The 144,179-nt window shown below is 39.9% G+C and overlaps 7 protein-coding genes and 1 long non-coding RNA gene across 10 annotated transcripts in view; 3 read left to right on the top strand and 5 right to left on the bottom strand.

Annotated features, from left to right (window-relative positions):
- Window positions 1-10,712: 10,712 nt before the first annotated feature.
- On the bottom strand, window positions 10,713-11,516 carry LOC129770699 (complex III assembly factor LYRM7). The gene is made up of 4 exons (XM_055773688.1): window positions 11,348-11,516; window positions 11,151-11,294; window positions 10,947-11,028; window positions 10,713-10,894 (listed from the first exon to the last, which is right to left on the bottom strand). The coding sequence occupies exons 1-4, from the start codon at window positions 11,366-11,368 to the stop codon at window positions 10,788-10,790; spliced, it is 354 nt and encodes a 117-aa protein (XP_055629663.1). The 5' UTR covers window positions 11,369-11,516; the 3' UTR covers window positions 10,713-10,787.
- Window positions 11,517-20,906: 9,390 nt separating this feature from the next.
- LOC129769337 (ATP synthase subunit e, mitochondrial) lies at window positions 20,907-21,657 on the top strand. The gene is made up of 3 exons (XM_055771545.1): window positions 20,907-21,072; window positions 21,251-21,407; window positions 21,470-21,657. Exons 1-3 carry the CDS (start codon window positions 21,028-21,030, stop codon window positions 21,511-21,513), a joined length of 246 nt encoding a protein of 81 aa, XP_055627520.1. The 5' UTR covers window positions 20,907-21,027; the 3' UTR covers window positions 21,514-21,657.
- An 18,548-nt stretch (window positions 21,658-40,205) lies between these two features.
- Window positions 40,206-111,613, top strand: LOC129764938 (protein Lilipod). Its single transcript, XM_055764608.1, has 11 exons — window positions 40,206-40,857; window positions 85,163-85,287; window positions 85,570-85,709; window positions 91,531-91,761; window positions 91,845-91,913; window positions 101,091-101,246; window positions 101,307-101,465; window positions 101,529-101,683; window positions 101,750-101,981; window positions 102,050-102,206; window positions 111,127-111,613. The coding sequence occupies exons 1-11, from the start codon at window positions 40,756-40,758 to the stop codon at window positions 111,374-111,376; spliced, it is 1,776 nt and encodes a 591-aa protein (XP_055620583.1). The 5' UTR covers window positions 40,206-40,755; the 3' UTR covers window positions 111,377-111,613.
- Window positions 91,370-118,739, bottom strand: LOC129764940 (tetratricopeptide repeat protein 12). Of its 2 annotated transcripts, none has more exons than XR_008741302.1 (3): window positions 93,108-95,071; window positions 92,159-93,047; window positions 91,370-92,094 (listed from the first exon to the last, which is right to left on the bottom strand). XR_008741302.1 is itself a non-coding variant. In XM_055764610.1 (3 exons), exons 2-3 carry the CDS (start codon window positions 93,236-93,238, stop codon window positions 92,375-92,377), a joined length of 804 nt encoding a protein of 267 aa, XP_055620585.1. In that variant the 5' UTR covers window positions 93,239-93,627; window positions 118,643-118,739; the 3' UTR covers window positions 91,370-92,374. The 2 variants fall into 2 exon arrangements, 1 of the variants encoding a protein (XP_055620585.1); XM_055764610.1 differs by adding an exon at window positions 118,643-118,739 and having other exon boundaries at window positions 91,370-93,047; window positions 93,108-93,627.
- LOC129764939 (chymotrypsin-1-like) lies at window positions 111,488-117,945 on the bottom strand. Its single transcript, XM_055764609.1, has 4 exons — window positions 117,680-117,945; window positions 112,316-112,600; window positions 111,859-112,249; window positions 111,488-111,801 (listed from the first exon to the last, which is right to left on the bottom strand). The coding sequence occupies exons 2-4, from the start codon at window positions 112,564-112,566 to the stop codon at window positions 111,613-111,615; spliced, it is 831 nt and encodes a 276-aa protein (XP_055620584.1). The 5' UTR covers window positions 112,567-112,600; window positions 117,680-117,945; the 3' UTR covers window positions 111,488-111,612.
- Window positions 118,740-134,251: 15,512 nt separating the features above from the next.
- On the bottom strand, window positions 134,252-135,016 carry LOC129771955 (uncharacterized). The gene is made up of 3 exons (XR_008742513.1): window positions 134,710-135,016; window positions 134,464-134,563; window positions 134,252-134,407 (listed from the first exon to the last, which is right to left on the bottom strand). It is a non-coding gene; the product is annotated as an uncharacterized LOC129771955 (long non-coding RNA).
- A 1,965-nt stretch (window positions 135,017-136,981) lies between these two features.
- The window catches only part of LOC129765313 (golgin subfamily A member 4), a 34,610-nt gene continuing 27,412 nt past the window's right edge, over window positions 136,982-144,179 (bottom strand). Inside the window, exon 8 of the transcript XR_008741415.1 lies at window positions 136,982-138,386. The gene's annotated coding sequence lies outside the window, so the exon portion shown is untranslated. The remainder of the gene's footprint in view (window positions 138,387-144,179) is intronic.
- Window positions 137,261-144,179, top strand: part of LOC129765314 (uncharacterized) — a 15,566-nt gene continuing 8,647 nt past the window's right edge. Inside the window, exon 1 of one of the 2 annotated variants that reach the window (XM_055765489.1) lies at window positions 137,261-137,954. In XM_055765489.1, coding sequence (XP_055621464.1) covers window positions 137,812-137,954 — 143 coding nt within the window. In that variant the 5' untranslated portion in view covers window positions 137,261-137,811. Of the gene's footprint in view, window positions 137,955-138,540; window positions 138,687-144,179 lie in introns of those variants that run through there. The other variant, XM_055765490.1, reaches the window with a different exon arrangement.

The raw sequence follows: 144,179 nt of genomic DNA on the forward strand, positions 1-144,179 counted from the left end.
GTTCAGTGTAATAGCGACATCGATGATGGTGACTTTGCGGTCGCTCTTGTCGTAAACCATTATATCTGGGCGGTTGTGGTGGATCGAGAGGTCGGTCAGAACAGTGCGATCCCAGTACAGCTTGAAACGGTCATTTTCCAGGACAGGTGCAGGCAGGTACCGGTAGTTTGGTACGTTGTCTTCCAGTAGAGCACATTGGAGCGCCAGTTGTCATGTTGGAGGGTACTACCTAATCGGCGCTCCGCTGGGAAGAGAAATCCTGCGAGGGTGACTGTGACGGGGCGCGCGTCAAGTTGGAGGGCGCTTCCTAATCGGTGCACGTCTCGACAGGTAACCGGATACTGCCACGGAGAAGAGCAAAAATGCCTGCCTGGCAACGCCTGATCGTGGCCTGGATGGAGAAACACTGCGAACGTTTCGAAGGAGCGAGCATCAAGGATGAAACCATGATCAAAATGGTGCATACCCCACGAGAGTAGCTGTGACGGAGTGCGCGTCATGTTGGAGGGCACTACCTAATCGGCGCTCCGCTGGGAAGAGAAATCCTGCGAGGGTGACTGTGACGGGGCGCGCGTCAAGTTGGAGGGCGCTTCCTAATCGGTGCACGTCTCGACAGGTAATCGGATACTGCCGCGAATGACTGAAAAATGCCTGCCTGACAACGCCTGATCGTGGCCTGGATGGAAGAACACCGCGAACGCTCGAAGGAGCGAGCATCAAGGATGAAACCATGATCAAAATGGTGCATACCCCACGAGAGTAGCTGTGGCGGAGTGCGCGTCATGTTGGAGGGCACTACCTAATCGGCGCTCCGCTGGGAGAGAAATCCTGCGAGGGTGACTGTGACGGGGGGCGCGTCAAGTTGGAGGGCGCTTCCTAATCGGTGCACGTCTCGACAGGTAACCGGATACTGCCGCGGAGAACAGCAAAAATGCCTGCCTGGCAACGCCTGATCGTGGCCTGGATGGAGAAACACCGCGAAGAATGAAGCCATGATCAAAATGGTGTATACCCCACGATAGTAGCTGTGACGGAGTGCGCGTCATGTAGGAGGGCACTACCTAATCGGCACTCCGCTGGGAAGAGAAATCCTGCGAGGGTGATTGTGACGGGGCGCGCGTCAAGTTGGAGGGCGCTTCCTAATCGGTGCACGTCTCGACAGGTGAGAAATCCCGCGAGGGTGACTGTGACGGGTTGCGCGTCAAGTTGGAGGGCAATTCCTAATCGGTACACGTCTCAACGGGTAAATGGATGCCTGCGAAGAGGACATAAGCGCAGTGGAATGAAAAGCGAATAGAGAGGAAAAATTTTGAGAAAAAGGGAAGGACAACGTTAGTCAGCGTTGAAAACTCGAAGAGTGCATGAGCACAGCCGCTCCCTGAAGTAGTCGCCTAGATGTGGTCCCAGGGGGAATAAGGCAACGAGTAGAGGGTTTGGTTTTTGTGGGTGCGATCCCCACTCGACGTCTGGGTTAACCCTTCCCAGATACGAGGCGTGTTGTGACTGCCAGACGGCAGTCGTCCACACTCGTGGGTACCACTAGGCGCCGGATCATGTGGACACACGAAATGAACGAATTCGTGATCCGCGCCTATTACATCTGCACTGATTTGGAGACGGACATGAGCGGTCGCCCTCGAATACTAACAATGTTCGAGGAAGCGTATCCAGAGTTCGTCGGGAGGCTTGATCAGAACGCGATGAACGCGAGGCGTAGAGCGATAGTACGCAACAACATACTCTCCCAAACGCAAATCGAGGAGATCAAGCAGCAGGTGCAGAGAGAAATAAGCTCCAGGAACAACAGAGCAAGCGATGTGTCGAGACGAAGTTCAGTACGGCTGAGCAATTCATTCGCGAGTGGGGCACGCGAATCAGCACCAGTGGAAGCCACAGTACAACAACCCCCTGAGCCGGAAGACCCACAGCCAGATCAACAACTACTACGCGATCTGGTCTTCCACTACGACGAGGCGATCTCACAGTTCCGCGACACAGACCCATTGTCGCGCCCCAGGATCCCGAAGTTGCTGCATTCCCGCAGGCTGACAAGTGCAGTAAAGCTCATGAACGAGCACGTTCTTCCGCTGCACTTGGTTGATGCTGAGAACATGGAGGAGCTGCAACTGAAAGTTTACTGCGCTGCTGTGGCGACCGCCAAAAGTTTAGGATACCGTATTAGGCCAAGAGGCGGACTGCTCCAACATCTCCGTGAAAGGCGTGAGCCTCCATGGCGAAGGAGATTGGAGCAACGGATCCTAAACAAGCGCGCCGCAATTGGAAGACTGATGGCGTACAAAAGAGGCAGCAGATCGGCGAAATTATGTCGCCAAGTTTCTGTGATCGTGCGGCCTACTGAACTTCGCCAGCTGGGAGCTCACCAGCTGACGGAAAAACTCGACACACTGGTACAGCAATTGAGCGTCCTTACAAAACGGCTGAAACGTTACTCTGACTCTGCAAAGCGCCAGGAACAAAATCGGATGTTCAGAGATAACGAGAAAGCGTTCTACGACCACATTAGCGACCCGACTACCGCGAAGGTTTGCCATATATTAGCGATGTGACGAACTTCTGGGCTGGTATTTGGGAGACCCCAGTAGAACATCGCGACGGGCAAATGTGGTTAAGACGGGAGGAGGAGTGTTGTGGTGAAATTGGAGAGATGCCAGCTATCATCGTCGGAGAGAACGATGTCCGCGAAGCCTCGCGGTACCTGAGGAACTGGGCAGCACCGGGCCCCGATGGTGTCCAGAACTTTTGGCACAAGAAGCTGACCGTCGCACATCCAAAGATAGCTGAGTGCTTCAACAAGGTGCTACGTGACCCACACAACCTTCCTGAATTTGCCACCCGTGGCGTCACCTTCCTCCTCCCGAAAGACAGCAACACATTGAACCCATCAAAGTACAGACCGATAACGTGCCTATCGAGTCTGTACAAAATACTGAGCAGCATAATTACCGCCAAAGTTTCTGCTCACTGCGAACAGCATCACATCATCGCAGAAGAGCAGAAAGGATGCAGGAAAAATACGCATGGCTGCAAAGACCAGGCCATCATCGACGCAGCCATAGTCGGCCAGGCGGTATATAACCAGCGGAACCTAAGTATGGCCTACATCGATTACAGGAAGGCTTATGACTCCATACCTCACTCGTTTCTCGTCCGGGTATTGGAGCTCTACAAAATTGATCCCGTCGTCGTTAGGTTCCTGCAGCATGCGATGAGGCAGTGGAGTACGTCTCTGCACCTCAGTGATGGGGAAAATGTGTTGCAGTCTAGAACGCTGCAGATAAAGAGGGGGATATTCCAAGGCGACTCTTTCAGCCCGCTTTTGTTTTGTCTGGCACTGAACCCCCTCAGTAGGACGCTCAATAGAAACGGTAAAATAAGGTATGGCGACGGCGCCCACGAAGAAGTGACCCATACCTTCTACATGGATGATCTCAAGGTCTACGCTGATTCACGTCAGCGTCTAGGTGTAGCTATCCGGGTTGTCGAAGACATAAGCAGGGACATCTGCATGGAGTTCGGCCTCGACAAGTGCCGCTGTGTCCACCTGCTGAAAGGGCAGCTTACCGAATCCGGAGGTTACGAGGTCTATGACGGCGAGTTCATAAGAGACATGGTTCGTGGCGAATCCTATAAATATCTTGGATTCCGACAGCTCACCGGGATTCGCCACTCCGACATCAAGACGGAGCTGCGAGACAAGTTCTTGAGTCGAGTGAACTGTGTCCTGAGGACTTTCCTCAACGCGGGGAACAAGGTACGCGCGATCAACACATTCGCGGTTCCCCTGCTGACCTTCAGTTTTGGTGTAGTCAAATGGAGCAAAACTGACCTAGAGGACCTTGAGAGGAGGATGAGGAAAGCATTTAAAGAGGCCGGAATGCACCATCCTCAATCGGCACTGGAGAGAGTTTCACTGCCACGCAAAGAAGGGGGACTTGGAATCGTCGACATTTCTGCACTGTGTGTTGCCCAGGTACGACAACTGCGCGAGTACTTCGCAGAACGCGCCAACCAAAACGCGCTATACCGGGCTGTCTGCGCCGCTGACAGAGGATACAGCGCTCTGCACTTGGCGCAAGCGGAGTACCAACTAAACTGCAATCTGCAGACAGTGGAGGAGAAGATTGCAGCTTGGAAGCAGAAGGCAGTGCATGGTGCCCACCCCCATCAACTGGACCGGCCACATGTCGACAAGGCCGCATCTAATCTGTGGCTAACGCGTGGTGAACTCTCTTCAGTAGTAGAAGCCGACATGATAGCCATCCAGGACAGGATAATGCCGACGAGAAACTGCAGGCGGTACGTCTGGCATCAAGACGTTGATGACATTTGCCGGATGTGTCATCAACCAGGTGAAAACATAGAGCACATTATGGGAGGCTGTCCCGTTTTGGCCAACGCAGCCTACACCGAGCGCCACAACAACGTGGCCCGTATTGTTCATCGACAACTGGCGCTCCAATGTGCTCTACTGGAGGACAACGTACCAAACTACCGGTACTTGCCTGCACCTGTCCTGGAAAATGACCGTTTCAAGCTGTACTGGGATCGCACTGTTCTAACCGACCTCTCGATCCACCACAACCGCCCAGATATAATGGTTTACGACAAGAGCGACCGCAAAGTCATCATCATCGATGTCGCTATTCCACTGAACCAAAATCTGGAGGAGACCCACGGCCGCAAAATCTGCAAGTACCGACCATTGGCCGTGGAGCTCAAGGAACTGTGGGGGCTAAGGGAGGTCCCAAGAATTGTTCCAGTGGTTCTCTCTGGAACTGGAATTGTCCCGAAGACACTTCTGGAAGCGCTAAAGGTGTTGAACATCGAGAAGGAATTGGCCGGCATCCAAAAGTCGGTCATCCTTAGCACCTGCGCGATTGTCCGACAATTTCTCGGTCAGAACTGAAACAGCACGAGCATGCAGATACGTGCATTCCGCAGAGCCTAGTCCCCCTTTGGCATTCAGAAGCCCGGGGGCAGGTGAAAATTCTGGCTAGGTTCGCCTAGTTAAGAAGTGAGATAAGTCTGCCAAAAAAAAAAGAGAGCGCCGATTAGGTAGTGCCCTCCAACATGACGCGCACTCCGTCACGGCGGCTCTCGGGGGGGGGGGACTATCCGGTACTACAGCCGTCTCGATTGTTCATCTCTTATGGTCAGGCGTTATCCGCATGCTGGTCGGTCCTCCACTTCCGCTGTAGCTCGGACATGATATGTACGATTGCACTGTTTACTGCGTTCCAGGTGCCCTCGTCACGACACATTTCCTCCACGATGTTCCCAGCATGAAGGGTAGGCAGCCCCTCGCGCACTGTGGTGAATCTGGGACATTCGAATACGATGTGTTCCGGTGTTTCCTCCACATTTCCACACTCCGGACAAAGAGGCGATCTTGCGTGTCCGAACCGGTGTAGATACTGCCTGAAGCAGCCATGACCAGACAAAAACTGCGTTAGATGGAAATTTACCTCTCCGTGTTTCCTGTTCACCCAGCCCATTAGTGTCGGTATGAGCCTGTGCGTCCACCTGCCGTTTTGCGCCGCACTCCACTCTTGCTGCCACCTAGCCATCGACTCCGCCCTCATTAGCTTCCGGATTCCTCTGGTTCCCCTCCTCCTATAGCACTCGCTGTCCTCCGCCAAGATGATGTCTATGGGGACCAACCTGGCTATGACGTAGACCGCTTCTGTTGACACGGTTCTGTACGCACTCGCGACTCGCATCGCCATGAGCCGGTACGTACTATTCAGCCTCTTTGTGTTCCGCTGAGTTTCTAACGCCACGATCCAGGCTGGACCACCGTAACGTAGTGTCGATGAGGAGACACTAGCCAAGAGGTGCCTCTTGCTGCTGCTTGGGCCAAAGTTGTTGGGCATGATTCGTGTCAGTGCATTGATTGCCTTCGTTGCTTTTTTACAAGCGTAGTCGACGTGACTGTTGAAGTTCAGTCGATCGTCGAACTGCACCCCTAGGTATTTTAGGTCTCGCTTCGAGGTTATCGAGTGCTCTCCAATTGTGATTTCTGCACGTTGCACCGCCCTGCGGTTGCTGACAATCAGCATTTCCGTCTTGTGGTGGGCTATCTGCAGTTTCACACTTTGCATCCACCTTCCGATCATGTCTATCGACTCGGTCGCGAGCATTTCGACCCGTTCCAAAGATTCCCCTGTCGCGAGAATAACGATGTCATCCGCGAAGCCAATGATCTCCACACCTCTGGGCAGATTCAGTTTTAGTACACCATCGTACATACTGTTCCAGAGCGATGGGCCCAGGATAGAGTCCTGCGGAACTCCCGCCGTAGTTTTAATCTGCGCCTGGCCCGTGTTTGTCTCGTACACCAGCACACGGTTCTCGAAGTAGCTTCTCAGTATTCTACACAGGTAGTCTGGGACTATCATCGTGTGGAGCGCAGTCGCGATGGCCTCCCAGCTGGCACTATTGAACGCGTTCCTCACGTCGATCGTTATCACTGCGCAGTATCGATTTCCTCTGAGCTTCTGTTTGGATGCTCTGTTGGCTCTTTCGACCACTATGCGAATGGCATCTACCGTGGATCTCCCTTTCCGAAATACGAATTGATTATCGGACAGTCCACGAACTCCCTCCGTGCATTCCGTCAGCCTATTAAGGATGATTCTCTCCAAAAGTTTCCCAAGAGTGTCCAACAGGCATATGGGTCTATACGATGCTGGACCACCCGGCGTCTTTCCTGGCTTGGGCAGTAGTACTAGCTGTTGTACCTTCCATCGATCCGGAAAGTAGCATTCGTCTAGACACTTCTGCATGGCTGTCCTGAACATATCAGGGAATGCTAGGACTGCCGCTTTCAAAGCTACGTTGGGGATTCCATCTGGGCCAGGCGCTTTCTTCGTTTTTAGGCGTTTGATAGCTGCAACTAGCTCATCGTTCGTCACATCTCTGCGTTCGATGCTATCCTCATCCTCTCCATATGGCGTGGGTGGCCAGGTCGTTGGGTCGTGCTGCGGAAATAACCCTTCCACGATAATTTTTAATTTTTCAGGACACATTTCGGAAGGTGGGCCCCTGAGCTTCGCCATCACCATTCGGTAAGCATTGCCCCATGGATTGACGTCCACGTCCCGACATAACTCCCTGAAGCAATTAGATTTGCTCCGCTTAATCGCCCGTTTAAGAGTGGATCTAGCCTCTCTGAATTCCACTCTCCGCTCTTCTCTGGTGTCTATGCTTGACCGTTGGAAACGTCTTCTGGCGCTAAGGCAGTTGGCCCGAAGCACGCCAAGTGCCTCGCTCCACCAATAGGCTGGAGGTCGCTTATACCTGGGTTCCCTTTTTCTTGGCATTGTTATATCACATGCTGTTGCTAGCGTTTCCGTCAGTTCATCCGCGTTCATGTTCAAGACGTCGCTTTCGCGGGCATGTCCTATTTATCAGTACTGCCACGGAGTTTCGTTGGCCAATGGTATAACGGATGGCTTGATGATCACTGTGGGTGTATCCTTCACATACCCTCCACCTCATTTTCGTCATTAACGACGGACTGCAGAAAGTCAAGTCGATGATGGACTCTCGACCCTCTCGGCGGAAGGTACTAGTGATGCCCTCGTTGCACAGGGTAACATCCAACTTGGCTAGAGCTTCTAGTAAACTAGTCCCTCTCGCGTTGGTGCATCTGCTTCCCCACTCTACTGCCCAAGCATTAAAATCCCCTCCTATAACGACTGGTTTTCGTTCGGCGAGCTCCTCGGTGAGGACATCCAGCATATAGTGGAACTGGTCCATCGTCCATCTGGGAGGTGCGTAGCAACTGCAGATATAAATTCCGTTGATCTTTGTGATCACGAAACCTTCGCGAGATCTCGAGACTACCTCCTGAATGGGATATCGGCCCATGACCTGGATGGCGGCCATTCGCACTTTATCCGTCACCCAATTGCCGTTACCGGGGGGAACGCGATACGGCTCCGCGATAATTGCGACATCACATTTTGTTTCTGTTGTTGACTGCCACAACAGTTTCTGTGCGATGTCACAATGGTTGAGATTAATTTGGGTTATCTCCATCACTGTTGGCTTGCCCTCGCCTGTTTGTACACAGGGCAATTAAAGCCTCCCGTCATATGGTCATTACTGTCCTCTTTTTCGCAGAGCATACACCTTGGTTTTCCCTTGCAGTCGCTGGCAAAGTGTCCCTCTATTCCGCATTTCCTGCACAGTTTAGATCTATCTGGCCCCAAGCAGCCTTTCGCCAGGTGGCCGAAGTTTAAACACTTGAAACATCGCTCCAGTTGCTTGGGAACAGGCGGAATGATTCTAAAACGACCCACAGCCCAGCAGACGTTTATACTCTCTAACTTCAGCAACTTGTTCGCTGCGTCCGTTGAGAGACGAATCGTTGCGGTCTGCGCCCCGCGATACGCCTTTCGTAGTCGGATTTTCATCGGAACTTTGCCCAGGATGTTTTCCTCCTCCAACTTCTGACGTAGGTCTATCTCGGTGGTGAACAGACTGAGGTTCCTGCATTCTATCGATGCCTCGGAGGATAAGGCCCTTACGTTCGCTCCATCGCCGAGAACCCTTTCTACAAGATCCTTGAATGCTGAGCTCCTGATTTCTGGGTCTCTCTTCAGCTCGAACAGCATTTCGCCGTTCTGGGTGCGCCTGGACTTCACCACGCTCTCCTCCAGTTTCTTGAGGCCAGGGTCCTCTCGCATTTTTTTAAAGAGATCAGCGTATGATACGTTGCCCTTCGCTTCGACGAGGAGTGCATCGCCTTTGTCTTCTTGTCTTTTGGCCCCTGCCACTTTTCATTCTCTTTCTTATTTTTTTCCACTATTTTCACTTTTCTCTCCCTCTCTTTTTCTTCGTTCCTTTGTTTTTTCTTGTTTCTTTTCGTAACCGTGCTCCAGTCGTTTCTCTTGCTATCGGTGCTGATCTGGTCATCGCTGTCACCCAGCTCTTCGCTGTCGCCCTGGGCGGCACTATCGTCTTGATCATCGTTGTCGTGATCGTCCTTGCGTTTTTTGAGCATTTATTCTTCTGCTGGTGAATCCTTTTTTCGTTTTTCCGAACGGTTTCGACGAATCTTTGGCATCACCTGTCCAGCTGCAGCTCTTTGCAACGCTTCTGCGAGTGCCTTCTCGGCGGTTTTCGTCCTTTCGACGAGTCCATCGTGCTCCTTCAAAGCTCGTCCCAAGAGAGATCTTATACCCGACATCCTGGTCTTGATCTCCTTATGCACGTTGGGTTTGTCCTGCACGAAGGTGTCGAGTTCTTTGACCCTCAACATGATCGTGCTCAGGATGCTATCTCCAGTCAGCCCTCCTTCCTGGGTTAAACTACCGCTGGACTTTGGCAGGAACAGGGGATTGATCCCCCGACTTTGCTGGGTCTCAGGTATTCCTCCATTACTGCCGCTAGGGCCTGGTGTTTCCACTTGTTTGAGTATTGGCGATCGCAGAAGCTTTTTACTACGAATGAACGCGTTGGCTTGGTCACCTGTATCCATAATACTCTCTCTTCGTTCTTCGTTGGTTTTGTAGGTTGTCTCCATTTTGGTTGGGTCCCAACTTCGGGCCGCTATCTCCGCTCGTTGTACATAGTCGCCTTTTTGTGATCCCATGGTTATCTATGCAAGCAGTGAGGCCATGCAGGGGTTGACACGGTCCTTCATGGGGACCGTGTTCAGAGCCGGATCAGCGCAAGTCAGGAATGTGACATCTGATGCCTAGTACCTAGTGCCAAGGCCTAGACGAGCATCGAACGTACCCGAAGACTTGCCAAGTTGTTACCGGGACGGGGGCGAAGTGAAACGATGGAAGGAAATCTAATCGAAAAACAGCTTATGCTGGGACAGTATGGTCCAGTACGACTCGATTGGTCGCGCCTGGAGTGCGTTTGGGGGATTGTCTTCTTTACGTACAGACGGTATGTTGTGGCGGTCAACCAATCAAGAGTGATCTGTTGGATCCCTGAGAGTAGTGTCATTGCAAAATGGGGTTGTGGTGTCCCCTCTTCCCAGATAGTACGAAGGCCATGCCCAAAAGGTCGGCTGTGGACCGGTTCTCAAAATCTGCTTCATCTTCCTGAGAAGTGGTGGGACACAAAGGTGAGGCTGGCTGCCAAAACATCGATGGATGTGGCTTACTGGTACCTGGACAGAAGTTGTACGTGCCGTCGTTAAAGACCGAGAGATTATTCCATGAGAGCTCACGATGAAATGAGCGAAACGAAGTTTTCTGTACTATATAAAATGACCGGAGGAACAGAGCACTCCAGAATGCTTAAATCGGCTAATAGTACAGTATCTTCATTGCGTATCTTCGAACACTTTTGGCTGGTTCGTTACTTTAACTTCCATTTTAGGAAGAATAACGGGAGTGAGATTTGAATTCGTAACCTTGGGCGGGAGAGATGCGGATGTTACCACTACGCCAGATCGGCTCCACATATCTTTGAACTCATATGCGGTACGGCATATGAATCCAAGCACAGAGAAAGCTTCACCAGTTTTAATGTCCACGTGTAAGTTGAATAAGATTTTCGAATAAATCACAGTTTCGAAATCACTGATTTACGATATGCCTCCATTGCTAACATTTGCAATATACATTGATGAAATACAATCAATTACGATATTAATGCTAACCAAGGAGTCCCTCACAAAAAGAAACTTATTTCAACAAACAAATATAAAGCTTTATTTCAAGCAAAACAATCTAAAATTTGAAGGTACCACTATTAAGCTCTTTAAAAGAACTCATTTGAACACACATAATTTTGATTTTCTATTTCTTCCCATCGCGACACTTCTTGCTTCTGGGTGGAGGTAGCTCAGCGTTAGGGTCGAACATCACATTGTCCATTTTTTTAGTTTTATCTGTTATTCTAGCTTCTAAAAAAGAAGACGTAAATTTTAGACCTTAGACAAAATCAACCAGACTCACGGTAAACATTCTCCTCTACCCTAACTGCTTGTACCACCGTGCTCCGAAGTTCTGTATCGACATCCTGTGCTATCTTAAGTTTCTGTAAATGTTAAAATTAAAGTTCAATTATTCCATTTCATTCGATATAATTGATTCTCAAATTAGAATCCAGCTAGAACGCAATTCAGAATTAAGCTATATATATTACAACATTGTACAAACTTCTTTAATTTCCTTTTCATCTGTGAGATCTTTATTTTTGAGAAATTCCTCTCTAATTTTTTGTCTAGCAGCTTCGATTGCTCGCTGGTCGCCGGCGAAAACTTGGTCCTTCCCCCGATTCAAAATTTTGAACCATTTCAAAACCTGTAAGGCAAATCGTAAATGAAAATCTTCACAAATTCGTACAAAAACTGTACCTCTCGGCGGAGTGCACTCATTATGATAATTTACAGAAGACGAAATCGAGTCAAAATGTTTTTTTCTAAAATATATAATACGAAAAAGTTTGACCGCAATCAAATATTGTTTTCATTTTCTCCCATACAATTGTCAGTTTGACATATATTTATGTGGCGGGCTTTTGGTAACAAGATTACTGTGACCAAGATAAGTGAAGTGGAAGGTAAAACGTAATGTCAGAATTGCCGTTCGGACGTATCCCGTAAGTTTGAACTTATTTACATAGATGGTATCCAATCAACACTAAACATTGACTACAGTTTCGCCGGCACGGTTGATTGCCGTTATGAACCAGCACATAAAAAACAAAGCTGCAAATTATACGCCAGTGGCGGTACCACGATCAAAGCATTCCTTGAATCACATTAGCCGAGCCAGCTGGCGGAAGCATATGCATAAAGGTTACTAGGTTACAATTTTCAACGACAACTGTTTATTTATTATACTGCTTCAAATACCTTCGACGAAATCAAATGTAACCATATCAACGTAAGTAATAACATAAACAAATCCAAACTTTTCGTCTTGCCATTCCTCATACGTCTTTTCTAAATAGTGTAAATTACGAGCCACCTGTTAACTCCACCATCTTGACTGTGACCAGGGCCCAATGTGCTTAGACTGTTACCAGGTATGTTATAAATGTCCTCACGTTAGTTTAGTAAATAACGCGCGAAATTGTCTAAATTAGCATGGATTTTTTGAATTAATGGAAAACAGATAAAACGTATTTGATGTTAATATATTTGTCATACACTGTTTCATATATTTTATCTGTATATGTATAATGAAAAATGTGGTTCATAAGCTATAAACAGCGTTTTATAACAATAGAACCACTAATTTTTTCTGAGTTTCCAGAGATATGTAAAGTCATCTACACACTAGGCAACCTATGTTGGAAAGCAACCTAACGAATATGTCAAAAAAGTTGAGAGCATGTGTAATCAAATGGGAGCATACACCCTAGGCAACTGGCAACTTAGATCGGACCAACTTTTTCGATTCAACTCAGCATGTTAAGTTGCACGCGATGAGTGTCGGCAACCTTTCCGTTCAATTGCTGTTGACATTTTAATTTTTGCGTTCGTCGAGTTTCAGTATTTGTCAGTGATAATAACAAACAGTGCTTCAAGGTTAGCCCAGCTTTAGAAACACGAACGAAATGTAAGTATTTTGCTAATTTGAGATACAATTGTATATATTGTTTTTTTTTTTTTCGAGTGAAGCGACCAGGAGAATTGTACGGGGATCTCGAATTGGAAGCATTCAATCCGGTTTCTGACACGTCGTATGTTGATCCGGTACCAAAGGGGAGACATTTTATTGTATTCAAAGCAGACACTCCCAATGCTGGCGCGTATTCCGGGGCAAGATGCAGTTGGAGTGATGGTTGCTCTTCACACATGCTCATATCATGGACAGAGATTCGTGCGAGTAGATTACTTCATAAACAATGAATTCTCAGATGGAGAATTATGAGACAATTCTGCCAAACCAATGTTTCATCAAGTGACACTTAACACTCTTCCCTCCAAGTCGCGTATGCAGAATTCAGAAAGGAATTAAGATAATGCGTCTTCAAGTAACACCAGATCAACGAATGAAATTGAAGGAGAGAATGGAATGACCGCTGAGCACAGTTTCAATGATGCTTTAATTGATGCTTCTTCAATCACTGCCGGGATGTTGTCGGAAATGATACATGATGAGAACAGAACGGCACTACTGTGACTAGCTACGGAATATCGAACATGAATGTTTCTGCTAGAATTATTTGTTTTCCATGTTTTCAGTTGTTTTGAATTTATGCGAAATCTTATTAAAGCCTGCCGAATGGCAACGTATTCTTTTCTTGTATTTCTAATGCAATCACAAAATTTGATGAAGGTTATCTGTTTCTGTTATTTTTCTGCAAATAACATATTGTATTATTGTATTATGGTGCTCATGGTATCAAACCATTGAAGAGTTTTGAAATGTCGCACATACTTGCTATTTAATGTCATTCGTAAAATTAAGTACTTTTGTTTTTTTCTTTTCGATCGAGTCTTGAAAAAACTCAAACTATATTTTTTTAAAATCATGTTTTCATAATTCGCTCTTCATATGATTTTCTGCGATAGTTGAAGAAATAACATCTCTGTCAGCGATTTTGAATTCATGATGACAGATGAAAACTTAACGATTACATCACGTTTTAGTTGTCTCAATGTGCAGAGATGAGTTGGAGATGCGATTGACATCGCCAACATAGATCGGGTTGCGTTTACTTCTGTTTTTGAATCAAAAACACTGTGATAGTTAGATAATCTGGCATCAATTCATAAAATCCGGAAAGTCATAACATGAATTAATGAATAGGGGTTTCAGATTCTGAACTAGTCAGCTCGTTTACCAGATCAAAATCCTATCAAGAACTTATTTGCCGCAATCTCGCATTGACATTTTACAATTTTTGTTATAGATCGATAAAGAATACCAAATCCTTCCAAACAATTGTGAAAATTTAGAGAAATGTGAAAAAATGACCCCGTAAAAAACGTAGACCCCGTAACTTGAAAACGGAGTGGCGCAAGCGCCATTTCCACTGTGATGTGGCGCAAGCGCCATTTCCCCTATGATGTGACGTAATTTGATAGTGATGAAATGTGATTTTTTGATTTGTTTTGATAGACGGGCAGGGACAGCAAATTTCACATAACAACATCTTCCGTAATGAACGTTTAGCATAATAAAAGTCACATGCCTTCTTTCTTGTAAAAAAAACACTTTTCCGAAAAAGTTGTCATGCCAAATATTTTAATCAAAAACAGTCCATCCCCGTATAATGTTACTTTAATAATAGCAATTTTGTTTCAGAATTACAAATCATGTACTAAGAAACTCATAAAACCACATACTTTAAATTCATAAAATCAAACTCATCTTAAAGTAAAGTTTATCCTAGATTAAAGTGTATTGCTGTTCTCACATATAGCTCATAAAGATTAGAACTAAATAGTTCAAACTCATCAATTTAATTGTTCATTACAAGGATTCCCTAATATGTAGTGTCTTTTTTCTTCAGGCATCGAGGGACAAAGCTTCTTGACGATGTTTACTTTCCTGTTCAGTTCCTCTTTCGGATAAATTGAAGCTGAGTGTTGATTGAAGGGTAAATGTCGGATTTGGTGAACAGCTGCACTCTTCTAAATGCTCCAAAAGAAACGAAACACATCTTGTAACAAAACTCAAAACATCCTCGCGTAAACTGAATCTGTTTTACTTCGGATAATTTCGGACGGCATTGTGTTATTTAACACGGATGGTTTCAATTGCATTTTGAATTCGAAAAAAATCAGTGCTGTCCATAATTATTACAATCGGGTTCTCAACTACGTTAACCTGCTCGACTCATGCTACAATGTTGGGTAAGTATGTGAATTCTTCTCCCTGATGCTTCGCTCAACGGCAGCATGTTGGAGAAAATAATTTGAAACAGATTCTCACATACTTTGATGGATGAACGCCAATCGGTTGTGGAAACAGCGATTTAAATTTGCTGTTTCCAAAACAAATTGGCGTTGATGGCATAGCTTAAATAAAACTGCATTTTTTCAAAAATCAAGCCGATGGCAATGTTTTTCCATCAACAATACACATTTTGTACAGATCAGATTTTCGTAATGTACGCGTATGCTGATTATACATGCAATTTTACAAAAAGTCTCGTACTGAAAATTCTTACCTCTGGTGCTTGCGTCACTATGCGAGATTACGGCAGTTATGAGGACTGATCGTACGAATAGTAGATGCAGCTCACAAGCGGTATGAGTGATTTGAACAGCTTAAACGAGCAGTATCTTCTGCCAAGAATCAGATAAACTATCTCTCGAAACACAGAAAAATATAGTGGTCCTACAGTTATGAAACACAGTGTATATGATGTTTAATATTACAAATATCAACGTTACCTCTGCTGCAATCTGATAAGGTTGACTTAAAACTCAGCATCATACGCCTTGTTGACAGCATTTATAAACATTAGCTTTGTCATTGAAACATTCATATATGCATGAAACGGTTGCTTCCAGTCTCCAAAATATCCCTGAGTATCATGACCGACAAAAATAAAAGGTACCCAGCAAACATTAAATCGCATAACAAGCGTATATATAACATCATATGCCCTAAAATTTTATTGGCATATAATGCGCCTAACTGGCATATGCATGTAAAAGTGGAGGCCATATACATACATGGCAAATGCTTACGGAATTTGTTTGGATGAATATGCAACTTTGATCGACTATAATAACGATTATGTTGAAATTGAATTGCGATCTAATATGAATATATTCATGAATTGTCAAAGCACCAAATACGCCTTTTGTCATACTCATATACGATTTATTACAGACATAGAAAAAAAACAAATGGCGCAAAATATTTTCGTGAAATGTTTATTATAGCCTCACGAATCGCCATTTTTATTTATGAGTATTTATGTTCGTAGAAATAATAATTGTTTGATTGACTTGTGTTGGGAGTGGAATATGAATGTTTAAAATGGCACAGATTGATGTTTGGTGAAAACTCCGATGTGGGTTCGAACTCCGGTCGTCTGGATTATCATCCACCAGCTATCTCGCGCGGCTATCTGAAGATTGATTCAACAGCGGTTAAAACTTTCGAGTGCATCAGCATTTCATTGACATTTCAATATGATGTAATATGTTCTTTATTAGGATCTAATATGATTTACTGTTTCATGATTTTCTTCAACATGCAACACGATTTACTACAGTACTGAATCGATTTAAATTATACGCTTATACGACACACAAACTGCATCAACGTAATATACGCATATGATGCGGATTAAATATATTTTACGACAATGTACATCATAAAATTGATGTTTATTATACCGAATTGCGACTTAATTTAATAATGGTATATAAAATCGAGTTTTTACATTTTATGCGATATCAAATATACACGATACATACTTTGATTGATATTATATACGATTATGATTTATTCGGATTTCTTGTAAGACTTGGCGGTGCACCAGTGGCCGAGTGGTTAGCGTCTCACATTATCATGTCGGGTGTTCGGGTTCGATTCCCGTTCTGGCCGGGGGATTTTTCGTCAAAGAAATTTCCTTCGACTTGCACTGTGGTCGCGCGTATTCTAGAGCTTGCCCCTCGGAATTCATTCAAGGCGTGTTATTTGGCTTAAGAAATCTCCACTAAGTATTTATAAATGACGCTAGTTAATGCATACGTTGAGACGGCAAAAGTTCCATGGGAACGTTAACGGCATTCAATTTGTAACTTTTGCACTTGGCACGTGCAAAATTATACGATTTAATGTTTGCTGGGTATCAACATCGTTCAAGCAATCATGAGCTCATAACTCGGAGCCCTCAGTTGATCATCTTTGTGTGTTATTCTAGCTACTATATCCACGCAACAATCATCCTGTGATGGTAATCCTAGCCTCTCGCTACACATACGGTCTGCTGCATATGTAATTAGTGCTATTTATAACACAACAATGGAAGCCTCATATCAACAGTCCCGCTGTGTATATAGTTCAACTGTGAATATTTGAACAATAGAAATATTCTTACGCCAAAAATGGTAACATTGTGCAATTTACAACATGTGTATCGATGACATAGGAATACTCTTGCTCCTAAATGGCTACTGTGTAATATACAACAAAATTATCGTGAGAAAAAAGGTACACGAATAAATTCGTGTTGAAATGCAAATTGAGCCTAATAAAATAAATAGACGTAATAAAAAAACATCGTTTAAGGAGATATTCTATTGTAGAGACACGAATTTCGGACGTTTTTTTCGAGCTCCGAAAATATAAAGCAAAGAAAAATTTTATCCATTATATCATTATTTATTTATCTATCCTTTGACAATAAAACAAAAATTGAACAGAAAAAATATGAATAATTATAATAATTACAAGCTTTTGAAGTTGGAGGTTTAAAAAAAAGTTATGCCGTATACGATTCCAGCCCTTCTGTTTACCTGAAACAAAAAAAAGAAAAATTTCTGAATCAGTGAAGATGCCCTTATCGCAGAAACCTCGCACAAGTCAAAAACATTTTTTTGACAAAATTTCAAACCCGAACGTGAACCGGAATAAGGGTGAATAGCTTTTTGCCATTGGAACATTAATATATGCATGAAACAGTTGCTTCCGATGCGCAAAAAGACCTCTAAGTATCGTGACCTACAGAAACACAAGGTATTAACATCGTTTAAGGGGTTATTCTAATAAAAAGGCACGAATTTCGGACGTTTTTTTGAGCTCCGAAAAAAATAAACAAAGAATATTTGTACTATCCATTATATCATTATTTATTTATCCATCTTTTAACAATAAAACTTGAACAGAAAAAACATTGTCATAATTAGAATAGGTACAAGCTGTGTCATGCAAATAGAATCAAATTGGTTGCCAAAAGAATCCAATAGAAATGTCAAAGGAGATCCAGCAATCAGGAGGAGAAAAAGTGTTGCTCTTTTTATAATAATTCACTACATAGAGAAAGTATTGTTATTAAGCCAAAAATAATCGAATTAAATAAAATGAACGAACCACTTTTTTAATCAATTAATTCTAACCGTAAAAATCGTAAAAGTCTGATTGACATTTTGGTAGATACTGAAATTTCAGTATTATTAACTTTTAAACTTCTCTAAACTTAATTGTAATTCAATTTTACTTCTCGCCGAATGTTAAGTTTTTATGTTTCTGAAAACTAGAATTATACTATTCGAACGTTCTTTTCTTCATCAAGCAATTAAAAAAAGGAATTACTCAAATTATAACGTTTATTTTAATTCCTATTCAGTCTCGAAGATGAATAAAGAAAGCCCGAACACGAAAACGTTTGCTCCTTTCATAGGAGATTCGTTTGACAGCACAGGAAATTCAGACAGTATGGAGAAAAAAGTTGCAAGATTTTTTTTTCCAAGCACTTGTAAAATAGGACATTTTCGATGACGAAACTAACGAAACAAATTAAAACACGGTGATAGTTATCCTTTTTTAGTTAGTTTTTCTCTGAGTTCGATGTTGTGAGATATTAAAAAGATTTTTAAATGAACGAAATACATGAATTAGTTAGAGTTTAAGAACAAAAAACTGTGATTCTGTACGCAATTTCATTTGTGTGAGTAATTTTCGTGTTTCGTTTTGAAACAAAAAAAAATATAGGAGATTGTGTTCAAGACACGACCGCATTATTGACGTAGAACTACGCTGTGGTTTAATTCAAGTCGAGTGTTTATAACTGCAGATATTATTTTATAATGCTACGAAAACTTTGAAATAACCATTCTACCAGTTTGGTGTTTTTTTTATAGTCATTTGACGATAATTGTTTGATTATCCATTCTTGTGCTCGCAGAACAATACATGCTCGAGATAAGCGCAGCTGTCAGTGGAGAAAGTTTTGCTACCAAATTACATACAAAATACCAGAACGACATTCACTTTTGTTTGTTTGTTTGTTTGTTTGTTTATTGTCCAGTAGCGTAAGATACAAATCTTTTAAAAATTACTACTTCCGATTTATGAATGGTTTGAGTACAATATTGCCTAACCTATTCGTTGATTGATTTTAAAAATAAGTAAATTAACTTACACGGTTCCAAAAACTGATACAGCCACTCTTGAAAATTGCTTCTGACGAGGATCGTTTCACAACGGGTGATAAAGAGTTCCAATTGACCACACCCCTAACGAACAATGAATTTGCGTAACATGCTGTGTTGTTGGTTGGAATCACTAGATTCTGCAGGCGGCGTCCACGAGTTTGAAGAAGCTTCTGGTATAGTATCCCAGGAGATCGTGTGTTCAGCAGATTTCGCAAGAATACGCAAGATCGATTAGCATAAAAGTTTTGTAGAGGACATCCAATAAGGTTCTGTTGCAAGTGACTCACGTGACTTTATTGGTGACTGAATAAACGAAATAAACTCTATCTGTTAATCTTAACAATCTCGAAAAGAGTAGTACTGCTTCATTATGATCGAAATTAATGCAAATGCAATCCTAGTTGAAAGCAGTTTTGTAACCGGCACGCGAGCTCAAATAAATTAATAACTTAACACAACTTATTGAATAACTCGGTATTCCCCATATATTTTCTTGGCTCAGTACCTTAAGCTTGCTTCACCATAGCGTCGAATCAATGCATTGAGGACAGAGAACAAACAATGTTAACTGCTTGGAAAAAGGCTGAATATTTGCCTCAGCAGAGATTCATTACTAATACCCTAGCTTAAATATTTCCCTCCCGCTATCTCCCCTCCATGTTTATATTTATCATTGCGACTGCATAATTTGCAACACCAAACGCACGCACGTACGCACAAAAATATCCATATATCGATCGCTTGAAGCAACTAAATATACACACACTTATCTCCGTTCTGCGCTCTTCTCAACAGAAGCCCTTTCTGTTAATATTGCCAGTATAGATTAGCTTAGCTGTCGTCCTTTGTGGAGAGAATTTTCCTACCGTCTTACGAAACCAAATCACTGACAAAATTCCAGAACATTTATTTTCTTGGTGAGCTGACGATAGCCTAGCTTGATGATTCCCCACACAATTGTGTAGCTCAGAACCTTAATGCAATGGCGTAAGTTTGATGCAATGATTGCAATGCCAGAGACATCAGTAAGTGAGTATTTTGTTCGCGTCCACAGCTCAATCCGAAACGAAGACATGTGATGACGCAAAATAAGGAAAAACAAGCGATTTTCATTGCTTTGAATACAGAACGATACTGAAAGTTTGCCTTCCTTCCTTGCTTGAGACTTTAAACTTCTTCAGTTCATTCGTCTCTAACCTTCAAAAAGGCCCTTGGAAACTTTACTTTATCCATCATATTACTCCTCCACCCCTATTGCCTTGAGAAAGTCATTCGATCCCTCGCCGTCCAGCTCGCCCAGCAACGATGGTGTTCAGTCGATTTCCTCACCAAGAATGAAAGTTTGCCTCAGCGAGATCCACTGTTTATACTCTAGGCAAATATTCCCCTTCGTTCTTCTTCTTTTCCTTTGTTCACGGAGTCTTTACATCTTACGATTTCCCCTTCGTTGTCGATAAGTTGCTGGCAGCTCTGTTCTGGAAAGCACACAAATGTATGAGGAAATGGGAATGCTTCCAATTTTCATCAATTTAAACCATATACAGACTATGGGATTGTAATGTATAGCATATCAAAAAAATCTTAGGGAATTTCCGATTCGTTTGGTATGTAAATCGCCAGAATCCGTTTGTGGCAAAAATAGTTATTAACGTTAACTTTATTTCATAGAAACGTGACCTGTTTTCTGATTTGGCACCCTTAATGAAAGACGTAGTTCTACGTCAAAATGTAGTTCACCTGTAGTATATATCACACCACGTTGGCCATCACCACTGGGTAGCAACGAACAATTGTCAACAGGCGGGCTTCACATCGCTTCACAAACACAGACAAATTATGCATTTGACGTTTTCAGCGGGTCCGTCCGACATTACTCGTTTTCTCGTGAAGTGTGAAATCCTTTAGGAGGAAAACATCCTGTACATTTTCGCAATAGATTTCCTCTTATCAATCCGCTCGAAATGGTAGAACTCGGTGCTCCTGTGCGTGTGTCTCCGCTGATCAAGGTGAGATAGCAACGAATATTTTATTTCATCAACTGAGTGTGGAATACTTCTGCTTCCATTATGTAATCCTCCGTAATGTAATAGTTATTAAACGCCCGGAATAAGCTCCTGAAGATTTCTTAAAAATGATCGTATTGAGTTTGTGTAATGCAATAGCATTTTTTAACATTAATTTTAGTTCGGTCGCTGGTCATTCCTGGCTGTCGGAATTGCGTATGGAGCATACCACCAGCAACGCCTGGCGAAACGTGAGGTTGGTATCCGGAATATCGAAGCACAACAGAAAGCCGTTCGTGATGCTAAATTAGCCGAAGAGAAGGAACGCAATCGGGAAGGTTAGTAGTGTTCTGTTCGAACTTGTTTACAAAATCGAGCATTTATATTTGTTTTTTTACAGCCGAAAACAGAGCCATTGCTGAGTTATCCGGTTCGAAGAAGTAAACATCGTAGGGAATTCTTGGCTAGTGTTTTGTTTTACATTCACTATTGGGAGGAATGAAACAATTTGTTGGAGATTTGTCTTCTTCAACAATGGAAACGTCGCATCGCCATAAGTGATCAAAATAAATTGTCAGCGATATTAAACAGGTTTTTTTTATTATTACTAGTGACATTAAGTTTTAATCTGCTCACCGCCATATAAGTGAATTGTATGGGATTAAGAAGTCAACTATAATAGGCAACAAAATATAACAGCCGCGCTCAAAAGATAACAGCCAAATTGGCTGATTTGGTCAATCAATTTCTCGACGCAAAGAAAGTGTTATACGGTTATTTAAAAGCAGATTGGTAATATTTTAAGCCCAATAGATTACAAATTTATCGAATGGGCTTATAAAACACATGGAAAACTAATATTTTTCTTTTGACGTAGGATTACGTCTTTCGGGAACATATTGGGGTACAAATTGAAAATCGAAAATCGAGCACATTGTGAAAATTGTCCAATTTCAATCGCTTAATGCTCAGTCATTTCATGATGTATTGATGAAATTTTGGCGTCAATCGATTTCGGTATTTCATAACAAATTTTTATATTGTAGAAAATAATATATGTCATGAAACTAACTATCGAACAATTGAAAAACCTCAACCCATATCCTAACGGAAATACTCACTTCTGATTTGTCGAAATTGATGACACATGCGGCAGGTCCCTATCAGAGACATCAAAACCAAGCTACATGGGGGAAATCAGCATTGCAAATACTTGAAAGTAGGGGGAGCTTTTGTTCCTACCGAAATGTGTTTCCTAACAGAGTCATCAAAACCAAGCTGGCTGGGGGAAATCGGCATTGCAAATATATGCAAGTCGGGGGCATTTTTATATTGCCAGTAAGGTGAGTGATACGATTAATTCTAGGAAATAAAATTTAAATTTGGAACCTTAATGTTGGTTGCTTCGTGAAATTTCATATCAATGACCGATCGTGTATTGTGAAAAATTTAGCACAAGTTGTCGGTGTTAAGTCAGACCGGACCATGTGACATTTTTCTGATTTCGAGAAAAACGAGCTTGAAGTTTGGCGCTATAAGGGGCCTTCATTGAGCGTTCAAAACAATTACGATACGTTATTTCTGCTGTACGCGTGATTCTCTAAATCTGATAAGTGTGGTATGCAGCTTACGTAATACTTAGTTAAATACAATCAATAACTCGAAATTTTTAATTTTGCTACTAGGTCCCCTCTGATTTAACACCGACCAAGTGTAAGTGCAAAATTGTATATGGTAGCAGTTGTGTTAAAAATGACATGAAATATGAACCGATTCATTCCAATGATCATTAAAAACCAAGGTGTGTTCCCGCTCAAGAACCGGTCGTTTGGTTTAAGTTGTCTGTTTTGTTGTGTTCATTTTCACCCAAAGAAAGTTTATGCGGCGAGAAGAATTGGAACAGGAAACAAACATTAGAAAAAGGTGATTTCCTGTATGCTCTATATTTAGTATTAGTTGTTGTTAGTCCAATTAAAATCCGCATTGGGTTGAATATACACAGAAATTAAAAATTGTAGAAGAAATTTATCTTTTCCATTTCAAATATGTTTTCTCTATATCAAAGTATCATGTTTTTACTGATGAGAAAAATTGATAATTGTGTTCGGTATTGGTAATAATCTCATTGGTGAGTTTTTTTTTTGCTCTATTTCATCCGTACATAACTCAGGAGGTATCTCGTCTTGGATCACAGAGGGTGGTTTTCATCATATCTCGTTCCACTTCGGTATCTTTTATCTGATACGCACCATCCAACGACTGTCTACCATCCTTCTGTCATCATCACTCGGTAAACACTGGTGGAGTGAACAAACAATACCCAACAACTAAACAAAACCGCCCTTTTCAGGGCTCCCAAATTATTAACAAAGAATTTAACGATGTAACTCTTCAAATTTATCCAAAATCAACAGAGAGCCTAACGGAATCCTACGTTGAATGCGGTCGTATCTCGGACACAACCCTCCTGTGACTTTTTGGCTGAGTTATCGGGGAGCCAAATTTAGCAAAACAATAGTCGCGATATAGAACATTCTGTAAATTGATATAGAAGTGGGAAATTTGAGATGATTCTATATGGGAAGAGAGGGAGAGATGAGTTAAGTCAAAGGGGACCAAGTAGCAAAAATAAAAATTTCGTGTTATTCACCCCTATTCTGGAACCCGATTGGGTTTGTAATTAGCACGATATTGTATACTATAACCCGAACAAGATCGACTTCTACATTCTAAAATCCATCAGTGATTCAAACCCAATTTGCGATCCAACGTACAAATCTACAACTAGGCGGCGTTGCGGTGAAAGTGACGATGGTTTTAAATTTTGCCATGTGAGCTTATGGAAGCTTTGTAGTTCTTTCCATAAATTACAATGTTATAATCATAAAAGATTATTTGATTGCGATGAGTTTGTAAGAAATTGAATTCTGCGCAATTTTATATATAACATGTTATTTATTTACCTCTTTCAGTAGTGAAAACTATAAAAATGTTGACAATGGTTGAATTAAAGAAGGAAATTCGAGAGCACAATCAAACACAAGTAGAAAAATGCACGATTCCTGCATGTGAGAACTACCTTGGAAAGCCCGGACATTAGCATCATTTTCTTAGTTCAAAAACAAAATCCAGATGTTTCACCGATCGTTTACGTTTTGCGTTAGATCGCCAATCGACAAATGTGGCAACATTGCCATCCCTATTTCGGAACGCAATCGGGTTTAAAAGGGGGTAGTACACTATGAAAACTTGAAAAAATTAAAAAATATAGTTCTGGCCTAAAATATTCTCTGGGATGTCTTCTTTATTGTAGTTTTCGTCCCAGGTTTTTCCAATGCTACGTTCCAAAGTTACAAGCCAATTTGTGGACCTAAGTCTTTGCGTATAGAGCGCGGATCCAAAACTTAAAACGCGTTCTTCTCGAAACTAAGTTTTGCAAACTGGTGGGAACGGTCTATCCGATTTTGAGGAAATAGGTTTACCCAGATTCTCCACTAAATTTCCGTACGTAGGATTTTTTTGATATTTTGAAAAATAAAATTTTGGTGAACGTTTTTGCCTCGATTTTTTAGGCAAAATCAAATCTTTTTTTTACAAAAAATGTCGCCATTTCGTCAAATCTATATCTATAAATTTAAAATTTGAATGAAAATTTTAATATCATGTTATTTAATTACGTGAAACACGTATTTCTGACTTTTATCTATCCATGTCTATACACTTCCAACATTGCTACTGAATCTTTTCATTATAATAAAAAGTTGTCTTCAAAAACAATTTTCTTATGAGATTTTTTCACCACCTGTGTTTTTCATTTGATTAGAATACTAACCTGATACGTAAAAGTTCATTTTCATTCATAATTTTAATTTTAAAAACGTGTTCATTCCGCCTCAAAAATTAATTATTCTTTGACGCTTCCCTAAACTAGTAAAAAAGGCTCAATGCAGTCAACGCGTATCAACAAAATGATGCATTTTGTAACCCGTTTCACTTCGATTAAGCACATTTCACAACCAGTTCGACTTCGAATTATTTCGAAATTTGTTTTTCATTATTGCAAGGATGCCAAATTTGGAGACAAGCTCACAATTTTACTAATATTTAATTTTTGTCGCAAACTCTATCCTGTTGCAGACTTTTATTTTCAGTTGGAGACTGCAGGGATGTGGTATATCTGTTCTTTATGGTTTGATTCAGTTCCCTGCGCTAACAACCTCTTTTTTCAGACATCACTTTGCGATTCTCGTGGTTACAATGGTACCTGGCAGATATTTATACATATCAACATTTCAGATTTTCGTCGAAGACTTTAAAAAATCATCTGCCATCTCTGGATGTGATGACATTCACTCTGACAAAAACCAAAACTAAAACGACAAGTCACCAAGTATTTATGTGTATTTTAGAGCATCCCCACCGGTGGGTTGCTTAAGCGTTGCTAATTTTTCCACAGAAGCTGGAAGCGGTTAGGGAACGGCTATCGAGCTGCTATCCCAAGGCGTTCCGTCGGATGTTATATTCCGTGGATTGGTACAGAATCTGGTCAAAAAATGAAGACGCGAACGTTGAACTTTGCCGGGCATGATGAACATCGGATGCAGCAAGGAAGCAAATATATTTTCTACTTGGAAGCGTTCGTGGCGCAGTTTATGGCACTGTAGAAGGAGTTTCTCAATCAAGTCTCCTCAATGGTGATGGATGATTTTTAAACGATTCTTTGAGATATATATATTTTTTCGTTTTATGGAAAAATTATTAAAAAAAAATTTTTGTGTTCATCTCACGTTTATTAACTACACTTCAATAGTTCTAGTAATGGTAACTCTGAACAAAGAAACCAGCTAGATGTTAATCACATACTGTCGGTTCCCTGTAGCCAGGAAGCGATTAATGGATATACCACCGAAAATGATCCATTAACGCAACCTTCATCGGTAAATACGTTCACAAAACGACGCTTCTCCAAATGATAAACCGTCACATCCGTGTCGTTGCTGTGCGGTATTTAAAATCTGATGAGTAAGCTCCTGCGAACGCTTACCGTTCTAAAATTCAATGAGAAAAATTATAAATCGAAATCTATATACATGATTTTACCTTTAATTGAAATGTACATGAATGCGTAATAAACTATTTTCTGCAGAAACTATAACGTTTTTGTTCCTGCTTTGGTGTAACAGTTGTCTGACTGGTGCGATGAAAGTTCGAAATTTGAAATTCACCGCCTGTTTGAATTTGAGGTGAACGGGTAGAATGCAAAATATTCGAACTCGATCGGATTGTGAAATCCAATCGCTGATCGTGTACCGGAATAGGGGTAAATGTTTCCACTTTTGCGTTAGTCGATCGGTCAATCTCGTTCGGATTTCAGAATACAAAAGTCGATCACGATCGGGTTGCAAAGTTTTGAATCCGCCCGAGTTCTGGATTATGGGTGATCGATTTAAATCATCATTATCAAACTATTAATCATTCAGATTTGAACCCATACCGGATTTGGATCGGGCTTAAAATGAGGGTGTTTGTTTGACAACGATTTTTATGGTGTGAATCATCTCGGCCATAATCCTCGGTCTCTAGTGGTGAATCTTTATTTAAAACTAGCTGACCCGGCAAATTTCGTTCCACCCAAAATTTGTTTTTGACGTGGGACTACGTCTAACCGGAATATATGGGGGGTAAAATGAAAACAAACACAGAACATGCAGGAAAAAATGCAAGATTTCGAATGCTTATAACTCGAACATTTTCTACTGGATCGGAATATGTTCCCTAACACAGACTTCAAAATCAAGCAGCGTTGGAGAAATCGACATTGCAAATACATGCATGTAGGGGGAGCTTTTGTTCCCACCGAAATGTGTTTCCTTAACACAGACTTCAAATCCAAGGAGCTTGGGAAAATTGGCATTGCAAATTCATGCAAGTCGGGGGAATTTTTGTTCCGACCAAAATGTATTTCCTCAACATAGGCTTCAGAACCAAGGTGTCTAGGGAAATTGGGATTGCAAATTCATGCAGCTCGGGAGTATTCTTGTTTCGATTGAATCTGTTTACCTATAAAAACTTTTAAACCAAGGTGTCTGGGGAAATCGGCATTGCAAATACATGCAAACTGCGAGTACTTTTGTACTCGCTTGCCTTTGTGCAGACTAGAGTGCGTTTCCCTAACACGGTCTCACAACGCAAATATATTAAATTCAATTGAATTCGGAAATTGTTTTATTCATTCAAAAATTTTATCAATACAAACAAATGATTACTAAGCTAAGGTCGCTAAGGTAGTCCCACGTCATCCTTGCAGTTATATCATAGCTATAACCCACCCATTTTATTTTTTTTTGTTATCAATATCTTCAAATACCTTCAGAACTGTTCATTGATTGATCTCCTAATCGACCCCGTTGAATTTACCTTTTACTATAAAATTCCTAGTACTTATACCAAAACTCATCATTATAATATCAGATTATTTTTAGACACAACTCTCGTTAAAGATTTTTCAACCACTTGCAAATAACATGTTTCTCCATTACATAGAATAAATGTTTGATACAGAAAATATGATAGAATAAAGACAGACCCCTCCCCTCTTCTCCCCTTAGAGAGGGGAGAGGAGTGTCTATTCACCATAGAAACGCTTTGTGTTCCTTAAAACCTTCGCATTCCAAATTTGGCATTTTCTTGATTAGTTTTCGAGTTATGCAGAAATTTGTGTTTGATTTGTATGGCAGCTCCCCCTTAGAGAGAGGGGGTGGAGTGTCTAACCACCGTGAAAACATTTATTACTACCTAAAACCTCCATATACCTAATTTGGTTTCGTTCGCTTGATTAATTCTCGAGTAATGCAGAAACATGCAATGAAATTTCAGAAACATGCAATGAAATTTCAGTTTCATTGGTATGGCTGCCCCCCTTAAGAGTGGAAGGAGGAGTGTCTAACCACCATAGAATCATTTATTGCACCCTTAAGCTTCCACATGCCAAATTTAGTTCCGTTTGCTTGATTAGTTCTTGAATTATGCGGAAATGTATGCGTCATTTGTATGGCAGTCCCCTCCCCCCTCAGAGAGACGGGTGGAGTGTCTATTCACCATAGAAACGTTTTGTGTTCCTTAAAACGTTCGCATGCCAAATTTGGCATTTTCTTGATTAGTTTTCGAGTTATGCAGAAATTTGTGTTTCATTTGTATGGCAGCTCCCCCTTAGAGAGAGGGGGTGGAGTGTCTAACCACGATAGAATCATTTATTGCGCCCTGAAACCTCCACATGCCTAATTTCGTTTTATTTGCTTGATTGATTCTCGAGTAATGCAGAAATTTCTGTTTCATTTGTATGGCAGCCCATCGTAGCAGCAGGATATCGCAAGCGAGCAGATATTGTATTTCTCCCGCTGCGAATAATCGTTGATTACGTCTCACTTTGTGTATAATTGTGCGTGTAAGTTTCACGGGGCGCCGCGCAGGTCGTGGAAGTGAACTTTACCGCTTTTATTTCGTGTCCGTACGGTCCGTACTGTCCGTTTGTTCGTCGTGAAAATTGTGTGTACCGATAGCATTGTATACTTTTGTTGACGTTTGTTGAGCCACTAGCGCTGGTGCGGCTACATCGCCGTACACAAGTGTTCGAACGTTTTGTTCGCGTTAATTTTGTTTTGTGGACAATTTATCAATTGTTTTTTTTAATTGTTCAACCGCCGGGAAATAAAACGCGAGTGAGGTGAGAAGCCGCGTCGGTGACGTCATTGGGGTAGGGATTCCTCCGTAGCGTGTTTTTTGTGCGTCGTAAAAATTCACTGTTATTGGATAAGCGGCTGCTGAACCGCCGTAATGGCGGGTGTCCCCGGCCCCGCACCTAGTGTGTGGGGCCTCAATGGCGGGATAAATAACCGCACAATCGACGGTAGCTTTTCGGGTGCGACTTTACCAACATACATGGACCCCGGCGGTAATCACGGAGAACTGATGGTGCTACGAATCACTGGCGTGGACAACGACGGCAAAGATAAGGCGCTCCCTACCGCACCATTCATAATTCGCAAGTCAATAGAGGACTGGGCTGGAAAAATTGAAGGTGCATTCCCCGAAGGTGGCAGTGCGGCATACGCACTAAAGGTACGTGACAAGAAACAGGCAGAGAGACTTCTGGATTTGACCAATCTAGCGGACGGAACAAAAGTGAGGGTTACGTACCACCAGTACCTCAATTTTTCTAAGTGCGTCGTAAGTTGCGGGCAGACAGTCAACATGTCCGAGGAGCAAATTGTGAGCTACCTCCAGGATCAAAAGGTTACAGCGGCGAGGAGAATAAAGCGACGAACTGGCCCGACCACTTTCGAGAATACTCCGACGATAATACTGACTGTAAGCGGTACCCAAACTCCCGAATTCATTGATTTTGGATATCTGCGTGTCAGAACGAGACCCTACTATCCGTCGCCCATGCAATGCTTCAAATGCTGGGCGTTCGGTCATACTAAACTCAAATGCAGGCAAGACACACCAACATGTGGGAATTGTTCAGAAAAACACGTGATTCCGGCGGAGGGTCCCAAATGCGAACGGTCATTGTTCTGTATAAAGTGTGGATCGAATGAACACAGTCTTGCATCCCGTTCCTGTCCTGAATATCTGAAAGAAAACAGCATTCAGAGATTAAAAGTAGACCGCGACATCGATTACAGGGCCGCACGAATAATTTTCGAGGCAGAAAATGGTCGATCAAAAAGCTACGCCGGTGTCACTAGAGAGGTAAGTGATCAAGGCCAATCATCGACTACGGGGATTGCCCCGGACAAAAAATACAATGATCTAGTAAAAATAATAGCGGAGAAGGACCTCATCATCGCGAACATGGCCGCTTCAATTGAATCGCAGCGCACCGAGGCTGCCCAAAATGCAGCGACCATTAAGTCGTTGGTTGAAAGAGTAGATCAGATGGCCAACATTTTAGCGGCCATGGAACAGCGATTGATCTTGAGAGAGGGAGCAAATGCATCTCAACAAGAAGAGATTATCGTAGCTAGATCATTGTTGACCCGCACCAGTACCACTAATGCATCCGGAGCAACACGGCCCGTCCAAACAACTCCTCCGTCTTCGATGAACACACCGATCCCCTCTCCACCGACCAAAACACATTCAACAAATGAAACGGTCTCGGAAGAAGCAGAAAATGCAGCTGCCCACAACGATTTCATCTATTATCGATTTGATTCAGACACCGATTCCGACGATCAAACGGCAACATTTAAGGACATCACCTCGCCGCCCACGCCAGTATACCGTTCTTCTCAACCAAAAAATAACGTAGTCGCACCCGCCACGCCTTCGAAAAAACGAAAACCGGACTCCCAGCTCACTCAACCGCCAAAGGACATCCGCAAAAGACAGTTGGCCACAGACCAGCAGCCCACGTCGCCGCCAGACACCAGTCGGTCGAACCAGCGACCAGCTACCCCCTGGCATCCGACAGAAGCGAATAATTAAAAATGTATCCCACAATGCCTCACCTGAACCAACACACATCCACACATGTCGCTCCACACCATACTACTAGTCAGCTCTCCGGAAGGGATAGTCGGGGCCCCGCCGATGCGGCCGCTACAGCCCAACCGGAATCGTCGGACAACCTCCGGCATCCCATGCCGCGACCTGAGGATGATACGAGTAGCAGCGCCTTGGGTATACAGGGCCCCAGTAGTGCGGACGTTACACCCCCACCGGAACTACTGGACCACCTCTGCAGCTCAAGGACGAAGAACCAGATAAACGATGCAGAAAATCGGAACTCCGCGACAGCCCTCTGCAGCCGGGGCACCGTTAGTGCGGACGTTACAACCCCACCGGTACTGACGGATAACCCCCGGCGCCGGGGAAAAGTGGCTTCCGTTGTACGAGAAATCGGGACGCACAAGGGCAGAAATGCTCGTTCCCCGATGGACCACGCGGGAGTAGAAATATATCTCGGGACGCACAAGGGCGGAAACGCTCGTTCCCCGATGGACCACGCGGGAACACAAAATCTCAGGACGCACAAGGGCGACAACGCCCGTTCCCTGAAGGACCACGTGGGAGTCGTATATGATCTCGGGACGCACAAGGGCGGAAACGCTTGTTCCCCGACGGACGGGATTTCTACGTCGTGCAACTGCATCGTTGAGACAGGACCTGCTGTCATTGCTGTCGCCGAAGAACCAACCACCATAGTCGATTGCCCTAAAAAAGCCGAACTATTTTTTCCTTCCGTCGGGTCATGCGGGCGGCTTTCGGTCGGAACCATTCCACCCGGCCGCTGCCTCCCTCTGTCTCGTTCGGCATTACCATCCACAACAACCTCCGCCAAGGGCCAAGCCGCTGATTTTTTTTCCACCGTCAGGTCGGGGGGTCGGTCACTGGGAGATATCCGTCCTTACCCCTCTCGTTTGGCAACTCAGAGCGCGGGTGTTCCGTCCATGCCCGTCGAAGCCCAATCCAATGCTGCTATCTACGACACATGGAGACATAGACTTGGAGACTTTCTACCAGCTATAGCCGGGTCCTCCGGTCCCCTGTCAACAACGTCATCTTCACCTCCGTTGAGTTCCAGGGTATTTCCGAACACCCAGGGTGCTTCATCGAGTCTGGTATCTGACAACAGTTTGATTTCACCGAGTAATCACCACGTCATCAACCGCCAGCGAGGTCCAACAGTCACCAGATCAACAAACCTGGCCCTGCAGTGGAATGTCAATGGTCTGTATAACAACCTTGGAGAGCTGGAGATCCTAGACCGGGAACTGTGTCCTTTAGTCATCGCTCTTCAAGAAATAAACAGAGTGTCTCCAACGAACGTCCAGAAGATCCTCGGCGGTAAATACCAATGGTACACAAAGCTGGGCTCCGTATTACAACATTCCGTGGCTTTGGGCGTCAAGAAGAGCATCCCCCATAAGCGCAAGCAGATCAACACCGACCTACCGATAATTGCGGTCAGAATAGAATCTCCAATTCCGGTAGTTATTGTCTCCGTTTACCTACCATGTGGCAAGATCCCGGATTTGAGACGCAAACTGCTAGAGGTGCTTGAGAGCTTGGAGGATCCTAAAATCGTTCTGGGGGACTTCAACGCTCACCACCACAACTGGGGGATGCAAGCAACGGACGTAAGGGGGAACATCATCGCTGATTTTTTCGAATCGTTGGAGCTCTCGGTCCTGAATGACGGTACCGACACCTTCTGTCGAAGTCGTAGCAGTTCAGCCATCGACATTTCCGCAGCCAGTATTGATTTGGTAGGTAAACTGGGGTGGAATAAAGCAAACGACCTACACGGAAGTGACCATTATCCGATTTCAATTATCCTCAACGCACCGTCGCCTCAATCCACCCGAAGATCAAAGTGAATTTTCGACAAAGCTGACTGGGATTTCTACCTGATCGCCCGAGACAACCCGACCTCCATGCAGAAGCTCAACGAAATCATCATCGAGGTAGCAGAATCCGCCATCCCTAAAACAAAGCCCAACCCTGGAAAGAGAGCGCTGCACTGGTGGTCTGAGGACATCAAAAAAGAAATCAAGAAACGGAGGAAGTTCCTGCGTGCGACAAAACGAATCCGGCACGATGGTCCGGAGAAAGAAACGGCAATGAACAGATACCGAGCGCAGCACATAAGGGTGAGGCGAATAGTGAGACGGGCCAAACTAGACAGCTGGACCGGCTTCCTGGAATCCATCAACGAAAGTCAGTCCTCTGCGGACCTATGGAGACGTGTTAACGCGCTGAATGGGAAAAGAAGATTCCAAACCCCTATCCTGCAAGCGAATGGCACGACCTACAGCGATCCAGTCGACACCGCGAACATGCTAGGGGAATATTTTGCTGAACTGTCCTCGATTTCGGGATACGATTCCGAGTTCATCCGACAACAAAAAGCGGACACGAACTCAGTCGATCGATTCGTGGTTCCGAATGATCGGGTTGGAAAACCGTTCAACAAACCCTTCTCCGTCGAAGAACTCATCGTCGCTCTGCGCTCCACCAAAGGGGAGTCCACTGGTCCCGATCACATCGGTTATAAGATGATCAAGCAGCTATCCCCGTTAGGTCAAACCACTCTCCTCGACATTTTTAATGATCTCTGGTTAAAGCACGACTTCCCAGCGGAATGGAGACATAGTATTGTGATCCCCATCCCCAAAGTCGGCCAGAACAGCTGCTCCGTGAAAGGATACCGACCAATATCCTTGACCTCCTGTACGTCCAAGACCCTAGAGAGGATGGCGAGGATGGCGACAAGAAGTTGGACTGCCGACAGTTTTCCTTTCGACCGGGGATGGGCACAAACACGTATTTCGCATCCCTTGGAGAGGTGGTAGCTGAGGCCAGAAAAAATCGACAGCATCTGGAGATGGTAGCCCTGGATCTAGAGAAGGCGTACAACCGAACCTGGATTCCATTAGTTCTTAAAACACTGGCTGACTGGGGGGTAGACGGCAACCTGCTGCACTTTGTTCAAAACTTCGCGACAAACCGGACCTTTGAGGTAAAAGTCGGGAACACCAGCTCCAGGCGTTTTCATGAAGAAACTGGTGTACCTCAAGGTTCCGTCTTAGCCGTCACCCTCTTCCTGAAAGCGATGAACAGCCTGTTCCGGGTTATACCGAAGGGAGTATGCGTATTCACGTATGCGGACGACATCCTTTTGGTAGTGGTGGGGAACACGCACAGGGCACCACGCATCAAGATCCAGGCAGCTACCAATGCTATCGGTAAATGGGCTGTCGAACGAGGTTTTCGACTTTCGGCGCAAAAGAGTGGTCACATGGTGGTATGCAGTCACAAACACCAAGGTTGCAATTCGGGAGTCAAAATCTACAACGACCGCATTCCCCGCCGTAGAACGTTGAGAATCCTGGGAGTGGTGGTCGATTGCAACCTGAACTTCCAGCACCATTTCGACGAGGTGAAGAAAAGCTGTGCCACCCGGTTAAACCTCTTAAAAACCATCTCCAAACCTCACCGGAGTAACAACCGAACGATCCGTTTACGGGTGGCCAAAGCCATCATCAATAGCCGCCTCACCTACGGTCTCGAAGTGACATGCTTGGCCAGAGATAAACTCCTAAAAACTCTATCACCGATTTACAACAATGCACTACGGATTATCTCTGGTCTGCTACCATCAACACCAGCAGCCTCGGTATGCGCCGAAATAGGAGAACCTCCGTTTGACATTTTTGTGGACGCGGCGATAGTTTCCAGAACTGCGAGCTTTCTCGCTAAAACCAGCGGAGGTAAGGAGACACACCTGACTGTTTTAACGAACGAAATCTTGCAGCAGGTGACACACTCAAACCTCCCATCGATAGCTAAACAGCTTTGGTTTGGGACTAACGACTGGAGGTTGCCGGTGGTCCAAGTGGATGATACAATCAGGAACAACTTTCGAGCTGGGGCAAGCTCTGTGGGTCTGGAGCAAACCTTTGTCGAACTTGTCTCAAGAAAATATCACAATTATGAAATTCGCTACACGGACGGTTCCAAAGGGATGCAAGGAGTTGGTTTCGGGGTAAGCGGTCATAATAACTCTCTTATTTCCAGCAAGAAGCTCGTCGACATTTGCCAGGTTTTCTCGGCCGAAGCTGCCGGAATATTTGAAGCTGCCACTATACCGTCAAGCAAATCGATCCTGATAGTTACCGACTCGGCTAGCGTCATCGATGCCGTTGGCGCGGCTATAACTAGGCACCCATGGATACAAGCTATCAGGAGGTATCTGCTGCTGGATACAGTCCTCATGTGGGTCCCCGGACATAGTGGCATAGCCGGCAATGAAGCGGCCGACCGTTTTGCTGGAATCGGTCACCTTGGACAACTTTTGACGCGCAAAGTACCGCTAGACGACATCAGACTATGGATCGCCAACACATTCAAAACTTTTTGGGCGGAAAAATGGTCCGTTGAAGCGACGTTGTTCCTCCGGAGAATCAAAGGATCCATCACCAGATTCGAAGACGTCAAAACGATGAGAGAGCAACGAATCTTATCCAGGTTAAGAACCGGCCACTGCAACATGTCACACAACTTCAACAGAGGACCCTTTCATCCCCTTTGTGACTTGTGCGAGGTTCGCAATTCAGTCGAACACATCCTCTGTATTTGCCCAAAGTATGAGAACCTCCGGAACTCACACGGGATCAGCGGGAGCATTCGAGATGTGCTTGGCGACGACCCTTCACAAACTACTGCACTGCTCTGTTTTTTGAAAGATGCCGATCTGTACTTTAAAATTTGACCAAAAAACTTGTGATTAAATCGAAGATCCTTGTTCCTTCCCCTTCGCGATAAGGGGAACAAGAACAGTCGGCATCTTCGAGTGGCGCGGATTCCCCATCTGTGGCCTGGGGCCATGGCAAGCGGACATCCTCGTCAAACCAGGGGAAAAAAAAAGCTCAAATGCGTAGAAATTCTTGTGACGAAATCTGTTTTTGTTTTATTGTTTTATTGTTAATTGCTTGTCCGTATGTGCATGTAAAATGGATAGTAAGCGCACTTTGCGGCATGGTTTCGGCCGTTTTTACTGAGACGAACCAGCCCAGGAGGCTGAAAGTCTCAAAAAATAAAGAAAAAAAAAAAAAAAAAAAAAAAAAATTCTTCAAATGGGAATGGGTTCTCAAATGGGGATCAACACTAGGGTAGGAGCCTACCTGTTGGTCTCAAATGTTCCTATCTCACGCCTCCACGAAGATCATATGACGACATTTTTAGATCGGGCGTGAACTGGAAACACACACCTGGTCTTGGCTCCGAGAACGGGTGTCGAAAGTGGCTAAGTGAGGGGGTGCGAGCGAGTCAGAGCGCTATATCTCTCCCGGGGAAGGCCTCCCGGGTCATGGAGGCCTTGCCAACCCGCTGTCTCCCGGGCAAAGGAGATACACCCAGAAAATGGAGCTACGTTCACGAAGAATACTCAGAATGCGATCGCCCGAGGAGGGTCCCCGAACTGGAGCTGGTCCTGGAACGGGCGTAAGAGCGAGCGGCCAGCGGCTGGAGGGCGATGTGCAAGAGCGGGCCACCAGCCGGGTTCAACCCGAAGAGCTACCGCCACACGGAAACAGCAGCCATCGACATCACCAACGAAACGCTGCGCCTACGAGGCGTGTTGCGACTGTCAGACGACAGTCGTCCACACTTGTGGGTACTACTAGGCGACGGATCATGTGGACACATGAAATGAATGAATTCGTGATCCGCGCCTATTACATCTGCACTGCTTTGGAGACGGACATGAGCGGTCGCCCTCGAATACTCGCAATGTTCGAGGAAGCGTATCCAGAGTTCGTCGGGAGGCTTGACCAAAACGCGATGAACGCGAGGCGTAGAGCGATTGTACGCAACAATATGCTCTCCCAAACGCAAGTCGACGAGATCAAGCAGCAGGTGCAGAGAGAACTAAGCTCCAGAACAAGCAGAGCAAGCGATGTGTCGAGACGAAGTTCAGTACGGCTGAGCAATTCATTCGCGAGTGGGGCACGCGAATCAGCACCAGTGGAGGCCACAGTACAACAACCCCCTGAGCCGGAAGATCCACAGCCAGATCAACAACTACTACGCGATCTGGTCTTCCATTACGACGAGGCGATCTCACAGTTCCGCGACACGGACCCTTTGTCGCGCCCCAGGATCCCGAAGTTGCAGCATTCCCGCAGGCTGACAAGTGCAGTAAAGCTCATGAACGAGCACGTTCTTCCGCTGCACTTGGTTGATGCTGAGAACATGGAGGAGCTGCAACTGAAAGTTTACTGTGCTGCTGTGGCGACCGCCAAAAGTTTAGGATACCGTATTAGGCCAAGAGGCGGACTGCTCCAACATCTCCGTGAAAGGCGTGAGCCTCCATGGCGAAGGAGATTGGAGCAACGGATCCTAAACAAGCGCGCCGCAATTGGAAGACTGATGGCGTACAAAAGAGGCAGCAGATCGGCGAAATTATGTCGCCAAGTTGCTGTGATCGTGCGGCCTACTGAACTTCGCCAGCTGGGAGCTCACCAGCTGACGGAAAAACTCGACACACTGGTACAGCAATTGAGCGTCCTAACTAAACGGCTGAAACGTTACTCTGACTCTGCAAAGCGCCAGGAACAAAATCGGATGTTCAGAGATAACGAAAAAGCGTTCTACGACCACATTAGCGACGAGAAGCCCGACTACCGCGAAGGTTTGCCAGATATTAGCGATGTGACGAACTTCTGGGCTGGTATTTGGGAGACCCCAGTAGAACATCGCGACGGGCAAATGTGGTTAAGACGGGAGGAGGAGAGTTGTGGTGAAATTGGAGAGATGCCAGCTATCATCGTCGGAGAGAACGATGTTCGCGAAGCCTCGCGGTACCTGAGGAACTGGGCAGCACCGGGCCCCGATGGTGTCCAGAACTTTTGGCACAAGAAGCTGACCGTCGCACATCCAAAGATAGCTGAGTGCTTCAACAAGGTGCTACGTGACCCACACAACCTTCCTGAATTCGCCACCCGTGGCGTCACCTTCCTCCTCCCGAAAGACAGCAACACATTGAACCCATCAAAGTACAGACCGATAACGTGCCTATCGAGTCTGTACAAAATACTGAGCAGCATAATTACCGCCAAAGTTTCTGCTCACTGCGAACAGCATCACATCATCGCAGAAGAGCAGAAAGGATGCAGGAAAAATACGCATGGCTGCAAAGACCAGGCCATCATCGACGCAGCCATAGTCGGCCAGGCGGTATATAACCAGCGGAACCTAAGTATGGCCTACATCGATTACAGGAAGGCTTATGACTCCATACCTCACTCGTTTTTCGTCCGGGTATTGGAGCTCTACAAAATTGATCCCGTCGTCGTTAGGTTCCTGCAGCATGCGATGAGGCAGTGGAGTACGTCTCTGCACCTCAGTGATGGGGAAAATGTGTTGCAGTCTAGAACGCTGCAGATAAAGAGGGGGATATTCCAAGGCGACTCTTTCAGCCCGCTTTGGTTTTGTCTGGCACTGAACCCCCTCAGTAGGACGCTCAATAGAAACGGTCATGGCTATAAAATAAGGTATGGCGACGGCGCCCACGAAGAAGTGACCCATACCTTTTACATGGACGATCTCAAGGTCTACGCTGATTCACGTCAGCGTCTAGGTGTAGCTATCCGGGTTGTCGAAGACATAAGCAGGGACATCTGTATGGAGTTCGGCCTCGACAAGTGTCGCTGTGTCCACCTGCTGAAAGGACAACTTACCGAATCCGGAGGCTACGAGGTCTATGACGGCGAGTTTATAAGAGACATGGTTCGTGGCGAATCCTATAAATATCTTGGATTCCGACAGCTCACCGGGATTCGCCACTCCGACATCAAGACGGAGCTGCGAGACAAGTTCTTGAGTCGAGTGAACTGTGTCCTGAGGACTTTCCTCAACGCGGGGAACAAGGTACGCGCGATCAACACATTCGCGGTTCCCCTGCTGACCTTCAGTTTTGGTGTAGTCAAATGGAGCAAAACTAACCTAGAGGACCTTGAGAGGAGGATGAGGAAAGCATTCAAAGAGGCCGGAATGCACCATCCTCAATCGGCACTGGAGAGAGTTTCACTACCACGCAAAGAAGGGGGACTTGGAATCGTCGACATTTCTGCACTGTGTGTTGCCCAGGTACGACAACTGCGCGAGTACTTCGCAGAACGCGCCAACCAAAACGCGCTATACCGGGCTGTCTGCGCCGCCGACAGAGGATACAGCGCTCTGCACTTGGCGCAAGCGGAGTACCAACTCAACTGCAATCTACAGACAGTGGAGGAGAAGATTGCAGCTTGGAAGCAGAAGGCAGTGCATGGTGCCCACCCCCATCAACTGGACCGGCCACACGTCGACAAGGCCGCATCTAATCTGTGGCTAACGCGTGGTGAACTCTCTTCAGTAGTAGAAGCCGACATGATAGCCATCCAGGACAGGATAATGCCGACGAGAAACTGCAGGCGGTACGTCTGGCATCAAGACGTTGATGACATTTGCCGGATGTGCCATCAACCAGGTGAAAACATAGAGCACATTATGGGAGGCTGTCCCGTTTTGGCCAACGCAGCCTACACCGAGCGCCACAACAACGTGGCCCGTATTGTTCATCGACAACTGGCGCTCCAATGTGCTCTACTGGAAGACAACGTACCAAACTACCGGTACCTGCCTGCACCTGTCCTGGAAAATGACCGTTTCAAGCTGTACTGGGATCGCACTGTTCTGACCGACCTCTCGATCCACCACAACCGCCCAGATATAATGGTTTACGACAAGAGCGACCGCAAAGTCACCATCATCGATGTCGCTATTCCACTGAACCAGAATCTGGAGGAGACCCACGGTCGCAAAATCTGCAAGTACCGACCATTGGCCGTGGAGCTCAAGGAACTGTGGGGGCTAAGGGAGGTCCCAAGAATTGTTCCAGTCGTTCTCTCTGGAACTGGAATTATCCCGAAGACACTTCTGGAAGCGCTAAAGGTGTTGAACATGGAGAAGGAATTGGCCGGCATCCAAAAGTCGGTCATCCTTAGCACCTGCGCGATTGTCCGACAATTTCTCGGTCAGGACTAAAACAGCACGAGCATGCAGATACGTGCATTCCGCAGAGCCTAGTCCCCCTTTGGCATTCAGAAGCCCGGGGGCAGGTGAAAATTCTGGCTAGGTTCGCCTAGTTAAGAAGTGAGATAAGTCTGCCAAAAAAAAATTGTATGGCAGCCCCCCCTTAGAGAGAGGGGAGGGGTCTTAAACTATCATGAAAACCTTCCCCGGTCCCAAAAACCTCTATGTACCAATTTTCATGTCGATCGGTTCAGTAGTTTCCGAGTTCATAAGAATCAGACAAACAGACAGACAGAAATCCATTTATATAGATATAAAGATTTCAAAAAACTGAATGAATCAAAATGATGAAAGCAGTCAGTAACGTTAAAAGTTTTAGTCATAAAAGTTTTCAAAAGTTTTGTTATATCTGTGTGCCTTTGAAAGACACTAAACGCATGTCAAACAATTCTAAAGGGCTCACTTGAAAACCCGCACTGACAGCTGCTAACCGTTACATTTAGTCACTTTTTGTTTGTGTTTTCTTTACTCACGCTCTCCGCTGTAACGCAGAAACGGCCAAAAGTTGAACGTAGTTGCTGCTGCTCAGTTCAGTGTTTACTACGCTTCGAGATAAATCGATTCTTTTTTTGTGCTTCGTCGCCTAGCAGCTCGTATACAAAAAAATTAGAGGGTTTTGATTACAGATCACAATTGTTGTAAAAAAAATCTTCCCTCGGTGGAAAACGGTTTGTGCGACATTTTGTTAAATAATTGTGCGGTAGATTGTTACCTTGCAAAGCGTTTATGTGAAAAAAGGAATGAATTGAATATCGGCAGGACGTTCCCTGGGCATGTTGGAAGGGAAGCAGGAAAGAGAGAAGAAAAATTTTCATCAGCATCAACAAAAAATGTTTATTTCAAGTGAAAGTGTAAAAGAATGATTGCCTGCGCATATCAATCCTCCGCCTGTGTGTTCGTTAGCAACGAGTAGAAGAAAATAAAGGCACTGTGGTGTATCAGAGTAATAGGTGAAAGACAACGTAATGCTGTAAATCGTTACACTGTGGTCCCTTGCACAGCAGCTTCTACGTAGGATAGATTTCGTAAGGCGTCAGAAACATCATGTTCCTTGACAGTCCTCCTCTGATAACCGAGATGGACGAGGAAGAGGACATTGCCGACATCCGAGAGCAGATATTCCACAACACCGTGCGAGAGCATATCGTGAGTTTGTTTCTTTTTCAAACGTTTTGGCTTTAGGGAGCGGGATAGATTTGGTTGGCTCCACGCATCGATAGGTTGTGGGGTCATCGGTCATGTGTTATCATCACTACCGCCTCAAATTGACCGCGAGGTGAACGATGGGAATGTGTTTGGCATTACATAGCCAATGATGCAATTCAATTTATTGGGTTACAGATGAGGAAAAGAGAATGTGTAAATTGAATTGCGAGAAGGCATCCAATCTTCAACCATAGTTCAATGGCCCTGCGTTTTTCAAAATATTTTCTCTATTTTTTAAAAACCGTGATCGATCAAGATTGTAAGGCAAAAAAAATTTCAATTCAATTTCTAAGCGGTATATTTAGAAATAGATACTAGAATTCGCACGTGTCGGAGGAATTGGTTCATAGAACTCATCATCTATCATGCATTTGAACACGTAGCCACAAATATTATTGGATATACAATTAAATATTCGTGAGAAATACGAATTCATAATTGTATACTTAACAACCTGTAATGTTATTCCCAAAAATCGAATGGATTATCTCTCCAAATTAACTGTTCTCAAGTCTCTGATTAGAGTTTTTTTTTCGTTTCGGAATATACATTTGGGATGGAATTTTCCTTACGTATCACGAAACTGTAATCTCTCCTGCATTCGTTGTATTTTAATTTTGAACACATCATGTTTACCTGAAATGCCTACTACCCGTGCAGTCAGGTAAAAAAAATCACAACAAGGATGGTCTATGCTACTCTTTCAGTTTGATCATCCTTTTTTTGAGGAATGCGAATTCAAGAATCTTGATTGAAAATCTGCCTGACACGATTGGTGTTGTCCGATTTTTCCAATTAATCGTTCATCAACTCATCAACTTATTTTCTCCAAAGGTCGGTCATTCGATACGATCAGCAGGGTTACAATATCTACAGAATAATTTGTATTTCTACAGATTTTCGACTTTTTGAGACCAAGAATCTGTAGATACAGATTACAGATTTTTGGCGTTTCATACAGAATATACAGATTTTTTAATGAACGTTCCAATAAAAGAAACGGCTTGATGTTAATAAAACGTTCCCATCTCACCCATTTTATTAATATAGCCTTCGAATATGTTCAAATGAGAATAGTCTGTTTTCGAGATTCATATGTAGCATGATGTCTAACATTCTTATGCAAACATCTGCGTTATTGGTTAGCGTTATCTATATAAATCAAAATGGAACGCCAAATGTGTTGGTAAGCGCAAAACCAGAGTATGGAATGGTCCGATTTGAGCCGGTTTTATTTTGTTGTATTCGTCTCTGCCCGTAGAATATTTTTTAAACTTTGAGGGTAAATTTCGAATGAAATTAATTATATGTTCTTGAATAACATCGTTGTTAGTTCAAATGAATTTAGCTTTTGCGTGTTCCGTTGGTGTAAAACGAATGCAATGGATTTTTAGGTAAAACAACGCGCTTTGAACATAAAAATTATGAAAGAAAACTTACTTTTCTGTATCAAACATGTATTCCATGTAACGGAGAAACATGTTATTTGCAAGTGAATCAAAAATCTTGAGCGAAAATTGTGTCTGAAAACAAATTTATATTATAATGACGATTTTTGATACAAGTACTAGGAAATTTCTAGTAAAAGGAAAATTTTAAAAGACCAATTAGAAGTCCAATCAATGAAGAGTTCTGCGATTGAACCCACAAAAATTCGCTTATTAAGAAAACGTGAATGTACGAAATAATTCATATCAAAAAATCTGTTTTGGGCGGGACGAAGTTCGCCTGGTCAGCTAGTAATAAATAAAAAAATACTGCTTAGCTTTTTCTTACTATAGCACAGAGAATATGAAATACAAAAGAGCATTTTCTTTCAAAGTTTTTTTAAATATTAAAAAAAATCTAAAAGAAAGATCGAGATGTTTCGACAGGATTACGTTTTCGATAATATACGTTATCGTCGTAAAAAATTGTCAAATTGTGTGTGTTTTATGATCGGACATTTCATGATGTTTTTGTACCAATCGATTTGGATACTCCTTAACAATCTATTAAGAAGATATAATAATATCTTCTATAGCTAATATGTCAAAAAAGTGTTGAAAATAGAGCTTCTGTTTTCCCATATAGCTGTGTAGACCACAAGGCATTTCCATAACACAGAGTAGAAAATCGGTAGTCCGAATTTGAAAATCACATTGCGGTTAAGACATTTTTCGCACAACTCAAATCGAAAAGAAGTTAACTTAACTCAATTCAGGAAATATTGGAGCTCAAACATTGAAAATGCTGAATTCACCCGCAACAAAATGACTTTCAAATTTAATATAGATTTCGATACAGATCTTTTGAGAAAAAACTAAGATAAAAAGATTTTTTCAGACTAAAAACACAGATTTTACTATGGCAACCCTGACGATCAGTCGTCTGGATAAAATCGATTAGTTACCAGATTTCTCTTGAACGGAAAAGAATCATTTTTACCCTTTTTTTTAATACAGGGCGGATTCGATTGTATACAGTCTCCGATTTCTTTTCATTGCATATAATCAAATCATGTACTCATGTCGCACTCGAATCGAATCATATCGATTGTACACAATTTTGGACTCGATTATATACAGTTTGATTTTTTTTATATTTCTCATATTTCAAATATGACTTATTTAAAAAATGTATCCTTTCAACATTAAGGTGAAATTCAGGTGGCTATTTTAAGTACAGTGGAGTAAAAATGGTGATTTTTGAAGATTTTGCTTGAATTTTCTCCAGGAATTGTTTATATTGATATTGCAGCGAAATTAAGAAAGATAAAAGTTGAATGTCAAAGAACAAAATGTAGAGCGATTAGGGCACATTAATTTGATTGATGCATATAATCAAGTTTAACATGAATTGTTGGGATAAAATTTTGTAATTTAATGTGTTAAATATACTTTTAAGTTTTTCACTTTCAGAATGTTATTTGAATCCACTAATTTAGATTCACAACTATATCTCGTATCAAATTTTTTCATCTTTCGAATGGAAGCAACAGAATCGTCTCAGGAAGCATACTTTTTTAATATAGAGCCAGTTTGAGGCAACAGAGTCTGAAACAAAAAAAAGTTGAAAAATCAGGATGAATGAATGCGAAAATCAGGAAGAAATCAGGATAGCTCATATTGAGTTGTCCGAAAAGTTCGTGCCGATTTTTGTCAAACATAAACATAATTTTTTATAGGCAAATTAACTTTTTTTTTCAATTTATTCATACTTGTTTGTTTTCTCGTCAGAAACTGTTCAATATATTTTCTATGATGACCATAGAGTTGAAGTTTTTGTCACTGAGAGAATTGTGCTGGGATCTTTTGAGCATCACTACAGTGAATTGTAAAGAAATCAATACAGGTCGGACTCGATTGTATATAGACTCGATTATATACAGACTCGATTATATGTGATTCGATTATATACAATTTTGGACTGGATTATACACAGTATGAAAAAAAATATAGTTCAAATATGACATATTTCAAGAAACAATGCAAGCCGCCTTCAACGTTAAGGTGAAATTTAAGTGGCTAATATAGGTACAGTAGGGTAAAAATATCGAATTTGAAGATTTTGCTTGAATTTTCACCAAGAATTGTTTATATCGATATTGCAGCGAAATTGAAAAAAAAAGTTGGGCGTCAAAGAACAAATTATAGAGTGGCTTGAGAGCTTTAATTTTATTGATAGAAACAATCAAGTTTAATATGAATTTGTGGGATAAAATTAATAATTACACATTAAAAATTACTAACTTTTTAATTTTTCAGTTCCAAAATGTTATTTAAATACACTAATTTAGATGTTCCACTTCTAAACCTGTACTACATTTTCTCATCTTTCAAATGAAAGCAACAGAATTGGCTTACGTAGCGTACTTTTTATTGTAGAGCCACTTTGAGGCAACAGATACCGAAACAAAAAAAAGATTCTATAACTCTGTCATTGTTGAAATTCGAACATACGCGTAGGATTTTTTCCATCAAATATGATTATCTATCACCTCCTGAGAGATTTTGGAAAAAATATGTTTTTCATGTGAGAAAGGTGTTTTCTGACTTTAAGGAGATGAATCAAAATAATTTTTTATTTTATTTTCAATAAATGAAAAATATGTACATAAAAACGGATAAAAACCATTTTTTTAGACGATAATGACTTCTTCACACGCATAAGTTCATATTTACATTAAAAAACGGGTTTTTTCACAAAACGCTTTGTATGACGACCGATTATTATGACCTCCCTTCGATGTAATTATAAACAGATTCCACTGTCAGTAAATAATTTATTGAATGTTTTTCAATTTTGATGTTTTTTATTCGATTATATATTTGTTTTACATTAAAGTTGATTCTACTTTGAATCTGGCGAGCAAATGTTATATAAAATCCTCTTATACTGACTTTGAATTCACAAAAGTTTCTCTTGAGTAATATTACACTATGAAACGTACGCTATCCATACATGATAATGTTGTTCCTCAAGCATTTTTTCGTTATTTAGGTTTGGATTCGTCAGGTTAATAAAATTATTTAGCATTTATTTGAAGAGCCTCGAAACAATGCGTAGTGAAAATAATCCAGAATTTTCACTTTGGAAAAGCTTATTCAGTAGGTTTGCAACAATCATACATATTTATAAAAAAAAGTTAGGTACAGCTTTGTACCAGTAGAATTTAATTTAATGTGAGCATTATACATGTGAGAAGAGAAATCGGAAACTGTATACACTCATACGCTATACGACCGCTTTCTATACGGCATTCCGTTGAACAAATTTGGAACCGATCCGATAGAATTTGTATGAATTTGTATTAGAATAATTGATTCGTTAGACCGCTCATCCCTTAGCGGTCAAGGAACGCATCTCGGCCGTAAAGCGAGGTATGGGTGTATAATCGAGTTCGACCTGTAATCGAGTAAAAAAAATATGTTTTTTTATACTTTTATATTTTTCGTTTTTTTAATACAAAAGACAAATTTAATTTTTGATTCATCCCCTGGAAGTTATAACATACCATAGATAGAAAAAAAAAGTTAATTGCATGTTCTCACATAAAAAAATCCGAATTCTTCCAGGAGATGATAGAGAATCATATTTGATGTATAAATGTATGAATGCTTGCACTGAGGACGCAATCGATTCGCAAGGTAATAAAAAAACAATTTGAGCACATTGTCAAATTAACTGATTAGAGCGACACTGAAATACTGAACTTATTGAATATCCTAGTAGTTTCTCCAGCATCTTACATCTTCATCGCTCTGAAAAACGACCAAGAAATAATTCACAAATTCTGCTATGCACCTGGCAGGAAAATGGCAACAGAAAATCGGAACCGAATCGGTTGTGTGGTGAGAACAGCAACTGCTGCGAAACTTATTTGCAAGTTCATGTTTCTACCGAAGAACGCAGCACTGATCGCTGGAAAACATCATCTGCACATTTAATTTGAAATGTGCTGCACTTTTACACCACTTTTAACCCGGAAATAATACTCGAATTCATGAAAAATCCAAACATACTCTTAAACTCACACAAGCAAAAAAATATGTTTGATGCAAAACTACCGAAGCACTCTCCACAAAACGACATCGAAGTGGTGTTTCTATTGAACAAAATTGCACCGCTGTGTTTTGCGATATCTTTCTTTTTTGTATCGAGCGAAACCTGTGTGTCTGTGTGTGATATAAGTAGTACGAAACAATATTGTCTGCCCGCCAGCTGGATTTCGAGTCGCGAATGACTAATTTGTACCCAAATAAAACGACGAGCAAAAGCGATGTATCACTTGCTCTTTATTGACGGGTAGATAAGCACAGAAATAGACAAAATAAATGCATGGCAAAATGAGAAAGCTTCCAATGTTCGTTAGTTTACATCGTATACGGATTATGGAATCGTGATGTATAGCATCAGTGGCGTCGACGGGGGGAGTGCGGACCGCCCCGGGTACACGATTTTATGGGTGCAGAAACACCCCTACATTAACAAATACTTCACCATTCAGCATACTTCATATACAGATATAAAAGAGGGAGCGGGTGGAACCAGACACTTCTGCTCCGGGTGTGTATAGCATATCAAACAATCTTAGAAAACTTACATACAAAATAGTTATTAACGTTAAGATCATTTCATAAAATCGTGACCTGTTTTCTGATTTGGCACACTTATTGAAAGACGTAATCCTACGTCAAAAATACATTATAAACTTTATTGTTTCTATCAACCAAATTAAAGTTCTCTGACCGCTCCACATTACGATTTTACGTCGAATTGTTTTGGAGCAGACTTTTGTCGGCTATTCCACATTTTTTTTAGAAGTGCAACAGTTTAGGAAACACCAAACGCTCTCATCAATCGATAACAGGAACAGGACCATAGAGCAATTCCATGCCTAGTCAGTCGAAACACAGCAAATTTTGACGCGACCCTCTTCGATTTTATTGAATCTTGGTTCATATGCTGGAAACTACGCAAATCACAATTTTCTTTATGATATAACCAATTTTAATTAATGACTCATTTTTGAAAAGGGGCGTTCAAAATAATTTGTCCTTCTTTAAAAAAATCGTAACTCGAAATCCAGATGTCTGAAGATGACTGTCTGATTACAATATGATGTATGACAAAGTTGTTGTAAAATTCATGAGCGATTCAGGAAAAATAAACTTTTAAATGCATTATTAAAATGTCTTACTCATAAATTGAATGTGTTATTACAAACTCACCAAAATGAAGATATGAATTTTTGAAAATTTATGAATTTTCAATACTTTGTAAAATTGTAAACATTCAAGAAAAGTAACATGAAACACTTTATATAACGTTTTATCCTAGGGCTAATCATTCTCGAGATAAAGGGTCATCCATTAATGACTTGACAGTTTTGTGTCTTCGTGTGAACGAACCCTTCAAGTATTTTAATGATATTTCAATCTGAAAACGTTAGTCAAAATCAACATTTTCATCATGAAATACACAAACGAGCAACGCCTAATAATTAATAAAAATTACTACCGAAATTCGAAGTCAGTGGTTGCAAATTTAAGAGCGCTTTCTCCATTTTCGCCCGTAATAATCGTCCCATCTCAGGCAGGCTGTGCTTAGTTTAGTGACCAAATTGTGTCTTCATTTTCGCTGTTGTATTTTCACGTACCAACGAGAGGTCGCCCCACACGAAGCAACGAAAATATTGCAGTCGTGAATCAGTGATCTGCACGGTGCATCTCCCAAACCTCAATGTGGAGTGTTTTGCGTAGAGATCTTGCGGATGTACCTTACGAGACTCATGAATTGACTCATGAACTAAAGCCACTTGAGCATATGGAGCGCCGACATTTCTCCGATTGGGCTCTGGCGAATCTTGAAGTAAATGATAATCTTCATCACAAAATCGAGTGTCGCAGAACCATAAAAAAACAGCTCAAATGGAAAAGTGATGGAACAAGATAGTAAATACGGTTACCAGGCGTACTGTGCAGAAAATGGTGGGTGGTATCACAGGAAAAGTTCCAAAATTCATCCGAACAGCTGACGAATAATTTTCATGTATTTTTCTCATACAGTTAATTTAAAAACCTACAAAACGACATCCTTCCCTTTTTTGTACGTTATTTCTACTATTACTTTTTTTTTATCCCTTTTGTTTAATTTAGGCTCATTAGCATTTTAGCTGTAACAGAGCCGAATTTGAATCGTGTACATGTCACATATTTATCATATCTATAATTAGCACATTACACAGTTGCCATTTTTCGGCGTTAGAGTATTCCCTTCTATACCATTGCAAATGGTACATATTTACACAGTAGCCATTTAGGCGTAAGAGTTTTCTATCTGTTCTTCCATTATCCAGTTAAGACTGGACAGCGGAGACAGTCGTTGATCCATTGTTGAGTTATTTATAGAACAGCAGCCCGATGTGTCTTGCAGAGCAGAGCAGTTGTATGGATGAATCGATCTTATTTCGACCGTGGATCGATCTCCATCGCTGATGATTGTTGCGTGGACGTAGTTATTCTGTAACAACACAAAGATGGTCAATGGGGGCCCTGAGTTTTGAACTCACGATCGATCGCTTACTAAGCGAACGCGCAACCAATGTGGCTACGGAGACCCCCAAATGTCCTACTTGATGCGATCAAATTATAACTGAAACACGCTTTAACCCTTTCCCTTACAACATCGAGTCTCATTCGTGGTGTACTTGCATAACATAGGGTTATGCTAGAACGCTTAGCAGAGTAGTGAAATCACTTGATGTGTGACGTATTAAATAATACGGGAAGGGGTTAATAATTAGAGGCTCAGTGCAATAAAAGTAGTCTTCTGTGGATTTTGTAACTCGCTCAATCTCTCGACGCAATCGACGACCAGGGTTACCATATCTACAGAAGAATCTGTATTCATACAGATTTTTCAGACTTTTTGAAACCAAGAATCTGTAGATACAGATTACAGATTTTTTTGAATTTCATACAGATTTACAGATTTTTCAAAATAACGATCCAATACTAGTTATGACGTAATCTCCATAAGCATTCGTATCAGTCTGATTGAGAGTCATTTTGGCATTTAATGTAGGTATAGTACTGCTTTCTCATCTTCAATATAAGGAGAAAAGATGCAAAAGTCTGCGTTATCGGCTAGCTTTACAATAAATAATTAACACTGTTTATATTTTTCCTACTAAAGCACAGTGAGTACGAATTTTACGTGGATACCATCAAAATCATCAAATTGATAATAACTATGCATAACTTTGTGAGATTCTGGAAGATGAACAAGATTCTATTATGTATTGTAAACTTCTGATAAGTGTTCACTAAGCAATGTTTTATTGTTTATGTTTAAAAATATTTGCTATAATTCTTCTTCGTGTGATGTCTTTCACACGTATCACAAAAATATTTAGTTTGGTGCATTTCGCCTTTTATCTTTCTGTTTGAACATACAGAACAATGCTATTCACATCCACACAGTGCCGTAATACGTGGAATTTTCCATTAATCCTTTCCTCAAGCATGGATGACTACTTTTGTTCAACCTGAGTTCCGTTATCTATTATTCATAGTAACACCGTTTTGGTTCGTAAATTAGTTCACAAGACGTTAAAAATTCGTTCAGAAAAAGTATGAACTGATACATTGTTGCATAAATTATAATATTAGTATGCTTGTTTGCTGTGGTGGCTGAAGGCAGACAAACAACGGCAAAGGGTTGATGCTGATTTCGATACAGATTTTCTGAGAAAAAACACAGATAATAAGGTTTTTTGAGACCAAAAACACAGATTTTATTATGGCAACCCTGTCGACTACCCTAAATTCAATGAAAAGTCTGTTCAAAAACAATTGATTGTCAATGGCGGACTTACAGAATCCAAGATGACCGTTATGAACGGTCAAAATCTTCTCTCAATAATCATCTCTATTGAGAAGCACTGCATTATTCCAGATTTAGTTATTTGAAATATAAACATTACTACAATACACGAGAGTTTGTAATTTGTTGATTCTAAAAATTAATATATAAAGGTACATGATGGCTGTTAAGCTGCGGTATCGCTTGGTGCTGCTGATCATGAAGCATTTACAAAGCAATAATTGACTGAATTGACGGACGGAATTCCTTACAAGGATCGTCCAAAAAGGATTCGCGTTTGACGTTGGGCCCGTGATGATGAGGGTTTTGAATTCCGTAATGCGCTTGACAAAAATCGATTGCCCAGATCTAATAGTCGTTAAATATACATGTCATTCGCTGGCTTTGTGTGCTAGTTATACATGTAAGAAAATCCCTGACTATTAATTTATTAATTGAGGGACATATATACCTATATATCCAATAGCCAAAAATGAACTAACAAATTCTAGGTAATAAAGGGAATTTTGGAGCTCATTCCACTCAAAATCCTGTACTCTTCGGCCAACCGTTGGCTTTCATTAGCGGGGGTGAAGGGTTTTTCACCATTTAGTATGAATGTGACAAAAATCAGACTGCTTGCAGAATATTGACTGCCCCCAAATATTAAATGACAAAACCTATGTTCCTTTTTTTTGAGTATATTTTGCCCCAGATTAACAGATGGAAGCGTTTGTTTCAGGCATGAAGAGCTGAAAGATTTTTATTTATTTAACATTCTCACTAATATCTGCGAGGAATCGTACGTTGTTTCAATGTCCAATGCTATGAAATTCGAAGATGAGTGAACTTTGATTAACCTCACTTCTCGACAACTGTCGAGCATAATCAGAACAAAAATAAGCTACGAAATCAACTCTGCAACGATACGATGAACGCTATTTTGAGATTAAAAGATTTGACTAAACATCGTGGCGACAGCTCGAATAATAAATGATAGTATGTAGGGTAGAGTTCCAATAGATGTATGGGAAAAAGTGACTCGAATTTTCAAAGCGAACTTGATTTAAAATGTTGATTCCCACAAAAAACTATCCTATGCAAAATATCAGCTCAATCGGACTTCATTTACTAGTGTCGCACAGAGGTCAAAGTTTGAGTTTTTTGAGAATCGAAAAACCACCCAAAAGGGGGAGTTAAGGAAATCGGGGTTTTCGAAAAAAAATTGGTGATGCCAAACGTCTTCAAATTGCATGAAACGTCTAGATCTACTGTCATCTCGAAAAAAATTTTTGTCAAAAATCGACGCTCTGGTACTTTGTCGTTTTTTTCGAAATACGAGACAAAACGTATGGTTTTGGATGCCAATGAAAATCGTCATATCGAATTTTCATAGGGACTCCCTGCGAAATGTTAATTTGCACGATAAAATACCCTCTGCAAAGTATTAGCTCATTTGGACTTCATTTACTGTTGTCGCAGATGTGGAAATTTAAGTTTAAGTTTAAGAAATTTAAGTTAACCGAAAAATCGCCCAAGGGGGGAGTATAGGAAATCGGGGTTTTCAAAAAAAAAATGTTGATGCCAAATGTCTTAGAATTGCATGAAACGTCGAGATTTACTGTTATCTTGAAAAAAAAATTTTCGTCAAAAATCGACTTTTCAGACAAAAACGACCAAGTGCCGAAAAGTAAATTTTTGACAAATTTTTTTTTCGCTTTTACTCCCCCCTTTTGTGATTTTTCGGTTTTCCGAAAACTTAAAGTTTTACATCTGCGACAATAGTAAATGAAGTCCGAAAGAACTAATATTTTGCATTTTATCGTGCAAATTAACATTTCGCAGGGAGTCCCGTATGAAAAATCGATATGACGATTTTCATTGGCACCCTAAACCATACGTTTTGCCTCGTATTTCGAATAAAAAAAAAGAAAAAAAAAAGTCCCAGAGCGTCGATTTTTGACAAAAAAAAATTTTTCGAGATGACGGTAGAGCTCGACGTTTCATGCAATTTGAAGACATTTGGCATCAAATTTTTTTTTTCGAAAACCCCGGTTTCCTTTACTCCCCCCTTGGGTGATTTTTCGGTTTTCAAAAAACTCAAACTTTGACCTCTGTGCGACACTAGTAAATGAAGTCCGATTGAGCTGATATTTTGCATAGGATAGTTTTTTGTGGGACGATTTTCATTGGCAACCTAAACCATACGTTTTGCCTCGTATTTAAAAAAAACGAGTCCCAGAGCATCGATTTTTGATGGCCATTTTCATTGGCACTCTAATGTAGGGATACAACTGACACCCTAAGGATTTCCACATATTTCCAAGATCTACCTTGTGTTTTCGACAAATTCGTTTTTAAAATCGTTACAAACCTCTCTTCAACTATTCATGAACCTTTTTTTTTGTTGATCATTTTTTTTATTAGTACTCGAATTTTGATAGAATACGACAATTGATGTTTTCAGGTGAAACAAATGGGAGTGCGGGTGAGATCGACATCCTGTCGGATGAAACCGACACCTTTGAAAAAACGAATGAAAACTTGTTACAATATTTTCAAAGTATTAAGAGGTTATTTATATACTGTATGGACACTTTAAGATCCCAGTTTAGGAGAGCATCACCGTGAAATTTGCGGATGGGCGTTGAACGAAGGGATACCTTGAACTTTTTTGTTGACATGCCCGATTCAACGTTGGTTTTGGCTGTTTCATTAGTTCAGCTCTGCCGTTTTGTCTTACGAATATAAACACGAGGTATCTACAAGAAGTAAGAACGCATTTTTCCCCCTCTGGTACAGATGAAAATGTGGCAACACTGCTCACAAGTTTGCGTCCCTTTTCGACGGATTTAACAAGGGCAGCTGCAATTTTTAGCAATCGTTGAACTGTTTGAGCCGTAATATTCCTTCATACAAAACGAATAGTTTCAAAATCATCCGATCTTTCTCTCTAGGATTATCAAAGTCAGCTTGAGCAGCAACGGCAATGCATCGTCGACATGTATAATTTCATTCAACTATGAACCGAAAATCGAAAACACGCCGCTAATCACATGGCAAACAGTTTGAATGACCGGTAACCGAGTTGTTTTTGTGTTCCGAACCATGCCGCGTTCGTCTGCACGATGCGATACGATGGTGATGGCTCGGTCCCGTCTTTATCAAATTGCACTGGTGTGTGGACCGATGCAACAGAGCAAACAGAGTGCAGAGTACAGAGTGCAAGAGCGGAGCTATTGTTGTTGTTCTTTCGTTACCGAGTTACTGGTGGCGAGAGGGGAATTTCTGACACGAAACGAGATAAAAACAAGCGAGGAGGTACAGAAATACGAAAACATGTCTCGCTTACGTGTCTCTCGTCTCGGCTTGGAACAGATGTTGCAAAACGTATTCAGTAGAACAAACAATTGATTGAATGGTGGGCAAATGGATGGTACACGAACGGTTGGATTAGAATTTGGAAAAACAAACGAAACCGATTCTTGCCCTTTTCGATTTCCGCATAGGAGACAAAGACATACGCCTCCGACCTATACGTAGTTGGTTGTGACTCGTAGAAATCGAACAATTTATAGATATAATTCGATGGATGCTTAACATTACGCAAGATATGAAATAGTTCCATAATTGTCACGAAAAATACCAATATGTTACAAGTTTTGATTCTACATCTTCATTCTTCAGTTGAATAAGTATTTCGCGATTTTTCAGTGAAGATCCCAGCCGGTTTTTTTCTGTTTCTCACACACTTCGTTTGCATTACTTGCATTCCTAGCTGGCAATGAAGTCTTGTCGGCGCAAAAATGTGAAAAACATCTAATTTACTTCCCGTCATTTTAAACTGAACAAGAAGGTGCTCTCTGGCGTGATAACGCTCAATCGGTTTGTAGGATTCCAATTCCAAAATGAACAGATCTCTTTATTCGATTCGAATGATTGACTCTACAGATACAGGGTGTGCCATCTCAATCTAGATAATGGAGTTACTTAATAAGATTCGGTTAACATTGGAAAATCATAACTCAAAAACGAAAAAACACATCTCTGATTTTTGGATAACTCATGTGAAACAATCTCAGTAAGGGCTGGTTTTTCTTTCCCGACCGATATTGTCATTCAAAATGTTTTCCACAGGAGCCCTTTTTACAATGGTGCGGAAGTGCCTTTAGAATACACCAAACGACAATGATTTTAACGAAGGATACGACGTTAGGTAAGGGTGCCATACAGGTCACGTTTTTATAAGGTAGTTTCAGATAGATTCAGCGTTAATAACTAGTTTTGCTGCTTACCGGGTGGAGGATTGAAGAAAATTTCGCTTATACTCGAAGTTTGGGAGGGATGGTAGTGTGTGGTAAATGAAATATATATCTCTCCGCAGTGCAATTTTAATCTATTTGAAATTTTCTGTTTTCTAATTCTAGAAAATTTGATGACAAGACGAGTCTGGCTCGGCTGTTCTCGAAAGCGGATGTTCTTTCAGTCGCTCTGCATTCGGATTGAGTTTTTTTTCGCATGGAGTGTTCGTGAATTGTTATAAAGAGCTGTTTCTTGACGGGTCAGAAAGGATTTTTCGATCTGAAATCGATATGCTGTCGTAACGGGGTCGATTATCAAAGCTATAAAGAAGATTAAAATATCGTTTTTGGGAAAGTGAGCGAATTGGAAGTTTCATGTTGTTTCGTGTTCCGTCACCTGTATATGTGAGTGTGTTACAAAGCAGTTCACTAAACAAGTAACGGAGTGAAGCGCGTGTTACGCGAGTGGAACGACGATGAAGAGCTATGTTTTGTCATCCCGATTTAGTACATTGAGTGACCCTAAAATAACAGAAAATGTCATGAATCTCAAATACTGGTAGGCATTTGTATAATATTTATGGTATATCAATATAAAATCAATATGAGCGAGCAAAACATTAGCATTAGCATTAGCATTAGCATTGAGCAAGTTGTACAATATCGTAGGTGGTACGAATTCAGAACTATCAAGTTAAAAGCTAGCCTCCATCCGTTGCTGATGATTAGTAATATCTCTTAGATGAAGGCATGCTTTCTCCAACAGTTAAGAATTGTCCTGGCCACGTCCTTACAACTGCTAAGGAAAGGGGAGGAATGTTAGTTCAACATTTACTTAAGAGAGATGCAGAGAACTCTATGACCTCTCATAAATGTCTCGGGAATTCGGGAATGTGTTAGTATGGAAGGTAAGCCATAGGATACACTCAGCCGGTGTTACTGGCGTAGCTTGTTATTACTAATTATTTAGCGGTACTTATAACTATAACTATAACTATAACTATAACTATAACTATAACTATAACTATAACTACAACTATAACTATAACTACTTATGGTTATAGTTATAGTAATACTATTACTTATTTCTTACTATTACTATTACTTAGTGAAAAATGGTGGCTGCTGGGGGAATTGGTTAGTAATATAATCAATATGAGCGAGCAAAACAAGAGACAAATTGCAAATTTACACGCAATAAAGTTTTCGCATACTTTGTCACACACATGGCACAGACCGAGATGAATATAGATCCCCTTTATTCTCTCATTTTCACTCTTGGAAAACACTTTCCAACTTCATTTTATAATGAGGTGTAATATTATCACGCACTCATGCAACAGCACCAACAGCTATGTGGATAGCGTGGTCGTGTAAAACAGCCTCACATTCCAGCCGGCCTTGGTTCGATCCTTGTCGATATTGTCGGACTTTTTTTTGGGTGTAATCCCAAAAGAGTTGCAAGAGCGGAGCTTTTGTTTTTAAAAAAGAGAAAAAGAAAGAGATTTCTGCTCCCATACATACAAGCATTTTAAAGCTTTTGAGACGGATGATTTTATTTGCTCATTTGACGCTTCAGAACACGAAAAGGCATTTCTTCTGCCAAAGATGAAATGTTTTCCGGCAAAGCTAGTTTGGGTGTAGGAGGGAATATGTGTGAAAATATTACGCAGCGGTTGAATGTGTTTTTTGTGTTTTGTAGAGCGCAACGATAATATCACCATAGAAGGAATCGCAGGCATAGCTGGACTGAGCGGACGGCGGAGATTAGTTCTTTCTTCTCTCTTTTCTCTCTCTCTCTCCTCTCTGTCTCTTCTCTCTCTCTCTCTCCTCTGTCTCTTCTCTCTCTCTCTCTCCTCTGTCTCTTCTCTCTCTCTCTCTCCTCTCTGTCTTTTCTTTCTCTCTCTCTCTCTCCTCTCTGTCTTTTCTTTCTCTCTCTCTCTCCTCTCTGTCTTTTCTCTCTCTCTCCTCTCTGTCTTTTCTCTCTCTCTCTCTCTCTCCTCTCTGTCTCTTCTCTCTCTCTCTCTCCTCTCTGTCTTTTCTCTCTCTTTCTCTCTCCTCTCTGTCTTTTCTCTCTCTCCTCTCTGTCTTTTCTCTCTCTCTCTCTCCTCTCTGTCTTTTCTCTCTTTCTCTCTCCTCTCTGTCTTCTCTCTCTCCTCTCTGTCTTTTCTCTCTCTCTCTCCTCTCTGTCTTTTCTCTCTCTCTCTCCTCTCTTTCTTTTCTCTCTCTCTCTCCTCTCTGTCTTTTTTCTCTCTCCTTTCTCTCTCTCTCTCCTCTCTGTCTTTTTTCTCTCTCCTTTCTCTCTCTCTCTCCTCTCTGTCTTTTTTCTCTCTCCTTTCTCTCTCTCTCTCCTCTCTGTCTTTTCTCTCTCTCTCCTTTCTCTTCTACAGTGGAACCCCGGTTATCCATGAGTGGATTATTCGCGAAAGCGAGTTTCATAGTAATTTTATAGCGCTTCCCGATTTTTTTCAGTGAGAGGTAGGCACTTGCTTTTTTTTCGTTTTGGTCATGGCTTCCACATTATCTGATCACTGGGGTACACAACCTTACAGATGGATAGTTTAACGTTTTCTGTATTGATAAAACATAGTTTTCATGCTGAAATATTCTTTTTTTTCAGTCGTTTAACGCGTTATCCGCGATTTTCGTTATTCATGTTGACCTTGCCCGACTATTCCACGGATAATTGGGGTTACGATTTTGCGCGCTAGTATAGGAGGGTTAATGGTTAATTACAGAGTTAATTACCTTCTCAGGTTTCTCGAAATGAACTCTCTGCAGTCGTGATTAGAGTTTGATAAAGCGTTCAAGTGATGAGTAACGGAATACATCGCCGATCTTATTAATATTGAAGAAGTTCACTTGGTTACCTTCTTAGGCTTCCGAGACTCTCTGCCATCGTGGCTGGAGTTCAATAAAAAAGTACGCGCGATAAATATTAGAACATATAGTCAGTGGCGTCTCGTCCACCTGTTCAAACTGTTCATAGGATAGGGTGGATAGACAATTTCAGAAAAAAAAATCCAAAAATTTCATTTGTAGCATGGATGAAAAATTATCGAAGGTGATTCATTTGTAATTTCCATATTATCTTGAATATCCTTATTTTCTGAAACTCCTCCACCGTGAAGAATGCATTCTGATGGCTACACTTGACTACACTACACAACCCGCGCGCAACACATCCCAACAATACGAAATAAGCAGGAATGACGCAAGTAATACCTACGTTGAGAAGGCTAAAGTTCCACTGGGAACGTTAGTGCCATCCAAGAAGAAGACTACCGGATTCAAACCTTCCATCTGAACCCGCCGTCATTCATTCACTCTTCTGCATCTTCAAGTGCGACAGGGCAAACGCAGTCAGCGATGTATGAAGCGATCACTACTAATAATGCGCTTTCTTGCGTAAAAAAAGATATTTGGGTTTCAAAGTTTTCTGCTGAACGAAGCCGATGTAAACGATAGAGAACACACACAACATTTTTGATTGATCAGGTAGCTCACTTGGTCACTGGTCACCTCTGCATGTAGACGGGCCAATTAGTTTTACATGTTTTACACGTTAGAAAGGACCCTTCTGGTAGTGAATATCATACTAACATTTCTTCACTTCCGCTGGTGGACGTGGCCGGTGTCGTTATTAACCATTCAAAGCTCGAATCACCGGAACATGCACAGTGAGAATGGTTTGCTACTCCCAAGCACCATTCAGTGTGTTCTTTGTGCAATTTTGCTGGTTCAGGTCAATCACAAAGAGCACCTACGTAGTGTCAGCTCAAGTTCAATAAACTGCATTGAGGGGTTGAAAAGCATAAGATTCCATTGACACAATCGTGTTTATTTTTAACCTGTTCATTTTAGCCCCACCGCTCCCGCACTGGTGGCGCCCTGCAACAGGAAGGTAAACAAATATTTGCATTCCACCAATCAAAACACGCACGTACGTCATTAAAACGGCCGAGGTGTGGGCGCAAACATCTGGTCGTCTGAGGGAGGTGTATTTGTATTTTTTGTCTCCATACCTCAAAGTGAGTGAAACGATTTCGAATATTCGTTAAGTGGGAAGTGAAAGTACGGAATGTGTCTCTGGCTAAAATTAGCCGCACATGAATAAACGATTTTGCTGGTGTGATTTATTTTTGTCCGGCAGATTTGTTGTTATTTTTCTATGGTTGGTTTTTATAACTCCAGCTTGTTAGGTGGAGGTGTTCTGATACATTTTTGGATTTCTGAAATGAAAATCCTATATTCCTTGGGGCCGATAGAGGGGGTCAAATTGTGCTTATCGGTGAAGTGCGGATTATTGCATTCTTGGAATGCAGGTGTTGATAACTTTTTTGGTCTTCCAGCTTGTTTATCACCTGGAGCTCTTGTGCGACAAAGTTTAATTGATCGGCACCAAAATGAACAGTCTGATGAAGACTCTCTCTAAGTTTGATCAATATATCGTTTTACAAGCTTTCGAAAGTAAATGTGGAATTGTAACACGAATTTGAAATTTTCGATTGAAAAAAAAAACAATATTCAAATGGCGTCTGATAAATGATTATATTTTCGAAATAGAACACTATTCAATCTCAATTAACAAATTTATGTAACAATAGCTGAAACTTTTCAGCCCCTGTAGTATCATTTCCAGTTAAGACTTGCGTCGTTTTGTTGAAAGCCAACCAATCTCCAATTTTTGTGTAATCATAATTTCAGAACATGATGAATTAACATTTAAGTCTCTCAGAAATGCTAATGTAAACTCCATCTTAACAAGAGCGGGCGATTGTGCGTAATTATGTAATTAATCCAGTTTCTTACTCCACCGCGTTCGTTACGCTGCTTTTGATGCTAGCGCAAACCACAGTTTCGGTTCAAACAGAATTAGATCTTCACTCATTTTATGACTTATCATTACTATATTTGTTCTTATTCCTGATGGTAAAAACCACAGAACGAAGAAAAAAATAATTTGTCCCTAACCTAAGCAAACAATTCGAATGGGTAACGTCTCAATGCTCAAGTATTAGAGTAGCACCTTGTTTGGCGGAATTCTTGTGTGGGTTTTCACATTTCTTGTCTCTATATTGGATTCATCATTCAACAGCCGATTATGAAGGCTGTGCAAAAAAATTTGGGTGTTGTTCAAAGACCGCAAAATTCTGCAGAAATCTAAGGTTATGGCGGTCAGTATTGCATCCAGTCATCTGAACAACATCTGAACTTTGAAAAATGGAATTACAAAAATAAATTTTCAAAAGAGCCATAAATAAAAAATGATAAGGTAACTTCAATTCCGCGCACAATTCGTTCAAATTTGCCAAAACAAAACGCGAAAGCAAATCACCCGAAGGTCAACTAGTGACTCGTCGCCACCTGTGTAAAGTGTGTTGATAATGAGCCATCGGCGGCGCTATCACCATTTGGCCGTCAGGCTTATCGTATGAAATTCACCCGAAGAACGCCACTCGAATAAGCGCTCGCCAATATTAAGTCTCGAAAGTTGTTCCGTTTTTCTGTTGTGATCTTTTCCTTCACAAAGAGTGGCACCAATTTTTTTTTCATTTCTCGTCGACGCGCGACGATCGGAAAATTGCATCATCTTTCAGCGCAGTACACAAAGTGTTGCACGACACGACTCGATCAGAATGTGAACGTTGGCCTTATCCGATGTGTGCAATATGTGTAGCATAACAACATACACGCGGCGCATGAAGTGCGTTTTATTTTCGATCAAAAGGCAAACAACTCTCTGTATGCGGAGCAGGAATGTTCCTAGCGAGTTGATGTTTTGGGACATTTCTCGCTGCTTCTAGACGCTCCAACGCGAGGGTTACTCAACCTTTTAATCATAAAGCAGCGAATGGATAGATTACTAAAAATAACAGCTGTTGCAACTAGAAGCAGATGCCGCCCGAGATTCACGTGTTGCAAATGATGGAGGATGTGAAAAAAGACGGGTGGGTAATGTCGGGGACATAACCGGAGTGACGTAGGACTATACAAAGGGGACAGCTTTTGCAAAATGTATATTTCGAATATATTTCTTTATTTTCTTCTCCTACGTGAATACCTACCTATCTACCTGAAAAATGGATTAGTTTACTGTTTACTCTTTATGAACATGTTGGGGGTTCTGAAAAGAACCTTTGGTGTTGTGTTTTTGCGTTTTTTTTTACAAACTTGATTCTTGTTTTTTTTTTGAAGGCTTTGTACTTATTAAATGTTTAACGCCGGGTATTTTTCGGTGTATGCACATATCGTACAATCAAAATGATGGCTGTGATAGGGAATGCATAGGTGGTCATCAGCTTATTCACTATCATATATTTCACTATTGAGCACATTACCGTACCTCAAACTGTGGTTTCGGAGACGACTGAATTGTAAGATTTGTAGTCTCCGCAAACAAAGTAAATAAAAATTAAAAAGAACTGTGGTTTTGGAGGCGAACTCTACGATCTGTCGAGAAATAAACGAGCTAGAAGCGTTCTGAAAAACCAACTGTGAAAACTGAATGATCAATTTAAAAGACCCCAACCACCAATAAGTTCAGGAACAAGCATAAACAAAATAAATCAGTTTATATTATATGTCATATTATGTCACTTTAGAATGCATTGGTATTGTGAATACCTTTTAATAACTCTTCTTTGAATGGTGCTTTTAATGGCCCTGAAAAGCGCCGTGTTTTACGGTGGCTGGTTTTGCCACCAAAGCACTCTGTATAAACAAACTTTATCCTTTTTCTACCTGCTGCCGTTTTGCGATTGCGTTTGCCACTCGCTGAAACTAGTTGTTGCCTCCGAACCGAATGTGCTCTGTTCTGTAGGCGGGTTTTCTTATTGTCGTGAGCAGCTTTGCAAGTCAACTCGAGCACTCCGGCGGCCGAAATTCTATAACCGCTATTAGGTATACTAGTGCTCCGGCACCAATCCGTTGATGCGATGTGAAACGATGCCATACAACCAGACAGATTTACGGTTTGAAAGAGAATGATATATTTTTCAGCGGATCCGCGCGTTTTGTACTTTAGCGGTACACGTTCACAAGATAGAGACAAATCGGCAGACTCAGCCAAAGGGGCGAGTCCAACGAGACGAACGAATGAGCGTTAAAAGGCAGCGATGGCAAAAAAATACATTCATTACGATTTGTTCGCTCGTTGGATTCACATGCAGGCTAAAAAGGGTCCTTTTCAGGATCACAAAATTATCTTCAATCAAAAGAGTTTATTGTTTTGTTATCACTCGATATCCCCATCTTGTTCGGCTAAACCTTCCTGTTTAGCAATTTGTTGCCACTCGCCACAGCTTTCACAGTTGGAAAATTTCTTCCCATCCAGCTTTGTGACATGTTGTACAGTATATTACATTCAATGCGACGTGCTGAAGCACCACTAAGTGTCGCATTGGAGGCGATTTTAACCTGTAATTGAACATTTGCGATGACAGTGGTACAGTGTCGACTTTCAATGTGGGGTCATAATTTGGATCTCTATGTTTACAAAAATGTCCAACTAAATATGTCGCATTACATCTCCGTACAATTAGCTAAATGTCGAACTAATTGTAAATTACTGTACTTTCAATCTGGAAACAATTTAAGAATTTGTGAAAATTGAATAATCAGGAAAGTCCCCAACTATCAATAAGCTCAGAACAACTGCCAAATTCACATACTCATCAGATCCTGGCAAACAAATTATGAAAAAATCAATTTGTGTTTTATTATTATTTTGGATATTATTTTAGAAAGCATTGAACTGTATTTCGTAAACTCTTTTTTGAAAGGTTTAATGGCCCTGATAAGCGCCGTGTTTTATGGAATGGTTCCAATTCAGAAAACTTAGTACTTGTGGTTTTGGAAAAAACCATTTCGAACGCCCTCGATGCCGTCTTGTTCTGGATTTGCCACCAAAGCAGTTTGTATAAAGAACAAACTTTTTTCTTCTGCTACCTGCTGCCGTTTTGCGATTGCGTTTGCCACTCGCCACTCGCTGCAACTGCCTGTTGTCTTGATGTCCACCGAACCGAATGTGTTCTGTTCCGAATGCGGGTTTTCTTTTCGTCGCGAGCAGCTTTGCCAGCTAATTCGATCACTTCGGCGGCCGAAACTATATAACGCCGGCTAGGTGGACTGGTGCACTGGTACTAACGCGCTCGGCCTAGCTACCTTTGCGGGGAACTCCAGATCAACACGGTTCGAGCGGAATTTTGCCTTTCCCTTCACTTTTCCTCCTTTACCATGTCTAGACATGGCTGCTTGGGTTGGTTTGTTGATGTGTTGTGATGTGAACCGATGTGGTGTACGGTTTGGATGAGAATGATCGTTACGGCAGCGGAGCGGGGATTTTTAAGCTGACTGGCTGGCTCGAGAATTACGCATGTGTGAGACTGCGACCAATGTTTCGTTCATTTTTTTTTCTTTTTCCTTTCCAATCGTGCTTCATTCTATTTCGCTGCTGCTCTGGTTGCCCGTTTTGGTCGGTACGATTTGAGGAGCACAAAATGGACCAATCAAAAATGGGCACATAGTGCATTTTGACAATGCTTGATATTTCACAATTATTCTATTATTTATCTCAAGAAAAATGAAATGTTATTCGTTATGATAGATGCGTAGATATATTTCCTATCAATTGATGCAAAAACCTTTGCGATCTATTGAGAAATGCTCGAGTTATAAGCGTTCCAAATCTTGCATTTTTTCCTACTTGTTCAGTGCCTAGATTTCCATTTCACCCCCTATATCTTCCGGTTAGACGTAGTCCTACGTCAAAAGGGATCCATCGGAGGTTGTTCTCAATTATGTTTCGTTGGAATATATTTATTAACTGGCTGACTTGGCAAACTTCGTCCGGCCCAAAAATTATTTTCCTTTATCACATTCACGTTCAAACTCTCGTTCAAGATTTTTCAACCACTTGTAAATAACATATTTATCTGTTACATGAAATAAATGTTTGATACAGAAAATATGATAGAATAAAGACAGCCTTAAATCGGACAATTCCTTTCTCGAGTTTTGCTCTTATTAACACATTCGGTGATCCACTTTTATTTACCGTGAAAGCTCTCTATAGCGACATCGCAAGGGACTGTCGTTATAGAGAATTGTCGCTATAGAGAATTTGGATGTCGTTAAAAAGAGAGAAACGCTCAAGTTCATACTAGACAATAAAATTACATCATTAACAAAGAAAATTGGTTTGTAGCAACCTTAATTCAAAACATTGAATAATAAATACAAAATTCAGCTCAGTTCTCCCCCAACACATTTTTCTTTAAATCAAAAAAATATTTTAAAAGCTGTCCTTTGGTAAATTTGTTTTAGTTAATAAACCAGCATAAATAGTTTTGATAGCATCTTATAGCCGGTTTTGAGAGGATTGGCTTATAGTTCCACTGTGAACTACTTCGTCAGACACTGAATGAATTTCATCATCCTTGTTATCTATAGATGATTGCTCTTTCACTGTTTTTTTTATTATGGGTCTGATCACGAACGTCCCTTCATGGTGAAAATGGAATGATTTGTATGCAAGGTTATATGCACTCCATTTCGTTTCGTGAAGTGGCGTTCGTGATTAGACCGTATGTCATGTCAGATAAAATTGCTCCTTCGCATAAGTTGTCGTCAAATGTTACGTAGTATGGAAAATACAAATTTCGATAATACCTTATATGATATTTGAAAATATTATCAATTTATAACCAAACCTTCATAAGTTGTTCTTGTTCTGCAACGAGCGCTTCAAATTTAATCGGAATACTTAACGGCCCATGTCGTTATAAATTCTGTTTTCGTTGATACATATCAAATTGTATGACTTCACAAAATCAGCTTTGACCAAGAAATTAACAATAGTGGATTGTTTGAGCTAAGTTTGTGTTGAGTTCAGATGTCTGGCTACTGGACAGAGATAGGGGAAACTGAAGTTTCTTTTTTGCCTCTCTCTAGCACTGTCTTAGCGGAATGGATTTTGTTTGCGCCAGAATCAAGACAGACAAGAAAACATGATCCACAACAGCTAATCTGTATTGGTTCCTTTTTACCCACACAGTATCGTTTAGATTGTTTCCCAATGTGCATCAGAGAATTTCAGAGTGATCACCTCTCTTTCGAGAATTATTTTTTGAATTGCTTTTTCGCTATAGGAAATGGTACAGCTGATTATGTGCAGTAGAATTTTGAACAGAATTTGAAAATGTACCGTCAGCAGAACCGCGTCTAAATATGTGTTCAGGTTAAGTAATATGTTGTAAATTTAAATTTCTCTGTTTTCGTAAAGTACCCGAAAATTCATATCATTGGCGCGCGAGCAGATGATTGGTGTTCACAAATCATAACAAATACTATTTTCGTTAATAGTTATATACTAAGTCCAATTCAACTAATTATTATAGCACTGTAAATGTAGTGGCATTGAAAATTGTCGCAATAGAGAATTATTTGTATGAGTGGAAATGTGTCGCTACATGGAATGGTCGTTATAGAGAAATGTCGCAATAAAGAAAAGAATTTCTATGCGATTTTGAAGGGACCTTTGGACACGTCGTTATAGAGAGATTTGTCGCTATAAAGATTGTTGCTATAGAGAGCTTTGACTGTATATAGATAGAAAAGATATACGAATGCGTTTTATCACATTAAAAAAAATCAATTGTCATGTTTGGTTAAAATATGTGTATTATTTTTACGGGACCCCCTCTCCATTTCAGAGAAGGGATGAGTGTCATACCATCATAGAAACATTTCTCATATTCAAAAACCTTCACATGCCAAATTTCGCTCCATTTGATTGATTAGTTTTCGAGTCATGTAGAAATTTGTGTTTAATTTGTATGGTAGCCTCCTCATAGAGAGGAGCGAGGAGTCGATCCCTAAAAGCTCTATCTGCTAAGTTTAATTCCATTAGTTTAATTAGTTCTTCAGTTTCTCAGCACCCTTCCCTCCTCCTCTTGAGAGAGGAGAAAGGAGTGTCAAACCACCATAAAAACATTTATTGCTCCCTAAAACCACCATATGCCAAATTTGGTTCCATTTGCTCGATTAGTTCTCGAGAGAGAGATGGGAGGAGTGTTGAATCACCTTAGAAATGTTTCTTGCCCCCTAATTTGGTTCCGTTTAGGATTGGGCGATCTCGAATCGATTCTTAGAAGATCGATCTTTTCCATTCCGATTTCCGATTTTTTGGATCGATTTTTTGGATCGATATTTTTGTAGATTTTGTAGAAGGCCACCTAACATATTTATTAAACATAATGTCAACATTTGGATCACTTCTGCTACGATTTACTTCTGTGAAAATGCTGACAGAGACAGAACTAGCGGCAGCTACTGAGGGGATGAACTGTAACCGGTTGCGGATTGGATCACTGAACCTGATGTTGACATCAATTACAGGCGAAAGGTTGTTTTTTTAGAACTGGCGCCAAAAACAAGAATCGGCTTCGACTAAATGACAGATGTATGGCACGATTGGCTTTCATGGGATCATTGTCAGCTGAGTGCTGGATGGTTGTTCAATTTCTAAAAATGCTTTTTTCAATTAATTTGTTTAATAAAACGACTACCTGACGGCACAAGGTGAATGCCCTGTGGCTGTGGTCTTCATGCTGAGAAACAAAACAAAATGCTTTTGATGTTTGAAAAAAAAAATGAATTTTGTATTCCCTGTTTAAAGAAAAGACGGCATTTGTATAGAATAAACAATCGAAATCGAAAAAAAGTTTTTAATTTTTCAAAAATCGATACGGCAAAGATCGATTCTTTGGTACCGATTTAATCAGTGGATCGATCCCAACGCCGTTTGGAAAATCGATTCGATAAGATCGATCTTTTTATAAAGATCGCCCAATCCTAGTTCCGTTTGCTTGATTAGTTCTTGAGTTATGCAGAAATGTATGCTTCATTTGTATGGCAGCGCCCTCTCCTTCAGAGAGAGGGGAGGAGTGTCTATCTACCATAGGAACGTTTCGTGCCCCCTAGAACCTTCACATGCCGAATTCGGCTCCATTTGCTTGATTAGTTTCCGAATTATGCAGAAATTTGTGTTTCATTTGTATGGCAGCTCCCCCTTAGAGAAGGGGTGGAGTGTCTAATCACCGAAAGAACATTTATTGCACCCTAAAACATCCACATGCCAAAATTGGTTTCATATTCTTGATTAATTATCGAGTAATGTAGAAATTTGTGTTTCATTTGTATGGAAGCCCCCCTTAGAGAGGGGGTGGGGTGTCTAACCACCATAGAAACATTTATTGCACCCTAAAACCTCCATATGCCTAGTTTGGTTTTATTTGCCTGATTAATTTCCGAGTAATGCAGAAATTTGTGCTTCATTTGTATGGCAGACCCCCCTCCCCCCTAAGAGAGGCGGAGGAGTATTTAACCACCGTAAAGATCGCCCTTCCTTAGAGAGGGGGGGTGGAGAGTCTAACCACCATAAAAACATTTACTGCATCCTAAAACCTCAATATGCCTAATTTGGTTTCATTTGCTTGATTAATTCTCGAGTTATGGAGAAATTTGTGTTTCATTAGATAAATGATAAATAGTCAATATGATCCCCTTTGGCCTCGATAACCAACTTTCAACGCTTTGGCATACTCTCCTTTGATTTGATCCGAGCCGATTGGAAGAATACTGGTACAGCGCGGACTCTATTATATACAGTTTTTGATTTATTTTCACTGTATATAATCGAATCCGGTATATAATCGAGTCAAAAAAAATTTTTTTATTCGTTTTTTTTTGCATGTATTTTTGGTTTTTTGAACATAAAAGAAGAATTTGATTTTTGATTCATCCCCTTGAAGTCAGAGAACACCTTTCTCACATGAAAAAAAAAAATTTATTCAGTTTCTCTCAGAAGGCGATAGACGATCATATTTGATGAAAAAAATTCTTCTACGCATATGGTCGAATTTCAAAAATGACAGAGTTCTAGAACTTTTTTTCTATTTCGGCCTCTGTTGTCTCAAGCTGGCTCTACATTAAAAAGTATGTTACGGAAGACGATTATGTTGCTTTCATTTAAAAGATGAGAAAATTTAGTACAGGATATAGTTGTGGAACATCTAAATTGGTGGATTTTAATAACATTTAGCAAGTGAAAAACTTAAAGGTAATAATTTTTTATGCGTTTCATTAATTTTATCCTGAAAAATTATAATAAACTAGATTGTTTCTATTAATTAAATTAAAACTGTCTAAGCGCTCTACAATTTGTTCTTTGACACCCAACTTCTATCTTTCTTAATTTGGCTGCAATATCGATATAAACAATTCCTGGTAAAAAATCAAAAAAAAAATCTTTAAAAATCACTATTTTTACCCCACTGTACATGTAATAGCCACTTAAATTTCACCGTAACGTTGGAAGGTTATATTTCTTCTTGAAACAAGTCATATTTAAAATATAAAAAAAAATAAAAATTCCAAACTATATATAATCGAGTCCAAAATTGTATATAATCGAATCACATATAATCGAGTCTGTATATAATCGAGTCCCACCTGTAGTCATTATCCCTGCTTCGGGTCATTATCTTGCTGGAAGGTGTAGTTATCATCCAGCCCCATTTTCAGCATGGATTCCAGGTTCTCGCATAAAATGTCGATGTAACCATCGGTAGTCATAATACAGTTGAACAACACCAAGTTTCCTACCCCAGCCCAGGAGATACAGGCCCACGCCATGATGCTTCCACCACCGTACTTCATAATCTGTGGTAGATGTCGGTCATGGAGGTCCTTATCGCTCTTCCGCCACATGCCACATACCCGCATGCATTTTTGATTTGATTGGGCAATGATTAGGAAAAATGTTGATAATCATTTTCTGCAATAACGTCGATTGATTCAACAACATGCGTTCAATGCGCATGTCAAAATCTAAACTGTGTGTCTGAAGTTCATCATAGGAAGCAAATTCACGGTTCGAGAAGGATGAACACACAAGAGATGCAATAACTTCAGAGGGAAATGTAGAATACAATGATCGTTTGACAGTTCACCCGTTCACATATTTAGGAAACACGCGATGAATGAATAAAATGGCCATGGCATCATGCCAAGCTTATTCATGAAACTGACTTGTGAATCGGACCTTACACGATCACTCTATTGACAGTACCAGTAATGATATTCATTCAAGATTCACTTCAATCCAGATTATCATTATTCTTCAACCCTACACAATCATTTCCATTGTTATTACTATCCTACAGTATTGTTATCGTTTTCAGTTTAACAGGTGTGCTTGAATTTTTATATCTTACACAAAATTACATTGTCATTACTTTCCTAAAGTACTGTTACGGTCTCTAATTCAACAGGTTTGCTTGAATTTTTATATATTACACCAAAATTAAGCACACAAATTAAAATACACTTATCCCCCTATTTACACGATTTCGCTTTTACACGGTTTATGAAATAAAAAAATCTGAAAAATGTATATGTGGTCGGGTGTCAATGAAAATGGTCATCTCGCATTTCAAAAACTTACCCCATAAAAAAATTCACCACCTCGAAAAAACATCCTATGCAAAAGATGTCTTAAAAGTTTTGCCTCGTATTCGAAAAAAAAACAAAGTCCCAGAATGTCTATTTTTGACGAAAAAGAATTTCAAGATGACAGTAGATCTCGACGTTTCATGCAATTTAAAGACATTTGGCATCAATTTTTTTCGAAAATCCCGATTCCCTTTACTTTCCTTGGGTGATTTTTCGATTTTCAAAAAACTCAAACATTGACCACGTTGCACCACTCTCCGTCAAGTCCAATTGAGCTGACACGAGGGTCGTTCAAAAAATAAGTTGAAGTGCTTCAGAAATCGCGAAAAAATAAAGTTAGGACAAAAAATAAGGTGATTTTCGTAATCTACGTTTTATTTTTTATTTTTCTACATAATCGCCGTAACGTTTCGAAGTACGATGTAACTGCGTCACGAATTTCTTCAGTGTTATCGAATCGTTGACCGCCGAACATGTTGATGAACACTGTCTGAGTAATCTATCTGATTGGTCTTGCACTCCAGGTTTATCAGTTCTCACTACCACACATGCTTTCTCCACACTAACTCACAAGGTTAGTAAACATTGATCACATCTTACATCATGGAAAAAGTCATTGATCAAATCTATATTAATAAAAATGTAAGGCAAAATCTGTTGGTAAGCGGAAAACCCGAAGAAGATTTTATGGTCCGATTTTAGCCTTCTTTATTTTGTTGTATTCGTCTCTTGCCGTAGATCAATATAGCGGAGAGAAAAATCGGAAAATTTTCGGAAAACTCTGAAGGAAGGTCGGAAAATTCGGAAAATTGAATTCCCACATGTTCGAAAATTACATCATAATAAGCGTTGTTAGTCCATTCGATATTTGCGCTATCGAAATTGATCTTTATTCGTAAGTGGAAATGGATTCTCAGGCGAAATAACGCATTTCCATATCTTATCTTCTATATAAATAACAATGTAAGGCAAAATCTGTTGGTAAGCGGAAAACCCGAAGAAGGAATGGTCCGATTTTAGCCTCCTGTATTTTGTTGTGTTCGTCTCTTCCTGTAGATCAATATAGTGGAGAGAAAAATCGGAAAATTGAATTCCCACATGTTCGAAAATTACATCATAATAAGCGTTGTTAGTTATCGAAATTGATCTTTGTTCGTAAGTGAAAATTGATTTTCAGGCGAAATAACGCATTTCCATATCTTATATGTATAAATAAAAATGGAAGACCAAATGTGTTGGTAGGCGCAAAACCCGAGAAAGGAATGGTTCAATTTGAGTCATATATATTTCGTTATATTCGTCTCTTCCCGTAGATCAATATAGCGGAGAGAAAAATCGGAAAATTCGAAAAATAGAATTGCCATATGTTCTACAATTAGCTAAGCGTTGTTAGTCCATTTGATGTTGGCGCTAACGAAATAGATTTTTGTTCGAAAGTGGAAAAGGATTTTCAGACGGAATAACGCATTCCTATATCTTCTATCTACATAAACAAAAATGGAAGGCCAAATGTGTTGGTGTGCTCTAAACCCGAGGAAGGAATGGTCCGATTTGAGCTGTCTTTATTTTGTAATATTCTCTGTATCAAACATGTATTCTATGCGACGGAGAAACATGTTATTTCCAAATGCTTGAACAATTTTGAACGAGAATTGTGTCTGAAAATATTTTTATTTTATAAGGACGAATTTTTGTAGAAGTACTAGACAATTTATAGTAAAAGGAAATTGTAAAGGGTCAAAGGGTAATCAATCAATGAAGAGTTCAGTGATTGGACTCACTTAGTAAGAAAACGTGGATGTTTGAAAGTATTCAAATCAAAAAATCTATTTTGGGCGGGACGAAGTTCATCGGGTCATCTAGTCATTCAATAATTTGAAATTGCTTTCTTCACACGGTTACAACTGCCAAATATATTAAAGTGGCACTTTATCTTCAAGTTATCTAGTGTTCTGAAGTTAAAATGTTAATGAAACAACAAATTGTTCATGTACCCACAAAATAAAAAAAAAACTAAATGAGCAAGACATGAACTTGAATAGGTTCGAAACGGAATCTCGGAACAAGAAACGATGAGTGGAAGCAAAACATGTCGTGTAACATGAACGTTCGAAAGTGATGCGACCATTACGGTCATTATACACCAAACTAATTTACCATGTGAGCTATTCGTGTGAAATTTTAAATCATTAGAAACACTTACACGCAGTGGGGTTTCAGAGGCTTTTAGGGTACCTAAGCTAGCGGAGGCTGTTGGCTGTGACGCTAGCAGTGTTGCACTTGAAAATTGTCACTCTTTTACGCCAAGGGCAAAAATAACATTTTGATGTTGACACTGAATGGTCGCAGCAAGTGATGCAAAAAAGAGAGTCATAATAAATGCAGTATCACGCTCGTGACGCAAAAGCTTCCGAAGTCGGAACCAAATGATGCAAATATAACTTCGTAATAGAAGATTGCTGTATGCGTTTAGATCATGTCGCTGAAAAGTCATTCGCAGAACCACTCCAAAACAATTATAACGGAACTTGGCAAATATTTCTAGTTTAAACTTGGTCGAAAACCACAGGCACAAGTCAATGAATTCCCGGTACTGTTATGCAATCTCGCGTACCCCCCAAGAACTAGATGTTTTCATTTGCGCTATGACATTGCTGTTCGTATCGAACAACCGGTTAGAAAGGTTTGGTGCGGTCTCTTATTAACGGGTCCTGAAGAGAGGAATGGCGGAAAACACAAAATCGTTGCATCTCTCCATTTGCAAACAAACCGGAAATTTGAAAGATTGTATTTGCAGCAACAAAGTTGGATCTCAATATAGTTTCGCGCAAACTACATCGGAAGCATTTCGAATGATGTATTGGTGGTCTACTTCTCGCAGCTGGTTTCGTGTCAACCTGTGGCGACCATGTTCAGACTGACATTAATAAACCAGACTTTGGTAGCAGTCGGCAGGAAGGAATAAAATGTCCCCAATGCAACTGTGTTATTAACTGTTGTTATTAACATACGCCAGAGCGAAAGGGATCTCGTGAGTCACGCAAAAAGAGAAATGTATGTAACCCTTCCCAGCAGAGCAGCATAGCAAGAGCACAGTCAATGAACTTCCAATGACCCAGATTGCCGGCTCATTTTGCCTTTCGCGGCATTCGCATCCGATGTGCGAGTGGTAAGGTGTGCCCACGTTCGTTGGGTCCGGAGAATGTTTAAACGCAGTTATTTACGAGAAAGTTAAGGTTGAATCTATGGGTTTTTTTCACATACCGAAATTTAGTAATTGAAGAAAAAACCAGAATATTAAATTCCATAAAAATTACTTCCAGCATTCCTGAAGAGGAGGTGCGATAACTCTGCAAGCATGGCTAGTAACGATAGTAAAATGAATTCCTCAGAGAAGACAAGGTACCGAGAAACACCGCTATCAATATAAAAGGGAAAGTCAAAACGATCAAATTTGTGAATCAAACGTCGGCTTTGTTGCACATATTTTCTACCCTTAGCGCGAGACGGTGGGTCTCATTCGGGGATGAATTTCAAATCGCTTAAATAAAAATATGTTTCCGTAGTTCACTAATATATAATTTTGAATTAAATATTTTTTCCCTTTGTTCTGACCCTGCTATTTTGGATTGTTAAAACTTGTACATACGTTTGCGGTTGAACAAAATTAGCGTATTATTAATTTTAACTACGAATAATTTTTTAATAAGACGTGTTCACAATCACTGAGCTTTCACAAGAAATATATCATACTTGACATACTTGACTTTTATTATACTACACTGCCGTTCTACGCATAGTTGTCCCATGTTCCAAAATCAGCAACTGAGAAAAACGCCTTCAAAGTTTTTTTTGCATATTTGCCCACCAGAAGCCTTAACCATTTCGGTTTAGCAATACACTGGGTTTTTTTTATAAGCAGAAAACTATTTATTAATGGAATGTGAAAAAATCCCCTCATTTGAATCAATCAATCTTGATTACGGACTCAAAAATGCATGGTGGGACCAGAGATGTCAACCTTCCTGATTTTTCAGGATTTCCCAGACTTTTCAGCACGCTCCCTGACATCCTGACGAACTCTCAATTTATCCTGATTTTTCCTGATTTTTGTACTCTTTACATTATTCGTAATAAATATACTGGTTTCCATGCCAAAGTTTTCTGTCATGATAGTTCTCCGGATCGCACTTGTATATATCTCACATTAAGTTAAATTCTCTAAATGTCTGACGAATTTATGGAACTACAACGAGATTATGTTTGGGGAACAACATTGCTTTATCGAGGATAATGTGTATGTAGAAGTATCCCTATAGTTATTAATGTAGAAATACGTTTCAGAATGTGAAATTACTCAAGAGAAAACGCTTGAATCCACAGTGAATATAAGAAGATATTATATGTAATTTGTTCATCTGATTCAAAGTAGAATCAATTTTAATGATGGGACTATGGTAAATATATATATAACCGTACTTAATATCATAAAAATTAAGAAAAAATCAACAAGTCTTCCACTGCTGATATGCTCTCCTCATTTGTCGAGTAAAGATTCATTCCGAAGCATGGACGATGGATTCTGTGAGAAGTTGAATATTGATTTCTCTGCAATTAACTGTAGTGATGATGTAGGTTTTTCGGAAAAAATATAAACGATCAAAAGGTCAGGCGAAACACTAGCATTTCCGCTTATGCGAGGATTTATACCATGCTCATTAATTCTTTTACATAACCGGTTTTCGCCCGAAGAAAGATATACTCTGTTTCTGGTGGGACTTGGAATGGATTCTGTTTAAGAGCTTATACCAAGCATCCTATTTTTCACATGTATGGGTTGCAGCAGTTTTCGACGAGGAAGCAAACGTGTTCTAGGAGGATAGAATATTTAAGCTGTGTGAAAGATGGCGAAAGATTGTGAGAAAGAACTAGGGATATAACATTAAATTATAATGCTTTGATTGAAAATGATGTTTTTGTTTTCCCAAAAATCGACACCAACTTTTCGGACAACCCAATATGAGCTATCATGATTTATCCTGATTTTTATTTTCATTCTTCCTGATTTTTTAAAATTATAGTTGGCAACCCTGGGTGAGACAGTTATGCCTAGAATATCAACACGGGACAGTTTTGGTTGGTTTTCGAAATACTGGGAACAAACAATAAGTTTTTTTGTGTTTTCGAAAGATAATGCATACAAACATCGTTTTATAAAAAAGTGACTGATCTGAAACACCTTTGCAGAATATAAATCTCATTGTTAACGAGGTGCACACGTGTTCTGTTCGCTAACGAGGTGCACACGTGTTCTGTTAAACATTGTTTATTTGTTTGAGAATTAGTTCACTCTTCTAAACCAGAAATGAGTACATTAACTCTGCTGAAAGCGTGACATAAAATTCTTGTACTTGAACCGATTTGTTTGATATGAATATACAAAAATGGTGGCGGGACATTTATGGATAGAATATCAACATGGGACAATTGAGCTTTATGTTGTTTTTTTAAAGCTGGAAACATACTGTAACTTGTGTTTTTTCCGGAAGATTAGGCATAAAAACATCGTTTTATGAAGAAAAGCGAAAATTGTCAAAAAGTAACATAAGACAACTATGCGTAGAACGTCAGTATACTTTTATAAAACCATCCGAGAAACTGAAGAGGAAAACTTTAACGATTTTGAAAAGTTAGAGCTTTGGAAGGAAATTTTGTCAACCCCGGTTATTTGATCTAAAAGAATGATATTCAGATATCCAAATTTCTTGCACACCTTTTTGAAATTGTTTCACTAATCTCACAGATCGCTATCTAAAAGATGGAAATAGGGTGCGCATCTGGAGGTTTGCTAATTTGCATTCTGATTCGCAAGTTGGGTCATACAGTAATGAAAATTGTAATTTTTGGTGGTCACCAACTAATATACAAAATTTAAAAAGTGTCGGACAGCTTCTGATTAACCTGAGGAAAAATTGCTCTGCTGTTTTGTGAAGTGAACTAAATTCAGCCACACTCAACAGACCCAAAACACTCTATGAATCCATGTGAATTTATAGACTTTCAAATATGACAAACTTGTGGGCTTGCGATATGTCTTATCCAAAAGATCATTTTTCATTCCACGTTTTCGCTTATTACTATATATGTTGTCTAAACAGAGTAACAATGTTAAAGCGCGTGGGTAATCAATCAAACAAGAAATCCAAGATCTTTATGCAAAAATTCTTCTCAGATAGAAAGATGATGTTTAGCTGTTGATTTTCATTGACGTTTGAAACTGCTCGAATGGTCTATATTCTATAGCATCGTCAAAGTTTTTCACTCCGCATGCGAAAGGACACTTGTAGCTATTCAATTGATAGTTTCATCCGTTTCTTACCATCAATATGGATTGACTTCCAAAAAAAAAGTGGTATTAAAAAAGCCGTAGGGTAGCATAGCTGTCACGCTTACCACTACATCATCGACCCCGGCAGCTGATAACATCTGATGAGCTACTTGTCCAATTTCACCACACCGTTTTCATTTTTTTCAGTGAGTACGTTACGAATACAACAATGAAACTTTCATTTGAATATAAGCTGCTCGAATTAATGAATGCTTCAATTTGCTCTGAAATGGACGATTGAAAACTTCGCTTCAGTGCGAAGAATGAAGCAAATGAACATGAAATGAAAGCAGCGTGATATTTTAGAGCGATATATTTTGCTGATTGAGCGTAAAAAGTTAGCAGAAATATGTAGAACCAGCCTGAATGAGAAGTAAAATAAAATGCAGTGAGTTCATTATTGGTTTACTATTAACTATTATTCCTCTACAACCAAGACGGGCTTCACGGATTTTCTTTTAAAATTATTCAGACATTATTTTAAATGTTCACCCCCACTAGAACGTCTTTAGAATATTTTCATCTATCACACATACACATTGGTTTTGTGCTGGCAGCTTTCTGCTAGAAGTATTTTATGTTGAAAGTCGGAAATTCGAGATAAAAGTGGAATGGGTTTTTTAGACAAATAAAAAATTTGGGTCTTAGATGGTTAACTGTTTGGTAATGAAAGTGACTTTGTAAGGCCCTGAGATCTTGTAAGCAATAATCATGTAAAAATTCTTCTCAGATAGATGCGACCGATGTTTTGCTCTTCATTCGATAATTAAATGGGTCGTATATTTTGGTTATTCTTGTGACAGGATTGAAACCTTAATCCATTCTATAATAAGTTCCTGTACACACTGAGCCCACCGATTCTTTCCAGAGCTATAACACAACTGGCACTTTTCTTTGACGTAGTCACGCGTAAATCACATGAATGAAAAAGTTTGAGGAGAAGGAGGGAAAGCAAATATTGCAAAGTTAGCTCTGCCTTTGCACCGGGCAGAGTATAAAAGAAACCTAATTGCGTAATTTTCTTTCTATTCTTACTTCAGGCAGCGAGCAGCCAACAGCCACTGCATACAGATATTTTGCCCGAGTCGAAGTTTGAAAGCGAAATATTTTCGAAGGGTAGTTAGTCTTCATCGCAGTGCAAATTTGTCCTTTTTATTTTTTTCTTCATTTCTAAGACTCAGGCTCAACGAAACGAGTCAACACGTCAATTTTCATACCGTCAGGTGGAAAGTATTCCGGACTATACGGTGGGTGCAATAGGACATCCCATCCGAACTCCCGTAGCTTCTGGCGGGTCATCAAAGATGTGTGAGGCCGAGCGTTGTCCTGGTGGAAAATAACACCATTCCTATTAATCATTTCTGGCCGCTTCTGGTCAATTTCCTGCTTCAAACGGTCAAGCTGCTCACAGTAGAGAACCGAGTTGAGGGTCTGGTCATAGTTCAGCAGCTCATAGTGGATGATTTCCTTCCAATCCCACCAAACGCACAGCAAAAGCTTCCTGGCAGTCAATCCGGGCTTGGCGATGGTTTGGGCTGGCTCACCGTGCTTCGACCACGACTTTTTTCGCTTTAGGTTGTCGTACGTGATCCGCTTTTCATCACCAGTCACCATCTTCTTAAAAAATGGATCGAGTTCGTTCCGTTTCAGCAGTGCATCGCAGTCGTTGATTCGGTCTAAAAGATTTTTTTTGCGTCAACTCGTGTGGCACCCATACATCCAGCTTTTTTTTGGAATCCAATCTTCTGCAAATGGTTCCAAACGGTTTTATGGTCTATATCCAGTTCCTGGCCAATCGAGCGAGTGCTCACATGCCGGTCTACTTGGATGATTTCAACGATTTTACCGGTTTTCACGACGATTGGCCTACCAGTACTGGGCGTATCTTCGACAGCCACTACACCAGAACGAAATCGATCAAACTAACGCTGTGCTGACACACTCTTTACAGATACACGGGCCGAAGGTTGTGCAGTCCACTGATGATTCAACAAGAGCCAAAGGTTGTACCGCTCATGACAACTCTACACGAGCTGATGATTGCGCCGGCTAGCCGGCATTCTATCCTGGATTCCTCGAGTCGAGAAAGACGCACCACGGTAGATATGGGGTGCAGACTAGGGGGGCGTTGCTGATTAATGGTCAGCTGCATCCCAATAGGAAGTATCCCATGTCGGGCACACGTACAGAGCACTGAAGACTGCAACATCCCAATTATGAGAACACTTGTAATACTAACCTCGAGCCAACCGCGAGTAATCGGTTACATATTACTAACATAGTTGTAAGCAAACATTGTCGAAATATTGAACTCCCGGCCCCGTTAGGCTGACGCCATATGAGCTTTAATAAAAATATATATTTTGGATAAAAAAAAAAGTTGACCATCCACCAGAACTGATGAAAACATCGACAAAACAAAAGGAATGGTGCTCCAAAATTGTCATTTAAGTTTGAAAAAGCTGACCCGCGAATTAAATGTCTCTCACGAGACCGTTCGTCATATTTTGGTTGATTTCTTGGGCATGAGAGAAATCGCAGCACGACTAGTGCCAAAAAACTCAAATTTCTTCAAAAATATCTTTGCAATCAAGTGGCTAAAGACATGCTTGAACGATCAAATTGTGATCCCTCGTTCCAACGCATAATTACTGGCGACGAGTATGACATGCAAACGAGTCAACAATCATCAGCATGGACCACTGCGAACGAGTCGAAACCGAAAAACCACGTCAAAGTCGATCATAAGTGAAGGTAATGCTGACTGTTTTCTTCGATGTTCTTGGTGTTGTTCATTTGGAATTCCTTCCGGGGGCCAAATGATCAATAAAAAGTATTATCTTGGAGTTTTGAGGTGTTTGAGACCAGATTTGTGGGAGGATAGCAACTTAGATTTGGCATCACCAAACGGCAAATTTGGATTGTACATCAACAGTACAATGATGTACTAGCTCATCGGTCGATCATTGTGAACGAATTTTTCACCAAAAATGGCACGGATGTGATTGAACGAGCGCTTTACTCTCCAGATATGGCTCATTTGACTTTTTGCAATTTCAGGAACTCAAATAGTCGCTTCGTAAGACCCGTTCCGACAGCATTGAAGACATAGTAACGAATTTGCTGCGTGAACTGAAGGCAACTCTTGAATACAGCCATAAAAAGTGTTTCGATAATTGAATTGTTCGTTGGAAAAAGTGTATTGTTTCAGAAGGGAACTATTTTGAAGACGATAATATAAATTTAGATGGTAAAAAAGCATTTTCTTCAAGAACATCGAACATAAAATACGAATAGCATGTATTTTAAGGGGGTAGTACACTATGAACATCATAAAAAATATGAGATTTTCGCGATTTTTTCAACGAGAAAATAAATTACTATGATTAATCTGATACCACAGTTTTACTAGGTATATATCATTTGACAAACAAAAAATATATTGGTGCCAATTGGACTGTCCCCTGAATAGCTGCAACCAGGGTTTTTTTTATCCAAAATATATATTCTATTAAGGCTCATATGGCGTCAGCCTAACGGGGCCTGGAGTTCAATATTTTGACAATGTTTGCTTAGACTATGTTAGAAATATGTAACCGATTACTCGCGGTTGACTCGAGGTTAGTATTACAAGTGTTCTCATAATTGGTATGTCGCAGTCTTCGATGCTCTGTACGTGTGCCCGACACGGGATACTTCCTATTGGGATGCAGCTGACCATTAATCAGCAACGCCCCCCTAGTCTGTACCCCATATCTAGCGTGGTGCGTCTTTCTCGACTCGAGGAATCCAGGATAGAATGGTCACTAGCCGGCGCAGTCATCAGCTCGTGTAGAGTTGTCATGAGCGTTACAACCTTTGGCTCTTGTTGAATAATCAGTGGACGGCACAACCTTCGGCCCGTGCATCTGTAAAGAGTGTGTGTATGTATTGCCGCGACTAAGTAAAAGTTTATCGATCGGATAGGAGGGATATGAAACGGGGACACAACGAAGGAAACATCATTAAACGTTGACATCGGCGTTTCTGAGGAACAGGTATAGATGAAGCAGAAGATCAGGATCCCGGCTACCTAAGATATCCCGGACGGGGATATCCGATTGTCTGCCTGGTGCTCTCAGTGCTCTAAAGAGCTGAGAGCGAGCAGCATGAAACCGGACACACGACCAGACAACATGCTCGATGTCGTGGTAGCCATCGCCACAATCACAAAGATTGTTTGCTGCGCCCAATGCGATAGAGATGCGCGTTTAGGTTGTAGTGATTGGACATAAACCGAGATATCACGCGAATGAAATCACGACCTACATTCAATCGCTTGAACCATGCACTCGTCGAGACCTTAGGGATAATCGTGTGTAACCAACGACCGAACTCATCACCACTCCACATGCGCTGCCAACTTACGAGCGTATACTGACGAGGAATGTGGAAAAATTCATTATAAGCAATTTGCCTTTCAAAAAGTGTGCCTTCTAAAGCGCCCACCTTAACTAGCGAGTCCGCTTTCTCATTCCCCGGAATCGAGCAATGAGAGGGAACCCATGCTAAGGTAATCTTGAATAATTTTTCGACCAAAACACTCAATAGTTGTCTTATTCTTGTTAGGAAATAAGATGAGCGTTTATCAACCTTCATTGAGCGGATTGCCTCTAATGAGCTGAGACTGTCTGAAAAAATAAAATAGTGGTCGATGGGCAATGTTTCAATGATCCATAATGCGTAATATATCGCACCCAGTTCAGCGACATACACGGAACAAGGATCTTGCCAACAGGGTTGCCAACTATAATTTTCAAAAATCAGGAAGAATGTGAATAAAAATCAGGAGAAATCAGGATAGTCCATATTAGGTTTTCCGGTAAGTTCGTTGACGATGTTTTGGGAAAACAAATGTATATTTTCTATAGGCAGACATACAACACAGTTTGAAAATTCAATCCTCCCAGAACATGATTGCACTCTGAACTGTTCAAAGTATTTTTATAATGTACCTAGTGTCGAAGTTCTTGCACTCGAGGATGCTGTTGCCGTTAATTTGTGCAGGTAAGAGGTGGAAATGTCACCCTTCTTTTTCGCGCCGGTGCGACGGTGGACTTTTCCTTCAGAGATTGTCGGAACTGGGAGCGACAACAACAAAGTTATTTAACTATTTTGAGAAAAGTCAGATGAAAAGTTAATTGTCGATTCCATACATCGCCTGGGACTAATCGTGTTAATGTCCACGCTATACTTTCGATAACACGAATCACTTCGGAGTAGATAGTCAATGAACGAAAGGAAGAGTAAGCATTATACAGGGTTTTCCATTTCGGGCGCTGACAACCGTTTGACATAGCTGTCAACCAAAGCGTCATATCGTTAGTTGAATGTCTGCCATTTTACAATATGGATCGTTTTAGCAGAAAATCCACACGTGATTGTTGAGAGGCCATCGCATCCGCCAAAAGTCACTGTTTGGTGCGCATTATGGTCTGGTGGAGTCATCGGGCCGTATTTCTTTGAAAATGAGGACGGCGAGACAGTAACTGTGAATGGTGAGCGCTATGGCCGCATGTTAACCGATTTTTTTTGCCACAAATTGAAGATATGGATACGGATGACATGTGGTTTCAGCAGGACAGCGCCACGTGCCACACAACACGACCGAACATGGCCATATTGCGAACAAAATTTGAGGGACGCATAATTTCGCGTTTTGGTGATGCCAATTGGCCGTCCAGATCATGCGATTTGAACCCGCTAGACTTTTTTTTGGTGGGGTTATGCGAAAGACCGTGTCTATGCCAACTCTCCGCAAACTCTTGAACATTTGAAAGACAACATTCGTGAAGTTATGACCGAGATACCGCCCCATATGTGCCGAAAAATCATCGAAAATTACCTGTTCCGGATCAAGGTATGCGAGGAAGCCCTAGATGGACATTTGAATGATGTTGTCACACATAATGGCATAAACCAAACTTTAATTTGAAATAAAAGTTTCATCGAAATTCGAATTCTAAGTGTGTTTTATTTCAATTTACTTTCGGAATTTAAAGTTGGAAAACCCTGTACAAGTGCGAAACGGAGAACTTTTTATGCAGGTTATTATAATATTTCTGATTTACAACAGAAAAACTTTTGCTGGGATCCCACTCTATTTAGTACGAATCATTCAAATAAAGTTAAATGTACAAAAATCAGGATCATTTCAGAAAAATCAGACAAAATTGAGTGTTTATCAGGATATCAGGGAACGCGCCAAAAATTCTGGGAAATCCTGAGAAACCAGGAAGGTTGGCATCCCTGGCTGCAACCGTTTTATTGAACCCTTGCAGCCAAAACCTTGTAAACTGGTGGGAGTTCTGTAAGTTCTTCTAGTGGATCGATTTCAACCAATTATTTTTTACGTGATCTTGGATAAATTTCCTGTCATCGTACGTAGGATTTTTTCGAAATATTGATTTTTGACGATTTTTTTTGTGAAAAAATCGCGTTTTTGCCTCAAAACTCAAGACAAAAAAATTCACCAAAATTTTATGTTTTCAAAGTATCGAAAAAGCCTACGTACGATGACAGGAAATTTAGTGGAGAATCTGGGTAAACCAATTTCATCAAAATCGGATGGAGACAGAACTCCCACCAGTTTGCAAAACATGGTTTCGAGGAAAACGCGTTTTAACCTGGGACAAAAACTACAGTAAAGTAGACATCCCAGAGAACATTTTAAGCTAGAAATATTTTTTTAATTTTTTCAAGTTTCCATAGTGTACTACCCCCTTAATCAGAAATTCAAATATCGAGTTACGTTTCTTCGCAAAAAGAAAGGTTAATGATTCTAGATACGCTTTTACAAAAAAATCAGTCGTAATGTAAGTTGGTCATCTTAATAAATGATTTTAAATAATTGTGATTTTAATTAGCTTCCATCATATTTACAATGTTACTAAAAAATCGGAAAGGGTCGAGTCGGTACCGGCTGATTTGGCTCTATACGTCATGATTATGAAGAAACCAAGGATACTACTCCAGCGTGTAAATGGTTTTTAATTCCTTATTCACTTTGTTCTTAGATACCCTCTCAAGAACATCACCGAGATCCCGAGTTGTTTGAACTCGGCTTGTTGTTTCACCCAAGTGTATTCGAATGATAAAAAAATTTGTATTACGATAAAAACTTATAACAAAGCATTTTAGACTGCTAAATCCACAATCCTATTCACTCGACACCATGATGCAAATTTATCGAGCATGTTCTGGAGTCTACGACAATCTTCCATGTTGTTGACTACAGTGCACAACGTTAGATCATCAGCCAGGTAACAATCAACTCCAAGATACACGTTGGAGTCGCTGATAGACAGCGAGGATAACAGTGGTCCCAAATTAGTGCCTTGACTGTTTTCAGCCCATCTAGGTTGAGTTGTTGGTGCAAGACTCCTACAAAAGAAGAAGAAGAAGATAAGTTGTTGTTGATACCGATTTTTACTGTCAGTTTTCTATTGAGTAGATATGACCGAAGTCATTCAACGAAACTTACACTCCTGCCCTTCTTCTGTAGGAACATTGTACCACTGCGACCACTAGTTTGATCGGTTGTAGTGCACTCCAGTTTGCTATGTATGCAGTGTCAAGTTCGGGAAAAAATAATACGTTGAATTCGTGCTGATGTGGTGTGTCGAAACATGTGTTTCAACATAACAATTCCGAATAGCTTAGAGCAAAAACTCAGCTATGTGCTATTCTGATAATATGCCACATCATTTTTGTTGCTACTTTGTTGAACAGCCGCTGCAGGCCTTGAACGACTGAGTTGCATCCATAGCTAGTACTCGAAAGGTACTCGAAGGAAGACGTAGTTTCGTAGAGTTCGAGATTGAACATTACAATTGATGTTTTCGAGGATCACTGGGCATTCTGTCCTAGCCATCAAGACGTCATACATCAATAAGGCGCGGTTTAGATCCGCGCCTTATTGATGTATGACGTACATGTAGCGTTTCTAGACTTATTAGTTGGCAGCTGATGAGGGTTGTTCCACGGTAGACGCCGTAAAGCGAACCGAATAAACCGTTTCTGCACGGCTTCAATCCTGTTGATTCAATTCAGGTAATATGGATTCCAAATCGATGAGCAATAGTCCAGCGTAGAGCGAACTAAAGCACTGAATAGAATTTCAAACAATAGACATCGGTAAAATCTCTCGCAATTCGCATAATGAACCCAAGGCTGCGGAAGGGTTTACTTACGACGTAGTTGACATGTGCTTTGAAGTTGAGTTTGATGTCTAAATAAACACCCAGATCGTTCACACATTCGACTTTGGCTAGTGGAACACCATCAAGATGATAGCCGAAATGAATTGGACCTTTCCTCCTTGAGATAGTGATCGTTGAGCATTTATTCTGATTCAGTGTCATACGATTGTTCACACACCTTATCTGGAAAATTTCCAATTGCCGTTGGAGAAATAATGCGTCAACCTCATACTTCACGTGGAAAAACAGCTTTAAATCGTCTGCGAAGGAAAACCGAGGGCCCTCCAATACTAGATTCACATCATTGAAGTAGATCTAAAATATCAAAGGACCGAGATGACTTCCCTGAGGTATTCCTGGTGTAGCCGAAAATTCAACAGAGAGGCCATCGCCAATTTTCACCGTGAGATAGCGTCCGGTCAAATAGGATTTCAACCAATGCAAGAGATTTCCGCTGAAACCAAACTTGTCTAACTTTTGCACTGCAATATCGTGGTTGATTTTGTCGAAAGCGGCTGACAGGTCGGTGTAGATAGTATCCGTTTGGCTCATACCATTGGACATTCCATCGAATATGTACGTTGTGAAAGGGAGAAGATTCGTTGTGGAAGAACGCTTCGGCATGAATCCATGTTGATCGATGGAAATGTATTGCTTGCAATGGGAGAATATCGGTCCCATAACTACGAGTTCAAAAAGTTTGGATATCGCGCTTAGGGCAGAGATTCCTCGATAGTTATCAACGTTCATTTTTTCCCCTTTTTTTGTGGATCGGAAAAATGTATGCTCTCTTCCAACTAGATTTGCAATATACTGTACACTTGTTTCGTTAGAGGAACATCAGTACGGGCCCTAAATGAAATCTATTTTCTTTCTTCACCACAGCTGTTGCCTCTGACTAATGAAAATCTCACAGAGCGAGTAGCTGTCTCTCGCGTGCCACGTACAGTAGTTAAATTTGTCACGTGAGCAGAAATCGCCACTTATTGTCAATGCAGTGAAGCATCCCCAACACGACGCTGATCGGCACACGAGTAGCGCCATGGTTTTTTTTCTCTACTACGGAAGCGCCGAGATTGACATCTTACTCACAGAAGAGCGTCCCGTGTCACTTTCCACAGTTGTGACGAACTTCGCACATCGAACTTTGTGGGGCTCGAAATAGATATCTACTTGTTGAATAGAGATAAAATTAAGCATGTTTAGCGTTGTTTGACATTTGCACCGTTCGTTGATGATTATGAGGAGTCCCCTGAGGTTCTTTGAAGATTTCAGACTCTAGAAAGAGAAGATTGCGCAATTCTATCAAACTTGAGCTTGAACTTGATACTATATGTTAACAACCGCATTCAATTTAAATCTCCAACCCCAACATTCAATATAATGCTAATGAATCATTCGTTAGATATTTTAACCATTCTTGTATCGTTTGTTTTTTTTTTCGTTCACAGATATTCCTGCTGTTGTTTCTGCTTCTCTACCTCGGCAGTTTTGCACTGATCGGCCGGTTCAGACGACGCGACCGGGAGGACTTATTTTCCACGGACGACGACGAGGTTACTGTTTATAGAATTAGGTGGGTGCATCCTGTGGCAGTAAATCCAACAAAAAAAAAAGAAAACAAAACGAAACAAACAACAATGCAAACTTGTTTTGGGCGTTGTCTGGCTGTCGTTTACCTGAGTATAATAAATGTTGTTTTTGAATGGAGCAAGCAGAATTTCAAACAACCAACCAATATAACTTTGCGACGACGATTGTTGCGAGAACAATTTGGCATTATTTTCAATTTCTAGAATACGCTACACAATTCGCTTCCGGCCAAATTACTTATTCTATTTTGTTTCTCTTCCCACAGCTTATGGCTGTGCACATTCTCATTGGCCGTGGCCGTGGGTGCAGCTCTGCTCCTGCCGATATCAATCGCCAGCAACGAGGTTCTGATACTCTACCCAAACAGCTACTACGTGAAGTGGCTCAACAGTTCGTTGATTCAAGGTGGGTACACTCTCATTTGTGCATGATACAGTAGGCATATTAGTGCAATCAGTCAGATGTGAAACCTCTCGCCACCGGTGCCGGGCTCAGTCGGATGTTATCCCATGCAGGCAGCTTGGCAGACTTGTAAGAACGCACTGGTTGTGTTCCCTCATGCAGATAATGCTTTTTCAACGAAGGCATAGAACCGTTTCCCCATTTCGTTCCTACAATTAAACATTTTTATGAGCGTGGTATTGACTTTGTTTTTTTTAATCGGTATCGATTATGTTTGATTTGAGCGCGTTATTCTTCTGAAGCCCTAATCTATTTCTGATGTTCATTTGAGTAATGATGTTAGGATACAAATGCATTCGATACCGCAATTTTAGCGATAACAGGATTAATGCTGTTTCAGCCGCATCAAAACACTTGATATTCATTCAGCATCCAAATTGAGGGTGGAAATACGTTTAAAAGTTGAATAATTTTTCATGAAAAATTTCATGTACAGAACATTCTAAGCCAGAAAACCTTAAAATATACGAAATTTTATTCGTTTATTTTAATGATACTTTGTACAGGAAATTATCTTATGAAACTGTTCATCCATCATGGAAAATGAGGTTTCGTTAAATTCATATTTTTCGTATTTTGAAGCGTATTTTGTTCTTAGTTTCAGAATGTTGAAAATCGTTGAACTCGTTGAAAAATCGCACAACTCTTTAGCTCATTCTAAAATCATTCAAAATCAATTTGGTCGATATCCCAAATAAACTCACCGCCTCGCTCTTCAATTTAATTTCAACATCGTAACACGAGAAAGTTTGTTTTTCGAACAAATGTGTCACAATGTGAAACACAAAACAATGGATCGCCAAATATGTTGATAAGAGCAAAACCCGAGAAAGGAATTATCCGATTTAGGGCTGTCTTTATTCTATCATATTTTCTGTATCAATGAACAATTCTGCGATTGGACCCATGAACGTGCGCTTAGAAAGAAAACGTGAATGTGATAACGAAAAATAAATTTTGGGCGAGACGAAGTTTGCCGGGTCAGCTAGTCTATATATATATATATATATATATAAATAGATTTCTGTCTATCTGTCTTTGCGTCTGTCTTGGACTCGGAAATTACTGAGCCGATCGACATGACATTACCCGCGTACACAATCCTATTTTTACATTCATATAAAGTGAAACGAAAACTTGATTTCTGATGCAAAAAAGTAGTTACACCAATTATGGATGGCTTATTGTCTACCAACCGTGAACTCAAACCATCGAACTTAGACAGTTATCAGGTATGCTATAAAGGTTCTCTCATTAGTATTAGTAATTAGCGTGCAGTTTGGGAGGAGTTCCAAACAAAATTTTAGTTCACTTTGTCTCCGAGCTCAATTTTGTGAAAAAAAATACACAGAAAAAACGAATTTGTATCAACAAAATTCACAAATTTTTCAGTGGTTCTGAACACAACATTGCACGCAATTTTGTACGTGTTAGCAAGAGGTGGAGTTGACAGGTGACTCGTAACTTACACTATTTAGAAAAGACGTATGAGGAATGGCAAGACGAAAGGTTTGAATTTGTTTATGTTATTACTTACGTTGGTATGGTTATATTTGATTTCGTCGAAAGTATTTGAAGCAGTATAATAAATTAACAGTTTTCGTTGAAAATAGTAACCTTTAGGGTGGGTTTAGACTAGTGATATATTCGTGTGAAGAAATATGATTGGATTTATAGAAATCGCATCAACCGTTTACACTTGCGCGAACTTATATAATGAATATATTAATACTTTCGGTGAATTTATTCACTTGAAGTAGAACTGCATCCAACTTTAGTGATTTCTCACCAGTGAGAAATTCACCAGTGGAGGCGATCTGGCGAAGTTGTAACATCCATACCTCTCACGCAGAGATCATGAGTTCAATTCTCACTCCCGACATTCTTCCAAAAATCGAAGTAAAAGTGACGAAGCAACCGAAATGAGTTTGATTTCCAATTTAATATGAAGGTGAATTTCTTCATAGTCCCTTGACTATCCTCAGTTGAATAGTGTATGCCGAGTCCTGTTAAATACCCAACTGTGTAGTCTATGTTCTAACTTGTGGCAGTGAAAGGCCATTATAAAAATAGGGGCATCGTTTTACTTTCAGTCGTCCCACAATTAAACGTTGCTAGAAACAGTGGGGTTTTAGGGTGAATAACAGAAATATTCAATGTATCACTAATATTGATAAGAAAATATTATGCTTGCGCCCGTTCTTTCAAGGAGTAATTAGCTTGTATACTGAAACCTATCAGAAAAATCCGAGAAAATAAAATGATGATCAGAGGATAAGGGTTCAATAGTCCCAATTGTGTGATATATTGCTGCCGATTCCGCAACATATTCTTCGAGTTTATGGGAGCAAATGTGATTTTCATTAAAAATATCAAAGCCAGTGGATCTGTTAATGCCTAAACCACCAGTGGAAAACATTCTTATTCTACAAAACCCAATTTTTGAAGATAAAAAGCAACAGAAGATCTGTAGCAGTTCGGAAAGCTACATTATTGATGATGGTTTTATTTCTCGAGAAATCTAGTGGTAGTGTAGATCCACGGATTTCAGCTGGTGGTACAATAACAATTACTTACAATATCCGATTACCAGTGAGTTCATAATTTTGCTCCGGGTTAGGGAGCGAAAGATGTGAGGACTTCAAGAATGGCCTGAACGTTGTTTTGTAAGAACACCTTATCGTGTCTTTTTTAACATAGAGCAATTGTTTGCACACAACCATTGCTGATCAACGTTACTCGGTTTCATTTCGAATCCAGTGTCCTTGCTTCTAGATCATTCTCAAAGCGAAGGATACAAAATAACTTGTCGATTCTGGTAGTTTGTGTTGTGTTTGACTTGGAAGAAATCAAGTGAGGTCTCATGAAGAAGTACATCCGATCTCCTTAAAAGAAGAAAACATTTAAAGATGAATAATGCATCTCATTGTTTTTAACCCTTTGCGGTCGTTTGTCTGCTCTTAGCCACCACAGCAAGGAATCATACTAAAAACTTTATTTAACGATGTATTAGTTTATTTTTTCTAAACGGATTCTAATGTCTAATGAACTTTTTCACGAATGTATACGGAGTTTTTATGAATAATAGGAAAATGTACTCGGTATAAACAAAATATTATTGACGTGGAAAAATAACAGGATCTCTTTCAAGAGAAATTAATTCCGATCGCAAAAGGTTTATACTAAAATCTCCGTTTCCATTTTTCGCAGAAAATACAGCTCCTAATCGTAATAATAGTGGTTTGCTTACATCTAATCTTACATTGAGAAGTCTATGATGCGATCTTTTTGACAAAAAATTACTTATGTCACCTAATGGAAACAGCAGATTTTTATTCATACACAAATTTCGAGTTATTGATTGCATTAGGATAACCTTTTTGTAAGCTACGAGGTTTGTTATAAAAGTATCGCGACTTTCGAATTTACGCGGGTTACCAATATTCGATTCTATATTTTTGTGGCATTATGTTGGTACTCATGTCTTATGCTTACAAGTACGGCTATTTTGAATGTCCAGTTAATTTTAGATAACTGCTTTTCTTACACGTGTTTTTGTTTATCTTCGATTTTTGCCTCGTCAACTCGTCAAACTCGTTTTTCTCGAAATCATAAAAATGCCATTATCGTTTTCCCGTGCGACTGTGAAATATACAAAATAATTTGTATCTTTTATATATGATACGTCAAATTAACCACCCTCTGCCCCGACCCTCTCCATTTTTTTTTTTTTGAATATTGTCAACATAAGGTGGCAATTACCTAAAATTCCAATTTTCATCAACAATTTTTACCAACTTTGATTACGATTAACGATTTTGGCGGATCCATTGACCTTTAAAAGAAATAATGCTTCAGCTGTCTCTGATCAAAATATGGCGTTCGCCAAGTTGTGAGAAAGACATGCACCTTGAAATTGTTAGGGGTAATGAATAATAGTAAATTTTAATGTTGTACAAACTTGCAATACAGTGTATCAATACCTTTGACACTTACTGTGTACACATAGCTGGCCTTTTGTTGAAATTGTAAATGAAACCAAAATGTATTCGAGCTGCTCTTTAGCTCGATGTAAATTTTCGTTATCGAATAATTTTTTGGGGAATTTTTCGTTACTTGAGAGTTTTACCATCACTTTTCTTCCAGTTTATGGAATCAGCAGTGAGTTCTCTCATTTTTACTCCAGAAATATTTATGAAAAAAATACTAATCAGGCTGGGGAAGATGGACACTCCATCGAAGGGAAAGACGAACATTCTGTTTTGAAAACAAATTGATTAACCCCTCCTTCTTTATTTTAACAGATACTCACTTAATGTGTTTACAAGAGCCACCAGAAACTATGGTCGGACCATCGGATGGAAGAGGCTGTAAAAACTGTTAAGGAAGTTCGTTTCAAAAACGGACTGAAGCATTCATTCAATAACCCGACTCGGAAGTATATTTTAGATTTAAAAAAAAATTTAAACTTGAAAAAATTTAAAAACCGAGTCGGAAGCTATTTTAGACTTGAGAAAAATTACAATGCCTAGGTGATTTCAGTCAAGCCTTTTTGTTCAATCAATTTTAAGGTCTATTTGAAATCCCCCACTTATTGAATACATCAACTTGAATTTCAAAATATAACATTTAGTGAGTGTCCAGTAGGGTGGCAGTGTATGGGAAAAATTTCATCATCGAATTTCAAAAACCGACCATGTACATTTTGTTTATTGGTCCAATTACCTGTGCAAAATTTCAGCTAAATCGGACATGATTTAGGGGTGCCTCAAAGCACCCAAAGTTTTGATTTTTTGGCCACTTAGGCTAAGTCCCACAAAGTCGATTTTCGGACAAAAATGTTTTTTCGTGATAACACCAGATCTCGACGTTTTATGCATTTTTAAGTCATTTGGCATCGAAAAAAAAATCGATTTTCTTAATTTCCTTTACCTCCCCCCCTTGGAAGATTTTTGAGGATGGAAAAATCAAAACTTTGAGTGCTTTGAGGGACCCCTAAATCATGTGCGATTGAGCTGAAATTTTGCACAGATGTTTTTTTTTTGACCAATAAACAAAATGTACATGGTCGCTTCTTTAAATTCGATAATTATTTTTTTTCACACCTTCATTGCCTCTCAGGGTAAGTCCCAAATGGTCGATTTTCGGCCAAATTTTTTTTTTTCGAGATGACACCAAATCTCTACGTTCATGCATTTTTAAGTCATTTTGCATCGAAAAAAAAAACCATTTTCCAAATTGCCTTTGCTACCCGTGGGTCGTGGGTCAAAAAATCTAAACTTTGAGCGCTTTGAGGCACCCCTAAATCATGTCCAATCGAGCTGAAACTTTGCACAGAACATTTTTTTTGGGCCCATAAATAAAATGTACATGGTCGGTTTTTGAAATTTGGCATGACCATTTTCGCTGCCACCCTAGTGTCCATCTTTCCCTTCAAGTGTCCATCTTTCCTGACTCATTCTGTTTTTTTAAAACAATTTTTTTTTCTTCAGTCAGGTACAAAGTCTTAAAAACAATCGAATAGGGTCGAGTCAAATCGCCTTTTTCGACTAGTTTGGTGTGGAATTTCTCTGTATAATGAATCTATATTTATTATATCGGAAAAATCATTAAGGCTTCTGTTTATTATTCTAGTTTATATAATTTTAGAGGGATTAACTATATTGAATATCGAAGAATAAAATAATATCTCACGATAATTGTTTCGTGTTTACACAATATAACAATAATATTTTAATAACTGTTTATTATTCAAATATTGCAGGTCTTTGGAATCATGTGTTTCTGTTCTCCAACCTGGCGCTGTTTGTGCTGCTACCGTTCTCCTATCTCTTCACCGAGTCATCTGGCTTCATTGGCCACAAAAAGGGCGTGATGGCACGGGTCTACGAGACGTTCACCGTATTCTCGATGCTCGCTTTCATCGTCTTCGTAATGACGTACCTCGTATCGGCGCTCCGCGAACCCGATCGGAATACATTTCAAGCGCTGTTTAGTAAGTATTAGCCACATTATATCAGCTGAGTCTTCCGGTCATTGAAACTAATTTCCTGTCTTGTGCTGTGCATCGCCTTTCAGATTTAGGAAAATATCATCTGCCATTTCTGTACTCGTGCGTATCATTCTTGGGAGTTATCTTATTGTTAGGTAAGTTGTCAAGAAAAAAATATTCACATCATAAAAACACATGGTAGAGAAAATGTTACCTGTTTCACCTATGCTATCCAATCACACGAAACAATGCTTGCGTGCTCCATCATCATCATCAAAAACCACATCACGTCTGAATGTGGTTTTGTTTTGCAGGTTTTCTTTTTATTGAATTCACCTTCCCTCAACAGGAGTAAAAGTTACAACTTGAAGAAAGTTTTATCGATAAATTGTAAACATACTTGTTTCTTGGCGGTAGGGTGATACCGTAATACACTTGCTCTTTTTGTCATCAACCCAAGGTGCATGGCGAAGAGTTTCGCTCTGTGTTACTGCACAATTCATTTGATCGATCACTCATAAAAATGCAATGCTAAACAACGGTTGGTTTATGCTTGTTGTTCTTCATTTTTATTACAACACACAAGTTCGATACACACAGTGCATTATAATTTGAATCACAATGAACCGTTCGACGAAATAGATTGCACATCATCCATCGGAAGGGTGCGTTCCTTAGTATCCCCGGTTCCACCAGCTGCTCCCGATTCTTCAGTTGCAGTAGTTTCCATAATCGTTTTTCCTTCGATTTCCAGCACGATTCGATCTATGTAGTCCAACTCCTTGGGATTGTGTTTCTTCGCTTCGGAAATACTCTTCTCGTAATCCCTCTCCTTCCCCAGAAGGTAGTATCCCTGAGCCCTATAAATCCACGAACGCAAATTTTTCTCATCCAACTTGCTGATCACGAAGTCACAATCGATTATCGCCCGCTTGTACATTCGAATCTTGATGTAGGCCAATGCCCTGTTGTTGTACAGAATGGGGCTATCTCGAATCTGGTCGATCGCTTTCGTGTACATGCTAATTGCTTTCTCGTACTCTTCCCGCCGAAACGCACGGTTGCCGGCTCGCCTCAAACCCTGTGCCACTTGCTCTCGCTCCTTCCGTTCCGAGGCACGCCGTGCTGCATCTCGTTCAATGTCGGCCATAAATGCGAACTTATCCGCCATCGGTTTGTCCATCGAATCATCCTTCTTGTTGACGACAGTTCGCTCCTGGTTAACGCGCACTATGAAATTATTCACGTCAATTTTCTCCGCAGCCGCTTGTTTGTCTGTACCTAGAAAGCTGTACATACGCATTATCGCACTTATTTCAAATACCCAACCGACTAGCACTGAGACTTACCGATCGGCAAACGCTAGTCCCATTTGCTCTTTGTTTTTATCTCCACTGGTCATCATGCTCAAAATCTTCATTACTTCATCCACCTTATTCATCGAAGCATCAAAATCCTCGTCTTCTCTGCTCCGGGACATTATGTCGGCTTTGCAAGGAGAACTGCTGAGCTTTTTCTTCTTGGAAACCAGTAATGGAACTGTTGGCCGTTTTAGCAACAAACATCAGCGACAGTTTTGTTCCAGAAGCCGCTGTTTGACTTCTGCGTTGTTAGTGTGTACCCATCATGGATACAAGGGCAAGGGTGGAGGCAACCGTCGTCAAGGACATGTTGCTATGTTGCGAACGCGCACTTGCTGCTCGGGTTGTGCTTCGAGACCGGTTACAAATGGGGATCGCAGAACATAATTTCAATTAAACTCTTGTAGTTCGTACAGCATTTTATGAAATAGCTATTTCTTTTATCATTTATGTGTTTAAACATTTTTCCCGTGTACAAGTTACAAACGAATATGATCTTCAATTCATTCTGCGAAAAAAATATTGTAAAATAAAGTTTTACGATTTTAGTATACAGCAATTACACGCCGCTGCTCCGACCCTCTCCGATTCGAAAATCAATTGTCTTCCTAGGAAAAATATTTTACTACGATCATTATATTCAGTATTCAGTCATGCAGAACTATATATAGATTCGCATTATTTAATAGCTCCAATTTCACAAAGAATTGAAACTTCATCCGGATTTTGTCGAGTCCGACCACCGCACCTACTATGCGTAAAACTTTATTAATTTAAAACATAATTTTCATAAAAATATGAAAGAAATATATATACATGGCGGAATATACAGTCTCCGTTTTCTTTTTACTGTATATAATCGAGTTGAAAAAAATATTTTTTTTGTTTTTTTATACACGTACTAAAGGGTGTGTCACATCAAATTGCATCACGGAAAAAACGCTGTAGAAATTCGCCCAGTAGACCGATCCTTTTGAAAATTTTAGACAGTAAAATAAAAACTATTAAACAACTTTTGGCATTTTCTTTTTATTCATACTTCGAGCCCAAGCCCGTATGCTCGCACCTTCCTCTTTACCCCGTCCATAAGGTTCTGTACAACGTCCGGTTGTAGTTTTTTTTTTAACAGAAATCCATTTTCTCTTGAAGTCCGCCTCCGATTTGACAACTTCTGGGTTCTTCCGGAGGGCCTGCTTCATAATCCCCCAATATTTCTCTATTGGGCGAAGCTCCGGCGCGTTGGGCGGGTTCATTTTCTTTGGCACGAAGGTGACCCCGTTGGCTTTGTACCACTTCAACACGTCCTTTGAATAGTGGCACGAAGCGAGATCCGGCCAGAAGATGGTCGGGCCCTCGTGCTGCTTCAATAGTGGTAGTAAGCGCTTCTGTAGGCACTCCTTAAGGTAAACCTGCCCGTTTACCGTGCCGGTCATCACGAAGGGGGCGCTCCACTTTCCGCAAGAGCAGATCGCTTGCCACACCATGTCCTTTTTGGCAAACTTGGATAGTTTCTGCTTACGAATCTCCTCCGGAACGCTGAATTTGTCCTCTGCGGAGAAGAACAACAGGCCCGACAGCTGACGAAAGTCCGCTTTGACGTGGGTTTCGTCGTCCATTACCAGGCAATGCGGCTTCGTCAGCATTTCGGTGTACAGCTTCCGGGCTCGCGTCTTCCCCACCATGTTGTGCCTTTCGTCGCGGTTAGGAGCCTTCTGAACCTTGTATGTACGCAGGCCCTCCCGCTGATTGGTCCGCTGGACGAATGAACTTGACAAATTCAGCTTATTGGCGACATCCCGGACCGAACTTCTCGGATCACGTCTAAAGTGCATAACTACGCGCTTGTGATCTTTTTCACTGACGGAGCATCCATTTTTGCCGTTCTTCACCTTCCGGTCGATGGTTGGGTTCTCGAAGTATCGTTTTAGTACTCTGCTGACCGTGGATTGGACGATTCCCAGTATCTTACCGATGTCCCGATGTGACAACTCCGGATTCTCGAAATGAGTGCACAGGTTTAATTCACGACGCTCTTTTTCATTCGACGACATTTTTCCAAATTTACGAAAAATTGACAGTGAAGCATGACCAACGTGATCTATACACTCTTATCTGATTATAAGCGAAAGCTGAAGATATAATTCCTAAAAATTAAATTTCTACAGCGTTTTTTCCGTGATGCAATTTGATGTGACACACCCTTTAGCTAATCCGGCAAACGTTTCTTCTGCCATATAAATTAGCTCTAGTGAATATTTTGGTTCAACGAATTACAGAATGCGAAAATTCGATCCGTTCGGGTGATTCTGACTTGATAGGATTTCAGAATACGAGTGAGTTAATCTGTAAATGGATTGAGAATTTTCGAGGAAATTACACTATCGATTTTCTCAGGGCGAATTTTTTCCACTAACCTAACTTAAAATGTGTGTATACCGTAATCCTCGCGTTTGCCATTTAACTGAATACATTCAGTAACGTGTGGGGCTGAATACGATTAATGTTGTGATAAAGCTTATTAAAGACTTCATTTTTTGTTTGAACGCACGTGCTGTAATGTCATGTGCATTGCGTTTTGGTCTGGCAATAGCAAAGGCTGTGTCGACATTGCTCATGATAGCGTCTCGCAAGTAAATGTATTCTTTCTTACACCACTTCTGTTTATGATGTCGTAGGAATCGTAACCGTACCGCTCACGACACCGTGGTATGACGTTGTCCTGACCGCATCGAATCATCATACGATACAAAATAAAATCCTTCGAACTCCTTCTACAATCTTGTTTGTTTCTATTCCTCTAACCGCATATTCATAAATATTATTTCAGAATGAGAAATGATGAATGAAGTACCTGTGGCGAGGTCTCGTTGTGTAATGTTTATGCAATATCCGTTGTGGTTCTTCAGAACGACTGGGGGATTTTTCGTCAAAAAAACCCTTCTGATTTGCAATATAGTAACATATATTCTGAGCTTGTCACTCAGAATATATTCAGGGTGTATTGTAGAAAAATGACTCAAGCGCTATCTATCATTTAACGGGGGACCTCGGTCTGGAAGGTTTTTTGCATTTTTGAAATGCATATTCCTTCAGAAACCTTGTCCTCAAAGGATTTTTCGATATTTGATTTCGTTGGAAAGCTACAGCCAAAAGTATGAGGTCATGTATATAGTATTGCTGTTAGGATTGGGCGATCTTGGATCGATTTTCAGAAGATCGATCTTTTCCATTCCTATTTCCGATTTTTTGGATCAATCTTTTTCACTCGAGAAAATCGAGAGAATCGATCTTTTGCTTTCGATTTTTTCGATCTTATTTTTTTTTCTCCAAAATATATATTTTATTAAGGCACATGTGGCGTTAGCCTGACGGGGCCGGGAGTCCAATATTAAATGTTAGATTTCGATCTTTTCGTAGATTTGGTGTTCAGTATACATCGATTTCAATCTCACCAAAGACCACCTATAATTTTTTTTCAAAATATGTTGTTTTTTCAAAAATGTGGATCGCATCTTCTACGATTTACTTCCGTGCAAATGCTGACAGAGACAGAACTGAGGGGATGTACTGTAAACAGTGGCTCATAGGATCACCGAACTAGATGTTAACATCAATTCCAGGCGTAGTCTTGTTTGTTTGAACCGGCTTCGACAGGCAGACATGGCATATGGCGCGATTGGCTTATGGGATCGTTGTCAGCTGAGTTCTGGACGGATACCAGTTGTTGAGTTTCTAATAATACTTTTTCAATTAATGTATTAATGTATTAAAACGACTCCTTGACGGCACAAGACGAATGCCCTGGAACATGTGTATTTTTCTGAACTTTAGCTTGCATGCTGCTGAACAAAACAGAATGTTTTTGATGTTTGAATATAAATATGAAATTTGCATTCCCCATTTGAAAAAAACGACACTCCTATAGAATAAGGAGATAAATTTGATAAAAAAGGATTTCGATTTCTCAAAGATCGATTCGGCAAAGATCGATTCTTTGGTACCGATTTAATCAGTGGATCGATCCCTACGCCGTTTGGAAAATCGATTCGTCAAGATCGATCTTTTTATAAAGATCGCCCAATCCTAATTGCTGTACGAATTTTAAACGCGTTATTCTAATGTTTTTTTTTCAGTTGGTAGAATCGATATCTCAGGATCTACTAGACCAATTTGGCTGAAATTTTTTATCAGCATGTAAAAATGAGTTATCTAAAGCGTTTTGTTTTGTAAAATATTTCAATTTGATTTACAATATAAGAATACAGAAAAAAATTAAATAAACCGAAAAATCTACTAAGGGCCTGGCCGGGTATGGAAGTAAAAAGTGCCCCCAAACCAAATCACCCGCTGTATGGAAAATATTGTATGGGGTACTAAATAAGAAATTTTGACTATTTTTTTGAACCCCTATGAGGTTCAACATAGGATTTAAGGTAAAAAAAAGTGCCTTCCAATGTTTTTCACGCCATTCTCGATAGCTACAAGATAATAATAAGAAAAAATACTGAAAGTGCATCTTACTGTGGTGTATCGAGAATTATTTAAAAAAAAAATTCATCAAAAATTTAAGAACTAAAAAAAACTTGAAATATTGAAAAAAAATCGGAAGATTTTTTCACTACTACTCTAATTTAAACTTAAATGTGTTTCTACGTCTTTTCTAGATATGTGTGATTTTTTCAGAATTTTAACGGTGTTGCGCGATACAAAAAAATATAAATGATCGAAATGTTGATCCTTTTTTTAAAGAACTTTGCGACTGAGTACTGGTAATTTTTATTGAAATATGTGATTTTTGATATTTGCAATTTTTTTGTGTGTATATTTGCGATTTTTTCAGAATTTTACCAGTGTTGCGCGATACAAAAAAATATAAATTTATGAAATGTTGATCCTTTTTTTAAAGAACTTTGCGACTGAGTACTGGTAATTTTTATTGAAATATGTGATTTATGTGATTTTTGATATTTGCCATTTTTTCAGAAAATTTTGAAAACTGCGCGGCGCAAAAATATCCAGTAAATGAAAAAAAAACAACTTTTTTTTGGAATATTTTGTCATTATCCTCAAATCTATAATTGTATTGTATTCGTGTGTTTGTGAAAAGTGCCTTCCAATATTCTCATCAACGCTATGGGAAATGTTGTATAGGGTATCAAATTAGAAAAATTAGGTAATTTTTTTGAATCCCTATATGGTTCATTATAAGAACTGTGGTCAAAAACGTAGTTTTTCTTTTTTTCACGCCATACTCAACCGGCTTGGAAATGGAAATTCAAGAAAATATTCAAATGGTGTACCACAAATTATATTTTTTTTCATAGAAAATTAAATGTTTAAAATTAAAGTATTTTTTTGATATTTCGAAATTTTTGTTGTTTTTTATTTTAAGATCCATTAACACGTTAAGCCCCGCGTCGGTCCCTAGGGACTGACACTGAATTTTTCATCTTTTTCGCGCCGATCTCACCGGACCGACAATAGACTATTCTTTCGGAAAGTGTCGGCATTGGGAACGGCAACAACAAAGTTACAAAATGCTATTTAGAAAAGTCCCCCATCGATTCGCTGGAACCGACACGAGCCTGACGAAAAGTTCATTGTCGGTCCCCTATTTCGGTCGAGGCTTAACGTGTTAAAACATAATTCTCATTTGAATGTACCTGTTTTTGATGGGTTTTTTTTCAGAATTTTTGGGGGTTTGGCGGTATAATTTTTCAATAATTTGAAATTTTGGAATTATTAAATTAAGTTTTGAAACACAGTACTGCTGTGTTCATACTTGTTTTTTTATATTCATGATTTTTTTCATAATGTATTGAATATTGAACGTACTTTTTTAAGGCAATTCTTGAATACAGTTATGAAAAATGGATTTTGTGTTGGAAAAAATATATTAATTCAGAAGGGACATATTTTGAAAGCGATAATATAGAGTTAGATGACAAACAAAGTATTTTCTTCAAAAATGGGTCGCCGCGAAATTCGTTCCAAAATTGCTCAATTTCGACCAAAAACAGCATCGCATGAACATTGCGACGAGGATCATAACCAGTGTTGCCACACGTACAGTTTCATCTGGAAAGGTACAAGTTTTTCGTTATTTTTGGTACATATTCTGTACGGTACACAGCACAGATTTTTTCCGCGTGTGAAATTTCTTGAAAATTGAAAAGTCGAACAAAGCAGCATTAAGGTACATGACAACTTTTACGCCGCAGTATCGCTTGGAGCGATTTTAAAAAAAAATTAATTCATGATAGTACGCGATCTAGATTTAAAAAACTATGTATAAGGGGTTGTCCACATACCACGTGGACAGAAATATTACGATTCTAGACACCCCCCTCCCCCTCCGTGGACAAGCGTGGACATTTCTTATACCCCTCCTTTCTTTGTCCACGTAGACATTCCTATCTTTTTGGAGAAAAAAATCGATTTTTTTTTCTTATTTGTTTTTTTTTTTGGAAAACTAAGAAAGTTGTAGGGTTGTATCCGAACCATGACCACATAGTTGACGTAGGATTACGTTACGATATTTGTTGTATGTTGATTTTGAATATCTTTTTGAATGAAAATTGTGCCTGATAATGATTCTATGTAAGAGATTCTCAAGAAAACTATCTCAAAAAAAAGCGTGCCCCACCAGCGTGCAAAACTAAATAACAACGATTTCGTTTGGAAACTATGAGGGTTTTTTTTGTTTTTCCAATAATTTTCAAGTCTATAAATATCTTCGCATATTTTCAAATATATTGAAAATAGAGACATTTCTTTACATTTGCACGATTCGAACGCTAAATTTTGTTTTTGACGTTTTGAGGGATGCTAGTGCGAGTAAATTCAAAAAAACTTTGAAGTAGTTCGCACGCTGGATCACACATGACACTAACTGACATGATGTATTCACACGGTGTGAGTAGTTGCACTGCAGTAAATGACAAGACCGACCCGTATGCTTACTCGCACTGTTTGAACCCGGCTTAAAGGAAATTTGGAAAATCGATTTTTTTTTCGATGTCAAGTGAATCAAATGTCGAGATGATGCATGTTGTCATCCGGAAAAAAAATTTTGGCCGAAAATCAACCTTTTGGGACTTAGCCTGAGAGGCGATGAAGGTATGGAAAAAAAATCGAATTTTAAGAACCGACTATGTACATTTTGTTTTTTGGCCCAAAAAATGACCTGTGCAAAGTTTCAGCAGAATCGGACAACATAGGATTTATCAAAACTTTGAGCGCTTTGAGGCACCCCTAAATCATGTTCTATTGAGCTGAAATTTTGCACATGTAATTTTTTTTGGACCAATAAAAAAAATGCACATGGTCGGTTCTCAAAATTCGAGAATTATTTTTTTCCATACCTTCATCGCCTCTCAGGCCCAAAAGATTGATTTTCGGCCAAAAATTGTTTTTCGGGATGACACCAGATCTCGATGTTTCATGCATTTTTAAGTCATTTGGCATCGAAAATAAATTTTCGATTTTCCAAATTTCCTTTACCCCTTTGGAAGATTTTCAAGGATAAAAAAAATCAAAACTTTGAGCGCTTTGAGGCATCCCTAAATCATGTCCGATTGAGCTGAAAATTTGCACGGGTCATTTTTTGGGCCAATATACAAAATGTACATTGTCGGTTTTTGAAATTCGACGATGAAATTTTTTCCATACATCCATTGCCCCTCTAATGTCTGTGTAGTGTGTTTCCAATCGGACTGGGATGGGTATGTGGTCCTCTCCTCGATGAACGGAACGGAATGTGGCCAGGTTGGACGAACATCCAGGATGTATTAGAAACAAATTGACTATTCTATAGTTATATATTTTTCCATATTTTTAAAATACACATTTGATTCATGAAGTCATCAACGGTGACGGAATTCCATCGAAACAAAATTTACATCTAAATGGAATAAGCCTATCTGAATCTACAGTGTAACTAAGAATTAATCGTAAAACATCTACTTTCAGTTTGCACTCCGATGGGCTTCGTACGACTATTTGGCGTTGTCGGGCAGGTGCTGGTGAAGCCAAACCTACTGCGGGACGTAAACGAAGAGTTTCACGCGTTCAACCTGGAAGAAGCCAGCGTGAGACGAAGGCTAGCCAACGCTAACCTCAACATTGGTAGGTTGTCAGGATTATGCCAGATGAGCGTTAATCTAAGCAACCATTCCGATTTTGTAGAACTGAGAAGTGTGACGACGATCGATCAATCGCCGTCGAAACTGTGTGCCGGTCTGGAGGACATGTATCAACTCCGGGCGACTAACAACGGTACCGTCGCTGAATGCACTAAACTATTCGAAAGACTGAGAGAGCTTGAGGCTGATAGAAAATCATTAGGTATAGTAGTAAACCCATTCGACAAGCAGAAGCACTCCGCTAGGTTCGAATTCAATGTTTCAGATAAGCAACGCAGTTCGTCCGCGTTACAGAGAAATCTAGTTTATCCGCTGGCAATGTTGTTATTGCTGCTGCTAACGGGAGTCACCGTTCTGCTGGTTGTGCAAAACACACTCGAGCTTCTGATTGGAATTAAGGCGGTTCCCTTAAGTACAAGGGTAAGTAGTTACATTGTCGCATGTGTTCAGGATGAGTTATTGACGTAATTTGATAATAATTCACAGCAATTCACCTTGGGAATTACATCCCTGTCGAAACTGGGACCACTGGGAGCCGCTCTGGAAGTATGCGTGATCATGTATCTGGGCGTGACCTCAGCCGTGGGTCTGTACACGATGCCATTCATGCGCAACGTTCGTCCGGTGCGACGGAAAACTTCACTCTCCCAAGTGATCGCGAATTGTGCGCTGGTCCTGATACTGAGTTCTGCCTTGCCACTGTTGTCGCGCATTCTAGGTACGTGAGAAACACAATTAATCAAGCAATAAGCTTCTCACACCGATTGTACTTTCTTTTGCTTGCAGGCATTACGAACTTCGATCTCCTCGGGGACTTTGGCCAAATCGAGTGGCTGGGCAACTTCATGATCGTGTTGCTGTACAACGTGATATTTGGTACGGCAGCGACGCTCTGTCTGGTGAACAAATTCACCGCAACCGTGCGGCGGGAGCTCTGCGCGCGGTTAGTTGAGAATTATTTCATTTTCACTAGCTACCTATCGTTCATTATCAACTAGAGGAAGCTTCCTTTCCTGGCCCCCTCCATTTTGGCGCAGTCATCAATTTTTGGGCGTGCTTTTCTCTTTGGTTCTTTATTGTTATTATTTGTTTTTTTTTTTCGGTAGATTTAGGTGTATATGACTGTAGTAACGATGTAACTGAATCACGAAAGATATTAGGAAGTGTGTAGTGAGTAGCGGGAAATTATTCTACCAGTGGGATATTGAATTGTCCCAACGTTTTCGACTTGAAACATATTGTTTATTGATGCTATTTTGATAAACGGTTCGGAAACAAACCAATTTTCTGGTTTTCTGAGCGATGCATAGCCATACATGTTGTGTCATGTGAAAAAGTTAAATATTATTTATTTTTCTGAGTCTTTGCTGTCTTTACTACACATACTAAGATTCTGATAAATAGCACCATTTACAAATCAATTTTTAGCATGTCTTTACACGACCTCTGCAACAAACTAGAAGGGACATTTTATTAAATGAGTCTGATATTCGAAATTACAGATTGTTTTTCAGCATTCTAGCTAGAAAGCTGTTGTTCCAACCGGAGGAGTGAGTTATGGACTGTGAAAGTCTTCCCAAAATTCTAGTGGCTGCTTAGAGAGAGAGCAGAATTATAAGAATAATTTCCTACTCTTCTAAAGGAATTGTGCAAGGCCACATCGACAGCAGCATCATTGGGGAATCGGAAACAAATCATATGATGAGCGGTCGCCGAAAAATTGTATTGTCGCAGTGGGCATCTACAGCTCTCACCAAATTGTCATTCCCAGGAATGGTTTTCTCGCACTTTTTCTATGAAAAAGAAACAGCAAATCCTGCTTTCGTTCCACAGACAATGTGAATAGAAAACAAGTATTGCAATTTAAGCTCCGCCCCTTTCCGCTTTGAGTATAAACAAGCTATTCGTGAATTCACAGCATTCCCGACTCATCAGTCATCCAGCTAGTAACAAGACGGCAGCGAGCCTTTCAAAACAGCTGAGAGTTAAGTTTAGTTTTCCAAATTGGCCTTTACAATTCGAACTAGCCCACACATTATCATGCCAGGTGTTCGGGTTCGATTTCCGGTCTGGCCGGGGAGCTTTTCGTCAAAAAAAGTTCTCCCGACCTGCACTGGTACACACGTATTCTAGAGCTTGCCACCGAAAATAAATTCAAGGGGTGTTATTTGGCGTAAACAATCTCAACTTATTGCTAAATGATGCTTGTTAACATCTACGTTATGACGGCAAAGGTTCCACTTGGCACAATGCAAGATAATAATTAAACCCATGATTGATTATGATCATCATTCAAGTTACAGTCTCGCTCCAGCTAGTGGACAACAGCCTTTCTCGATGCTGATGTCAGACACACCGGCTCGATACAAAGAAAGAATGGAAGATAGACAATGCACACAGTGGTACAATTTTTTTACAAAATACTTCGATTTTCACGCCGTCTGACTGCTTCTGTATTTTTGCACCCCATCATTTCTGCATCTGTACTGGGGTGTAAAAATTTCGAAAGCGGGTTTGGGCGTTGATTCCTCTGTGACGGTTGAACGAAGTGGTGTAGCAATCACTTCCGAAAGATAGAAGGCGTATGAGAGATGTGTGTTACTTATTCTATATAAACTTTGCTCCATAGTTCAAACATCTGTAAATAAGTTTGAAAGCCCGTCAAAGTCAACATTGGTTGGCGGTTGATGCATATCGTTGTATGGCCGTGAAAGTACTATAAATATTGTGCTCGCCCTCATCTCAGTTTCTATTTTGCTACCGTGTTGAACGCAGTGCCGAAAATATTCACGTTCTTCTTCTTCTTCTTCAATGGCACTAACGTTCCTAGAGGAACTTCGCCGTCTCAACGTAGTATTACTTGCGTCATTTTTATTAGTACTTAGTTGAGATTTCTATGCCAAATAACACGCCTTGCAATGCATTCTGAGTGGCAAGCTCTAGAATACGCGTGATCACAGTGCAAGTCGGAGGAAATTTCTTTGACGAAAAATTCCCCCGACCAGAACGGGAATCGAACCCGAACACCCGGCATGTTAGTTATGACGCTAACCACTCGGCCACGGGAGCACTTATTCACGTTCACAACATTCAAATACGGCGAAATTCAGCCTACCCTTGTATTGATAACCTACTGCTCAAGCGAGAATCGGGAAAGATGAAACCATACTATCAATGAAAACGAGTGGAATGAACATCAACCTTAGCATGCTATGAAGTTCATTTTTCATAGCATTTTCATTTTCGTCTTTTTATTTGAACCGTCAGAATTGAATATCATTTCATGCTAGTGAGAATCAAAACATCAAAATTCAATGTCAACCAATCGAGAGTGAAATCGACTAGGGAGTTATCCTAGTGTGGATACTTGATTTTTGGACGACTCTGAACATATGCAACAAATATATTTTAATATCCATGATTCTATTTTTGTTTATAAATCTTTCAAGTAATACAAAAGTTTATGTGAACGAAAATTAACAAGCGTGTGAAGTTGGACGGACAAAAAAACAGTGTCACGGCGTACACATTTTCAGCCGTTCTGGTTGTCCGAAACCAAATAGTTTAATTGATTCTTAATCAGTATAAAACTCGACAATCCAAAATATTTTGTTTATTAAAAATAGCTGCAGTTTGAAAATGGAAACAAGTTTTTAGTTCGTTTGCTACTAGGTTGAAGATCCTAGAAGTATCTTAACGTGTCAAACCCATCATGCAGCCGCCCAGCATTGGTCGTTCTCCGCTATCCGGCAAATACCGCTAACTCCGTCTCGTTGGATGAAAGACAACGCCATTGCTTGTAAGAAATTGCCATCACCGCGTCAATTCGATTTTTCCTGGTCCTGGTCCTTCCATTTTTTTTCCGGAATTAGTCTAGAATCTGGGTTTGCTAAAAAAAACACAACGAGCGATGAACTTCAATTTGACTTCCGTGATAATCACTTCAAATTATTGACAGTAATGAAGGTGCGCGAATGCAGGTTTAACGAAATTCATTCGTGCTGTTTTCATTCAATATAGTACACAAAGTTCACGTGTCATTGACATGATTGAAATAAACTCTCGTTAACCTCATTATGAGAGATATGATGTAGTGTTTCAACAGAAGAGAATTCATCAGACACTGGGGAAAAGTCAATGCCTGCTGTCGTGAATAAATTTTGATAATTTATGGCACTGGTGGAACGGGCATGGAAAATTTTTGCTTTCATTTTCAACTAGCAGTGACAGTTAGAAGCAAAGCAGAAAGAAACATTAAATAGGACATGTCGAGGACTTTTTCATACCGTTATGTGGAAATCGGTGGTGTATGATTGAATCACACGTACAAACTGTTGATTTAATGCGTTATCAAATAAATATCGGTGCTGGAGAAACAAATACACGATTGCCTTGGGCCGCACTCTGTGTAGCACAAGAAGAATGTTCGTGATGCATATTGAGTGCGCCATGTACGTGCATTGAAAATAGCGAACGAGTTATGAATCATCCACCATCAACTGCTTCTACACAACCACTCAAATCCATCGGTCTTTTTCAGGGCAACAAACTCGACTAAATGGTTGTTTTAAACATTTCGATGCCTTTAAAACATTATTTAAAGTAATCAAAAGCAAATTGATTTTTATATTTTTTGCTGGAAGAGAGCTTCTGTGAATTTGAGGCGTGTTCGGATTTATTGGTGTAATGATGATGATGCTTTCTCAGACTCTCATTATCTTCCAGCCTTAAAAAAGACTGGGAAGATAATGAGACAATTTGGGAAACAAAACTAAACACTCGACCTTGAGAAAGGCTATTTGGAAAGCCACGCTGCCGTTGCCATCAGGTCGCTTTCAGGATGACTGATAAATCGTGAATTACTTATTGTTGACTGTTTTTCGATCGACCAATTATTTTTTTTGTGAATTCGAACATTGTTTCTGGGTTAGAAAGGGCGTCAAAGCGCCAGCGCCCTTCTAAGCCGGATGTTAAAAAGGTATTTTTCAGCGATAAGAACTACGTTCTTCGGTGGAAAACTGAAGATAAAAATTTGTTCCGTGTCGGTTCTGCAATGAGCGGACGTCCAACTAAATAGCGTGCCGGTGTTATAACTTCTGCTGAATTTGGATCGGACGAGGTCACAAACATAGGACGCGAATTCAGTACAGCGTCGAGCTCGGTAAAACCAACCGGAAGTTCCTCAAAATTTAATTCAGCTGTTACTTACAATGATACGTCTCAAACGAGTGTTAGCGCTTTTCACAGCAGCTTCCCAAACTTCAAACTTCTATACCTTTTGCTGGATAGAAATATGATATTTGGGTCTGCTCTTTTCGAAATAAACGGTACAATTCATTCAACTCGTGATGAGCTTCTCGAAAATTCGTCGACTCACAAACCGTTGAAGTGCTGCGATGAAATTATCTGTAGATGTATCATATACAACTTGTAAGTGCACCGGTCGGGTACCCATGCATAGGAACACTAATAAGTATGCCTTCAACATGATATTTTTTTGAAGTCACTCGAAACGCTGGTAACATACCCATCAGTTGGGATATTTGTGATGGACTCACTTTGAAACATAGTACACAAGATCAAATGACCCTTTTTACTATAGCAGCTGCATTTGTCACCCAAAGTCTTCGACGAAGAGTCTTCATGTAGCAGACGGATTGGAAGAGTAGTCACGTGATGTCGAGCAGGCACAATTATTGGATGTTTGGCGCCAAATGATAGCTGAGAAGTTCTAAGCAGCTACCCACTCGGAGGATTCCATCTACCCATATCCGATTGAGACTTCTTAATGTGCGGCAAGGTAGACTTGATTTGATTGTTTTTTTCAAGCTGTCCCTCAATTCTGTTATCGTTGGTATTGGGTTAAGTTTTCGTTTGATAAACGTTTTCTCCTTACAATTTTTGCTAAAAAGCAACAGGAGACCTACAATTCGTTGTAACTTTCGGACAGAACTGTATTTGAGGAACACATCTGGTTCCTTGGACTGAGCTTGGTCACCAGGCATATAACCCAATTCTTCCACTCCTCCGGCAGTTGTTCTGCAACGCTGCTGATGACTGTTTTAATGGTGTTCCAACAGTCCTCGAGAGGGGCTTCGTTCAGCTCGTCCTCTTCCGGCAGCTCAGCTTCGAGCGAATGCACGTAATTTTCGGCAACATCAGACCGCTTCAGCCGCGCGAGATTTAACCGAGGCGGGCGTCGGTACCGAATGTTGTTCACAACGGCAAGATTTGGGCGCATCATCACCATCACCAGGTAGTGATCCGAGTCAACTTTAGAGCTCCGATAGGATCTGACGTCGATGATATCTGAGAAGTGCCGACAGTTAATCAAAACGTGGTCGATTTGTATTTCTGTCTGATTAGGAGACCTCCAGGTGTACTTGTGTAGAAGTTTGTGCTGGAAGAAGTTACTACGAATGGCCATGTTCTTGGAGACGGCAAAGTCGATAAGACTTAGGCCCATTTCGTTAGTCAATTGGTGTGCGCTGAACCCTTTAATTACCGGTTTGTATTCATCCTCCTGGCCAACTTGAGCGTTGAAATCCCCGATGACGATCTTGATATCATGTTTTGGACAGTGATCGTATTCACGCTATAACTGCGAGTAAAATTCTTCCTTGTCGTCATCGGTACTTCTGAGGTGTGAGCTGTACATGTTGATGATGCCTGTTTCAACCCTTGTTGAATTCTTCAATTCACCGGATTCAATAGTGCTGACAATTCCTGGACGTCCCCGTGATTTGAATCTGTTCTCATTCCAACTGTCCCCTCCAATGCGTTACGTGATACGGGAAACGATACGAGACTTAGGATAAACGAATAACACCAAATACGTAGCAGATGAAGAACACTTTATTCGCGGAGTACAACCATTTAATTTATATCAAACTACATTTATTTCTACAATTGAGCCTTTGAGAATGATGATACCGAGTTAACTATGGCGAACTAAGAGAGTCATTCTTTTTTCTGCTACATTTTCTACTACTAAGATGGAAAGCGTTACTCTTTCTGGCTGCGTTCTTGTTTCTAAGCTCCGTATCTACTATCAACTGTAACAATGCCAATATTGGAGAATCGGTCCTTGATTCTCAACCTGCACATTCGAGGGCTGATTGGGCCTCCACCCAATCACCCGCTTTCGCATCTTGCACATAACTATGAAGGCTGTTCCCAGCTGGTGTGTGTTGCCACAGCTCTGGTAGATGGTGTGACCATTTCTTGCGGCTCTTCAATACGTCGGAGACCACTCAAGTGCTTCCATAGCTCCATAGCTTCCTTGGAAGTTGAGAGATCGGCAGTTCCACGGCCCGAGTTTCTAATCCATAGTCCGTTTTCGTCGCGTGAGTCCATGCCGATTGTTCAGGTTCGAATTTTCTTGTTCATTATTAGGGTGGCAATGGATTTTTTTTATCCCTTTTGTTTAATTTTAGACTCATTAGCATTTTAGATGTTACAGAGTCGGATTTTAATCGTGTACATGTCACATGTTTATCATATCTATAATTAGCACATCACACAGTTGCAGTTTTTTCGGCGTTAGAGTATTCCCTTCTATACCATTGCATATAGTACACATTTACACAGTAGCCATTTAGGCGTAAGAGTTTTCTATCTGTTCTTCCATTGTCCAGTTAGACCGGACAGCGGAGACAGTTGATTGATCATTGTTGAGTTATTTATAGAACAGCAGCCCGATGTGTCTTGCAGAGCAGAGTAGTTGTATGGATGAATCGATCTTATTTCGACCGTGGATCGATCTCCATCGCAGATGATTGTTGCGTGGACGTAATTATTCTGTAACAACACAAAGATGGTCAATGAGGGCCCTGAATTTTGAACTCACGATCGATCGCTTACTAAGCGAACGCGCAACCAATGTGGCTACGGAGACCCCCAGGGTGGCAATGGATGTATGGAATAAATTTCGTCATCGAATTTCACAAACCGACTATGCACAATTATGCAATTATGGTAGGTATGGAAAAAAATTATCGAATTTAAAGAACCGACCATGTACATTTTGTTTTTTGGTTTAAAAAAATGACCTGTGCAAGATTTCAGCTCAATCGGACATGATTTAGGGGTTCCTCAAAACACTCAAAGTTTTGATTTTCTGGCAACTCAGGCTAAGTCCCAAAAATTTGATTTTTGACCAAAAATTTTTTTTCAAGATAACACCAGATCTCCACGTTTTATGCATTGTTAATTCATTTGGCTTCCAGAAAAAATATCGATTTTCCAAATTTCCTTTCCCTTTTCCCCTTTGGAAGATTTTCGAGGATCAAAAAAACAAAACTTTGAGCGCTTTGAGACACCTCTAAATCATGTCCGATCGAGCTGAAACTTTGCACAGGTCATTTTTTTTTTGGGCCAATAAATAAAATGTACATGCTCGGTTTTTGAAATTTGGTATGACCGTTTTCGCTGCCACCCTACTAGGTCGACATCCGGTTCGAAGGGCCAAGCTCCGCCCGGGAAAACGAGCTATGGACTTTAAAAGTTTTCTCAAAATTCTGGTAGATGCGGAGAGAGGTGTAAGATGTAAGAGAGGAGAGATGTAATAAAAATCACTTCCTGTTCTTCTAAAGAAATTGTGCAAGGGCACATCAACAGCAACACCAGCGGGGAATCGGAAACTAATGGCCTTATCACTGATACGAATTAAAAAGGCGAACTTAAGCTTTCGATTTGAAGTGATTTTATACCATTCGACTCTTTGTTTTTAAAAGGATTTAAACTTTACAGTTAATTCTCCTCTAGTGATTCTTTTTTCTCTCAATTTCCCTTAACCATAGTGGTCAAACGTGTTTTATTAGCGATGTTTTTGTGCATTCTCAGAGGCTATGATAACGCTAGCGATGATATTCAAATACCAGGATTGTTCTGGTTGCTTCTTTTGAAGATGATTTATCTTCAAAGGATGATCAGATTTCTTCTTCCGAATGGAACATCAGCGATTCGAGCGAAATGGACTAGCATTAATCTCTTGTCAAATTCACAAGTAACACGATATGGATGAGTTCATCTTAGAAAGCGTATTGGCTCACTCAAGTTTTAATCGTTTTAAATTCAAACCGAATATAATGTTTATATCGTTCCTCCATCAATAATGTTATTGCGCTTCGTTTCTTCGTACGTAATAATCAAGTTTTAGCTTTACCCACCAATTCAAAACATAAATCTTGAATAGTTTGGAATGTTTATCACTATCTGACACACAAAGTTTATTTTGTATCAGATTCAGAAAATAAGCAACAATAATATGAAACGCTGCGAACCGCTATTACTACAACATAATCTAGCAATTATCTGTCGAAACGTAGATTTTAGCACCTAGAACGAAACTGTCCACTCAAATGAAAATCTGTAGTCTAAATGCTGTACATACACGGTTTCGAATTGTATAGCCACCAGCTTCGAATGCATTTAGTTCTCGTCGTCGGCACTGCCATCAAAGACTGTCGCATATTTTTACTGTTAAGCTTAGATCGTAATAAGTATCATATAGGTTATTTAAATGAGAACTGAAGAATGATATTGTATGCATAATTAACTATTACTTTCGAGCAAAAGTTTTAGACATATTCACAGCTTGAAATAGGAAAAAAAGATATTATTGAAACCATAATTTTATCCAGTGTGTTGTTTGTTCTTTCGTTTATTGATTCGATGACCTTCGGCCCTGATTTCGTTTGTGTTGTAATACCTTTAGCAGTGCACTACTAACACCCTTGAACGCAACATTCTCACATGCTTCCCATCAGTATTAGCTAGCTTATCAATGTGTGTGTGAACAATTTTAAGTAACTAACAATTGAACCCCGGACCGCGTTCGGTCCGGCTTTACTTGACCACAGATTGAAGGCCCTGTTCGACTACAGCAGCCATCTGGAATCCAATATGTATCACAATACCCAGTCTCACTCAAGCCAAACCAACCAGCATCAGCATCTGGAATCGCACAACACCGAAAACGCAGAAACTAGCGATGCGCATATTACCCACAGATTAAATCATGCCGTCGAGACTGAAACAAATGGGAATGCCGTCACAAAACCTGGCGTTCTTGCCACATCGAACGGAACGGAGAGCAAAAAAATGCTCTGAACACAAATTTTACAAATGACTGACTCAACTGTAACCTATTTTAATCAGTTTAGTGACACTGTGTGATATTAGCATTTCTATTTGTGAGTTGCTGCATAAAAGGATTCAAACTCGAGAAACACATGGAACGCGTTTATAAATTTGACGAGAATGTGTTACAAAACATCAGTATTGCAGAGAAGAGTGACATTGAATTCAAATAAATCCGAACATCGCATGAGCAGCGCAACAAGTGTTTATAAAAACAGTCCAAAAATTCCCAAACTTTGGCGCCGAATGTTGTTCTCTATCCATCTGTAGTAGTAGGAAACTCTCGCAAATCCATCAGGTAGGCCAGCGGCACACTCTTTCGAGCCATAGTTAGCGCCAAAGTTCGCGATACCGATAACACGCCCACCACTGACCAGTGGGCTGCCCGAGTCGCCCTAAAAACCAAGCAAACATGATGACAAGGTCACGAAAAGAAACTCTTAAACAATCACCTCACAAATTCCTTCACCTTCCCTGTTAAGGGTACAAATGTGTCCATTCTGAATAATGCTCAGTTTTTCTCTACACTGCGGCTGCCCAATCACACGCAACCGAATGAACTGCAACTGATCCGACAGTGGTCCCACATTTTGCTGAGTCCCTCCCCAACCAGTCAGCACCGCTTCCGTCCCAGCAGCCACATAATCACTCGAGATGCTAACCCTTCCCACCAATCCAGGCAACCATAGAAATAATCCCAAAATCTGCACTAAACCGATATCATTCGCCGTCCTGCTGCTATCGTACCACGGATGTCGGATTAGCTTTTCCACCCCAAATCGAAAGCCTCCCCTACTCAGCCGATTAGTTCCAACAACCACCGTCAACTCTCTCGGCAACAAGCTGTCGAGGGAAAAAATACCCGTTAGAGCATCACGCACGCCTTCCTTCAACCCGATTATCTCTCACTCCGTTATACAGTGCGCCGCCGTCAGAATCCACCGACGATCGATGATTGCGCCACCGCAGAAGTGTCCACCTTTCTGCAGAGATGCCTGATAGGGGGTTGGTCCTGCATCGCCACCACCCACCACCCACTTGTGTATGTGTGTTGCATTCCGACCACTTGCTACGGCAGCCGTCTGATTGTGCGTTGCGAAGGTTTCGCCAATCGAACAAATAGCGATAAGAAGAGAGACAGCCGTACACCTGACGAACATTTTCTTTCGATGGTGCGATAATTATTAATGTGTCCTAGAAGCGAACGGAGATATTTTATCATCTCAATCGACCGCGCTGGACTATGCTGGGCTATGGTAAGTTTAATTTTGTGCTTTGAGATTGTTCACAAATAGCTTCTTTTGAGTGGAAGTGGTATTCTAAAATATTCAATGAACTCTATAATAAATTACACAGAGTCTCTAGAGCAGTGGTACTCAGCCTTCTTTTTACAGAGGGGTCACAAACACGTAGGGGTAATCAGGGTAAAACCGACACCCTAAGGATTTCCACATATTCCCAACATCTACCATCTACCATCTTCAACTGTTTATAAACCATTCTACAGTATCTGTTGATAATTTTCTGAGTAGAACTCAAATTTTGATAGAATACAAAAATTGATGTTTTAAGGTGAAATGCGGGTGAGATCAGCACCCTGTCGGGTAAAACCGACACCTTTGAAGAAAAGAATGAAAACTTGTTAGAATAATTTCAAATTATTAAGAGGTATACTATATACTATGTGGACACTCTATGATCCCAGCTTAGGCGAACATCCACATGAAATGTGCCGATGAACCTTGAACGAAGGGATACCATGAGCTCTGCCAGGCTTCTTGGTTGACATGACCGATTCAACGTTGGTTTTGGCTGTTTCATAAGTTCAGCTCAGCCGTTTTGTCTTTCGAATATAAACACGAAGCATCTACAAAAAGTAAGAACACATTTTTCCTGTCTGTGAAATACAAACCAGGTGTCGGTTTTACCCCGAATGGACTCGAAATTTGAAAAAAACAATGTTTTCGAGCATTGATAAGCAACAACACCACGTACCGTCTCACAAACTACATTGAACAATGATCTACGATGAATTAAGTTTTCCGAAATTTTACATGGACTGTCTCCTGTTTGATAACCGGTTCTGTCTTATTGTTTGTTTTGAAAGAGTAATTCCAAATGAAATCGACAAATGACAAAACATGAGTATTTTTGAATCGAATGAAAGTGTGTATTCCGTTTGGGTTAGAGGAAATATGAGTTTTCCATAGCAATTGGGAATTTTTTTGACTCAAGCGTAACTTTTGAAAAGGGCGTATCGATTTTAGTAAGAGAAATCTTTGATAATTTATACCTCAAAAACTATGAGTCGTACCGAAATAGTGTGTTAGAAAGAGTTATAGAGTAATGTTGGCTTAATTTGAAAAAAATATACACTGAGAAGAAAAATTAGTACTCTTTTTTTTATATACAAAATAAAATTTTAATTTGCGATATCAAAAAATATGTATTTGTTATATTTTTTCATATAAAATAGAAGTCATGTAGAAAATTTAAAAAATTGGCCCAAGATGGTAGAACTATTTTTGATGAAATTTGTGGAACATCGCACTTTTAGGAATTTTCGAAACTTCGAATTCTTGTATGTTAGCAATCATTCTTAGCCACAAATTATGAATTCTGATGTGATTTAAAACAAAAAAGATTATTATCAATCTCTTTCTAAATGTAGCCATTCTCGAGATATTTAAAAAAATATTTCAAATTTATAATCTTTTTTATAGTAAATAATCTCTTTTAATAAGTTTGTCGTGTTATACCGTCGTGTTCATGAAATTTTATGAATTTTCTTATAATTTCCAACAATGTTTTTGATTGATTGAAGTTTGTATTAAGATAAAAAAGAATTTTTAGTTTCGCTACGTTTTGTATTAACCCACATGTCTTCGAATGTTTCGTAACGTAACTCCTAAACATATGTTTTACCATAACGATGTATTTGGAAAAGTTGTTGGAAATTATAAGCGAATTCATAAAATCTCATGAACATGATGGTATAACACGACAAACATATTTAAAGGACCTATTTACTATTAAAAAGACAATAAATTACAAACATTTTTTTAAATATCTCGAGAATGGCTACATTTAGAAGGAGATTGATAATAACCTTTTTTGTTTTAAATAACATCAGAATTCATAAATGAATGCTAACATACAAAAACTTTCGAATTTCGAAGTTTCGAAAATTCCTAAAAATTCGATGTTCCACAAAGTTTGTCAAAAATAGTCTTACCATCTTGGACTCATTTTTTAGATTTTCTACATGAATTCTATTTTATATGAAATAATTGAAAAAAATAGAAAAAAATAAATATTTTTTTATATCGCAAATTAAAATTTTATTTTGTAAATAAAAAAAGAGTACTAATTTATCTTCTCAGTGTATATTTTTTTTCAAATTAAGCCAACAATACTCTATAACTCTTTCTAACACACTATTTCGGTACGACTCATATTTTTTGAGACATAAATTATCAAAGATTTCTCTTACTCAAATCGATACGCCCTTTTCAAAAATTACGCTTGAGTCAAAAAATGAACCATGATGACGTATTTGGAAATGGATTTTTTTTTGAAATACAAAGTTTATACGGATTTCTCTCTGGTGACTATTTAGTGCGCTCAAGGCGCTTAATCGCCTTCGCGTATCGGTGCATATGGAAGTGAAAATGTACAATAAATTACCAAATTTAAAGTCGGTTTAGATTGTTTTAACAGAGTTCTCCCGGTTGTCTTCCTACATCTGTCGAACAATAACGAAGGATAAAGAAGAATAAACGCACATTAAATACAAAAAATAAACAATTCTCCCTGTTGCTTATTTGAGAACGAGAGAAGTTGAGGGGAGTGTGTTCGGAGAACTGTGCTCGCATTCGCAAGGTCCGTCTGACGGTCTGGGGGTTCTGGGGGTTTGTTTTGGTCGGCGCTTCGAACAGTCTAAGGCTGGGCTCTGTGTGGGATGAGTGGAGATGGACGATCGAGGTGTTGTCTTTGGTGCGGGAGCGATGGTGAATTCAAAAAATTTTAAAAATATAAAATTCGAAAATTTTTAATATGATATTCAAAAATCTAAAATCGGTAATTCTAAAATTTTATAGTTTAATCCATACATCGCGATTCATTGAGCACCCGTCGACGCGATTGGATGAAGAATATGCTCCAGTTCGAGTGATTCGAAAGGAATTCTCTCTGTTACCAAAGGGCACCCTCTGCTATCACAGTTCAATAAAAAATAGGTGCGATGAATAACAATATATACATATATGTTAGATAGTTTGTGTTCACATAATCACATCACTTACCGCAGTGAATCCTGATTTCTCTTAACCATTCCCACTAACAACTATCCCTTCCATGATAAACGCTAGGGAACCACGCTATACAGGCGACCCTTCTGGCCTTCGGGCGGCGAATATCATACTAACATTCCTTCCCTTCCCCTGGTGACTGTAAGGACGTGGCCGGCGTCGTTATTGACCATTTAAAGGTTGAATCGCCGAAAATTGCACAACGAGAATGATTTGCTAGTCCCAAGCGTCATTCTGTGGGTTCTTTGTGCAATTTGGTTGGTTCAGGTCAATCACGGAGAGCAACTACGTACAGTCTACAGTCTACCCAAGTCTACCCAAGCTCAAGCTCAAGCTCATGATGACGTATTTGGAAATGTTGTTGGAAATTATAAGCGAATTCATAAAATTTCATGAACATGATGGTATAACACGACAAACATATTAAAAGGGATTATTTACTATAAAGAAGACAATAAATTAAAAATATTTTTTAAAATATTTCAAGAATGACTACATTTAGAAGGAGATTGATAATAACCTTTTTTGCTTTAAATCACATCAGGATTCATAATTTATGGCTAAAAATGGTTGTTAACATACAAAAATTCGAAGTTTAGAAAATTCCTAAACATTTAATTTTCTGCATGACGTCTATTTTGTATGAAAAAATATAAAAAAAATTTAAAAATATGTATTTTGGATATTGCAAATTGATTTTTTATTTTGTAAATAAAAAAAAGAGTACTAATTTTTTTTTCTCAGTATATATTTTTTTCATATTCAGCCATCAAAAAAAAAAATACGGTAAATAGGTAAAAAAATACGGTAAAAAGGCTCGATTATATGTGATTCTTTTTATACAATTGTGGACTCGATTATATACAGTTTTTAAAATTATATATATTTTTTTTATTTTTCAAATATGACTTATTTCAAGAAAAGATGTAACGTTTCAACGTTAAGGTGAGGTGGCTGTTACATGTACAGTGGTGTATAAATCGTGGTTTTTGGAGATTTTGCTTGAATTTTCACCGGGAATTGTTTATATCGATATTGCAGCCAAATTAGGAAGTAGTAGGAAGTAGCCAGTTCACTAACCCACTCTACCATCTACATCACCCTTATTTCTACACAATGGCTAGATGTCCAATTTATTTGATAGAATGAATTATTGCACACAATTCTGTGTTGCATATAATGTTCAAGCCCAGCCGAAAGAAAGAATGAAACACAAATTTCTGCATAACTCGAGAACTAATCAAGCAAATGGAACCAAAATTTGGCATATGGATGTTCTAGGGAGCAATTACTGTTTTTATGGTGGTTTGACACTCCTTTCTCCTCTCTAAACAGGGAGAGGGTAGAGGGTGCTGAACACCTCGAGAACTAATCAAACAAATGGAATCAAACTTAGCATATAGAGGTTTTATGGATCGATAAACGTTTATATGGTAGTTCGACACTCCTCCCCCCTCTCGAAATGGGGGCCCCCATAGAAATGAAACAAAAATTTCTGCATAACTCGAGAACTAATCAAGCAAATGGAGCCAAATTTGGGATGTGAGGGGTTTTGGGTACGAGAGATGGTTTGTGGTTTGAGGTTCTGGACTTGAGTCGAGACTTTATTCGTACCTTCTCCCAACTTCTTTCTAAGCACACACGTTAGACGCGCTGCATTTTTGTATAAATCTTGCCGGCATCAATGTATGCATTTGTGACCAAGGATATCACAGCATCGAGCATGTTGTTTGGTCGAGCGAAGTTTGTCCTGTCGCCAGATCGAATTTAGAAAACTCCATTCGGACCCAAGGTAAAACAAACTCTAAGTATCGGTAAGAAATATGTTGACTAGGTTAGACCATGGTTAAATATTCCAAATCTAATATTTCCTTGAAGTCGATCTGCGTTTGTGTTTTTCATTTTTGCATCAGACTCCTTAGTTACCATCCGCTTCCTGAAAGAAATATCTCATCCTACTAACCTCGATTCGTCTGCGAGTAATCGATTTTTCATCTTAATAATCTCAGAATCAAGCAAAAATTTAATAGAATTGGGCTCCTTGTAACTTATGTAACGAGTAAAAATAAACAAATTTGAAAAAACTGATCCAAAATTACTGCCGAATGAGACCTAAGAATCTGTGTGAACGTTAAAATGGGTCAAATATAGAATATCACTGTCGAGATTCTAAAGCAAACTTCAAATTATCAAAAATGATATACACAGCTGCCACTTGAACTGCGAATGCATCGAACTGAATACATTATTGATACTTCCAGTTGAATTGATAGGAGCTGATGTGTATTTGCATTGTCAATAATGAAGTGAATACACAGAATGCTGCAAATAAATGGAAGTGGTACATAACGGGAATGATAAGCCGAACTATCTGTGGTTTACACATTTAGCTCGAGAAACACAGCGCTAGACAATTATAAAATGTATGATTGTTTTTCCGGTGTGCGTTTTTTTGCGGTTCCGATGGTTCTATCCAACTTGGGTTTTTTTAATATGAATTTAAAAATTATTCCAAATAATGTCAATCAAATGAAAGCTTCATGTATTAATAGTGTCTGAAATACTTAAATTGGAGGCTTACGAAGGTACATTTATGGTTCAATAGACAATACCAGTACCTTCTCTTAACCTTTTTGGATCTACCATATTAACCATATGGATCCCACGTCGAAAAAAAAATGGATTGAAGCACTTCAAATGACAGTTTAGGCGTTTCGCGAAATAATTCAAATTTTTACTTCTTCATCGGATCAGCAGTGCAGATCAGCCAGGGTGTTTGCAATTGAGCGAAACATGTGCCAGTCAGAAGACGCGACGGGTGCAGTAGGGCGTTCCATTCGAACATTTTATAGTTTTGACCACTTCAGCAATATCGTTGTTGTTCAAAACATAAAACACACTATCCCGAATTGGCACAGGTGTTCACCAGTAAACAAACGTCATTTAGCATCACACGACTTCAACTCGTACGGCATCCAATATTATTGTCATACATTGGGCCCTATTATAGAAATCGAATCGAGGATTCGATACAATCACTATCACTATCACACCGAGTAAAATCTGGAATTATAGAAATCGAGGAAAACAGCTCGATTCGTTACGCTGCTCGAATGTCAGTGGTGCTGCTGAAATATTTCAAAACGAGTTTGAAATGTTTCACAAAGCACTATAGAAAGGATGCCAAATCTTTTTTTGAGACATCTGCTATGAAAATTCTAAATATCTATATTTCCAAAAGTGTTAATATGGTTATGTTTTGGAGAAAACTGATATTCCCTCAACGAATGCAGCTTAATAGGCGTAAGGGGCTGTCCACATACCACGTGGACAGAAAAAGCATGATTTTAGAGACCCCCCTCCCCCTTCGTGGACAAGCGTGGACATTCCATCTACCCCTCCCCCTGTTGTCCACGTGGACATTCCTCTGGTTTTGAGGAAAAAATCGAGAGGTTGTATCCGAGACACGACCGCTTAGGACGTAGGACTATGCAATCATTTTTTTAAATTTGTTGGTTTATCATTTTGGATATTATTTGCGAATACGTCGAAAGTTCGTAAATAACTCTTTAGTAAAAACTTCTGGGGACCCTTAAAAGTTGTAATGGCTTGCGTGGTTTTGTAGAATCATTTCTAGAAGCAACGATTCTTTCGTGCTTCTGCGAGAACAATACACTAATTGTAATTGGTCATATGTCGCAACTTGTTCCTTTATATAAATGCAAGCACCGCACTGAGTATTTAGCGATCGATGCATCTTCCGTGCATCGCCATTCAACAAGCATCAAACACGCGTCTAACAGATGTACACAGTTGCAGCGATAAACTTCAAGTGAAATATTCGCTAGCGTTTACAGCTCGAGATGAAACATAAAACACAAAACGAGCAGAATGAGCGACCTTTGTTGTTTCGGAAACAGAAAGATTCTGAGAATTTTCCTCAGAGGAGATGCAATACTTATGCGCTAGCGACAGCTTACTTACTTCGCAAATATTCGCTTTTTGCTATCCCCCTTCGTTGTTTCTATTCTTCTTCTTTTCCTCTATTTATGGAGACTTTCCAACGATTCATTCGTCTACGACTGTTTCTATTCTAGCGGCTGCATAAGTTGCTCGTTATTGCCAGCTCTGTTCGGGAAAGCACACAAATGGACAGAACAAATGTATGGGGAAATGGGAATGCTTCCAATTTTCATCAATTTGAACCATATACAGACTATAGGATTGTAATGTATAGCATATCAAACAAATCTTAGAAAATTTCCGATTCGATTGGTATGCAAATCGTTAAAATCAATTCGCAGCAAAAATAGTTATCAACATTAACTTTATTTCATAAAAACGTGACCGGTTTTCCGATTTGACACCCTTAATGTAAGACGTAGTCCTACGTCAAAAATCAAGAAATTCTATTTTTTCGCTTAAATTTCATTTCAAGTTTGTTTCTATTTTCTATTCCATATTTTTATTGATAAAAATTATAGCCATACCAATGGTAACGATTTGTCTTGAAATCTTCGACTTTTTTTTAACATTGTCCGGGAGCTAATTTTTTTTCTTCCGAATTTCATTTATGTTATCTCCATATCCATTTTAAAATATCGATTGTGGGCTTATTCTCGAGTATTTTTATTAAAGCTGGCTGTTTGAGTTTTCAAAAAATCAGACAATGAAATCAAGCAATTTGTTTGAAAACAGAATTTTCTCGTCTAAACATCAATGACTTTCGCTTTTACAGGTTCGGTAGTGCCTGATGGCTATAATGAACCTAGTAAAAACAAAACATCTGCAGTATCATCGTGATCGATGATTCCGTTGACCTACAACCCTTAATTGTTAAATCATGCTAAATATTGTCCTGAAAAATCTGTGCTGATTCTAAGGAAAAAACCAAAAGCACATTTTGTAGGCCCACATCTTTTCGGTCATAGGAGCACCGTTTTTTCCTGAATATTTCAGCACCGTTTTTTCATGCAATTTGAGACTTCCATCCTCTCAGAACTTATGCTATGCAATAAGTTGAAGTTCTTACAAGAATCTTAACAGTTAATAATCCGATCTATGTTTATATTAATACAATCTGTATGTATCTTTCTATCGCATGAACCAATAAAAAATCATAATTTCGTAACTTTAATATTTAAAAAAAAATTAAGAAACATAAAAAAATGTTTTAAACAGCAGTTTTTTTAAACAGTTTTTTTTTAAGCCGTTCGTGAGTTATAGTGTCGCAAATATGAAGCAAAATAAAGAGAAAATCCGACATATTTTACAGTACTACTATGACAAAGGCAAAAATGCATCTCAAGCTGCCAATAAAATTTGTGCAGTTTATGGATCCGATACAGTTTCCATTTCCACCGCACAACGATGGTTTCAACGTTTTCGTTCTGGTGTAGAGGTCGTCGAAGATGCGCCACGCTCCGGAAGGCCTGTCGTCGAAAATTGCGACAAAATCGCTGAATTAACCGAGAAAGACCGGCATAGTAGTAACCCCAGCATCGGCCAAGAGCTGGGGTTAAGTCATCAAACCGTTATTAACCATTTGAAGAAGCTTGGATTCACAAAGAAGCTCGATGTATGGGTGCCACACACGTTGACGCAAAAAACATCTTGGACCGTATCGACGCATGTGAATCGCTGCTGAATCGCAACAAAATCGACCCGTTTCTGAAGCGGATGGTGACTGGCGATGAAAAGTGGGTCACTTACGACAACGTGAAGCGCAAACGGTCGTGGTCGAAGCCCGCTGAAGCGGCTCAGACGGTGGCCAAGCCCTCATTAACGGCCAGGAAGGTTCTGCTGTGTGTTTGGTGGGATTGTCAAGGAATGATCTATTATGAGCTGCTTCCCTATGGCCAAACGCTCAATTCGGACCTGTACTGCCAACAACTGGACCGCTTGAAGGTAGCACTCATGAAGAAGAGGCCATCCTTGAAAAACAGAGGCCGCATTGTCTTCCATCAGGACAACGCCAGGCCACACACTTCTTTGGTGACGCGCCAGAAGCTCCGGGAGCTCGGATGGGAGGTTCTTTTGCATCCGCCGTATAGTCCGGACCTTGCACCAAGTGACTACCACCTGTTTTTGTCCATGGCGAACGAGCTAGGTAGTCAGAAGTTAGCCACAAAAGAGGCCTGTGAAAATTGGCTATCCGAGTTTTTTGCCAATAAGGAAGCGAGCTTCTATAACAGGGGTATTATGAAGTTGGCATCCCGTTGGGAACAAGTCATCGAACAAAACAGATGATTGTAACTAATTTTATGAACAAATGAAAATTCAAAAAAAATACCGCAGGACTTTTTTGACAGCCTAATATTTTTTTCCGTTCAATTTTTGTTTTATCGTTCAAAGATAAATAAACAAATAGTGATATAATGGATGGTAAAAATATTCTTTGTTTTACTTTTTCGGAGCTCGAACAAACGTCCGAAATTCGTGTCTCTATCCCCCTTAATCTGATCGAGTCAAATCTTATCGGATTGTACAAATGTTGCAACCTAGAAATGCAGAATGCAAAAGTTTATTTCGTTCGGATTGCGATATGTCAAATCCGATCGGGTTTCGTAATATGGGTTAATATGTAGTCCATGCATTGTTGCATGTTTGCATGTTACATGCATGTTTTTCGTGAGGTTTCGTTTCTGTGATTTTCGACATCTGTAGTGAATCTACTAATTCATGTGCATGAAAGATTAATCTTTTCTTTTAATTAATCAGCAGTAGCAGCATGAACTTTCTAGACAACTCAAAAGAAGCGTATTACAAAAATTACCAGACATCAATGAAGTACAACATCAAAAATAGATCTCCAGAGATACGGCCCGGACACTCATGGAAGAATTTGTTTTTCGTTTCAATGTTCAGAAATCCTTGGGAGTTCTCGAAAACAAACCAGTTTTGTCATCAAGAACAAAAGCTGAATTCAACCCGCACTTAAGTTGTGATTTTTAATACTACAAAAAATCCAACATTCTTTGTGTTATTGGGTGTCTTTATCCTGGCGGATTTAATGGCCCTCTAATACCGATTGGAATAAATTGGATCCTAGCTCATGTGCGTTACGTTCAGAATATACATTTCAGGAAAGAGGTTCCGTCATATGAAAAAATATGGGTGTTTGACCGAGCAGCACTCTCAGGCAGTTCAGTATTTTTATTGATGAATACTGAGTACTCAGGGCGGGCGTGAAGTTCAAAAAATCGTGTAAATACAAAACAGATTTCATTCAATATTGATTTGTAACTTGAATGTTTTACTTTAAAAAATACCTAACGTGTCCACGTGGACATTATCAAAACCCCCTCCCCCCTCACCGTGGGCAAGTGTGGACATTTTCGTAACCCCTACCCCCCCCCCCCCCCCCCCCCTAAAGTTGTCCACGTGGTATGTGGACAGTCCCTAATGCATGCATGGATGTGTAATAAAAACGACATCATTTGCTTTACAAAAAATAAAATTATTAGAAAATGATTTTGTTCATGTATTTTCACAACTGCAATCTATTGGGCCACCACCTGTGTCCCTAAATTCTCGCTTGTTGTGTTCTAGTGTTTTCTTTACCTTTCACCTCATGTCAATCCAAATCTGTAATTAAAAAAAAATCATTATTGTTTTGCAAGACATTTCATCTTAGCATATGGTGCAGAAAGTTTGGTATAGTATAGCAATAAAAAAAGAAAATTGCTGACAAAAGTAACACGTACTAACATACTCTAGCAGGAATCAGCAATTTTTGGGTAGGAAATTGGGTTGATAGTAATTCAAAGAATAGGATAAAATTTACTCATAAAGTTATATGTATCGTAGAAGAAACACTTACTTTCTGCCATTTTGAACCAAGACGCATTGATGGTCTCAGTACATTAAGCTACTCACTGAATCCCTCCTACTTTTCCTTAATCGGGATTCTATTTGAACTGCCTCCACAAATACCTCGAGCAATGTTTACATCCGCTTTCTTTAATTCAACGAGTCGTTCAAACTGGTGGTGATTTGTCTGTCCACTCGTTTTCAGCCACTGAAATATGCGCTGGAAGTAAGTTCTGCATTCTAAATTATGGGCCCTATTATAGAAATCAAGGCGATAAGAATTTTGCTCGTTAGCTCTATTTTACTATTATAGAAATCGAGCAATTCGATAGCACCGAGCGAGTGATAGCTATCGATGCAAGTGTCAGAAATTTTCGAGTTGTTCGCTTTTTGCATATCTTCAGAGAATTATTTTGTTTTGGTTTGCGTCCTTGATATTTTCCTTTGGGAAACATTTCAGAAACGCTTAAATATATGCAATTTTCAACACATGTTCATTTGTTTTAATCAGTATTTGTTTTACGGTGCTGCCAGAATAGTGTATACAAGGTAAGTGTTCAATCAAGCATTATTTATATTAATCATGTTATAATTTAGAATGCAGAACTTACTTCCAGAGCATATTTCAGTGGCTGAAAATGAGTGGACAGACAAATCAGCACCAGTTTGAACGACTTGTTGAACCAATGAAAGCGAATGTAAACATCGCTCGAGGTATTTGTGGAGGCAGTTCAAATAGAATCCCGGTTAAGGAAAAGTTGAGGAGCTTAATGCACTGATACCATCAATGTGTCATGGTTCAGAATGGCAGAAAGTAAGTGTTTCTTCTACGATCCATATAACTTCATAAGTAAATTTTATCATATTCTTTGAATTACTATCAACCGAATTTCCTACCTAAAATTTGCTTATTCCTGCTAGCGTACATTAGTGCGTGTTACTTTTGTCAGTCATTTTCATTTTTATTGCTATACTATACCGAACTTTCTATACCATATGCTAAAGCTGAAATGTCTTGCAAAATAATAATGGTTGTTTTTAAATTACAGATTTGGATTGACATGAGGTGAAAGGTAAAGAAAACACTAGCACACAACAAGCGAGAATTTAGGGCCACAGGTGGTGGCCCAATACAATAAAGATATTGACGCCGCTACAACAAGCAATCGACGCTAAAAGAGAATCACATGCAAAAAAAAATATTTTGTCAAGAAATCAAGAAAAAAAATATTTTGTCAAGAAAAGTGGGGTTCATGCGTGACACCTTACGAAATTCCATAGATTGCAGTTGTAAAAATACATGAAAAAGTTCATTTTCTAATAATTATATTTTTTGTAAAGAAAATTGTTCCATGATGACGTTTTTATTACATATCCATGAATGCAATACGCCTATTAAGCTTCATTCGTTGAGCGAATACCAATTTTCTCCAAAACATAACCATATTAACACTTTTGGAAATATAGATATTTATAATTTTCATAGCAGATGTCTCAAAAAAAGATTTGGCATCCTTTCTATAGTGCTTTGTGAAACATTTCAAACTCGTTTCAAAATATTTCAGCATGGCCACTGAAATTCGAGCAGAGTAACGAATCGAGCTGTTTTCCTCGATTTCTAAAATTCCAGATTTTACTCGGTGTGATAGTGATAGTGATTGTATCGAATCCTCGATTCGATTTCTATAATAGGACCCAATGTTCAAACCCGTTGCAAGCATTTCCCGACTTCCATTAGCATTACTTCAAAAATTCAATGGACCACGGCCTTGAACTGGGCCAAAGTAGACAGCTTTTGCACGTTTACCTTTGCATGTACGACCATCGTTGTTAATGGCGTAGTTTAAACTGGATGCTTCCATTGCACAATGGTCCAGGAGATGCATTTAAGTGGAAATTAGCATTTAGAGCTCGACAGTTATTCACTAGACAAAAACTGTCTTCGACAAAGTTGTTATACATAATAGAGCGCCAATTTTTATGTTATCAGAAATAGGGTGACCATAATTGACGATGAAATGAAAAATCCAACTTTCTCATCTTTATAGATAGAGGTAAACTTAGTCCGACAATATTGTAGTCCCGTTTATTTAAAATATCTTTGTAGAACAAAGTTTTTTTCTATCTGTTGAAATATCCGATATAGCGCCTTTCTTCTAAGTTGCGTTAGGGTCACCATGAAAAAACTGTTTTTTACTCTAATTTTTATATTTCAAATTCTACATACAAACTGTCTTTGAAGACTTTTAGAGCTTACTAATACAAATATTTTGCGATGCAGAACTTGTCAATATCTCAACTTCACTCAAAGTTATTGATATTTCTTCTCAAAAAATACGCTCTCTGCAATTGTTTGTCATTCTTTCTGGGGCAAACATAAACAAAGTTTATTAGCGGCATTTGAAAGAGTATAGTTCACTCTACATTATGTGTGATTTTCAAAACTATGTTATTTTTCGTGTTTGAGTAAATAAAAATTGAATTCATGAGTTTTTGGGTAAAAAAAACATCAATAACTTTGAGAAGGATTAAGATATTAACAGGTTCTGCATCGTAAAATGTTGATCTTGATAAGTTCTAAAAGTCGTGCGAAGACAGTTTTGGTGTAGAATTTGAAATATAAAAAAATAATCTAAATTGTAATTCAATATACAATAGGTGGTACTTCTCGCGACCAACTTAATTACGTAACGCGAGTAGGGGGGAGAGGGGGGTCTAGGTTCCGTTACTTAATGTGACATAGGGGGGAGGGGGGCACACCTTCTCCAAATCCAGAACTATTATTTCCATATGCTATCGGTTCTTTTGACTTCGGCTATCACCTTTCCTAGGGACGTAAAATATGAACCATAGGGTGGCAATTAGTGTTGCCACACGTACAGATTCACTGGAATGGTACACATTTTTTCGTTATTTTTGGTAAATTCTGTACGGTACAGAGTACAGATTTCCGTCAAAAATACAGATTGGTACAGTTTTTTTTCCATTTGTGAAATTTCTTACATTTAACACTTTGACGGTCATGGTGTTTTGGCCAAAAAGTTCGTAAAAACATGGAGGGTCCAATGGTTGATTCTTATACTAGATTAGCTGACTCGGCAAACTTCGTCCCGCCCAGAATGGATTTTTTGTTATGAATACTTTCAAACATTCACATTTTCTTTTTACGTTCAACCTTCTAATTGACCCTTTACAATTTACTTTCACTATAAGTTTCCTAGTACTTCTATCAAAACTCGTCATTATAATATCCGACGCTCTATTATATTTTCCTTTCTCGAGTTTTACACACCAACTCATTAGGCGATCCATTTGTATTTGTATAGGCAACAAACATCAAATGGACTAACAACGCTTATCACGGTGTAATTGTATGGGTATTTTCCGCATTTTCTCATTTTCCTTCAGTGTTTCCCGAAAATTTTCATTTGTCATGTATAGTTCGAATATGGTTGGTTTAAATATGTGTGATATTTTTATTGGACCCCTCCTTCCTTTTCTATAGAAGGAAGGAGTGTCATACCATATAGGATTATTTATTGTTCTGTAAAATCCTCACATTCCAATTTTGGTTCCATTTGTTTGATTAATCCTCGATTTATGCAAAAATTTGATTTTCATTTTTATCGCATCCCCTTTCTCGTATCGAGAGGGAGAGTAGTGTCGAACCACCATTGAAACATTTACTGTCCTCTAAAACCCTCACATGCGAAATTTAGTTCGATTTGCTTGATTAGTTCTCGAGTTATGCAGAAATTTTCATTTGTATGGGTGTAGCGGACATGGTTTTCAAAGACAACCCGGAACCTACGGCCAGCTCGAAGAAGGCTAAGGAGTTAGCTTTCCCATCCGTCCTCTGTTAAGCGATTGGCTTAAGCGCCACACAAGTTTCCTCACCCACTCCTTCTGTTTCTTTGCGTAGGATTCTCCGCCGGTGGGTATCGCCCAACGGATCCTTGGAAGGCGCGATGGTGACGACGCTGCCTTTGCTTGGCGTGATTGGTTGACCAGGTTTTTGCCAATAACGTATTTCCCTGTTCTGAATAATTAATTCACATTTAGAATAAGTCCCTAAATGACACAATGTATGTACCTCTATTGAAAAACGATTTAACTATTTGCAGCAAAATACAGCTATACAAATCAATCATCTCTCCTCATTTAGACTTTTGCTCTTCCATTTTATTTTTAGCCAATGACACACAAATATCGAGATTGCGCTTGCAAAACAAAATAATGCGGTTGATACTAAAATGTAACAGATTCACTTCCTCATCTTTAATGTTGGACGCTCTGCAATGGTTATCCGTGAAGCAAAGAATTGTTTATTTAACTATTTAACTATGGTTCATTTTTAAAGTAATTAACGGTTTGCTGCCTCGATATTTGTGTGATCGAGTTGAAAGAGGAAGTGACTTCCATAGTTATAACACTAGAAACGCGAATGAATTAAGAACACCTAATTTCTTGTCATGTGCTTCACAAAATTCGTTGTACTTCAAAAGAATAAATGTGTTCAACTCGATGCCAAGACATATTAAATGCGCAACAACACTTACAGAATTTAAGAGGCACTGTATTTCACATGTAAAAGCTGTGTTTTCTTAACAGCTGAACAAGTTTTTGTTTATTTTTATGACGAAGATCTTTACTGACGAAGTTTTATACGAACGGATAATTTAATGTGGACAATTTTTTGCAGCTTGTTTTCAATATTTTCAATGAATCTGACGAAGTTTTTTTTTTGAACGGATTATATTATGTATTTTTTTTTTTTTTTTTATCTTCGCTTATTTTTCGTCGGCCTATTTCCGCCACTTTAGTGCCAATCACCGACATCAGGGAGGCGACTCCACCTGTTCCTACCTATCAGACTCAACAACTCATGAGCCGGGCCAACTTCTTTTACTTCCGCTCCGAAGGAAGACGTAACCAGAGATTTTTCGCCTCAGAAAATCCCAACGACGCCAGCTGGGATTGAACCCAGGCCGATCGGATTGTGAGGCTGTTACGCTAACCATACAACCACTGGCGCCGTCATCTTATATTATGTAGATTATTTAATTTTTTTTAAATTATCTTTTTTTAAATTTGTATTGATCTCTATTATGTCTGTCATGATCTTGGTGATGATAGACTATTTTTATCTTTATTTTGTCGTTATTATAGTTGTATTAGTTTCGTATAAAACAATTTATCTTTTAGAAATTACATTTCTTATAACATTATTTCTAACTCGTAAAATGTCTTCTATTAAAACAATCCAGACATAAAAACTTTTCGGAGCATTTCGGGCAGTGATAAATTGTAATTGGTAGAATAATACAAGCAGGGATGCCAAACTATTAGATCGAAGTGTCCTACAATGTATTGAGGAAAGTAGAAAACGAACAACACATTAGTTTTAACATAAAACTTATGCTGTAGCGCACACGTTTGAACCATTGGAAGATAGCGCGTGCTGCACTCATATGGGAAACTTTGTAAGTGCAGTACGGCACTAATGGCCGTCTAAATGTTAAGCAGTATCGCTTGGTGCTACTGATCATAAAAGCATTGACAATGCAATGATTGATCAGTTTCATAAGGACGAAATTCCTTACAAGGATCGTCTGAAAGGATTCGCGTCGGACGGTGCGACATAAGTTTTGCCCCAGAACAACAGATTGAATTGTTTGTTCTAGGCTGAAAAACCTGAATTCACGATGCTACACGGAGAGCTGAAAGATTTTTATTTCATCATTCTCAATAATATCTGCGAGGAATCTTACGTTGTTTCAATGTTAAACGCTATTAAATATGAAGATCATTTAAAAAGCGACAATAATTTTAGGTTGGAATAGCAGCAGAAGAAATTATCAGAAAAATGTACACCGGAAGGCAGATCATTTCAAAGGATATTTGTTGCAGTTTTTTTCGTAGAGCTGATCAAACACATGATAAAAAGATTCGATTCTGATGATTCGACGCTCAAGTCTACGGCAATGTTAAATCCCACCAACTTCCCCAATTTGACTAGCATTAACGTTGTGTTTGAAGCGTTTCCAGGATTCTACAATAGGAATGTACAAGATGTAGAGAATTAATTCTGTAGCCTAAAGATAAAATTACTCCGTAAGGAAATCACAATTTCAGAAAACGAGCATGTGCAGGGTTGGTGGACAAAAATTGAATGTCTAAAAAGAATTGACGGTTCGCTCGTCTTTTCGGCGCTTCGATGCCTTGTTTGTAACGTTCTCACTATGCCTCACTCCTCGGCAACTGTCGAGCGATTTTTTTCTGAATATAATCAGAACAAAAATAAGCTTTTAAATCGGCTCAGCGACGATACGATGAACGCTATTTTGAGATCAAAGGATTTGGTTAAACATCGCGGTGGCAGCTCGAAAAATTTAACAAAATAATAGAGTGCAATCTAGATCCAAAAAAACTATGTATAAGCATCATTAACCCATTAACGACCAAGCTGTAAAATTTTTTTTTTTAATTTTGATTATTTACGCTAAAGAAACCCCAATGTTCAAGAATTATTTTTTTCCTATCTTCCATTTTCCGGGAAATGACTATTCGAAAAATCGAACATTCGCCGAAACTCGCACTTTTTATTTGCAAGTACAAACATACTGCGAACTGAAAGTCGCTTCAATTAGCAAATATGCGGTATTCATAAATGCATCAATTTTACATTCCGGGACGAACAAGTACAGGAGGATGGAGGTCTCTAAGTATAAACTTAAATTAACCCACCTAAGGTGTGATGTTTGCCATTTCTTATTTAGACGAATTTCAGGCCAACTCGACTGGCCGTTAGCAGCACTATCTCAGATAGCAGTAAAATTTTGTGGGTGTAAAGACATGGGCCATTTAAGCAACTTTACATAGGGGAATGGGGGGTATGCCCGACCCCCTAAGGAAAAGTATTGTTTTGTGAGATCTGCGGGCATATATTGATATGTTTCCTCCACAGAATAATTGTCTAGTTCGTTTGCCATGAGATATAAGGAATATCAGTACATTTAAACGGTAATTTTCTCAAGTAATAGTCAATTTAAAAAAAGACGGGTGGGTAATGTCGGGGACATAACCGGAGTGACGTAGGACTATACAAAGGGGACAGCTTTTGTTAAATATATATTTTAAATATATTGTTTTATTTTCTTCTCCTACGTAAATACCTACCTATCTACCTGAAAATGGATTAGTTTACTGTTTACTCTTTATGAATATGTTGATGGTTCTGAAAAGAACCTTTGGTGTTGTGTTTTTGTTATCACTCGATATTCCCATCTTGTTCGGTTAAACCTTCCTGTTTAGCTATTGCGTTTACCACTCGCCACAGCTTTCACAGTTGGAAAATTTCTTCCCATCCAGCTTGTGACATGTTGTTCAGTAAATTACATTTAATGCGACGTGCCGGTGAAACACTTTGCCACTCACTGAAACTAATCGTTGCCTTGATGAGCGCCGAACCGAAGCTGCTCTGTTCTTGATGCGTGTTTTCTGATTGTCGTGAGCAGCTTTGCAAGCCAACTCGAGCACTCCGACGGCCGAAACTCTATAATCACTGTTAGTTATACTGGTGCTCCGGCACCAATCCGTTCGGCCTAATTACCCTTGCGGAGCAATCAGTGAATGCGACCAACAGGGAACTGGAGACCTGCATGGTTCGAGTGAGACTTTGCCTTTCCCTTAACTTGTCCTCCTTTGTTACGTCCACGATGCCGATGCCGTACAACCACACGAGTTTACGGTTTGGAAGAAAATAAGTTATTTTTTTGGGGTCCGCGTGTTTTATACTCTAGCGGTACACACTCACAGGATAGAGACAAATCGGCAGACTCAGCCAGAGGGGCGAGTCCAACGAGACGAACGAATGAGCATTAAAAGGGAGCGATGGCAAAAAAATACATTCATTACGATTTGTTCGCTCGTTGGATTCGCATGCAGGCTAAAAAGGGTCCTTTTCAGGATCACAAAATTATCTTCAATCTAAAGAGTTTATTGTTTTGTTATCACTCGATATCCCCATCTTGTTCGGCTAAACCTTTCTGTTTAGCGATTGCATTTGCCACTCGCCACAGCTTTCACAGTTGGAAAATTTCTTCCCATCCAGCTTTGTGACATGTTGTACAGTAAATTACATTCAATGCGACGTGCCGAAGCGCCACTCAGTGTCGCATTGGAGGCGATTTTAACCTGTAATTGAACATTTGCGATGACAGTGGTACAGTGTCGACTTTCAATGTGGGGTCATAATCTAATCTAATTGGATCTCTATGTTTACAAAAATGTCCAACTAAATAAGTCGCATTACATGTCCGTCCAATTAGCTAAATGTCGAACTAATTGTAAATTACTGTACTTTCAATCTGGAAACAATTTAAGAATTGGTGAAAATTGAATAATCAGGAAAGTCCCCAACTATCAATAAGCTTAGAACAACTGCCAAATTCACATACTCATCAGATCCTGGCAAACAAATGATGAAAAAATCTATTTGTGTTTTATTATTATTTTGAATAATGTTTTAGAAAGCATTGAACTGTATTTCCTAAACTCTTTTTTGGAAGGTTTAATGGCCCTGAAAAGCGCCTTGTTTTATGGAATGGTTCCAATTTAGAAAACTTAGTACTCGTGGTTTTGAAAAAAAACCATTTCGAACGCCCTCGATGCCGCCTTGTTCTGGATTTGCCACCAAAGCAGTTTGTATAAAGAACAAACTTTTTTCTTCTGCTACCTGATGCCGTTTTGCGATTGCGTTTTCCACTCGCCACTCGCTGCAACTGCCTGTTGTCTTGATGTCCACCGAACCGAATGTGTTCTGTTCCGAATGCGGCTTTTCTTATCGTCGCGAGCAGCTTTGCCAGCTAACTCGATCACTTCGGCGGCCGAAACTATATAACACCGGCTAGGTGGACTGGTGCACTGGTACTAACGCGCTCGGCCTAGCTACCCTTGCGGGGAACTCCAGATCAACACGGTTCGAGCGGGATTTTGCCTTTCCCTTCACTTTTCCTCCTTTACCATGTCCAGACATGGCTGCTTGGGTTGGTTTGTTGATGTGTTGTGATGCGAACCGATGTGGTGTACGGTTTGAATGAGAATGATCGTTACGGAAGGAAGGAAGGAAGGTCTTGTATTATAGAGACTTTAAACTTTTGCAGTTCATTCGTCTCTAGCCTTGAGAAAGGCCCTTTGAAAACTCTTCTTCTTCTTCAATGGCACTAACGTTCCTAGAGGAACTTCGCCGTCTCAACGTAGTATTACTTGCGTCATTTTTATTAGTACTTAGTTGAGATTTCTATGCCAAATAACACGCCTTGAATGCATTCTGAGTGGCAAGTTCTAGAATACGCGTGATCACAGTGCAAGTCGGAGGAAATTTCTTTGACGAAAAATTCCCCCGACCAGAACGGGAATCGAACCCGAACACCCGGCATGTTAGTTATGACGCTAACCACTCGGCCAAGGGAGCATTTGAAAACTCTACTCTACTCTATTACTCTACCCCAGCGCTACCACCTCCGCCCTCTTGCTTTGAGAAAGGCACTCGATCCCTCGCTGTCCAGCTCGTCCAGCAACGATGTTGTCCAATCGGTGTCCACACAAAGAATGATCGTTACGGCAGTGGAGCGGGGATTTTTAAGCTGACTGGCTCGCTCGAGAATTACGCATGTGTGAGACTGCGACCAATGTTTCGTTCATTTTTTTCTTTTTCCTTTCCAATCGTGCTTCATTCTATTTCGCTGCTGCTCTGGTTGCCCGTTTTGGTCGGTACGATTTGAGGAGCACAAAATGGACCAATAAAAAATGGGCACATAGTGCATTTTAACAATGCTTGATATTTCACAATTATTCAATTATTTATCTCAAGAAAAATGAAATGTTATTCTTTATGACAGATGCGTAGATATATTTCCTATCAATTGATGCAAAAACCATTGCGATCTATTGAGAAATGCTCGAGTTATAAGCGTTCCAAATGTTGCATTTTTTCCTACTTGTTCAGTGCCTAGATTTCCATTTCACCCCCTATATCCTCCGGTTAGACGTAGTCCTACGTCAAAACTGCCATAAAAATGAAGCTCATCAACCAGTGCGGGTGAAACCGGCACCCCACGGGGGTAACACCGGTACCCTACGGGGTAAGACCGTCATCTCAATTTCTCAATATATATATATATACTTGGCAACAGATGAACCAGTTTGAATGTGACAGTCGGCAAATAGAAGGTATTCTAATTCTAAATGTCGCTGTCAAGTATGGTTCGGATCGTTCAACCGATTCCGGAGATATGGTCGGAACAAGTTCCGATGAACATGGAATATGGAGAAGAAATCACCAAACCACACCACAATTCAATTACAAGTTTAATGGAATCTAGGACCACATTGAACACTTACCGGTGGTCAGTTTTTCTTCTTACTTGAATCAATATCCGTCATACGACGCTTTTAATCACACTAGGATTCGACTTGAAATCACAGAGAAGTATGAGTTCATGACTGTAGGTAAATTATTTCAGGTTTTTGTGATTATGATGGCAATAAAACTAATTAAATTATGTTTATTTGTAATTAGTTTATTATTTTCGTAACGACCATATAGCCATTATTTTTCGTTCAATGATGAAGTTCATTTAGTTTTATCGAACAGCTTAAATCAAACATTAAATTTACATCAGTAAAAAAACATAAAAAAAAATTACGAACAAGCGATTCCATTTCTTTCAGCAAGCTCGAAAGCTAGCTTCCGTACGTCAATCTTCGTGATGCCATAAAATCGGTTTTCTAGGTCAAGTAGGTGCTGCATGATCTCCGCTTCCTGCTCCATCGTAAATAGGGCCTTTCTTGGATCTAGTTGCGAGCTTACCACCTTCTGAAAAACGTGATCATGTAATGTAGACCTGGGTATTCCAAAAGTCGTGAAAGCACATTTGATAGAAACTCCACTAGCAATGGCCTCTTTTGCAAGGATGAGGTTCTCCTGGGACCAACTCCCTCGATTCGTTTTCCTTTGGTAGCTGCGAGGCATCTGAAATTGATGGAAAATATGTCTTAGAAACCTTCAACTAAACGCAAACCATGCCGGGATCCCCCACTCAAAGGGTGACGGACTTACCCCGACAGCACACATTTTTTCAAGAAGACTATTTCTATTAACTTATTGTTTTAACTTACCTCAACTCGAATCCCAGTGATTGCTAACAATCCAGGGGACAAACTGTAGAGCAACGGAAAAGAATTTGAAACCGCGTTCAACAATAAAAGCTTAAACTTCACTGACGGAAAGTTACATCCGACTACATATCATCGGCATTCGAGTTTGTTTTGATTTATATTTTTACAATTGACGGATCATGTTGGGTTCGATGTGATTGAAAACGTCTAAAATAATAAATACTAACATGTATAATATTCAAAAACGTAGTTAATCAGAGTTTTCTAGTAAAACTCAGGGGGTGCCGGTCTTATCCTCAGTGGCGGGCTTACCCTCGCTTCCCCTACTTGAAATATTCGAAAAATAATTAGACAGCATTTTGGAAAAAGCCAAATTTTTTCCTTAAATTTTTACAAAAATTTATAACTTAAAAACTATGATACCTAAAAAATTCATGTCAAAGAATGAAAATATATATATGAATAGCCCTTCAGGGAAAAAGTTTTTCTAACAACAACTTTTTTTATATTTTCTTTGAAAAAAATACAACTAATCCTAATTTTGTTTAATGTTGACTAACATAGTGTATTTGACAAAGTTTTAGATCTTATAAAAATGTGAACTTTTGTCGAAGACGTCAACTTTCTATCTGTTATAGTTTTTGGAATATAAGTCATTTTTGTATGAAGAATCATGAAAAAAAATATGTTTTGTTCGTAACATTTTTGTGTGTAAATTCTCACGTCTGACATGTTCTTGACATGTTTCCAAATAGAGAAAAGTTAGCAGAGCGTGTAAATTGCGATAATTTATACATAAAAATGTTACGAATTAAAGAAAAAAACTAAAAAGTTGTTCGAAAAAAAAATTCCATGGAAATGGAAAAAAATTTCATTGGAAAAAAAATGTTTTGAAAATTAAAATTCCTTTTTCTCGAAAACATATGCTTTCAAAATTCTGAAAGAAATAGATATAAATAGCCCTTAAAATTTCCAACAAGTTTTCCATACATCGGACGATGGGCACATTTACATGGAAAAAGTTTTTCGAACAACAACTTTTTCATGTTTTTCTTTGTGTATTTTTGGGAATTTAAAAAAAAACGTTTTTGAGAAAAATAAGTTTTAATTTTTAAAATAACTTTCTTGTCAGCGAAATTTTTTTCCAAATTTTTTTGGTTATTTTTTGTGAAAATTTAAGCAATTTTCTTCATTTCATCCTTTGACAAGAATGTTGTAGGTATCATAGTTTTTAGATTATAAATTTTTGTAAAAAAATAAGAAAAAATTTGGTTTTTTCCAAAAAGTAGTCTAATAGTTTTTCGAATATTTCAAGTATACAAAGTTGCTTAAATGAACCATCTCTTTACACCCACAACGTTTCACTACTATCTGAGATGGTGCTGCCAACTCCTAAGATGAGTTGCCATGAAATTAGTTTTTAATGTAATTTTAACTTATTACTGGCTTACTGCTGTCATTTTTATTGTTGGTGTTGGAGAAATATCTATGATTAAGAATCATTTCTCGTAGGAGGCTCAATCGAATGATTTATGCCCTATATCGCAATGCATGTTATTTTATCAAAGTAATACTGTAGAAAAATTCACATATTTTTGTATTTATTGGGTTTTTTAATTGAAATTGAAAACACCTTCCAAACATACTTGCTTTGAATCGAATTTATTGCCAAATAAAGTTATACAAAATTGAATAAACTTTACAGTAAGTGGTAGCTAATAAATTAAGCTATCCTTTGGTGCGAAAACATTGCCATATGGTTGCTTTCCAAAGACATGAAAAATTATCAAAGTGGCTCTACGATTTTTCGAACGCTTGGCTTGAAATTGGTCAAACACACGACTGACTTGCAAATGTAAATATAATAAATAAATAAGGATTTTTTATTGCTAATAAATTATTTTTTCTCTACAACGAATTTTTCCGATGGTACAGATTTTTGGAAAAAAAAGTACAGATGAGAAAGATTTTTGACCCCTGTGGTACAGATCTAAATGTGGCAACACAGATTTAAATGAACCAACCATGTTCATTTTGCCCAAAAAATGACCTTCAAATGTCGATTTTTAACCAAATTTTTTTTTGAGATGACAGTAGATCTTGACGTTTCATGCAATTTGAAGACATTTGGCACCAACAGTTTTTAACTCCGATGTTAAATTTTTTTCATAATGTTACTCCATTACATAGAATTAATTTTCTTTAATTTTTTCCACCTAAAAATTCATTACCATTACCTTATTCTAAGTAATTGTAATGTGCACCGCAAGTCATCAGAGTATCACCGACAGATAAGGGTTCTATTATCATTGACAACCGGTATCTGAAATTAATCCATAAAAAAATCATACATTTGAACAGACGTATTCGCGTTCGCGTTCCTCACAGCCGCGAGAGGGTCAATTTTTAGCGCAATCAAACTTTGCCACAACCACAAAACAACATTCGCTCTCCCATATAGCCACCGGAGGCCGCGTCGCGCCGGTTTAAGTGGGTACTCATACGCGCTCAGCACATTCATTGCACCGTTAATCGGACTGTGTTAGTGACAGACGGGGGGTTTATTGCTCCACTCGGAGAACAAAAAAAAAACTAAGCGCCATCCATATATTCGTGAGTAGCGCTACTTTTTATATTGACCAGGCAGCAGAAGCGGATCTCTGAATGTATAAAAAAGAGATTCATTAGTACTCGGTATCTCGTGGCGCAAGCATCTTCGACAACAACGTGCGCATGTTGTTCGTGTTTTACATGAATGAAACTCGTTCGTCTAGCCGCGTGACGATCTGAGGTCTACTTCCGCAAACATCAGAGTGCAAAGAAGAAAACATGTAATTACAAGTAAACAAAATTGCAACAATAGAAGAAACAACAAGGCGTGCGCTCGCAAACCGATTTAGCAAGAGTGTTAACGATTAGAGATTGTTGTGTGACACTCATCCCAATCTGGCAGTGTGGTTCGTTTCAAAATGCGTGAATAGTTTCTAATGAAAGATTACTTTCGAGGGTAGCCCTGAGCAGTGTGAAGTGATTAAAATCGACGAACCCCGAAAACACTCAGCTGACGCGTGTCGTGTGAACCCAGCTAGCCATCGAGCCACGATGGATAATTCCACCAAATTCACCGAACTCGAGCGACAGATTCGCCGAATGGATATAGACGCGGACACTATCCAGGTGACCTACCACTTACGGAAATTCGCTGAACTCTTCCTGAGCCATATAGTCGATGATCGAGCGCTGAGGTGAATATTAATTGTTGTGGAATGGAAAATGTGGCAGTCTGTCTCTATCGAGCTATCACCAGCATGGGGATTCGTATTGTTCTTATGGTGGTTGTGTATTATGAGTTATGTCTTTGTGTGTATCACTGATGTTGATCGAAAGTTGCTGCCCCGTTTTCCTGCTGGATCACATTCCTCACCATTGTGTTCAACATTTTCGGGAGGTCTTCGTACACACGTTTTTGAGATAACCACTGTGGTGCTGGTTGGCCGGTCAGAGGGTAGTAGCGCGGAAGAACATGGGGCATTGGGTTAAGGGAAAGTTGTAAAACAGCTTGCCATCTGCGCGCACTTCAACACGCATTGGCTTTATGGGAATTTTCTCTCACACCAAGATAAGTGGTGGCTGCAAAGGTTATGATATTCGTGGTTTGGTCAGCCAGCATTCGGAAGCTGTGGGGAAGAGAGAAAAAAAATTAAGCATTTCGATCGATGAGGTTGCACATTCAATGCAGCGCGAGAAATTAAATGGCTCTTGTGTGTAGTTTTTTTCAGGGCTTTGTACCATCAATGTGTCAAGTTTCGTAACCGGTGTTCAGAGAAAAAAGTATAATACTAGGCGATTGCTTGTTTTTTTTTGTCGGTTGATTTGTGTGAATTATGGCTCGTTATCGTGGTACAACCAAATAATTTGTTTCGTCTGCGGTACCTTGACATCGTGTTTTTCCAGCAGTAACCGATTTTGTTATTGAGGTAGTTAATATTGCCGTCCACGCTGCCTATAATATGGAAGGTATATTGTAAACCTTCCATATTATAGGCAATTCATTTGAATTGTTCTCTCAAGTCAATCTTAGGTCATTCATATAATATTGACGATAGAATGAAGATGATAGAACGATGAATAGAACTGCGGAAATTCAGATATTGTTACAATACAGTCGACATAGAATAAATAAGACAGACAGGGTCTAATAAAAGACCTGATAATAGCGAACACTTTTCTGTCGATTCCTAAACTCTCGCTGATTGGTTGATGTTGACGCATTACAAAGCGTCCCATTTTGCTATTGATCTGAAAAAAAGTTGGCCTTCACCCTGGTTCTTCAAAATACCAATAACAAACATCAGTATTCGCCAACATCAATAAACAGAAGATGCACTTTCAAACCATTAGACGCTACCCAGCCAAACATCGTTTTCTTTGAAACTAGAATTTTATTTACTCTGAGCCATCTTCAACTTTTTCAGATGTTCTAATCGTTTGCACTGTTTAAAGCAGAACCAAGGCTTTCATCTGAGAATCGGTTTATGCTGTGTCACACGGAATCTGAAGGATGCATTTTCGTCTGGAAAGATCATGTTTGTTTGTCATTCCTGCAGAGATGAGTTGACAGGACGATCAATTCGCAGTTACATTACTGATCAACAACAATCGGTTACAACACCTACGCTCGCTGATTTGCCATCACAGGTTCAGCAACTGCACGATATCGTTGCTGAATTGGGAAAAAAAGTTAACCGCATTTCGACAAATCCACAACGCAATCGCTCAGTGAGTGTAGCTCCAGTTTGGCCCAGCTCTGGCGTGAAACGCAGACGTGAAGATCGCCCTGATGTCGATGTGCCAATGGCAAAAGGAATCAAATCTATCGATTTGAGCGATCTCTCTGTTCCTTCCATCTCACCCGCTGCGCCACCGGTTATGTTTTGGTTGTATTTATCTCGTTTGAATCCACTCATCTCTGATAGTGACGTGCAAAATATCGTGTCGCGCTGTTTGGATTAGAGATGGGCAAAACAGTTCACTTTGATGAACGGTTCACTCATTAACCGTTCATCTAAGTGAATCAGTTTTGTTGAACCGTTCTTTCGCTCTTTCGTTCAGCGGTATTAAGAACAACATAGAATGTTAGCTGGAACTCAACATCAATAGACAGCTATTAATTGATATCGTTGGATTGGATAGTGTACGTATGGGATTTATATTTTTGAAATTTAGTGGGGAAAGATAAGCTGCTTCTTCTTTAAAAGTCGCAAACTGTATGTGAAAATATGTTTGTCAGTCGACAAAAGTTTATGTAATAATTTGATGTGCACAAAATATGTGCAATTTTTGATATTCTCTTCTTGGACAACACACAGGTTCCATGTAAGATCATATTTCATAATGTTCATTCAGGGGAAAAATCAGCAGCGATTTTCACTAACAATAAATCATACAAACAATCCCGATAACACGTTTACGCAATAGGCCAAACAATGAATTGAAAGCAACGAAAAAACTTTGCCCTCACTATAAGATTTTATGTTTACCTAATTCATGAATCGCCCCAGCTTTTCCCCCAGATTTTTTTTTCTGATAATCAGGAAATATATGAATGTTACGCGGAATTGAAAGAATACATGTGATTGGAAATATATAGTTTTGCTTTTAAAACTACGAAAATCTAATCTAATTTTTAACACAAAATTGAGTATACATTAACAAAACAAACCCTGCGTTAGATGCATTTTGCTCATCATGACAATATCGTTTTATTTTCCTTACAAACGTTCTCGTTATATTTGTCCCTTCCGTCCAGCGCAAATCAGTTCAGCTGTACTCGTTCGCCTGTTCTCAAACAGTTCGTTCCCAAACAGTTCACTCTCAATCAGTCCTTTCCCATACAGTTCACTCGCAAACAGTTCGTTCTGAATCAGTTCGTTCAAAAGCAGTTCACTCTCCATCAGTTCACTCTCAAACAGTTCACTCGCAAACCGTTCTTTCGGAATCAGTTCGTTCACAAACCGTTCGCTCGCAATCAGTTCGTGGGGAGAATTACCGTTCTTTGAAAAAGAACGACCGTTCGTTCATTTTTTTCGGCGAACTAGTTCGTTCGTACCGTTCGTGAACGGTTTGCCCATCTCTAGTTTGGATACCGTTGATCCTGTAGACGTTTTCCGATTGGTTCCTAAAGGCAGGGATACAAGCAACATGACATTTGTGTCATTCAAGATCGGTTTTGAAATTTGGCACTCGATCCGGCCTCATGGCCTGCCGGGTTACAATTCCGAGAGTTTGTTGACCTGGCAAAAAACTAATTCATCACAGCTCCGCTGTTCCTATCATGTCACTGGCTCCGGGACACTCTGTAACAGGTATCAAGGAAGCCCCTACACCTCCCAACTTAGTCGTGCTTTCTGTTAACGCCAGTCATTATCTCCGTCATCCCGGTCCTACAGTTGGTGTTGGTAAAAGGGGCTTCCTACCTGCAACTGCAGGCAACTATAGTTGTGATAACGAACTTCCGGTACTTGACAATGCTTCACTTTCTACCAGTTGCTGCTCATCATCTATTTTGTTTGATGCTTCTACATTGGATCCGGGACAACCAATAACAGATATTGAGGAAGCTCCCTCGCCACCCGACCCAGTCGTGCCCCATGTCAACATCCGCCAACATGCCTGTCCCGGTCCTGCGATCGGTGTTGGTTCAGGGGGCTTCCGGCCTGTAAGTTCAGGCGAGTATACTTATAATTCTGAACTTTCGGCACATGAAATCCCTTCGATTTCCAGCTCCAGTGATCGCTATTCCTCGAACCTCCGGATTTATTACCAAAATGTGCGTGGACTGAGGACCAAAATAGATACTTTCTTCTTGTCGGTTTCAGAAGAAGAGTTTGACTTGATTGTTCTGACTGAAACATGGCTGGACGATCGTATTTTCTCAACGCAGCTTTTTGGATCTTCGTATGCCGTTTACCGTACCGATAGAAGTCTTCTAAACAGTCACAAATCTCGTGGAGGAGGTGTATTGATTGCTGTCACGAGGCGTCTAACCAGTTATCTAGATCCTGCCCCTATTTCCCTTCTACTTGAACAACTGTGGGTTTTGGTGGAAGTTCATCACAACACTATCAGTATCAGCGTTATTTATCTTCCACCTAACAGGAAAAACGATAGCACGGCAATTGACGAGCATGTGGAATCCATTGGTTCTGTTTCAACTCGTCTGAAAGTACACTCTCCTGCTCTTCTGTTCAGTGACTATAATCAAGCTGGTTTGCAGTGGTGTTCCTCTGAAGGTGGTACGCCATTCATCGATCCATTGACATCGCATATACCCGTGGCCTGCAGCGTTCTCCTAGACGGATTCAACCTACACGGTTTTTCGCAAATCAACACACATCTAAATAGAAATGGTCGATTGCTGGAATTTGTCCTGGCGAATGATTCTGCATTACCCATTTCTTCGGTTTCTTTGGCGGTTGATCCTCTGATTGATCTTGATGCTAATCACCCTGCTCTCGTCACGTCGATTAGCTTGCACACTCCGATCGTTTATGCCGCATCATCTGAACAATCATCTCTAAATTTCCGCCGGGCCAACAACGCTTTATTAAGTGATCAACTCGCCGATATTGACTGAAATTTCATAGAATCTACCAGTAGTGTCAATGTTGCAGTGGAGTACTTATGTACAGCAGTAGTGGATGCAATTTATCGTGTTGTTCCTGCTCGACGACCACCACAAAATCCTCCTTGGTCCTTGGTCCGCCGCTCTAGTATGCCGCTGGTCCCGACGGAATACCCTCAGCAGTCCTGAAGGTTTGTGCCGATGTTCTTTGCTCTCCAACAACGTTAATAAATCTCTCGATTCAGCAAAGTGAGTTTCCCACCCGTTGGAAAGTTTCTTACATGTTTCCGGTGCACAAAAAAGGCGACAAACGCGATGTTGTTAATTACCGTGACATCACGTCATTGTGCGCATGTTCTAAACTGTTCGAGATTATTGTAAATGAATCCCTGTTTTCTTGTTGCAAATATTATATCGACACACAGCAGCACGGTTTCTACCCAAAGCGGTCGGTATCCACGAACTTGGTACAATTTACATCATTATGTTTGCGAAATATGGATTCAGGATGACAAGTTGATGCTGCATACATGGACTTGAAAGCTGCTTTCGATTCAGTGAACCACGAAATTCTCCTCTCGAAACTGGATAAACTTGTTGTATCGTCAAGGAGTGTTAATTGGTTCAGATCCTACTTATTAGATCGCACTGTTCGGGTCAAGATTGACATCTCAGAATCGGAGACTTTTTTTAACAGCAAGGCAGTAACCTCGGCCCGCTTTTATTCTCATTATTTATAAATGATGTTTCGTTGCTGTTACCTTCGGAATGCCGTCTCTTTTTTGCTGACGACGCAAAAATTTTTAAAGTGATAAAGTGCCCTTCGGACTGCTACGAACTGCAAACTTTGATTTGTACCTTTACAGCTTGGTGTTCCAGAAACATGCTGAGTCTTAGCGTTGAGAAATGTAACGTAATCTCTTATCACCGCAAAAATCAGCCGATCATCTATGACTACACCATGTCTGGTTGCCGTCTAACCCGAGTACAACACCTCAAGGATCTTGGAGTTATCCTGGATAGTGGACTATCCTATCGGATTCATTACCATGATATTGTTGCTAGAGCCAATCGCCAATTAAGCTTCATATTCAAAATTGCCGACGAATTTCGTGACCCACTGTGTCTCAGGTCCCTGTACTGTTCACTTGTTCGGTCAATATTGGAATAGAATTTAGTTGTATGGTGTCCCAATCACGCCAGATGGATCGCTCGTATTGAAGCTATACAGAGGAAGTTTATTAGATACGCCCTTCGATTTCTTGATTGGCGCGACCCGCGAAACCTGCCACCCTACAAGGAACGTTGCCGTCTACTGAACATTCAACCACTTGCAGTCAGACGCAAGATCGCTCAAGCTACATTTGCCGCTAAATTACTTGCAGGAGAAATTGACTGCCCTCCATTGCTGGCTTAACTGAATGTGATTTTTTGCTGTTGGAACCATGAAGCAGAAATTATGGATTACATGAGCCCTTTCGTTCAATCTGCCATCTCTTCAACCACAATTTCGGTCTCTTCGACTTCAATATTTCTGCCAGCAATTTCCGACAACGGCTCCTTGATCTATTCCGTACTGCTGGCCATCAAAGATTAGTTTAAGTATTTATTCATTGAGACATCAATTGTCAATTGAATTTTACGAATTAAACAAATAAACAAATAAATATGGTCCCCTTAAGAACAACGCGTTCTAAATCACGTAGAAACATTTATAAATTACTAGCTGACCCGGCAAACTTTGTCCCGCTCAAAATTTATTTTTCGTTATTACATCCACGTTTTCTTACTAAGTGCACGTTTATGGGTCCAACCGTAGAATTGTTCATTGATTGATCTTCTAATC

Source organism: Toxorhynchites rutilus, chromosome 2 (assembly GCF_029784135.1).
Source record: "Toxorhynchites rutilus septentrionalis strain SRP chromosome 2, ASM2978413v1, whole genome shotgun sequence".
Classification (NCBI taxonomy): domain Eukaryota; kingdom Metazoa; phylum Arthropoda; class Insecta; order Diptera; family Culicidae; genus Toxorhynchites; species Toxorhynchites rutilus.

Coding starts and splice junctions, on each gene's coding strand:
- LOC129764939 (XM_055764609.1), bottom strand. CDS start 112,566: ATGTTCGTCAGGTGTACGGCTGTCTCTCTTCTTATCGCTATTTGTTCG. Junction 112,250..112,315: donor GCGGCGCACTGTATAACGGA/GTGAGAGATAAT, acceptor TTCCCTCGACAG/CTTGTTGCCGAGAGAGTTGA. Junction 111,802..111,858: donor AAGGTGAAGGAATTTGTGAG/GTGATTGTTTAA, acceptor CTTGGTTTTTAG/GGCGACTCGGGCAGCCCACT.
- LOC129764938 (XM_055764608.1), top strand. CDS start 40,756: ATGTTCCTTGACAGTCCTCCTCTGATAACCGAGATGGACGAGGAAGAG. Junction 101,247..101,306: donor CAACGCTAACCTCAACATTG/GTAGGTTGTCAG, acceptor CCGATTTTGTAG/AACTGAGAAGTGTGACGACG. Junction 102,207..111,126: donor CGGCGGGAGCTCTGCGCGCG/GTTAGTTGAGAA, acceptor ACTTGACCACAG/ATTGAAGGCCCTGTTCGACT.
- LOC129769337 (XM_055771545.1), top strand. CDS start 21,028: ATGGTAGAACTCGGTGCTCCTGTGCGTGTGTCTCCGCTGATCAAG. Junction 21,073..21,250: donor GTGTGTCTCCGCTGATCAAG/GTGAGATAGCAA, acceptor CATTAATTTTAG/TTCGGTCGCTGGTCATTCCT. Junction 21,408..21,469: donor GAAGGAACGCAATCGGGAAG/GTTAGTAGTGTT, acceptor GTTTTTTTACAG/CCGAAAACAGAGCCATTGCT.
- LOC129764940 (XM_055764610.1), bottom strand. CDS start 93,238: ATGTCCCGGAGCAGAGAAGACGAGGATTTTGATGCTTCGATGAATAAG. Junction 93,048..93,107: donor GGACTAGCGTTTGCCGATCG/GTAAGTCTCAGT, acceptor GCGTATGTACAG/CTTTCTAGGTACAGACAAAC.
- LOC129770699 (XM_055773688.1), bottom strand. CDS start 11,368: ATGAGTGCACTCCGCCGAGAG. Junction 11,029..11,150: donor ATGAAAAGGAAATTAAAGAA/GTTTGTACAATG, acceptor TAACATTTACAG/AAACTTAAGATAGCACAGGA. Junction 10,895..10,946: donor GGTAGAGGAGAATGTTTACC/GTGAGTCTGGTT, acceptor CTTCTTTTTTAG/AAGCTAGAATAACAGATAAA.